Below are 138,654 nucleotides of genomic sequence, written 5' to 3'. Positions count from 1 at the left end.
AGTTTAGACTTATAATTATGTGATAATGTATTTCATATCTACACTTATCTCTAGTAATTTTTTCATGAATTCAGTCTTTAGGATTATTTTGAAAATTTTCGAATCCTACTAAATTTATTTGTAAAGATAAATTCTTCGAAAACATAATTTTAGATATGAGGTTTTTTCCCGCAATTTGTATCAATCCTGTAAGATTAAAACCGTCTACCTTCAAACTAAATCCACCTTTGCAGGCCTTTGACAATTTTTGTCACACAAGTAGCAGTGTTCCTTAATGGAATAAGTTCATCGGAGGTCCCTTAACTTTACACCGAATTCAATTTTCATTCTTGAACCACAAAACCAGGTATAATCGGCCCCTGAAGTATCAAAACCGGTGCAGACGAGGTCCCTCGACGGTTTGGAAGGCAGTTTTAGCTGACGTGGCGCTTTCATGGCTGTTTTGACTAGTTCTTTGTCCCACATGACATTGGCATGGCTCTTACGTGGCAATTTGATCCCAAAAATAAAAAAAACCCGTGGGCCCACATGTCAGCTACACAAAGAATAATATAAAAATGGTGGGCCCCACATGTCATTCTCTCTCCCATCCTATTCTCTCCACTCTCTTCTCCTCTCTTCAAGCGCGAGATGGGCAGGGGCAGGGCGGCGTCATTGTCGGCGACAGGAGAAAGGGTGAAGGGCAAGATGCCCCTCGGCATGGAGGACAGCCACATCGCAGAGTTCCATCGCCTGGAGGACGGCAATGAGGTTGGCCTCTTCGTCGTGTTCAACGGCCTCTCCGACGCCGACGTCGCCACCTACCTCGGCGAGCACCTTTCCACCCTCCTCATCCGCGAACAGGGCTTCGGGACCGATACCATGGTCGCCATCCGCCGCGCCTACCACCGCACAGACTGGAAGGTGCTAAGGACGACGACGGAGGAGGGCAGGGGCGGGCCCACTATGTATTCATGGGTATTCAGATGTATACCCAAGATTTTTGGAAAAAAAATAGGTATATATACTATATAGTTCATATAGGTATTAAAAAAATAAAAAGAAAGCTTAAACTGCTTATATTGGGCCTTGTTTCCCTATTTCTTCTCTATTGGGCCTAAATTTTCCACTCCCCTCCCTCTTTCCTCTCAACCTGTGGTCTAATTGGGCCACATCTCAGCCCATTTGCAATTTTCCCCCAATTCCCACCTGCCTGGCGCCCTGGCCATCCAAACCTGCAAACCCTAGACCACAGTTGGGAGGAGGCGTGCGGCGGCGCGACGTGCGGCGGCCGGCGGGGGCTGCGTGCAGCGTGCGGCGGTCGGCGGCGGGAGCTGTGGAGGCGTGGAGCGCGGCCGCGGCGTGCAGCGGCGTGCGGCTCGGCCGTGGCGTGCAGCGGTGTGCGGGCGTGCGGCGCGGGCGCGGCGGCGGCGCGGCGGCGGCGACGGCGACCGGTGAGGCGGTGAGCCGCCAAGGCCAAGGCGCCAAGCCCGTGACCGGCGGGCGCACCGTGACCGACGGGCGACGGCGTGCCGCGTGCGGCAGCCGACGCGGGCGCGCGCAGCCGCCAGACGGTAGGGGCCCAGGAGGCAGCCAGGCAGGAGGCTGCTCCTAGCCGTCAGCCGAGCAGGAGCAGGCGCTGCACAGCTGCAGCCTGCAGGTCGGCCGTCGGCGTCCGCCGTTCCGCGCCGAGGCCCGAGGCAGCCGGCGGCTGCGCGCTGCCGCTACGGCCATGCGGCATCCTGCTCACCGGCGACTGCCTGCCCTGCAAGGCTGCAAATTCCGGACAAGCACATTAGCACAGTGAGTGACTAATCTCTGGACAATGGGACAATCACAAAAATTCATTGATTTAGACATTTAGTATTTTAGTGTAGTTGCTTGCTTGCTTACTTGCTTGATTTAGACATTTAGTTTGTAGGATTGTAGTTGACTAGTTGCCTATTTGAGTATTTGAGTATATTGGACACTGGACAGTAGTTCATAGTTCATACCATATTAGCAAATTTGTTTAATTTTCAGAACTGAAACATGAAGAGGAAGAAGGGCCCTGCTGTTGATTTAAAGTCTTTTTTGGTGAAAGCTGCTGCAAAGAAGGCAAATCAAAGACAAACTCCGGGTGAGGGCAATTTGGATCCGGGTGAGGGCAATTTGAATCCGGTTGAGACTAATTTGACTCCAGTTGAGACTAATTTAAATCCTTCTTGCAATGAGAGTCAAATGCAATTGGTCATTTATGAAGGTCATCATCATGAGAATGAGAGTGGTAGTCCAGCAAGCAGTAGCACAATACCAATTGATCCAGAGATGGGTGAAATTCCAGGAGCAAATGATGAATCTCAATCTAGTGATGAAGACAACGATGGTGGCATGTATGACATAGAGCATGATCCTGGACTGAGGACTCCTATCTCAAAGTATGATGTCAATGACCAAGATTCAGTTAGAAGGTCTTACATTGCATTGGGGCCATGCCGACCAAAGATGAAGAACACTGATTTCCCGCAACATAGCTGTGGAGGTATGCGCCGCTTCCTACCAAAATGGTTTGATGAGTTCAAGTGGCTTGAGTATAGTGTGCATCGAGATGCCGCATATTGTTTTTTTTGCTATTTGTTCAAAGAAAGCATTCATGGTGGAGATGCTTTTGTCAATGGAGGGTTTAGAAGTTGGAATATGAAAGGTAGATTCCATAAGCATTGTGGTGCTGTTAATAGTGCTCATTGTGAAGCTGAAGAGAAATACAATTTGTTCATGAAACCTAAATCATCAATTCATGAGTCCTTTGCATCAAATAGTGCACAAGTTAAGGCCGACTATGAAGCTCGCTTGTTATGGTCGCTTAAGTGCATAAGATATTTATTGAGGCAGGGGTTGGCTTTTCGTGGTCACGATGAGTCAAGGAATTCAGAGAATAAGGGGAATTTCAGGGAACTTTTGCAATGGCTGGCAGGGAACTTTGAAGAGGTTAATAAGGTGGTTCTAGGAAATGCTCCTAGCAAATGTCAGATGATAGACCACAAGATTCAGAAACAACTCATTGGCTCATGTGCTCATGAAACAACTAAATTTATCATAGAGGAACTTGGTGATGAGTGTTTTGCAATCCTTGCTGATGAATCTAGTGATGCCTACCAACAAGAGCAATTGGCTCTTTGCTTGCGGTTTGTTAATAAAGCAGGACAACCGGTTGAGCGGTTTCTTGGCCTTGTCCATGTTGAAGATACCACATCCTTGACTCTTAAAGAAGCAATCAAGTCCTTGCTTATGGACTATCAGTTGCCATTGTCCAAGATACGTGGACAAGGATATGATGGTGCTAGTAACATGAAGGGTCATGTTAATGGGTTGAAGAAACTAATTATGGATGATTCTCCTTCTGCTTATTACGTTCACTGTTTTGCCCATCAGCTTCAACTAACCCTTGTAGCGGTTGCTAAGGAGAACACTGATTGTGCATGGTTTTTTGCGCAACTTGCATACTTGTTGAATGTCCTCGGGATGTCATGTAAAAAGATTTGCATGCTTCGCGTAGCTCAAGCTGAGTATATGATTGAGGCATTGAAATTGGGTGAAATTGAAACTGGCCAGGGTTTGAATCAAGAGATGGGCTTAGCAAGGCCAGGTGAGAATCATGTTTCATTTAACATGTTATATTAGGTACTCAATAATGTTATATTTTGTACTTACTACTTCTACTTGAACATATGGTGGCAGGTGATACACGATGGGGGTCTCACTACAGAACTGTAATGCATGTTATGTCTCTATATCCATCAATCAAGAAAGTTCTCTTCAAGATTGGCAAAGAGTGTACAGGGGTTGAGGCTATAGGAGCTCAAACTATGCTAGAAGTATTTCAATCTTTTGAGTTTGTTTTCTTGCTCCACTTGATGAATGATATGTTTGGATACACCACTGACTTTTGCCAAGCTTTGCAAAAGAGGGAGCAAGATGTCGTGAATGCGATGGATCTTCTTGCCTTTACAAAGGTAGAACTTGATGTTTTGAGAGAAGATGATGGATGGCGGGAATTCCTTGGGAAGGTTACTTCTTTTTGTGTGAAGCACAAAGTTAAAGTTGTTGACATGGATGGGAAGTATAAGCCTATACAAAGATCAAGGAAGTTTTATAAAGATGCCATTAATTACCATCGGTTTCATGCTGATATGTTTTTGGGTGTCATTGATAGGCAACTTCAAGAGCTGAATAACAGGTTTGATGAGGTAAACACAGAACTCCTTAGATGTATGGCATCATTCAATCCATCAAAAGAATTTTCAGCTTTTAATGTTGAGAGCTTAGTTAAGCTTGCTGGGTTTTATCCTCATGATTTTGATTTCGAAGAAATGAACCAGCTTCCTTTTCAACTCAACCGCTATATTAGTGATCTGACCAAAGATGAGAAATTCACTAATTTGAAAGGTCTAGCAGAACTATCTATGATGCTTGTCAAAACAGAGAGGGTTTGTCGGTATGAACTTGTTTATAGACTTCTCAAATTGGTTCTAGTTCTCCCTGTTGCAACTGCTGGTGTTGAGAGGGTCTTTTCTTCAATGAACTACATCAAAAACAAGTTGAGAAACAAGATGGGGCAAAAATATTTGAATGATTGTTTGGTTACATTCATTGAAAGAGAATTCTTTTTGCAAGCTAAGGACAAGGACATCATCGATTATTTCCAAAATATCAAGCGTCAAAAAGTTAATATCTAAATTGTAAGTTTTCTTCCTAACTTATTATTTTCTATCATTTTTGTATTCCATATTTTGACACTTTGATATGTTTGGTATTAGTATTTCTATAAGTTAAACAATTTCTAGTGATGATCAATTCTATCACTGTGTGAACTAATGATCAATTTTATGTTCTATACGCTCTAAATTATAATTATTAGTGTATCATAATATACAAGCCCATTTTTTGGCTTTTTGGTGTATGAACATTTTTTTACCCCTTCCCATTTCGAATACCCAAGTTTAAAAAGCTGGGACCGCCACTGGAGGAGGGTGACAGCGAGGAGCGGAGCGGGCGCCACAGCGGATCGACAGTTGCTCGTGGACCAAGAGCCGCTCCAGGAGCACGGCGCGAGCGCCGCTGCGGATTCGTGACGGAGATGCATGGCGATATGCCCCGCGTGGACGCGCAGCTGGCGATGTCGCGCGCATTCGGCGACCGGTAAATCAAGGAGCACATCAGCTCCGCCCCGGATGTGACCATAGAGGACGGCGGCGGCCGCGATGGCACCCTGGATCCTCTCCCATCGCGTCTTCTCCAGCCGCGTCCTATCCCCTCCGAGTGGCGGCGGCGGCGCTGTCACCGAGCGCGAGGTGGGCTGGTCGGCGGGCCAAGCGTAGATCCGGAGGTGAGGAGGACGAGGACGAAGACGCCGCGCAACCAGACCACCGCCGCCTCCTCTCCCCTCTTCCCCCATGCCACAACGGAAGTTGAGGACGCCGTAGGAGAGCGACGCAGCTGCTCCTCGTCGTCTCGTCGGCCACCCACCGCTGAAGATGTGCGTGCGCGCCAGCCACAAGGACCTCATCACATGCGTCCTCGGCCGGAGCTCCGGGTTCAGGTGGTGGCGCAGGCGCGAGCGGTGGCCGGAATCCCTTGGGGAGCGCCGCCGCCACAAGAGGGAGAAGAGGCAAGAGGAGAGATGGCCGGTAGAGAGGGGAGGAGGAGGTAGCAGTATTAGGAGATAGAGAGAAGGGTGGGACCCACTATTTTTATTTTTTTGTCTGGCTGACATGTGGGCCCCACATTTTTTAATAAAAAACTAAAGTTTATATTTTGTTTCCATCGCCACGTCACCGCCATGTAGGATGCAGACGAAGTCAAACTAGCCACGTAGGTGCCACGTCAGCTAAAACCTCAATCCAAACCGCCTTGGGATCTTATTTAGAAAGTTGAGGGACGTGTTATATATGGTATTACGGTTTCGTGATGAATTTTAAACTCGCTGACAAATTGAGGGACCTATTGTGAACTTACTCCTTCCTTTAATCTAGTTAGGGCGCTAGATTTTAATGCAATACATGTGTATTATTGGGCCCCCAATATATGAGGAAACCGTGGGCCAAAACGGTGGGAGCAAACCCATCTTTGCAGGCCTTGAAAGGCCGCTGTTGCCTTGACTTGTATGATGAACAAATCACATTTTTTAAAGGCCTATTTCCAGTCGGTTTGGTAATGTTGTTTATAAGCCCACCATGACAGCACCAAACCAATGCACCCAGATCCATCCGTCTGGTAGGGTAACTATAAATGGCCAATGGGTTAGCTTTCATTTTCACTGCATTTTCTATATATTACAATGTAACTAACAAATTAGTCGTAATTCAGAAAATAAACACATTATTTAGAAAAAAATGACTGAATTGTAATGTCGCATGGTCTAGATTGAAAGAAGAATCAATGCCATGTACTTGGTGATTATTAATTTCGAATTTAATAAGTTCTAAATTAAGATAATTGTAACGCTAAATCATGCTCAACACGTGCTATAATATATCACCCACACCGAGCAAAAAATTGCCCAAGGGTATATCCCCTACAAAAATATAGGATACACTAAATACATTTTTTTTTTACTTATGCGTAGTACTGGAGCATTCGGTAAGGTATATAACATATTGGGTGTGTTACGACATATAATGTCAGGGTTATGGATACCGCGTACCTAATAGTAATCGACTAAACTCGGCGGAGCCCACCGTATACCAAGTCTTATACAGAACCATACCTCATATATATAAGGAGTTCCGAATAAGAAAGGACAAGAATAGTTCTACATGAAAACAACAAGTACTACTTAGATTGTATACATATTGATCTCCCTAATTTTACTTGGACAAGAGAACATCTATGGATATAAATACAAGCCCCCTAGGAGGAGAGGAGACAAATAAACAAGCCACAAGCCACAACATATACACAAGCCAAGATACACCGCCAGATATCGACATCAGAGATTAGCCTAGACAAACCCAATCCGGTGCCTACGAAAGCCGGCAAGAGGGATATAGCGCCATCTCTGATCTCAACGAGTTCATATTCGGAGAGGAAGACTACCTTGTCGTCGACTACGAGTTGGTTATCCATGCCGCCAAGTCGATGACAATTAGATAGGTTATCCAAATCATTGTATTTGTGTGATTCGGATGAATAAAGAGCAACACCGGCTTCGACCAACAGAAGTAGGGCTATTACCTGTCAAATAAGGGGCTAGAACCTGTATAAAAATCCTTGCCTCCATCTTTTTACTTCAATCTCGCATATACACTGGTACCAACGATCCCCATATCGTGCAAAGTACTATAGTCACGATCTCAAACATCGACCCCATTTTTTTACTTAGCGTAGTACTGGTGCATTCGGTAAGGTATATAACATATTGGGTGTGTTACGACATATAGTTCTAATTAAGCGAATATTAAACCCAAATATTCAACAAGAGTAAGACCTATATTCAAGAAAGAGTACGACTTATATTAATTAATTTGTGTTCCAGAATTATTAAATCATAAATTGTCGTAATTGAGAATCTAAGTTGAGTTGCAGCTTTGTATTCAACAATTCAAATTAAATTAAATTAATGCTGAAATTGAGACTCAAAGACTACATTAAGGTGTTTATTATATATGAATTTAGGATTAATAAATTATCTAATTCCGAGCCTACGATTACTTCCTATTTATCATGTTATAGTTTTGGAACTATTTAATGAAGAAAAATAAATTAAGATTCCATGACAATTGCAAATTTATTATATTAATTCTGAATTTAAGAACATTAAAATGATAATAATAAAAAACAACAAAAATATTTTCATGGATCATATGCAATTTAGAAGCTATTTTTATATGGACAAATATAGTCGTAATTACTAATTTCAAATTCTTTTTTTTAAATATAGTACAAACACGTGCATTCACGTACACTTACCACTGTCAATTTTGCCACACTATCAGTAAGTCAGTAAGTAAACCAATAGTTTACTCCGTACTCCCTTCGTCCCTAAATATAAGGAATTTTAGTTGAATATGATATATTCTAGTACAATAAATTTGGACATGAGACATTTTAGGGATGGAGGAAGTATTTACTAGGAAGTATTCGTTGTACTAGGATGTACATCCAACCAAAATCCCTTATATTTAGGGATAGAGGAAATTTTTACTTATACTCAACTCCAAAACGCAAACATAGATGCACAATTCTGTTGGGGTTTTCACTGCAAAAGAAGAATCCAGATCAATCACCAAACTACAACCACTATAACGGAAGTGCATGCCGGTCCAATTGCTCCCAAATCGTATCAAAAATCCAAATCACCAAAAAATCAATACAACAACAAGACAAAACGTGCTAGAAGAAGGCAAAACCTTCAGAAAAGCCTCACATCACACCTGCACCTCTGCACTGAATTGATAGTTCAGACCGTCATCAGAGCCTCAGACTTGCACAAGTCCATATCCATTATTTGCTCCACTTAATTCATATCGTATCATCACCAAGCGCATGAAAAATATATGCATCCATTGCCACTGCTTGCCACAACACAAATCCCGATCGAGCTGTCCTTTGATCCGTCCACTTCGATCGTATCATCACCAAGTGCAATATATAGGGCATGAAAAATGCATATCCATGCCACAGCACAATCCCGACCGACCTGCACACGCTGTTCTCCTCAGTCTTCGCGAGCTCGATCGATCGATCACCCTCCACTCAAATGGACCAGCCACAGCCACCACTGTGACACTGTCCTAGTGTCCTCTATCTCTGTGTGAGTGGCTGACTGATCTCCATGGAAGAATCTTTTCCCTTCCTATGTACACCACCTGCAGAGAGAAAACGAATGTACCAAAAACTAATGGAGAGATCGATCGAGAGAGATCGATCAGAGCGTCTCCAGCTACTACGTACGTACAAAGCTCTCATAGTGGCAGTCCATTTTCAGTCCACGAAAATGAGCAATTTTCGTTGGTGCGATTCTCTCTTTCTCGATTATTCATGTATAGATGTCACGCGCGTGTCCGTTACCTGCAGCTTCGATTAATTCGAGCGGTTCTGACTCCATTAATTCGTTTTTGTGGGTGGCGTGATCTGTCTGTCACTGTGGGAATGACACTGCCAGGCAGTTTGGCGCCATGACAAAAAGTCTTTGGCTGTGATGAGATGAAACGTTACTTTTTCAGAAGTGCATATACTCTCTCTTCATAAATATTCGATGCCGTTGATTTTTTTAAACATATTTGACCGTTCGTCTTATTCAAAAATTTAAATAATTATTAATTTTTTTCTTATCATTTGATTCATTGTTAAATATACTTTTATATATATATATATATATATATATATATAATTTTACATATTTTATAAAAGTTTTTAATAAGACGAATGGTCAAACATGTTTAAAAAGTCAACGACGTCAAATATTAGGGAAGGAGAACGAGGGAGTACTTTCCAATGATTTTTTATGTGGATTGGATTGCTGCTTATGCGCGACGCCGCAAGCAAGCGTGCGCTTCCAACGCTGGTATGACAATTGACAAGGCAAATTAAAATGACAGGGAAATTAGAGGGCAGCTCAAAGATCGTTTTCACCGAGGGGTTATAAGTGATTTCTATGGCGTGTGACACGTTTCACGGAGACGTATCGTAATATTTGGGTTAACTCAACGACTTCAGGATTTGTGGGTAAGGACTAAGGACAAGATCAAGGCAAATGCGTGAGGATCTCTTTAAGGACTAATGACTAAGATGACCAATTGCAGGGGATTGAGATGCGTAAGCAATATTGGGTTTGTTTGTCTCAAAAAAAAGTTTATTAATTCAATCTATACTGACAAGAAACAAGTACTAGTCTGTACGATCGTGTTTTTTTTAAGCACTAGAGTCACCACTCGATTATTTCTGATAGAAAAGTTTGGCAAATAATTTCTCTCTGCTTGCATTGCACTCGTGTTCAGTCGTAATACATGGGCATCGGGACGTTACCCTGCAAAATGTGAAACTGTATAAGCCGAAATAATCGACGAAAGTAAGCATTGGCCATAAACATATCTAAAACCAGCTAATCTATTCGTGGTCTCCATGGAAAAATGTACTCTGACTGAATTGTCAATCTTGGGCCGACTATTCGTTCGCTTTACAGTTCAATTCAGAGATTATTCAATTAGCAAAATCTGACTGAAACTTCGGTTGAAACAGGTAGTAGTACTAGCAAAATCTAACTGAAATTTCAGTTGAAGTCGGCAGCCGCCACGCCTGACTTCAATTGTGCCCTTCAAATCTTCAATGCACACCCTTCAATTGATTGCTTAATTGATAGGGTAACTGTTCTTCAGCTGATAAGTGATACTGCACTGCACGTGTTTTGCTGTGAAGTTGTACGTCTTCATTTTTGTTGACTTTCGAGAGAGATTCCTGTTCATATGCGTTAAATAAACCAGTTTTGCTTGATTGATACGTTAACTAATTGATATTTATATCTAAGCAGTTTCTGATCAGTATCCGTCCAAATTTAATTATGACAAAAAAAGGAACAATATTGGAAGGGCCGTTGATATATATTAATTCAACATGACAATTATTTGCACGTTTATATTATCCTGATCCCAATATCAGCCACTTGTATGTATCTTACTCTGCAATTATGCCCGTTCTAAAGTACACCCTGGAGCTGATTTTTTACGTGAAGATAGTACATCATCATATCTACTACCTCCATCCTAAATTAAGTGCAGCCATAGATATCCGTGTTTAGCGCTTTGACCATCCGTCTTATTTGAAAAATTTATTAAAAATATTAAAAAAATTAGTCACTCATAAAGTACTATTAATGTTTTATCATTTAATAACAATAAAAATACTAATAATAATCATTTTTTAAATAAGACGAACGGTCAAACGTTGAACATGAACAGTGCTAAAACTGTAATTATTTTGGGACGGAGGGAGTAAATGATATTGTATATCATGCCATTTGATTCTCTAGCGTCATATATTAGTGAAATATATTTTACATTGTCTGGACCGAACTACTCCATCCGTCCCGAAAAAAAGGCAAACCCTGGATTTCCGTGTCCAACTTTGACTGTCCGTCTTATATGAAATTTTTTTATAATTCGTATTTTCATTGTTGTTAGATGATAAAACATGATTAATATTTTATGCGTGACTTGTCTTTTTATTTTTTTCATAATTTTTTCAAATAAGACGGACGGTCAAACGTTGGGCACGGAAACCGGGTTTTGTCTTTTTTTTTAGGACAAAGGGAGTAGTAATTAAGAAGAAGCAAAAAATATTTCGAAGGAGAAGACTAATTTGTCTGGACCTAACTTCCAAGATGGCTGCATGTTTGTTGGGAGGGTACTCGCTTTATTTTTGTTTTTTGAAAACAATAAACTCTCATAACGCGTGCACACTCACCCTACCACTATGAGCATAGCTGAAATATTGGGCCGAACATATCTTGAGTTAGTTGAACAATTGGGCCAGGCATATCTTGAGTTGGTTGTAAATATAAATATCCGTGTCAAATATAAAACTTGAATCATGATGATGGATTGGTTTCATCACAAGAAATCTAACAAGTTGAGTTACGGTCGTAATACGTGGAAGGTTGGTCAAAGTGTGATCTAGATTTGCTTAATGGATGGACCACATCGATGTTCAATTTGCACATCATATGCATCACGGAAGTCTTGTGACTGATCTCATCATTAGCGTGCTCCAACTTGGAGAGAGAGACGTTGAGTCATTGACTCACTAAAACAAATCTTTCTTGTAACTCCACACAAGAAATCTCCAGATCAAATCCACTTTATGCTGTTGACTAATTAAACATGTGTTCACGTTGTTGTGATATTTAAACTTACGGATGAATTACATTCTATCATAATGCTGTGTGAATTAAAGTTCTCTACCGGCCGGTTTCTGACCTTGTAGAAGCAGGATTGATATGAATTATTAAAAAAAAATTATCCCCTTTTGAAATGGATTGTTCGTTGGACTGTTCTTTGAAAATACAGTACAAGAAAGTGTTTTCAGAAAATGTATTTTAGCAAATAAACCGTGACAACGTCTGCAGCCTTCTACAACTGGGCTTACCATGTATTATACTCCTCGTTTTGGCCTTCACCTACCACCTATCTACGGTCGAACATAAGTTTCTCATTAAAAATCACCGTAATTTTGATAAATTGACAATTTGGAAAACTTAGAATAGACCATACCAAAAACTTATTAAAATATAAACCGTCGGCTCAGCACCATAGAGATTGGCGCTGAGGAATAACGCTTTAACGCCATACATATTAGCGCTGATATTTTATCTGAGGTGGCAAAAATTTGCTAGGTCAGGAGGGGTCAACGCCAGGCTGTTTGGGGCGGAGCTTTTTACCATCTAAAATTGTTTTCTGGATCAAAACAGTCATGCGCGCTTGCTTCGTGTGGTGGCTAGAAGCCTACTCTCTCACCTCAAGGATCACGGTTTGATTATATAGCATTTACTCCCCCGTTCCATATTAAAAAAAAGTACAAATATAAAAAACAAAAAAATTGTGCTTAAAGTACTTCGGATAATAAAATAAGTCAAAAAAAAATAATTCCAAATTTTTTTATAAGACGAGTGGTCAAACAACGCAAACAAACACTCAAATCTCCTTATATTATGGGTTTGAGGGAGTAATACTTAAAATATATAAAAAGAGTTCTTGGGAAAATGTGTAGTTTCAAAAGTGTAGAACTTGGTGAAAGGAAAAAAAGAAAAAAAAATTGAAAAAAGTGCAAGCTAGAGATTCGGACAGTGGTCTATGCAATGAGAGCAATAGCATCTAACCACCCCAGCAGAGGGTATACATGCAATAGAGAATTCTGTAGATATCTTTTATTTGTTAACAACTCAGCGCCAAGTACATTAGTGCTGACCACCTAATATCAGGGTTATGGATACCACATACCTAATAGTAGTTGACTAAATTTCGGCAAGACCCACCACATACCATGTCTTATATGGAAACAACCTTCGGATATAGGAGGAGTTCCGCATAAGGAAGGATAAATAGAGTTTTACATGAAAACGACAAGGACTACTCGGATTGTATCCATATTGGTTTCTCTAGTTCTACTTGGATAAGGGGACACCTATGGATATAAATACAAGGTCCCCTAGGAGGAGAGGAGACACGGAATAATAGATCAAGACACAAGATTAACTTACAAGCCAACATGCGGCAAGACAAGACGCCGGATATCGACTTCAGAGATAAGTATGGCTAGTCCCCTACAGTGTCTACGGATACTGTCAGGAGAGACATAGCGCTGTCTTTGATCTCGCCGGATGTGGATTCGAGGAGGAAGGCTACCCTGTTGTCGACTACGAGTTAACACTTCAGTTCGCTATGTCGACAACAGTTAGATAGGCTACCCCAAATATTGTACTGGTGTGATTATGGTGAATAAGAGCAACGACCGGCTTCGGCCAATAGGAGTAGGGTTATTACCTGACAATTCAGGGGCCCAAACCTGTATAAAAATCCTCGTCCCCATCTCTTTTATTACAATCTCGCATATATCCTAGTACCAACGATCCCATACTATGCAAATACTAGAATCGCGACATCAAACGTCGACACCTACAATCTGGTAAATTTTTGCCACCTCGGATGAAATATCAGCACCAATATGTATAGCGTTAAAGCGTTATACCTCAGCGCCAATCTTTATGGCATTGAGCTGACGGTCTATTTTTTAAATAAGTTTTTGGTATAGTCTATTCTTGAAATAAATTTTCTCAAAGGGTCAATTTGTCAAAATTACGGTAAAAACCATGTATTAGTACTTCCGATACAACATTAAAGACCGTAAAATTTCTTCTTAATGATATGTATATATAGTTTCTATAATTAATTTGCTAAGTGCTGAACATAATTAAGTAAATTACTTTCCCTAGCTTAAACTTTAGTGGTGGAGAAAAAGATTTTTAAGGCCGAGCAAATTTCAATATAAATAGTATTTGCTATAGAAATTTCAGTATCAATTAATTAACCAATATTAAAATTTAATAGAGTTTTTGCCCGTGAATCCGGACGTTTATCCGGGCTAGCTGGCCAGTGGCGCCTTTGTCACTGCTTGTGTTCACTTCGACCCAAATATTAATTATGCCAAAGCTGCCTTGAATTTGAATTTTGCTTGCATAATTAACTAAAAAAGGTTAATGTATGTTCTGTTCCACGTCTGTAACGTCCCGTCCCGTCTCTCCCAGGCTAGACCTGCTTACATCTGGCAGCTTTCATAGCACTTTGTCCTCACTCGTACGCACCCGGGAAAAATTCCATCCCAAATTGCTTCAGGCCAAGCATGCTTAACTCTGGAGTTATTTGGAAATCGGTTTTCGGAAAAGAAGTTACAACTTGTTGATATAAGTATTTTATTAATTCTATTAAGCCCTGGATCGGGATGTCACACCGTCTCAGGCAAACAAACCTCCAGGCTAAGGAAATTTTTGAAGAATAAATGATTTAACTCGTCATTCTTAACTAGTTTGAAGTTTTTAGTGAATCGTACATGTAATTCAACACTTGCGAGTTGCGATTTGTAAACTTGTGCAACCGGCAAGTACGGATATATTTATTGACCGCTGGTTGTTTCCTCAACTTCACATCCCGTTTTACTCGCGCACGCTTGCCAAACTGTTAAACGGTGCGATATTTATAATAATTTTATATAGAAAAGTTGCTTTAGAAATCATATTAATTTATTTTTTAAGTTTTTTAGACTAATAATTAATTTATCACACACTAACGGGAATACCCTCTTTTGTATCCGGGGGAAAGGTTCCCAACTCTCCTTCCGGGCACAGCCTCTATCCCACAAAAAGTTAACATAGCATTGGAGGCGATATTTCATACTACGAGATGAATCTGGATAGTCCAGATTCGTTATACTAGAAAATATCTTCTCCAATATTAATTTGACTTTCTGTGTGGACAGAGTGAGTAGATCGCTAGATACCTATGTATATACTCCCTCCATTAAAAAAATCAACCTAGAAGGGGATGTGACCCCTCCTCTAGGACAAGGAATTTGGACAATCTACATCCTCTCGCAGGTTGAGTTTTTCTAGGTTGAGTTTTTTTTTTGGGACGAAGAGAGTACGCCTGTAGTGTCCAATCAGGGGTGTACTTCCTATATGTATGGTCCTAGCTATACAATCAGTTACCTATGTAGTAGTAATGCGCATCAAATTGACTCGCATTATTTGGCATCTACTATCATCATGTTTGAAATAACTTAAGAATTAAAAGAAAATAGTTAATTGGTAGCTAGTTTCTGATAATCTGGAGAAGTGAAAAATTCTATCTCTAATTTCTAGTTCCTTTTTAAAACTCTGTAACTACAGTTGTCAGAATCCGAATAAAAACCTAGATTATTAACCGCTAGGCTATAAGCTCTCCAATACAAACCCTAAACGGGATGGGAGCAGTGCATTTGACGGCCAAGCCTGCCGTGGGTGCGTGCTCTCTTTGTTGCTTACTCCCAATTGCACGCTTCCACGACGGAGAGGGTAGTCTGAGTCGTAGTGTACGTAGTACAATGAGCACAAGTCTACAAGTCTCTGAGAGAGAAAAGTCGTTGCATGCTCGATCGGCTGACGGATCGATCGCATTTTCAACGAGAGCGTAGTGGGCAGAGCAACTGGAGTAGCTAAGCACACGTCGTCGTTTCTCGATCGGTCTCTCACGCGTACTACTACTCGCTGATGATGCTATTGTGTTCACCGTCTTATTAGCGACAGCCATTATTATCACCCATCCCTTCCTTCTAGAGCTAGCTATAGTAGTATATAGCGCTATAGCGATACGAAAAGAACAGATGATGTATATAATTAATTAATGGCGTATACTATCATATACAGTGCACAATTTGGACAGGTAGCTGGCTAGGCTCCTATTGTCACTCTCGGTTAATTAATTAATTGATTTTGGCAGGGGTCTTTTTGTGGATCGGAATTAAGCACCGAACTGGAATTGATAGTTTCAATTAAGAATTACCTGATCAGGATTTTTCTGCTCACTACTACAGAATACGTCTTTGCCGACGGATGGCAACGATTTTCACATGCGCGAAATCGTCTGCAAAGATCATCATCTTTGCATACGGCTAGAGCAACCGCATGCAAAAATCCAATTTTTGCATGCGGTCCCCTATACCAGCCGTATGCGAAAATGAATTCAGCAAAAAAAAAAGAGAAAAAAGCCGAACCCTAGCCCACCGCCGCGCAATCCAGCCGACCTCCATGCTGCCGGATTCGTCACCGTCATCGGCCAATCCGCCGCTCCAAACCCTAGCCCACCGTTGCCCAATCCAGCCGGCCTCCGCGCCGCCGGATTCGTCGCCGTCGTCGGCCAATCCGTCACTCCAACCGTCGTCCGTCGTCGTCGGCGCCGGATTCGCGCGGGGATGGACCGCCGCCACCGGATTGACGTCGAGGTCGCGCCACCGCCAGATCCATGCCGAGACGCGCCGCCGACGACGGATCGACGCTAGGTCGCGCCGCCGCCGCCGGATCCACGCCGAGGTCACGCCGCCGCCAGATCCACGCCGTCGTCGCGCCGCGGGGAAGGGCGGGGAAGTCGACGGCGACGACAAAGGGAGGTAGAGGCGGCGGATCCGCGCAGGGATGGGCCACCGAGGTCGCGCCGCCGCCGCCGGATCCACGCTGTCATCGCGCCGCCGTCGGATCCACACCGAGACGGGCCGCCGACGCCGGATCGACGCGAGGTCGCGCCGCACCGGATCGACGCCCCCGTCGCCCTTGGCACTGGAGCCCGCGGCCGCTCCCGCCCGCCGCTGCCGCTGCTGCCACCGCGCGCCGCGCCGCTCTCAGCCGTCGCCGCCGCCACGCTCGCCATGCCCGCCCCGCCCCGCGCCGCTCTCGGCTGGCGCCGCCGCCGCGCCCCGCGCCGCTCGATCTCGGTCAGAGAGAGAGAGAGAAAAGAGATAGAGTGAGAGAGAAGACTGAGAGGAGAGGATAAGATAGGGTTAGGTGTGAAATTACAAAGTTGTAGAACTCATTGAGATCTATATAAAATTTGAATTTTAAAATGTAAGAAATTCAAATAATTTTTTGGGTACTAGATGATTTCAAATGGAAAAATCATCAACAATAAAGTTGTATAACTCTTCAAGATCTACAACTTTTGTTTTGATCACTGTTCTATATGATTTTGTTTGAACAGTTTGAATTTGATTTTCAAAATATGATAATTTCAAACAACATTTTCAAATACTAAATAATTTCAACTGAAAAAGTCATCAACAACAAAGTTGTATAACTCATCAAGATCTATAAATTTTATTATAATCATTTCTTCATCCAACAAAGTTATTTGTAAGATTGTTCACAAAATAAACATCTCTTATATAATTTTTATAAAACTATATAAGAGATGTACATTTTGTGAACAATCTTAAAAATAACTTTGTGGGATGAAGAAATGATTAAAATAAAATTTATAGATCTTGATGAGTTATACAATTTGTTGTTGATGACTTTTTCAGTTGAAATCATTTACTGCTTCAAAATATTATTTGAAGTTTTGAAATTCAAATTTTTAACTGATAAAACAAAGTCACAAGAAAAAATAGCCAAAATAATACCAGTAAGAACACAATAACATTATAGAGCATGATTTTAGAAACATTTAGGAAAAAATCATCCAATTTAGAGTTCATATAAGTGAGATATACTAGTTTCAAAATTTTCAAAATTTATTTTCGCATACGGCTTCTTAAGTGGCCCGTATGGAAAAATCGATTTTTCCATGCGGGCGCTTAAGTGAGCCGCATGCAAAAGTGAGCTCATTTTTGCATGCGGCCCTCTTAATAGGCCCGTATGGGAAAATCTATTTTTCCATACAGGCCACTTAAGCAGCCGTATGGGAAAATGACCCTCGATTTTTGCAAACGCCACTAGTTATGGTCCGCATGGAAAAATGATGGGGCCTCGTACAGAAAAATCACTTTTGTAGTAGTGGCTTCTATCTAAATTACTTCAGACTTTGACTTTTTCTTAAATAAACTATTAGATGGTGTGATAAGCGCATGATGAATTACACAAGATGGGAACCCCACGCGTTACTACGGAAGAACTACATGACAAAATAGTAGATATAAGTTGTATACAATTTACTTTCTTATATGTATGATTTCTTTCAAATATGTTATGTATCATGTCTTGTACCTTGATCGATTTAATTATCAAAAAGTTATAAATGATTGAAAATGTGGTGACGTTTTTTAGTGAACATAGACAATTTACGTCCTTGATTTATCATCCAAAGGACAAAAAAAAATGAGGTGATGTGGTTTCGTAGGAGAAGAGAGAATTAACATTAACTATACTTAGTGGGAGATAAACTTTATAGATATATAGGATTAAGAAATTTTGAAGCAACACGTTATAGTGCAAATTTAGATTTTGTTTTGGTCTATAACTATATTTTAGTTCCTAATGTTTGTGTTGTATCCAAACTTCCGATAGGTATCCAAATCTTGAGGGGAAAATATGAAGTGGAAACCACGTATACAGTGAAAACTTAAAAATTACCGCTGGATCTAAAAATGGGCACTTAAGATTTATCCACATAACCTAAAAACATGATTGAATCTGTGAGGAAAACTTTTACGTGGACAAATTTTAGGCGTCAATTTTTATCCAACAGTAGTTTCCAGCTTTTCACTGCCTATGTGATTTGCACCATATATTTTTCAGTTCTTGGGCAAATATCGGCACTCCCAACCCTAGTATCATCGAGTTGCTATATCGACCGATCTGCCTAGCAGCACCGATCACCCTCCTAGGAAAAAGAAAAAGAAAACATAAACAATTGAAGAAGAACACATCTAAACAAAATTTAGCGTACTATTGGAGGAGAGAGGGTGATTTTTAGTCTAATTTTTTTAATAACACCAATCCAAATTTTTAAGGGAGTCAATTTTTTAATACTCTTAGAGACACTCTTAGCTCTTTTCTGTTGAGCTGAGGTAAACAGTCAACACTCGTTACTATACCATTGGCATGTCTACAGAGAGAGTACAAATATACATTGAATTGCTAATTAGCATTTGACAGAAAATCGAGGGGATTTCTTACAGATTTCAAGCCACCTGATTTCCTTAAAGATTTATGCGCCCAACTCCTCTTCCAACTCCAGCAAAGCTCCGGTGATTGACAGTGGCCCAACAAGTTAGAGTACATAGTTCGGATTGGGGTTAGGGTGAGGGAGTGGGAAATCGAGGAGATTGCAATCCTTAGAGGGATGGACATGGGAAGTAGCGGCCTGATGGTGGATGACAGAATGGGTAGGCAGTGAGGCCGCGCCCCCACCATGGAAGCTGCAAGGTCGCAGTGGACAATTGGCCGATGTTGGTGGTGGAGGCAAAGTGGAGCGAGAGGTTATGTGGTGGTGGCAGATCCGACAGCAGGGAGCCTCTGGAAATGGAGAAGATGGTGGGACGGGGGGACCGGCTTGAGGAGGAAGAGAGCCGGGAATGAAGGGGAAGGTCTAGTGGGCCTCGTCAACACCATTGACACTAGTTTCAAGCGGAGGCGAGGTGAGGGGCATGCATCGCAGTAAATGATGAGAGGGATAGGAAGAAAATAATACGGTGCATGGATCTCAAAGGGATTCAATGGTTTAAAATTTTTAAGATATGTTCAATCCCGACACACATATATACAAGGCTGTCGATGAGGGCGTACAAAATGAGCAATCGAATAGGGCCCTAAAAATTAGGGGCCGCAATATTTTTATATTTTAATCTACGCCAATGCGTTTCAATATATTTGAAGACCTCTTGTTCCATTTTTATAAAGTTTTACTTTTACTCATTTGTTCATTTGGCTAGAACAGGCTTGTTTTTTTAGTTCCGATAAGTGTTCGATGGCAATCATGGCTAACTCAAAGAGCTATAGCTCATGACGATGATATGAACGTGCGTTCTAGGCATTAAAGATTACATTTTTCCATATAATAAAAATAAATTACTACATCATAACATAATATTTTTCTAACAATTATTTAAAATTTTCTTCTGACTGAGATAGAGCTCCACTGCTATTTTTTTTTTGTCTTTCCTACTTATATTAGCGTTAAATTGTGTTTTGCACTGGGGCCTCGAATTCATAGGTAAGGCCCTGCATATATATACACTCACTTATAGGTTATGTACTTTTAGCTGGTTTATGTTGAAGCCAACAACACTTAAGGAATTGGGATTTGGGAGTTAAAAGACGTACTGATACATGTACACATCCAGACAACCAGTTATCCTATCAATGTTTCACCAGTTGATTTTAGGAATTGGGAGAGTGTAAGCACAACATTGGTATGATGTCCTTGAGGAGAGCCGAGAGCATCTTCCAGTGCACTGAGAGCGGTGTGCGTATATATGCTAGGGCACATTAATTTGCATGCCTGCTTTGCAACTAACCAAAAGACAGGCATTCATGTTTTAATTCCCCTGCAGCTTGTTGAAATGCTGACGTGGCCAACTGGCGTATCTCACATTAACTATTATATATCCCTGATTCGATCGTGTTTCTGTCGTTAATCATAGGCAAGATATCCACCTGGTGATAGTTACATGATACTGGTAATTTTTTAAAGAAAAGATTAGCATAGCACCACTGTTAGTTCCCTGATATAATAATGGCACCATCATCCGTACGAACCATGTGTTCATGACACTAGCTAGCGCACGCACCTACCATTATTTTCTGTCTTAAGATTCTGACGATTATGATGATACATACAGCTTTCTGACGCATTCGGTGGAGCAATTTGAAGCCACTACTTGGGAGTTCTAAAAAAACGAAAAAAAAAGAGGCAGTACTCCTTTTCTTTGGATAAATAAATGTCAAATTTCCCCCTTATATTGGTGGCGATATCTCTCGTACCTTTGACTCGCAACAGGAATATGAACTTCCCCTTTGCCAGGTAAGAGCAGCGAATTTTTTTAAATAAAAGGTTAAACATTTGAAATATGATTTTTAGTAGTAATTTAGGTAAACTTTTTAATCGTACGTCCTAGCAATCATAAAAATTAATCCGGGTAATTAAACTGTAAAAAAAATATCCTAAAATTAATTTTGAAAGCAAATTCTACAATTTAGGAACGAAATGCGCAACATATTGGAAAAAGTAATGCCAACTGGGCCATATATGCATTTATATTTTGAAATGAAAGGATTATCAAATTAGGTCATCTTATTTCATCAGCGTTACAAGGACACATGCATACAAGTGAAGTAAATCACGGAAAACCTCTTTATTATCTGTAACATGATGAAATAATCAGCATCTTAATTTATTTGTCACACAACTCGATCGTGGTACAAACAAATGTTTGCAAACAACTCGTGATACAAACAATTGTTTACAAACAACTCGTGATACAATCAATTAATTGTACGAGAAGAGTGTAAAATTACCCTGGTCTTTCGATATCTGGAGACACGAATACAAACTCCAATCATCCTCAGCAACAAGCAATCAAATATCGTGCAGCGTGCAACATCGGCCAAGAACAGGAGATCGATGTCAGGGACGATCTGGCCGGTATATCGCAGATGGCGAGTGATGATTTAATAATAGCAATTAATTAAAGTCGCCATCATATATATCCGCGGCAAATTAATTAGGCGCCATTCATAAGCGGCTTCTTCATTTCCCACGCTTTCAGATGTGAAATCTTAATATCCGCCTCCCCATTGTTGAAGACGTAAAGATGGGCCTTGTCACCTATCGCCATCGACGGGTAAACTCTCGACAGGATGCAGGTCTTGCCCCCGGCGCCGAAGCTCTCAACCACCGAACGGTCAATCTGAAACGAAGTCACAAACAATGATGCATATATAAGACTAATCATGGTCACAGTCAATAAAGCATTGGTAAGTTATATACGAGAGGCACTAATAAAAAACGTGGTTAATTAAGCTCGTAGTATATGTGTGTACTATACCAAGCTTCTCAAGGAGATCTTCCCGGACGAGATGTCGGTGTCGACGAACCCGGCAAAAGTTGGCTTGTAGAGATCCGGGCTAAGAGAAGACCTGCTCAATAAAAGAAGGACAGTAATTAATCAACTTCAGAGCTTTGGATTTAGCATTTTAAGTTGTCCAAACACTTGGGTAATTGCGAAAATGTGACAGGAGACGTATTTGATAGTGCTGTGGTAAAGGGTGTGTGATTCCAACTCTAAGATCATGTATTTCTTCTCTCATTTTTTTTTTTTGAAAACGTGGCAGACATTGATCAGTGCATGCAGGATGGGTATATGCATGTGTGCTGCTTGCATTGTACCGAGACATCACAAGGTAGTAGTATAGATTTGGCTGGTAGTGGTATCGTACTTGGTAGGGTCGGTGCACATGAGGACGACGGGCTTGGCGCCGTGCCCGGCCGGCTTGAAGACGCGGAAGAAGACGGCGGTTTTCTCCTCCAGGCCGGCGGAGGCCAGCACCCACAGCCCGAACACCACGCCGCCCCTCACGTCCGCGCCCTTCGCGCCGCACAGCCTCTCCGCGTCGTCGCCGAACGCCGGGTCCAACGCCTCCGCCTTCTCCAGCCCGGACACCTCCAAGCTCACCTCCACGTCAGCCTGATCGACACACAAATATCAAAGCAAAACTTGTCAGCGTCAGCGTCACACCTAGAAGGCGAATATGCGATGCGTTGCAGGTTCCTCTCCGGCCAACCGGATGCGTCCACGCCGTTGAAGGTGAAACGGGCGGGAGCGGAAGCTGACGCCGACCGAGCGGAAAAATCGCCGGTCCGGCGACTTCGCGATCTTCGCGTGCACGAGCAGGAATTGGGCACGCGATGATCGCTGCCCATACGGAATTGGACCGGAGCGAGCTTAGCTAGTACTCCGTATAACTAGGCAGCTCCTGCACATGGGGCCCTTGACGGCAGCAATATATATGGCCAATATTCTAGTCTCATTTTCTTGTGGATGGAAATTTCAAGTTACTGGTTTTTGATTTTGTAGTGTAGCAACCTGGTAGGTTCCGAGGCCCGTGACTTGGAAATGTTCCCCGGGCTTCACCACCTTGTCGCTGACGCTGACCGATTTGCCCCTCAGCGTCTCCAGCTCCTCGATTGGCCACTGCAGAAGCTGCTTCCCGCTCGGGTCCAGCCATACCTTTCTTGGGATCGCCTGCCAACGACACAAGCCAAGCCATCAATCTCCAAATCAATTCTAATTAAACCTCTAGTCCCTCCAATTTTTCTTTTACGTTTGGTTAGCTCTTGAAATTAAGATAACTAATAACATCAAACATTTGTAGAGGTAGGTAGTACAAGAAATTAAGATTGCAAAATTGTAACTATGATTTACATGGATGCCGGCCCAGCCCTTCGCCTTGTCGTAGGTGACGCTGTCGGACTCGTTAGCCCACCCAAGCAGGATGCGGCGGTGCTTCACCGGGTCGAAGAAGGTCTTTGATGCGTAGAAGTTGCCGTAGTCATAGCGGAGCCGGTGGTAGTCGCCAGCAGGGTTGTCCGGCACATACCGCTCCGTCACCTTGTTGTAGATGCCCACTGTGTAGTAGTCATAACGGGTGAGATCGAGGCTGTTCTTGAGCACGTACTTGCTGCTCGGCACAGATGTGTCGAGGCCAGCCTGGAGACCTGGTGCTTGCAACGGGAAGAAGTCTGGGCACTCCCACATCCCAGTGAGCGCCGAATGGAGTGGGTGCTTGGCCCGAACCCACGTCTTGAAGTCCCGGCTCCGGTAGAGGTAGGCAAGGCCGCGGCGAGCCCCCTTCAGGCCACCAACGAGCATCCGCCAATGACCGTCGGCGTACCAGGCCGTTGTCGGATCGCGGAATTGCGTTGCGTTCATACCAGGCTCCGGCGTGGCCACCGGGTTGTAGGCCGGCTTGACCCACTCACGAAGGAGCGGGTCTGACGCATTCTTGGGAAATGCGATATTCTGCACCTGGTAGTTGATGTTGGGGCGGTCGATCCCAGTGTAGAGGATCGCCGGCGTGCCATCGGGAAGGATGGTGGCAGAGCCAGACCAACAACCGTACTGGTCGGAGGGGATGTCGGGCTTGATTGCCGGCTCAAGGGCTATCCAGTTGATGAGGTCTTGTGATACCGAGTGAGCCCACACGATATTGCCCCACACAGCTCCCTTGGGGTTGTACTGGTAGAATAGGTGGTACCATCCCTTGTAGTACAGTGGCCCTGTTCAATGTTCTCAACTTATCAACTCAAAAGCTCAAAACATTTTTCATGTATAACTGGGGCGGATCCCCCAATTTTTTTTTGGGTGGGGGTGGGGGGGGGGGGGGGGGAGCCCATAGTACACATGTTAATTAGATCTGTTCTTGTGTACAGGTACAACTTATTGCTTATCAACTTATCACTTTTTATATGGTTTCTTTACTGTTTTACAAAAATGAGTTGTTTAAATTAAAGTTTATTGTGAAATTGATTATGTCTTGTCATGTCTAAATTCGTATAATCAAATTGAGATTCACTTCCAGACAGTGATACGCCAAAGGAATCCGTTGATTGATCCCATTGTCAAATTTTAAGACCAAACTTCGAAAGCTTGACCAGCTTAAATTTTGCTGCCTACTGCAAGAGTGTATATACGCATTCGCCTTGCAGCATGTGCGTGCCGGCATGCACCATTTTAATGTTAAACTGTCCTTTCTCTTAGCTCCTTCTAAAAAATTGGTCTTTAATCTTCCCATATTTAAAAAACACATGCACACAAGCGTTGCTGTTCATTATACTCTCAACATCATAGATCTAGTAGGCAGAAGAACAAGACAGAGATAATTTGCAAGAAGTGGGCCGGAAAATTCGTACCGTTCGGATCTGTCGGCGATGAGATTAATTTGCAGTCGCAGCGATATGATCAGAACCAGACACAAGAAGAGAAATAAAAAAATCGAGTTAGAACAGTATAATTGCAGCAAGCATCAATTAGGTATCAATCAAGAGTTATTAGCTTAATGCTCAAAAACAAAGCTGGTGTATTATTATTCGGGTACTTGCTGAACTGCAAGTCTTCACCGTTGTCGGATACTGTGATAACTTAAAAGCCTGCAGCTTGACTTTTCTGATGGAGAAGAAAACAACTGCAGGACTACCTAACTAACATAGCCAATATAAAGTTGATAACTCAGCAAGCTGTAATTTTTTTGTCCACCAGAAATCACCAGCGGTTATGTAGATTAACACGAGATTAAACCACTAACCACAGAAGCTGTTTTAATTTTTTACCAAGGTGCAAAGTACTACTTGCATACTCCCTCCGTTTCAGATTACTAAGTTTATAGACAAATATAATAATATTTACATTACAAAATTAGTTTTATTAAATTAATAATTAAATATATTTTTAAATAAATTTATCTTGGCTTTAAAATATTATTATTATTTTCTATAAATTTGATCAAACTTGAAGCAGTTAGATTTTGATCAAAGTAAAAACATCTTATAAACTAAAATGGAGGGAGTACATCAGCTAAAATTCAGAGCCATGTATTGCTTTGTTCGTCTATGGCATGATATTTTCTTGTACTAGTTATGTAATAAAGCTAAGCTATAGCTAATACTGAAGATAAGAAGAAACCAAAACAAACCAAGCTTTGAAGAGAAGATGTCGAAGAAACTAAGACAAAGAGGAACTGAAGAACATCCAAAAGTTCAGAGAAGCTAGCTGAGCACAATCTTTGCTTACCGTTGATCCAGTTCATCGGGGGCTGGAAGTGGTATCCTGTCCTGAGCAGGGGGCTGACAATGGAGGCCGGCACCGAGCTCGGCGCCTGCTCGGCCTCGAGGCTCCGGTGGACGACATGGGACGCGCCGGCGAGCTGCAGGAGGAGCAGCAGCAGCCATGGCGCGAGCGCCAAGAGCCGAGTCCCCATTGTTTTGTACTAGACAGGCCGGCCAGGGAGGGGGAGAAGTCGAGGGGCAGAAAGGGATGTGCGGATTTGCGAGAAGACCAGTTGGCTATATATAATACTTCACGGTTTACGCGTCTGAGTTTGCAGTGTAGACTGGATTAATCTTTTTTTTCTTCTGAAGGAGTAGTGGTTTCTGGAGCGAAAAAACCAACGACCACGAGCTAGGCAGCAACTGTTGTGTCTCACATGGCTGAAGTTATGCATCCGGCGTAGAAGTATACGTACGTACGTATTAGGATTACAGTAGTAGTATCATGTCTCTTCTGTTGTTAGTTTTATGGTATTATCGCCCCCACTCTCAAAAATATATTTGACGTTTATGATAAGATTTGGTTATTCTTTTTTTAAAAAAAATTAATGATCAAATTTTGAATTAAAATAAGTTTATAAATTTGAATAAGTTCATTGGATATTATGACGACACAAATTTGCATATGTTTTTTTATTTCAAAGTAATTATTTGAGAAATTATTGATGATCGGAATTTTAAAAGATTGACCTTTTATATTGGATAGAGAAATATTTAAGGATATACTCCGTGTTTTTAAAAATAAGGCGTATTTTGTTTCGTTAGGACGAGATTTTGGCTAACAATTGCTTAAAATATTATTTATATGACAAAAATTATAATTATAATAGTAATTTTGAATATGAATCTATCCCTTTAACATTGTGTCATAATAGAGTAATCATTGGTCAAAAGCTTGCCCTAGAAAAAAAATACACTATATATATTTGAAACGGAAGGAGTGAGGTCTAAAATTTGAAAACAGACTTTCCCTTTAAGGAAAAAAAATCTAACTTCGACTATGAATATAGTAGTATATGTGTAAACATTTGAGTTGGACACACTTGTGTGTAGATTTTTCTCATCAATTGTTCAATGACCTTCATCTTTATTTAGTCTTATAAATTTAATTTAATGTAAATTGGTTGTCAAAAGTTACATTTTAGACACGACGTATGATGACCAAAATTGTGGCACTACTTAAAAAAAACACTCGTTGAAATCAGTCTATCACTTTTGGTTCACAATGATTTCCCATCCAAACCATTGTGAACCGTACACTACTACAAAGATGGTTTATGCATACGGGCGAGAAGGGTTTTCGCATGCGGTTGGTGCAACCGCATGCGCCAAATCGTCTGCGAAGATCGCGATCTTTGCATGCGGCCGGTGCAACCGTATGCGAAAATCCGATTTTCACATGCGGACGCTTAAGACAACTGCATGCAAAGAGAAAAATCGCAAAATTTTTTTTTCCAAAAATAAAAAAAACAAAAAAGAAACCCTAGCGCCGCCGCCTGAGCTCGCCGGCCGCCCCGGTTCCGCCGCTGCCTGCCCGCGCTCCCGCTGCCGCCGATCCGCGGGGGGGGGGGGGGGGGGGGGGGGGGGGGGGGGGACGAGGCCCGTCGCCGCCGGATCTGGGCGGGACGAGGCCCGCCGCCGCCGGATCTGTGTGGGACGAGGCCCGCCGCCGCCGGATTTGGCCCAGCTCCTCGTGGTTGTCGTTGGCGATGGTGAGGAGGGGATGCCGGTGGCGCCGCCGCCCGCGTCACCACCCACTTGTCGTCGTTGTCAGGGTCATCGTCGTCGTTGTGGCCGCCCACTCGTCATCGTCGTCGGGGTCGTCGTCATCGTCGGGGTTGGCGCCGCTGCCACCACCACCACCAGGGAGGAGCGGCCGCGCGCGGAGGGGAGCGTCGACGGTGCCGCCGAGACCGAGATAGAGAGGAGATAAAAGAGTGAGTGATGAGAGAAAAGAGTGAGTGAGAGACAGGAATAGGAGGAGAGATAGAAAATATCAAGGGGGAGAGAGAATAGGAGGAGAGACCGAAAATTTTTTAAAGTGGTGAGGAGGGAAAATTTTCATTTGAAATTTCCGGTAGATTTTTACGGCACTAAATCAACTCGTATGAAAAAGTTGTCAAAATCAAAGTTGTAGAACACATTGAGATCTACTATTTTTCTTTTGGTCATTACGCTATCCAAGTTTGATTGAACTATATAAAATTTGAATTTTATTAAAAAAGAAATTCAAATAATTTTTTGGGTAGTAAATGATTTTAAATGAAAAAAATTGTCAAGAACAAAGTTGTAAAACACATCAAGATCTACAACTTTTGTTTTGGTCATTTTTCTATATGACTTTGTTTCGACAGTTTGAATTTGAATTTCAAATTATGACAACTTCAAACAACATTTTCAAATACTAAATGATTTCAACTGAAAAAGTCATCAATAACAAAGTGGTATAACTTATCAAAATCTATAACTTTTATTTTGGTCATTTTTTCATCCGACAAAATGATATGTAAGATTGTTCAGAAAATGTACATATCTCTTATATAGTTTTATAAACTATAAGGGACATGTAAATTTTGAACAAATGTTACCATCACTTTGTTGGATAAAGAAATGACCAAAATAGAAATTATAGATCTTCATGAGTTATACAACTTTGTTATTGATGACTTTTTCAGCTGAATCATTTAGTATTTGAAAATATTGTTTGAAGTTTTGAAATTCAAATTTTTAATTATAAAACAAAGTCACAAGAAAAAATGGCCAAAATAATAGAAATAAGAACATAATAACATGATAGAGCATGATTTTAGAAACATTTGGGAAAAAGAATCATCCAATTTGGAGTTATTATGAGTGAGATACACTAGTTTCAAAATTTTCAAATTTATTTTTGCATACGGCTGCTTAAGACGCCCGTATGGAAAAATCAATTTTTCCATGCGGGTGCTTAAGTGAGCGCATGCAAAAATGAGGTCATTTTTGCATGCGGACCTCTTAAGAGACCCATATGGGAAAATCGATTTTTCCGTACGGGCGTCTTAAGCAGCCGTTTGCGAAAATGCCGCTCGATTTTTGCAGACGCCACTAGTTATGGTCCATTTGGAACAATGAAGGAATCTCGAACAGAAAAATCACTTTTGTAGTAGTGGTAGTGATAGTTCTCAAGCCTGTTTAAGTCATATCACTGTGGGTTCAAGCCTTAAAGGCTCTAACCCAACAGCGATTCTATGGTTCGGATAATATGATCATGCTATCCAAACCGTTGTAGACACGGTGCCCTAGCAACCTATGGAAAATTTATATGTGGCTTTGATCGAGTTCATCCAATCTCTTTCACTTCCTTGAGTTATACTCAATCCCATTTATGCATCATCAATAAAGAATAATTTTCATAAATGAGAAAAATCTCATTGGCACATAGGAAATCTCAGTGTATGCCCTATTCGCGATACAAGATTGTAGGGCTAAATATGTATTTCACTTATATGTCGATTGGTAATTAATACTTGGACTATAGTATTTCAGTATATAGGGTTCTGCTAGTACGAGGACGCAAATGATGTTATAGCAAGGAAATAAGAGACAAAGATTTTTATACAAGTTAATTGAGATCCCGGTGTGTGTAATAACCCTATTCATGTCCATAACTGCCAGTCAAAAATTGACACTGATCTCGATTATGATCCACAGTTATGCTCTGTTCTATGGTAGTGTTTGTAACTAGCCAAAATTTATGTGCAACTGTATTTTCCTATTTGAAATAAAGTTGTTCAGCACACAAATCTTCCCTACTTAAAACATATAATTCTGGTACCTACAAAAATTACTTTTAATCAACATGAGTCTAGTTTTGGTTCTAACACATGTGATCAATGGTTTCGATCTTTACATTATTTTATCCAACTAACCTGGTAATCTCTTGTTATTGATGTCAAATGTGTTGGCTTCTTTATGCCTATTTTAATAATATGGTAAACTGGAGTAATGCCTTAGCTATGTGGTTTTTCTGCAATCATTCATGACAACTATTGTTCATAGTGTGCCATCCACAATAACATATATATTTTTCCGAACCACCAAAATGTCACTCATGTATTACTAATATTAACCGCAACATATCGCCCTCGTCTCCAATGTGTAGCTAGCCTCCTCATGTAGCCAACTATATGTTGTGACAATGATGGCGCCACAATGTCACCCATTTATTTCTATATGAACCAGAACACATCCTCTTCCGTGTCTCCAATGTGTAGCTAGCCCCCTTCATGTAGCAAACTATATATCGTGATAATAATGGCACAACATCTACATAGTATATATGTGGTGGTTTATCCACATGAGATATATGCAATGAGATAAATGTTTTGATCCTTACAATGGCGTTGCCTCACATTAATCACTTTGTCAGGTATGGAAGTCTACCAATGTGTAGAATACTTAAAACTATTGATGATATTCTTTTGTGAAACATAATCTTGTGAATAGATTGTGAGCAATACTATTGTACCCGCATTTTGAATAGTAATGCTATTATGGGATTGTGATGTAAATAGTCACAACATTGGATTGTGATATGTTATAAATAAGATGATGGCATCTTTTTTGTCTATTAGAGTAATCTTTTTTCTATTAGAAATATGTTCTCAGATAATGATATGATTTATGAGATGAATCTATACTACTTTAAAAGACCCCAACTGCAGAGGTGAATTGTGAATTTTCCACCAACCATCACAACTGTCATATACGTCCCCCAAACAATAAGGTAGGTGAAATTTTGTACCTTCTCTAATCCCAAGCCATCAATCAAGGGAAATTTATTTTCAAATGATGACAAATATGGACTAAAGATTTAATTAATTGGGAATATTTTATTTTAATTTTTGAGCTTTAAGGTGTACGGGATGTTCTCTTTTTTTAATTTATTCTCGTTGCAGTGCATGGGCATTCAACTTGTCAATATAATTTGTTATTTTTAGTTCTTATTGCAATGTACGGGTATTCAGCTAGTCAATATAATTTGTGATAAAATCTAGACACTAATATATAGAAATATTTAATTTTTGTATTTGTTCAAATATAAACATAGCGGGTACTTAGATAACTGTTTGTGGTACTCATCATGATCAGGTAGTTCATTTAACTAAACAACTTGCCAAAAACATTTTCACATGCGGTTACTTAAGTGATCCGCAGTTGAAAAGTGTTTGTACATGTAGTTTCTTTTAGGTGAGCCACCCATGCAAACTTGTTCTCGAGGGATGTTATTTTAACGAAACTGCCCGTGAAAAGGTTTCTCCATGGACAGTTGACTTTTTGCATGTGTAACTAGTCGATTTCCATAGGCCCTTGACTGCAGACGACCCAAAAACAACACTATAAATAGGTCATCAGCCACCTGCATAAGTGTTTTCTATACCAGCATTACCTTGCCATCGTTAGTCTTGGGCTTCCTATAATCTCACATAACATGGAATGCCTTACTATCAGCGTCCTAGATATGGGATACCCTATGTATGTGTAGTTACCTCGTAGGGACCACCGTATACCAAGTTATTTAAGGAAAAAAAACCTCGTACATGTGGATAAAGTCTGAAGTAGATAAGGTAAGAGTCCTAGTTAAGGGCAAAAATTCAGAGTCCTATTTGGGTCCAATTAATACCACTCGGATCATATCCATACATACCTACCTAGTTCTACTTGGACAAGGGAGCAGCCGAAGATATAAATAGCAGGCCTTAGTAAGGGATAAGAACATGCCTGAGAGATTTCAACTAGAGACAAAACAATACAAGACACCTCCGATCTCGCCATATAAACACCCAAAGAAGCTGACAACAACTAGCCGCCTATCACCATACTAGATTGATATACATATATAATGGCAACAACAGATCCGGCCAATAGGTGTAGGGCTATTGTCCGTAATAGGGGGCCGAACCTGTATAGAAATCCATGTATTCCTTACTCTCTTTACAACTTCGTTTGCATCCTCATACGAGCCAATCCATATGACCTAAAAATATATCATGTAAGTACATATCCTATGATCACAGTATAACCCATCAACACTTACCATATATTATTTTGTTCTAGCTAGCCCATAGATATACCATAGTACTCACGACTTGCCCTAGCTTGTACAGCTCTTAGGTTTTGAAAGATCAAAATAAACTTCTTGTTAAAGATGAAGCACCATTTAACTTCTTCTAAATGTACATGCTTAAAGTTTACATAGATGATTTGGCAAAGGATATTGTGAAAAAAAATATGATCTACATTATTAATAATCATATGACGTAGTAGTATTATATATCATCGTTGATTAGAGATACTATCAACTTGTGTGTTGAGTGTGCTGTCCAAATAAGAACACATAATATTCAAAAAAATCCATACAGTGGAATTTTCTCCCATTCATTCTAAACAACCATAATAATGAAGAATGAAATAGCCCTTCCAAATCCCAAGTGTTCAAATGGTTTGGATCTTTACATTATTTTCTCAAACTAACCTGGTAATTTCTAGGCATTGATGTCAAATGTGTTGGCCAGCTTCTTTATCCCTTATTTAATAATATGGTAAATTGGAGTAATGCCTAAGCTCTGTAGTTGTTTTGGGCAATTATTCTTTTTAGTTCCACGGCTATTATTACAACTATTATTTATAGTGTGCATCCATGATAACAATAGATTGTACTCGTTTTAGTAGAGAACCCATATGTCATTGTTTATATCTTCTTCTCAACCACCAAAATGTCACCCATTTATTACTAATATGAACCACAACACATCCTCATCCGTGTCTCCAATGTGTAGCTAGCCCCATGCTGTAGCAAACTATATATCGTGACAATGATGACACCAAAATGTCACCCATTTATTACTAATATGAACCACAACATAGCCTCCTCAGTGTCTCCAATGTGTAGCTAGCCCCCTTCCTATAACAAACTATATACCTTGACAATGATGGCATCACGACTATGTAGTATACGTGGCGGTTTGTCCACCACAAGATCTACAATGAGAGGGACACATACTTTAATCCCAAGACCGACATTGTCTCGTATGAATCATGCTGCCATTCGGAAGTATGACAATCTACTAACATGTAGAACACTTAAACTATTGACCTTATTCATTTGTGAAACATAATCTTGTGAATTGTGAACAATAATACTGTGAATGGATTGTGAAACATAATGTTGTTATGGGATCATGATGTAAATAATCATAACATTGGATTGTGATATGTTCATATGTTATAAATAGATAATGGCATTTTTCCTTTTCTGTTAGAAATATGTGCTCGGATAATGATATGCTTTATGAGATGAATCTATACTACTTTAAAAGACCCCAATTATGGTGGTGAATTATGAATTTGCCACCACTCATCACCACTGTCTTGTGGGTCCCCAAAACAATGAGGTTTTACAAGCCATCAATCAAGGGTAATTTATTTTAAAATGAGATGCAAAACAATGACAAATTAAATATGGACTAAAGATTTTACAAATGGGAATAATTTTATAATAGCTTTAGTTGTATGGTGGGGATCTCTTTTTTTTATTCCCATTGCAACGAGCGGGCATTCAGCTGCATTGTGATAAAATCTGGGTGTATAAATCTGTAATTTATGTATTTATTCAAATAAAAACATAGGCGGGTACTTAGATAATTATATGTGTCACTCATCATGTTTAGGCCATTCACTTAACTAAACAACTCATGAAATTACTTTTTCACAGGTGGTTACTTGAATGATCCACCATTGAAAATTGTTTCGCATGTAATTTCTTTTAGGAGAAACACCCGTGAAAACATGTTTTCATGTGCGGTTATCTTTAGGAAACTGCGAAAAACTTTTTCCACGAATGGCTGACTTTTCACATGCGTAAATAGTTCATTCTCACATGCCCTTCACTGCATGCATATTGGATACCACTAGAAGGGATACCATCATCTCAATCGGGCGGTAAACCCCATCTCAATCGGGCACGGCGTCCGTCACAGGCTAGAAGTCACAGATGTGAAGAGTTATCTCAATCGGGCAAACGGCCGTCACGGATGAATCTATCTCAATCGGGCCCTAATTAAAGCCCGTCACCGATAGCTTTGACCCAGACGACCAGTCAAACTATAGCCCATCACGGATGACCTATCTCAATCGGGCCACAACTAGCGCCTGTCACAGATGACCCTTATCTGTGACAGGCATTAACTATAGCCCATCACAGATGAGTCATCTGTGGCCCGTCACAGATGACCATCATCTCAATCGGCCCTAAGTTAATGCCCGTCACAGATGAGTATAATCCAAAAAAACTAAATTTTATTTTTTTGGCTAGTCTCAGGCCTCCTAGGCCAATCTTTTTTTGTCCTCACTTGAAATTCAAACTTCACGATCGGTCACCCATCCCGAAATTGCTCAAGGCTTGTTGCTATGAGTATTCTATTAATCTTATTAAGCCCTAGGCCAGGATGTCAAATTGGGGTTATTAAATGATTTCAAATGAAAAAGTTACCAAAACCAAATTTGTAGAACTCATCGAGGTGCAAAATTTTTATTTTGGTCATTTCTCCATATGGCTCTATTTAAACAATTTGAAATTTGAAATTCAAAGTTTGAAAAGTTCAAATAGAATTTTAGATCAGTGAACGGCTTCAACTGAAAAAGTCATAAACAACAAAGTTGTATAACTCATCAAGATCTATAACTTTTATTTTGGTCATTTTTCTATATGACATTTTTTTGAACCGTTTGAATTTGAATTTGAAAATATGACAACTTCAAACAATATTTTCAAATACTAAACGATATCAACTTAAAAAGTCATCAACAACAAAGTTGAATAACTCATCAAGATCTAAAACTTTTATTTTGGTCATTTCTTCATACGACAAACTGATAGTAACATTGTTCACAAAATTGACATATCTCTTATCTGGTTTTATAAACTATAACACATATATGTAAAATTTGTGAATAATATTACTAACATTTCGTCGGATGAAGAAATAAAAAAAGTAAAAGTTTTAGATCTTGATGAGTTATTCAACTTTGTTGTTGATGACTTTTTCAATTGAAATCATTTAGTATTTAAAAATGTTGTTTGAATTTGTTATATTTTCAAATTCAAATTCAAACTGTTCAAAAAAATGTTATATATAGAAAAATGACCAAACTAAAAGTTGTAAATCTTGATAAGTTATACAACTTTATTGTTGACATTTTTTCCATTTGAAATCATTTACTACCCGTAAAATTATTTTGACTCATAAAATGAATTATTATACCGCACTTAATTATTTTGCTATAGTTCAACTTACAAATATAACATTTCATATGAAAAATAAAAAAATAGTCATCGGTGACGGGCTTTAGTTAATGCCCGATAGAGATTAAGTATATAGCCCGTCACTGATGAGTCATCTGTGACGGGCCTAGTTGCTATCTCAAACAGGCCTCAAGTTGGTGCACGCCACGGATGATGGTCATCTGTGACGGGCCACAACTTGAGGCATGTTTAAGATATGGAATGTTATCTCAATCGGGGCTAAAGTTGGCGCCATCTGTGACGGGCCACATCTTTAGACCCGTTTGAGATATGGAACGTTATCTCAATCGGGTCTAAACTATGGCCCGTCATTGATAGGTGTCATCCGTGACGGGCTTAAGTTTTATGCCCATCTAATATGTCTATGCGACCATATCTCAATCGGGCATTTTTTTTGGCCCGATTGAGATGACTTCCTTGTGACGGCCCGCTATTTCTAAGCATATTAGAGCCCGTCACAGATAGAAGGATCTGTACCAGTGTACGCCCGTATAAACAGGTTATCAGTTGCTTGCACAAATATTTTTTTAACAAATGTAACAACATTACCTCCTGCCATTGTCAATCTTGGGCCTTCCTACAACCTTGCATGCCTTGGATTGGCATGTCTTACCAGATATTATTTTGTTCTAGCCTACAGAGATATAATAGTTCACCGCTTGCCCTAGCTTATACAAGTTTTAGGTTTGAAAGATCAAAATTAATTTCTTGTTTAAGATGGGAGTACCATTCAACTTCTTGTAAATGTGCATGCTTAAGGTTTACATTGACGATTTGACAAAGGATGTGAAAAAAAAAATCTGCATTATTAATAATTGCGTCTCTAGTAGTATTATATATTACCGTTGATCCAGGATACTCGGCTTGTGCATTGAGTGTGCTGTCCAAATAAGAATACACATGTGTTCAGAAAAAATCCATATATAGTGGGACTTTTTCCCATTCATTCTAAGCAACCCCTAATAATAATGAAGAATATGAAATAGTCCTTCCAAATCCCAAGTGTTCAAATGTCCTTTGGCTTTTCTATTTTTCAAACGGAAAACTGTGTCACATTAACATTACTTTACTTTTGAAAAATCAATATTGACTTAATAAGCCATGGAAGCATAAGTGATAACAATATTTTGGTAATTCTTACAAGCAAAAGATCGCCCTACCTAGTAAGGCCTACTTTATCTTCTCCAGCTCGTGCCTATCTATGATAAGCATGCACGTTTTGCACGTCAGTTCAGCACCGACGACGCGATGACCATACTGAAACACACACTTCGCTTAACTTCTTGATTGTGTACGTACTTAGTGCTGTGGATTTTGATTTTTAGTGACTCTATTAATGATGGCATGTAGCCATTTCTCAGCCAAGCTTGTTGTTAGCTTGATAATTAACAGTACGTATAACTGTAGGAGTAATAGTTTTTTAGGTAGACCTCAAAAGAGAGAAGTTTCTATTTTCATTAAAAAGAAGAGATTTGGCCTAATTTTTAAGAAAAAACGGGACAAAAACCTCTTGTATTTCTCACAGTACGTATAATAGTCAGTGTGGCGCATTCCATATTCCACAGGGAAAATAGATTAATCTAGCTTGGGATCAGTAAAGTGGGAGGAAATTATCAAGTAAACACCGTTCGAATCCACTAAAAGAAGTGGATAAGCTTTTGGATAAAAGTATCACACTTTTCAAATTGCTAAACGCTACGTTTCGTGCAAAAATTTCCTATATGAAAGTTGTTCTAAAATATTATATTAATTAATTTTTCAAGTTTGTAATAATTAAAACTCAATTATTCACATGTTATCACTACATCGTTTTGCTTGAAACACTTAATATTTATTTTTATCTTTATCTTCAGAAGATTCAAACACCAGCTAAATATGAGAGAATATATCATCTGATGGAAATTAATCGCTAGCTGGGTAATTTGACTGTTCGAGCCATTGGAATTTGATCGCGGAAAGATTTGACTTGGCGCCAGCCCGCCAGTGGAATAGTTGGATGAAGCGCTCGAAATCTGTGGCTGTGAACTTGTGATATCATGGGTGCTGCAGGTGAGATGTCCCACTTCCCTCGAGACCGACTTGCTGCATCACCTCCGATTCTCCCTGATCTTTCCAACGTGGCAGCATGCCATCCTACCGCACAATCCCTACCAGATAATTTTCTTTTTTTTCTGCCAAATTTAGGGGGAAACAGTATATATATTTCCAGTCGACCATCGCTTATAGGGTTGAACACGGATAGTCTCCGTTCCTCCGGACTATTTTGCGGGTTCGGATAGGTTTGGTCGGAACTATCTGGAAATTCTTGGATTCGAAAATGAATTCGGATTTTTTTTCTCGGAAACGAAAATGAATATAGTAAGAGTACTATCCGTCGGAATCGGAAAATGGTCGGAAACTATCCGAAATTTTGTTCGGATATTCGCAGACATGATCAAATTTTAGAAAAAACACGTATATATACATAACTTTTTTATACGAAGTTAGATGAAGACAAACTTTATATCAAAATTACAGAGATCGATGAGAACTACAACTTTGTTGTTGACTATTTTATTATTTGAGATCATTTAAGGGTCGAAACATTTATTATAAAATAACATATCTGTTTTTACAAAATCTCAAATCTGCAATTCAAACGACATCTTATGGAGATGTGTTCTATATCAAAGTTGTACAGCTCAATGAGATCTACCATTTTGTAGTTTATAACATTTGTATTTGAAAATGTTTAAAGTATACAACAAGCACTACAAGTTTCGAAAATGTGAAATAAAATAAATAACATCTCTAATTTATACAACAAGATCTTGATAAGTGATATGGTAAGTAAGCTAAACATGTAGTAAAAGGTCTTGGGATTAGAAAATGAATAATCATATTTACATGTGGGTCTCTTAAAGGAATGGCCATGAAAATCGATTTTCACATACAGTTGTGGGACCGCCTACAAAATTAACGATATAAATGTTGGAGACGTTGATAAAAGAAAACAAGAGATATCTCTTCCTTGATTAAGGAAACTCAATTTGAGGGGACTTTTATATACCGACAAATATTCGTTGCCGTATTCGTTCCGTATATGTATTCAATAATATTATATTTCATTTCCGTATCCAGGTTTCAATTCTGATTCTGATTCTGAAAAAAAATATGAAAACGAATATGATAAAGCTAGTTTTCGTCCGTTTCCGATCCATTTTCATCCATTATCGCTAAGCACCATTATTGATACACTCTTCATCTTTATACATATATTTGATTTTTTTTATAATCATATATTTGATTATTTTTTCTAATAAAAACATTTTTTTCCAAACGGGTCAAAAGTGGCTTTTGCATGCGGAACTCCAGCCCGTCTACCCGGAAGGGTTTGCAAAAATTGCTCTTTTTCCGCTGCCACCGACTGAGTCCTCCGCCTGCCACTAGCCGTGCCCTCCGCCTGCTGCGCTCGTGCCACCCACCACCGGCCGCGCTGCCCACCGCTCGTCATAACCAGTGAGGTGAGAGAGAGGAAAGTGATAGAGGAGAGGAGGTGAAAGAGTGGAGAGAAAATAATGAGGAGAGGAGGTAAGAGAGATGAGTGGATAAGGATGAAAAGTTTTGAAGTGTTGAGTGGAAAATGAGTAGGTAACTTAGATTTTAGGCGGATCCTTAAGGGACATGTCTGTGAAAATATATTTCCACGTGTGGCCCCTTAAGAGGCTTATTTTTGCGTGCAACAACTAAGCCAACTAGAGGAGGTGAATGGTTGAAGTACCCAAAAATCAAAACTTTTAGCGGAATTAAAAGTTACACTCGAATTCAATGTGATCAGTCTGATAGATGTGCCAGTATGACCGCTCGATGACCTCCGTTCTGATCGATGTAGTCGCTCCGGTCTGACCGCTCAATGCGTCGATGCCGCCTGCCACCGCCACCGGTCAGACCGCGTTGTTGAAAGAAAAATTGTTCTTTGGTTAAGATGGCTAGGACAATGTTAGATGAGTATCACAGTCCTAAAAACTTTTAGGCTGAAGTTGTTAACACTGCATGTTATATTTTCACTTGTGTTTTCTTGAGATACAAACTTAAGAAAGATCTTGATTGGTTTGTACACCATATCGTCATGTCAATATGGTTTCTTAGTTGATGATGTGTAGGTGAGTTTTGATGCCTCAGGAGAGCGTTGCCGGTAATGAATCGAGAGTCAACTTGAGAGAGGATAACGTCAAGACGATCCTACAGCCTTAACTTGTATGATACTATTTTCATTTTTAAACTTATGAGACCATTTATCTTATTACAAAACTATATAAGTATCATTTACTTTAGTTATAATTAAAGGTACTTTTAATATGACTTACGAATTTCATATTTATCATAAATTTTAAATAAGATAAATGGTTCAATATCATATCTAAAGATGTCAACCGTGTCATGCATTTAAAAATGAAAAGAGTCGTAGCTTTTAAGAATTACACGTTGTTTAAAAAAACTGTCACATGGAGAGAGAAACAAATTTTGATGATCGTATGGAAACAAACAAGCAAAAGAACACAAGGCCCACATAGCGAGATCAATTTATACCTTGGTAGTACGAAAAACTGCCTGCTGTGTAACATGCTCACCCTACATTGATAACAACAAATCCATTTTTGTAGTGCGTGGATCGATGCTAATTTGTCCGCAAACTGCATGTGCCCAAGACGAGACTTCCCATTCTAAACGCTGACCGACTGGTAAGAGAGAGGGCAATGACTTCACTACGCATCATTCGAGCACATTTAATAGCATATTTATAGTCACTTTAATAACTAATTTATGACATAGTTATATAAACATATAGTATTACACTATTAATATATGATCCTATATCATACGCATATTGTATCTTAGAGTCCATATTGTAGCTAGCTACAAATTTGTGGTCATATGCTTTTCACTTTTATCTTTTATCTTTTTGACGTGTGTTTATAGCTGACTTATAGGCTATGCTATTTTACCTGCTCTTCAAGTATCAAGATTATAGTCGATGTTAGTAATTAATAGCATAACAAAATTTAATTTCTTAATTAGGACTGTTCCCTTTCCTCTTTTCCAAAGTCCAACCGAAGCTTAACCTTTCTTTCCGTACCCATATATCGAACGGAAGAAAATTGTTTATAGAAATAAGTATTAGCGTGTTTTAAGCTTATGTGTTTGTATTTTTTTTCTTTAAGAAAAGCTTTGTAACATGCATGTTTATCCAAATTAAATCAACTTTTACTGTATGGTGCAAATTTTATAAATTCTTAACCAAAATCTAACATGTGTGGTAAACTATTCCACTATATATATGACATTTCCAAAAATAAAAAGAAGTGGAATTAATCTTCTTAATTGTTTTAATATGAGTTGTTTGAGTTATTCAATTGCTATTTTAATCATATTCATTTGATTTAAAATTTATCAATTTTGGTTGATTTGGACTCATCATCACGTTCTCTATTTCTATTTAGCACGGTAACTGCAATTACTAAAAGAAGTACTCCCTCTATCTCAAAATATTGCGACCTTTCGAGTTCAAATTAATGCAGGGAGTACATGCATGAGGCTACGTCATCACGAAGCTGAACCAATATATTTCATTTGTATGGTTCCTGTTCATTCTTGCCTACAGTTATTTGCCCAAATTGTTTGTTTTGTTTCAGATAAATTCTCGCAACAACATGCAGGGTGTCAGCTAGTTTATTCTATTACCGTCCTCCTATAGTACCAATGCATACTCGATCTTAATCTCTTTGATTCAATGGAACATAGTTCAACATGTGATCTTACAAAATAAAATTCTAAGGGATGAATGCACATCACTCCTTGGTATCAGTTTACCCAATCCAGTTTTGCTAAATAGATTAAAACACAATATGTATTAAAAAAAAGGTGAAAATTCTGTTGATTTACTTTTTTTTACTTTTTTTTGGCCGGTTCTGTTGATTTACTTGAACTAAGAGTAGGCCAATGGTTACCCATCCCTATTTCTAAAGCCAAACAACATATGTAGGCCATCTTCTAAAATTAGGGCTCAACAATGTACACTTAATTCGGACATCTTCCCAAGTTGTTTTGGAAATTATTGAAACTCTTAAACCACTATTACTAGAGATATCCATTGTTTTCATTTTCTATTTGAGAATTTCAAGCATATTTCCTTTTCTTTTCATTAGGAGAAATGATGCATACCATCTACTACCTTTATTATATAAATATAAATGGATCCTAAAAGCATGTGCAACACATGAAGATGCAAATGGTTCCCTCTCCCTTCTATCGTTAGTCCATGTGCCAACCCAAAAAGTAATCGCTTAACGTTTTGTTGTCAAATTCATGAAAATTGGGTTGTGCATTTGTGATATTCATAATAAAAAAAATCTAACTACTCCCTCCATCCCAAAATATAAGCATTTTTAGCTATTTTTAGATTAATAGCCAAAAGTTGCTATATTTTGGGACGGATGTAGTATTTATTTGTTATCTCGAATCCTTTTTGATAGAAGGGAGGAGGAGGGGGGGCTAATGATTTAGTGTTTTATTTTTTTCTGGGCTGGTGTTTTTTTATGTACTTAAAATCAATACATTGAAAGTTGAAACGTGATTTTTCTGATTAATCAAAAACCCTTTTTAATTAGATGTTGTTCAGTAATGCGTGTATAAAAGGTCATTATTCTAAAGGTTAAGTAAAAAGATAGAAATAGCATATCATTACTTTGAAACAGAGCGATGCTACATAGATCTATGATCTTCCTAATAGAATAAAGTCGATGAACACACTGAAAAGAAATGGATTCGACGAGTCGTTGGGTCTTGGTTTTTTTTATAAGATATTACGTATTTCGTGCTCCATTGAAAGGGAAAGCGTGATCTGTGTTTAAAGAAGAACTGAGTCTTTGTTTGTCTCGGGTAAAACAAAAAACGTGAGAATCTATTAGGTCAAATTCATAGAGCAGCATTAGCTCCTTTCCGCCCCTACTTGATACTCTGCTCAACTTCAGCAAGGTAGGATCGGATTAGAGTTTGTTTTATAAACGAGAAACAGGGACTAGTTAGTGTATATTATAAAGGAATAATAATATTATGGTTAGATCACTTTAGGAGTAGGTACGATCTATTTCCATCAATCTCATTTTAATTGCAGTCGTGGGTTGTAGTGTCCAACATTTTATCGTCTTATTTGATTTTTTTTTTATTATTTTTATTGTTATTAGATGATAAAACATGAATAATATTTTATATGTGACTTATTTTTTCATTTTTTTATAAACTTTTCAAATAAGATGGACGGTCAAACGTTGGACATAGAAATCTACAACTGCACTTAAAATGGGAGGTATAAGAACTACACTAAGCAAACAGTTATAAAATTTATCAAGCGGGTCTGATTCATAAAAAAAAATACAATTAATCTAAGAAATCCAACTCAGCAACAGCTTCATGAACAGATAAAATTAAATATATGGTACTAACCATAACTAAACGAAAACTCGTATAAACCATAATAAAATAAAGTTGTCTAAAATCATATAAAAAGATCTCATAAGTAGATGAGATAATGGTGGGCAAAATTATAAAAGGTCTTATGCAAATTCGAAATCATTAGATGAGATCATGAGATAATGATGAATTTTACCGTATAGTTTACACAAGTTTTCACGGAAGTTTGATTTTCACCTAAGCTTAGAATGTTGTTGCATTAAAGAGAGGATATGCGGCGAAAGGGGATATAGCCTAGTGATTACAAGAGTCTCGGTAGCACCAAGGTCCTAGGTTCGACTCCCATGAGAGCGAATTTTTCAGGATTTAACGGCTTTGTGTTTTCAGTGGTAGACGACGTACCCCTCGACAACGAGGCGCGAGCGTGCGTTCATTGAGTGGGTCGTAGTTATGAGAAACGAAAGATTAAATTGAATATTGTGCGCGTCCATGATTGTGGCATCGAAACTAATATTACTTCGAGCCAGATTTAAAGGGCGCTGCTATATAACGAGATTACCGTGATACTCGCGAGGTATCATGTGATACCTGTCAGTTATCAGACGATTTCTACCACGTATCGCGTGATACTCGCGAGGTATCATGTGATGCTTGCCAGGTATTAGATGATTTCTACCATGTATCGCATGATACTTGCGAGGTATCGGATGATACTTACCAGATATCAGGTGATTCCTACTAGATATAATTGGGCATCCCGTTGGAGGGAGGAGCATCCCGACGCGCGTAGCCGGCCCCCTGCAGCCGTCCCCTGTAGACGAGGACGGTGGCGGGGGACCGGCGCGGCGGTGGGTGAGCAGGCCTGGTGTGCATTGAGGGCTTCAGCCGCGTCGCATGGGTGAGAATCGCATTGTGGAGGAGGAGCATTCCGTTGAGGGACGGTTAGGGGTGGATAAAAAGCTCGGGCTCGTGAGCTTGGCTCTGGCTTGGCTTGAGCTCGTAAAGCTTGGCTCGGCTTGAAAACTAAACGAGCCGAGCCCAAGCTGCTCGCAAGCCGCTCGTGAAGCTTGTCGAGCTTGTGCAAAAAAATGGCATGGCCCATTAACAGCTGATTTGGCCCATGAAAAACCCTAACCTCACCGTTCCTCTCCCACTCCCTTGTCATTTCCTTCCCTAGACCCCTTCTCACACCGCCAGCCCGTCACACCGAGTCCACCGCCTTTCAACGCGCGCGCGCGACAGGCGACACCGCTCGAGGCCTAGGGCGCGACCGCGCGAGGCTCCCTGCGCCGCCTCCCTCCCCTGTGCTTTCCTCCCCAGCACTGCTCGACGCTCCCTGCGCCGACCTTCCCTGACTCGATGTTGTTCATCACCTCACCGAGACACCAACCCACCGACGGCAGTTTTCGCTGTGACGAGCCCAGGATGAAGAGGTTTTGGGATGTGTTTTCTTATTTTTCTTATGCATGTAGCAATAGCATGTTGTGGTCTGTGCACTTGTGGTCTATTGATCTTGTGATTGTGGAGCAATAGTACGTGTGGTATGTGCGTGATGAATTGATGACAGAAAGATTAAGGCAAATAAATCAAAATTGTCGTACCAGTAGTGTATGTATGATGTATCTGTGACTCTGTGTTACTGTTAGTGCTATACTTCACTCTTTTTTAGTTGTTCTTGCTACTGCATTGCAATTTGCATTATTTGAGGCCTACATGACCTGTAGGAGTTTGATCCTGATGCATACTTGATGTTTACTTGTTGAAAATTGATTGCTTTGTTGTTGTAGTGTTTACTTACTGCTAGCATCACAAGCCGGCTCGAGCTAGCTCGAGCTTTGAAACAAGCCGAGCCAAGCTGCTGTTTTAGTTCGTTTAGTTAATCAAGCCGAGCCAATCCAAGCCTGTTCTTTACCAAGCTTTCACGAGCCGAGCCAAGCTTGGCTCGGCTTGGCTCGTTTCCACCCCTAGGGACGATATTCCGTCCCCTATCATTCCCGGATTTGACCGGATTTGAAGACGGAATTTTCTTCTAGAACCGCTGGTGCCACTCAAAAACTGCAGTTTGTTATAGTGAGCACAATCCCATCCCCTAGCAATTGAGATCCCCTGCAGTACTATGTAGTACTGCAGACGACCTGTGTCCGTCCCCTAGGTAAGTTGACTATCCCATTTTTTAGAACCGTTTCATTTAATTTAATTAGTGGGTAGTTATGAAAAACCAAAGATTAAATTGAATATTGTACGCGTCCTTGATTAAGTTTATCACCGAAACTAATCTTAATTCGAGCCATATTTAAAACGGAATTTTCTTCTAGAACCGTCCAAAAACTGCAGTTAATTTGTTATAGTCAACACAGCCCTGTCCCCTTGGTAAGTTCACTATCCGATTTTTGAGAAGATAAATAAAGGGACCAACTATATAGTATTCAGCACCAGTCTTGCAGTTCCGCGTAGTATTAACTTGCGCGCATACATATGGATTAGCAATGAAGTAACTACAATTTATTTATATGACCAGCTTGTCGTATTCTAATCCTGAATTACGTAGTCTCGTCACAAGATCTCGATGTGGTCAATTGTGTAAGCACATAGTAGTTGCGGGGAAATGCAGAGCAAAAGCATCAAGAGTATTCGCCCTGTAGGAACTTTATAAGATTTTCTACAAAACATATGAAACTTCTCCATTCAAAAGAAGGTTGATAAAAATTGTAATGTCAGGATAACGGCCGGCTAGACGATGTGTGCATAATTTTTCCCCGTTGCTGAAAGAAATGTTTTATTCCATTCAACTCGTGCGAATCCATGATAGGCTAAAATTGTTGACATGCATTTTCATCATAAATCAAAAGAGTTAAACCGCCGGTATAGTCCATTGTTCCTTCCACTTACATTTTTTTTTTCGGGGATCCTTCCACTTACATTATGCTAGGCTAACCAGCTGCCACCCCTCTCCTCCCGCACTATACAAGCACCGACTTCTTGTTTGCATCACCAATTGCCATCTTCTCTCATGTACTGATGTGCCCATCATCCATTGCATATTCATGGCTCTCGACATCTCCAAAGTGAAAATAAGAGGAGACCTTAAGGCCTTAAGATCGACTTCATAAGGGAAGTTTCAAGTCAATCTCAAGCTAGGGCCTTGCCAAATTTGCCATGTGGAGCTAATAGGAGTCCCGGCCTTGCTAGATTTGACAGTGTAGAGGCCACCGTATATGAGGCTTCACAGACACCCGAGTAGTATGGGGGCTTAGGGGACAGGGGCAGCAGTGGAGATTCAGGCATTATGGAGATGGCAAAGAGGATGTTTCACGAGAGAGAGGAAGAGTAGGATAGCAAATTGGAGGGGATCGAGGGGGGAAGATAAAATTTGGCACTTTTTAGAGTGGATTACATTTTGGGCCACTTTTATTGCTAAAGTTTCATTGTGAACCTATTTTTTTACACCTAAATAGGTTTTTTTCCCTTGTTGTACTTTGGACCACTCTAATGCTTTTATTTAGTTACGTCTAATCTCTCCTCTGATAAAAGATGTGAGTTGCACGTAAATAGGAAAGATTGTTGATATGGGATGCCAATATGTTGGGGGCTATTGATGTGCTCGCGAAGAGTGTATGTTTGGACGGTCTAAAAGAAAAAAAAGAAAAAAATATAATTGCTGTTTTTTTAATAATAAAAGATGTCCCAAAATACAATTTGCTGTTTTTTTCTACAAAGGTGAGGATCTCCTTTTTTTAAGGCTGGTCCTATGAGCAGCTCCAACCTTAAGGCCATCCTAGCCTTACGGTTTCCTTTGGAAATTGTCTACTCGCCCTCTCTTCTAACCACTCAACTCACCAAGTATAGATGAGATATATGTTCTTACTCTATTTCTGACAATAAGACAACCGCCGTCGGCAAGAGCTTGTGCTTTGAGCTTCAACCATACTGAATAATTGGCAACGCCAAAAAAAAAAATGTCATCCATTTGTTTTACTTAAAGAAAAATTGGCAGTATCAAATTATTTGGTATATTGCCAATATTTTAACAAACAATCCAAACAACAAGATTGCCGAAATTTCTGGTGATTGCCAAATCTTGTCATCTGATAAAGATTTGATAAGGCTAGGAGTGGTACAGATCCAAAGTCCAAACAGGGCATGATCTTGCCGACTATTCCCTCCTGACATAGAAGCAACAGCAGCATTACCATTTCTGCCTTCATTTGAAGAAAAAATAAGTATTCACACGATATTTAGCGATTCAGTAATACGGTGTTAATGTATTGCCCCATGCCGGTCGTCGAGAACCTGTCTCTCGTGCTGCTGAAAGAGACGTCAAATCGGACACGGGAAGCATGCGGTGTCCCCTGACGAAGACGATAACTACAGTGCCATCTTTTGTTTCAATAGAGAGAGATTGCTACCTGTTTCGTCAATGCTTAATTACAAACACAGTCTGATTACTACTACTGCGGATCGATCTTCCTGATCTCCCGATCCAATCTGATCGCGCTGCTTACACTCGCAGGACTCTCTCCAGATTCGTCCTGGATTTTTGTATTCTTAATTTGATTTCTTTCGGTTGCGAATTGCGATACTTCCATGAAATTAATTGGAATTTCCACACTGTGAATTAGTACACAAGATTTTACACAAGGTTGACCGTTGAAGTACTACCCCTTGGCACTCTGAAGAGTTTTACGCAAAGTGAATCATCTGCAGTGTTGAGTTAATTTTTCACGTCTGAAAATCTACGTGTTGTTCCAACAAGTTTGAAACATCATGCCATTTTCCGAAAATTGAAAATGATAAATCTAGTGAAACTTTTTATGTAGCACGAGCCATAATTGATTTCTTTTAAAAAAAACAAAATCACACTGTCATTATGCGACATTAATCATTGTGCATATGTTTTTTTTAAGGAAAATCATTAATTGCATCTGGTTGAAAATAAGTTCGTAGCAACGGCGCTCATCCTTGAAAGGCCAACACCCCCCGGGTGCTTCCACTTTGATATTGATGGGCTATTTTTTTTACTTGGCCCATCGAATTGTTGTTTCTTCTTTTGTAGAAGGAATAAGTTCATCAGAGATCCCACAACTTAACAGCGAGATTTTTTTTTGTCCCTTAACCACAAAACCAGAAATCTCCACCCCTAAACTATATAAAACCGTTCACTCAAGGTCTCTAGGCACTCAAGTTCTCTAGGCAGTATATATGGGTGGTTTCGCTGACGTGGCATCCTAGTCAGCAAAAAGATTTTAAAAAGTATGTGGGACCCACATGTCAGCTGCACGTTTTTTTTCTTTCTTCTTCTCTTCTCTTTTCTCTCTTCCCTCTTCTCTTCTTCAGTGAGGAAGCCGGCGGTGGGCGGAGTGGCGATGGCGGCGTGCTTCCGCTGCGCGTCGTCCGCGACGCGGGGCCGTCCGGCCCCGTGGGGCCCAGCCTGGTGACCTCCGTCTATGAGACCCACCTCGACCTCGCCGCGCTATCATGGATGCGCACCTCCCTCGGCCTCTCACTCCGCGCCGTGCTCCGCCTCTCGTCCCCGGCCACCCTGGCATCCTCCTTAGCGACAGGGTGGGGATATAGTTCGACGAGGACACCGACAAGGAGACACTGGCCTTCCGCGTCCGTACCTGACTCCTCTGGCGGCAGCGTGGGAGGAGGCGGTTCCGCGCCGCCGGCGACCGCCGCGTCGACCTGGCGTGGGACCTCACCCGCGTGCGCTTCCCGGACTCGGGTTCGCCTGAGCCTTCCTTTGGGTGCAGCCGACGAGCCGCCGCCGTGCCGTGGTGCCGCCCCGCAGCCGTAGCAGCTGTGCGGCTGGAACAGCGACGCCGGCCTCTTCTCCTCCTCTTCCTCCTCCGGTGAGTATAGATGGATGGACTACGTCGACGTCGTGCGTGCATGCATGCTGCAATCTTGGCGTCTCATTTTCGTGCGTGGATCTTATGAAGGTCGAGGGAGGACGGTGATGATGGCGTGCCACGACGTCGAGATGTTGTTCCTGCGGGCGATCGATGTGAACCGGCTGGCGCCAGCGGCGGAGACGACGACGGCGAGGAGGGGAGCTGCAGCGAGGAGGACGAGGAGCCCGGCGCGACCTCCCCCAACAGCACGCTCTCTAGCCGGCAGCGACGACGAGGACTCCGGAGGCGGCGGATCTCGTGTACCGCGGCCGGGGCAGGGACGGGAGCAGCAGCAGTAGGGAGAAGAGAAGAGAGAAGAGAGAAAGGAGAAGAAAAGAGAAGAAAATAAGATATGCAGCTAACATGTGGGCCCCACGTGCTTTGTTTTTTTCGCTGACTAGGATGCCACGTTAGCGAAACCACCCATATATACTGCCTAGGGACCTTGAGTGAATGGTTTTGTACAGTTTAGGGGTGGAGATTCCTAGTTTGTGGTTAAGGGACCTCAAAAAAACTCGCTGTTAAGGGTGTGTTTAGTTCACATCAAAATTGGAAGTTTGGTTGAAATTGAAACGATGTGATGGAAAAGTTGGAAGTTTACGTGTGTAGGAAAATTTTGATGTGATGGAAAAGTTTAAAGTTTGAAGAAAAAGTTTGGAACTAATCAAAGACCTAAGTTGAGGAATCTCCAGTGAACTTATTCCTTCGTAGAACTGATGTCGGGAAATTGCCTGGCCCAGCCGGCCATGTTTAGTGCTTTCTAAGAGTCCACTTTTAATCTCACTACTATGGGTAAGTTTCATGTGTCCCTCAATCGCAAAACTGGATATAGTCTCCTAACCACTAAAACTCAAATTGAGTTTCTTGGCGGTTTGATAGCAGATTTCATCGTGCGTGTAGTAGCAGACACAGCTTTAAAAAAAATGATAAGGTGGAGATGCTTGCTCGATAAGAACAACGGAACCCAATACATGCCGTATTTATAATACAATCGCATTAAAAACATAGTATAATCGAAAATGGATCTTTCATGCATAATCTCAAATATTATCAGCTCCGGTATGTAGACCAAATAATATAATGCAAACAAAAGAATGGTACATTTCATTTATATTACAATCGCATTAAAAATAACAAGAACATCCAGGATGGTACCTTTTATTTTTAAATAAAACAACAATCTTAGCTCCATTAATAGTCTACGATACTTCTTGTCAAAACCTACAAAATCAAAATTCTAAAGAAATAAACATGTCACTTGTTGCTCATCCATCAATATTTTTAAAGTTCCACTACAAGTCTACCATACCTTGATTTTTAAACTTATTACCGATCATACTTTTCACATCAGGCAGGGCATTCAGACTCAAAGGCGTTCCTCACCCTCGACCAGTGCCGAGCTGGCGGCGATCAGAGTGTCCCTCCATCCTTATAGCTTGAACCAAAAGTTTCGCTAGCTTTGTTACAGCTTTGTTCCTCTTTAGAGATGGAGAGACCATGCAAGGAATGAAGGAACTCTGTAAACAGACAAGTGATAACAAAGCTTCATGCGCTTGGGACCTTACAGGTTCTGCCGGCCGGGCGCCGGCTACCACAGTCTAGTGCCACCTACACGGCCTACCTATGTTGTTGTAGCTAGCAGGACTCCATGGGGGACAGGGGATAGGCCTCAAGCGCTGGCGGATGGCCGCTAGCCCGCTATGGCTTAGCCAAAGCCGCTAGCCGGCGGAAGCAGCGTGAGATGGGCAGTGACCGGCGTGGACATGGGCGCGTGGCGGCATCGGCCGTCGGCGCAGGCACCGCGCGCGTGCAGATCGGCGTCGGCCGTCACATTGGCGTTAGCGAGACGTGTGTCGAATTCGAATTAGCAACATCACCGATTGGAAGACGATGCGGCGTGAGTGTCCAACTTGTGAACTTTGATGCAGGATGATGGGCTGGCTGGCTTATTTCCTTGATGGGCTGAGTCTGTTAGATTGTTTTCTCGATGGGCTGATGGATAGGAGGTTCTGGGAGGTAGGACGATGCAGGTCGTAGCTGGGCCGGTTGACCCACCCTACCCTGCGTGGTATTCACATGGCACGTTGGCTTAATCTCCATCTGTTGTGTGGTCCTTACGTGTAAAATATAGTTCACTTTTCCCTTTCTCTAGCTTCTCCTCCCCTCCAGCAATCTCCATTAAGCTCTCTGCATGTGTGTGTCGACGACAACTTTGATTGGTTGTAGTGTACAACTCGGTAAGGATTCTAGAGGTGCATGAGGTTGTGGCTCGGCGACCTCGACGGTTCCGGCCACACTCTATGACACCCACGTCACGGGAAGGGAGAACATTTGCACAACACTCGTTGTGCGTTCCTTCAAGCCCATGAATATCTCTTATGACCAGAACCACGTCGATGCCGGAAAGCCAAACATCGACGTCTTCGACGAAGTACAGCAAGAAATCAGCAACGATATCGTGGCTCGGGTCATCAGAGACGCTCATGGACTAAAGGCATGCATGACGGGGTCGTGCCGATGTCCTCCCATTCCCACAGTGCGGGCATTGCAGATATGGCGCCGCTAGGTCCTTGTCGACGAGGCCTCCTAGGCGCGCTCGCCTCCCTCCTCCTCCTGCATTGCCAAAATCCTCGCTGAGTCACACACTGCAACACTCGAAGCCACCATCGACACATGCAGGCAGAGCATGGACATTGGAGGATGTGAGGAGAAGAAAGGGGAAAATTAACTCTTTTTTACATGTAAGCACATATCAGACGAAGACTAGGTCAATGTGTCACATGGATGGCACATAGAATGAAATCATCATCCAAACCACAAAGGAACTTAAGTTGTAGATAGTTCGATGATCGAGATACACGATTTATAGTTGAGGAATGTAAATAAAACTTAGTTAAGGGATCTAGAGTGAAGCTTTTTTTCTTCTTTGTAGAATTAAATAGGTGCTTGGGCCAGCAGGCAATGTTTAGAACCCCTTTAATTTGTAGAAAAACATAGGGATTTTATAAGATTTCAATCCTATAAGAAAATTTATATAAAGGTCTTTGTTCAAAGGATTGAATCATATCATCTCCATTGAAAATCCTATGGAATGGATAATTCTGTAGAGATCTTAGAGGAAACTTAGCAAGAGCTTTAACCTTTTGATTTTTTTTTACGAAAAATCTCTTGGAAATTTTGCTGACTCTATCTCTCTCATCCGACTCATGTGGTTTTCCTGTTTTCCATTTGTATTTCTATCAGAATCCTGATTTTTTTATATTCCTCTATTTTTATTATTTCGTGATTCAAAGGGGCTCTTAGCGATGTTTTGTCCATGTTAACAATCTGCTACCACCACTGCTTCCAGAATTATTGACATTTTTTTTCCAATTACATGGAAGACATTTACACACAAATCACACGCTTGTACCTACCAGTTTGTCCCAAGGCCCCGTTTGTTCTGTACTGTTGGAGGGATATTTTCAGTGCACAGAAAACAAGAAAACTCATTAGAACATGATTAATTAAGTATTAACTATTATAAAATTAAAAAATAGATTTATTTGATCTTTTTTAAACAACTTCTACATCAAAACTTTTTACCAAAACATACCATTTGAAAAACGTGCTAATAGAAAACGAGAAAGTTCAAGTTTGAAGTTGAGAAAAAGAACTGGGCCGAGCCTACATGCTCAAAGATGTAAATTCAACGGCAAAATCCTTTCTTTGACAATGATGCTGTTGTGATTGTTAATCTAAAAATTTGGGTACTTCTTTAATTTGAATTTGCGTTGTTTACTTCAAATTTGCAATGATTATATTCCTTTGAAAATCCTCACAAGAAATTCGTAAAACTATTTTTCGAGTTTCTCCTCTTTGGCATTTTCTTTTTGGATATTCATTTTTTTAAATAAAAAGAAAATTTCAAATTGCGCGAGCAATTATTACTAAAGTAAAGTTTCACTTTGAATAATGGTATACACTGTATTTTCTCTTTGGACTATAGTTTATTTTCTTTCATTGCACATTGGGCCTCCTTTCCCGCGGACCAGCCCGACACTGCTGTTTTCAGGAGCTTTTGTCCAAGGGCAGATTCTTTGCATTGCAACCCTGGCCGGTACCCGAGCTTATTTGCGAGCATGTATACGACGTTATTGATTTTTTTTAGCAATATTTAACCATTTGTCTAATTCAAAATGTTTATGCAAATATAAAAACATTTAAAACATGCTTAAAGAACATTTGATGATAAATCGTCATAATAAATAAATAATAATTACATATTTTTTTAAAATAAGACGAATGGTTAAATTTATCTAAAAAATCAACGACGTCACATGTAAAAAAACGGAGGGAGTACTACTTTAGGGATTGAAATTAATGTTTTCATAGCAAAACTTTAACATAGTTAGATTTCTCTAAAAGTCACTGAGTCATTGTTTTTGCCGCATTGCACCGCGTCAGTGGTCCATCCATTACTACAAGCACCCGCTTGATCAGAATTCAACGAGTCAATCTCTTCCCTGATCAGTTCCCTATCTTGCTATATATACAAAAATAAAACCCTTGCTTGTAGATGCAGTGAAGGAATGTGGGATATATTCCTCCAGGCTTCCAGCGTGACCTCGAGTCATCAGTTCTGCTTCTACGTGACCGCACACCAATCTCCTTCGCCCTCTGACTCACTAGCTAGGAAACCAATAACTAATCCCCCTCTTGTCAGTTGCCATCTTAGAATATATTCTAACCCGTTTATTCTTCTATCCTAGCACATCAGACAGTAGATCAATTTTAATTCTCAATAGTCCGCGTTGCTAAATGCTAATAATGCGTGCACTTCAGAATCTAGCTTAGCTTGATCGAGAGAACAATCATTACCGGTGGTTACTGGTTAATGAAATTATTGATTCGACATGCGCAAAGCAAATACCGCCCATCGGCTTCGCAGTGTACGTTACGCTGGGCGGTCAAAGCCATATTTAGAACCATAGCTCCAATATCAACTTGTTTAGCCTGAAACGACGGATCGGCGTGCAGTCTAATACAACACGGTTCCGCGACCCCTGAATCCAGCAAGAATATACGCTTTTGAGAACGATCGAGAGAAGCTATATAGTGGAGTATAACGCTAAAACCTCACCGATCTCGTCTCGTCCAAGCCAGCAGTAGCCAATCCCACTGCACGTCCGCACGCAGCCACCACCGGCAGGCGGCAGCAGCAGCAGCAAACAGTATCTCGCAACCCAACGCCGGTCCGTCGCCCACCGCCCTCCGCGCGCGAGACGCAACGCCAGGAGGCCACGAGTCCCCTCCTCCCATATCTCCTCGTCTCCCCCCCCCCCCCCCCCCCCCCCCCCCCCCCCCCCCCTCCCCCTATAATTCACGGGACCCTGCAGCGAGAGAGAGCCAGCCGCTCAGCTCAGCTCCTCCCAACTCCCTGTGCCGCCCCAGCCCATCACGAGAGGGCACAACGACTAGTCGTCTACTACTACTGCACGACTTGGCTTAGCTAGTTTTAACATTTAAGGTTGTTATTACTAAACGCGCGCGCGCGCTCGCGTGCATGGCCGTTACCACGACGTGCCGAGGAGGCCACCACGCCGCCGTCATGCCGCGCCCGCCGCCTCCGCCGCCGCCGCTGTTCGGGCAAGCCGGACAGGACCAGCGGCGGCGCTACCTCGGCCTCTGCACCGAGGGGCTCGGGTCCGAGAGCTCGGAGAGCTCCGGCGGCGACGTTGATCTTGGCACCGGCGGCGGCGACGACACCGGCAACGACGGCGTCGGCCGCGCGCTGCCGTGCAAGCGGCAGCACCGTCCCATCGACGACGAGGAGGAGGAGGAGGAGAAGACGGTCGTGCCAGCAGCGCTGGCGCCGCCGCTCCCGGCGTGGACGAGGGCGGCGTTCCCGCCGCCGATATCGGTGATCGGCGCCGGCGGGAAGCCGTGGCTGTACCTCCGGGCGCACCGCGGGGACGGCCGGCTGGTGCTCCGGGAGGTCAGGATACCGTCGCGGGAGCTGCTCCATGGGCGCCGCGAGGACGGCCGCTTCAAGCTCCACTTCGCCCACCCGGACGAACAGCTACAGCAACAACAGCTACTGCTACTAGCAGATGACCAAGATCCAGCAGAGAAGAACGAATAGAGCAAATCAAAGCAGGCTCATGTTCTTGGCAATGGGGTTTTGTTTAGTTCCTGTCAACAAGTTCGACAGTGGCATGCTAGTTTTCCCTACCAGAGAGAGATGTAAATATGGCGAAATTTTTTGTTTACTGTTGCATCGCCCGTCAAATGCAATACAATGCCACTTATTTTGCTTCTTTTTGCGCAGAATTCTGTTGTGCACTTTGATGATTTAATTGCTACAGGAATAAAAAAAAACAAAATAAAGTGACCAAGCACTGGCAACGATGTCCAAGCAGGCATGCAACTAAGCACAGCTGACATTAGAGACGACCTTTCCAGGATTCACGTGCCAGGGTTCACAAGAACCTTGGGTTTAGTTGATGGAAAAGGAGCAGATAGCACGTGAAAGCTAACTGATGGTTCTCTAAAGCCATCACGGATGCTATTCTGAAACAAAAGATCCTGATTTATTCTTCTAGTTATGATCCATTTCTTGAATCCAATAATTAAAATATTTAGCAGCAGCACAATAATGTTATCAGAAACTCCGTTTCAGATCGAAATGTTTCAAGAAACCCAGTTTCAAAAACAAAATGATTCGAGAAACATTGTGGTGTACCCCTCAAAAAAAAAAAAAGAAACATTGTGGTGCATAACATAGAGGTTTTAATATGTTATATTCTCAATTGTCTGCCAGAACGACACACCACGAGCATTTTATTGTGGAATCGGAAATTGGTGAAAAATCAATAAGCAGCAAACACAGAGAAGCCGTGTACAACAGAGATTCCTGAGAAGGGAAGAGGGGTGATCTACCATGATTGTAGTGGCAGCATTTATGGACCCTGTGTATGTCCTCCCAATGTTGTGGAGCTCATGTACCTTTTCAAGGATAGATGACTCCACAAAGGTGGACCTTATCATGATTTCTCGCCATCCAATGTTAGAAGCACTTTATATAGATCAGGACGCCGGTCCCTAAATATCCCCCAACCATGCCTGGTAGACTTGATCTCGTCCAAGTCGAACTCTGCTACAAGAACGTCTTCATCTTTGTCATTTGCAAGCTTCACAATTTCACCGGTTGGCCCTGCACAACCATATGGTAATGATTTTAGTTTGTTACACATCCAGCAGTAAAAGAACAAGATGCTGAAATTACCTGCTATGAATGAATTCCCGAAGAATGTTATAGTGCTTTCACCATGCTCAGTCTCAACGGTTTCCCTTCCTATCCGGTTAGAAGCAACAAGGGGAACCTGCATGATTGTTATGGATCCAGAATGATCAGAAACTACCGAAGGATCGTAAATAAAAATAGGTATAAATTTGATTTCTCAATAAAGCTGAGTAGCTGATAAAACATAAGGTATAACAAAACAAATAGCAGTACCAGGTTAGCACCAGCATGTCCTTGCATGACGCGCTTCCAGTGTTCTCGGGAATCTAGGTAATTATCCTGGGGCTCAGAACCAATTGCAGTTGGATAGAACAAAATTTCAGCCCCCTGAAGCACCATGGCCCTTGCACACTCTGGGAACCACTGATCCCAACAAATTCCTACCAGGATAATGGTTTAGCGATAAAAGATAGTCAGGTGATATTGCATTAGTTACTACCCTGCTCATGCTCTTTCAGAACCAAACATTAGTATCACTGAACAACATAAATAACTTACCAACACCAATTGTAGCATACTTCGTTTTGAAAGCCTGCATAGTACCAATTACACATTAACACCTAGTGAATTTTTACTACTAACAAGTGCAAACCTATCAAGATATAAATATAAAACCATGTTTACCTTGAAGCCGGTGTCACCAGGATTGAAATAAAATTTCTCTTGATAACCTAGCCAAAAAGGAAATAGCTAACTTGTTTAAATCAGATAGTCCATGACTAGTCTATAGTGAATCTGTCATAAACTATACATGGGCAATACCTGGTCCATCTGGAATATGTGATTTGCGGTACAGGCCAAGATCAGTGCCATCAGCATCAATAATGGCTACTGAATTGTAATGTGCATTGTTCGCCTCCTCAAAAAAGCTGACAGGTATTACAACTTCCAGCTCCTTTGCAAGTTTTTGAAACCTATCGAACAAGAAAGAATGAAGCATAGGGATAACTACAGAAATAGAACATATACATTGCTTGTGGACTCCTGACAAGAATCAAGTAATGAGGCAAGCCTACCTGATTATAGTTGGGTTCCCTTTATAAGGCTTAGCACGTTGAAAGAAGTCCAACCTTTGAGCTTGACAGAAGTACTGCCCCTCAAACAGTTCCTAAAGCATTGACATATAGATTCAGTGCACATAATCATCATTCCATTAATCTTTTTAGGCCCTGAACTGAATCAAACAAAACATAACAATTTAAACGAAATTGCAAATAAGAATATTCATCCAAACCCATTTGCTCTTTCTGGTTCAATTTTCAAAACAAGCATTGCAAGTTGCAGCTTGTCAACATCACTGAACACACATATATGTATCATATAAATATACCTGAACAAGGACAATGTTTGCTCCTTTCTTATGAGCTTCTCTTATCAACCTGCAATATGAATAATAAAGCCCTGAATGAGTTTACTTTCAGTAGATCTCCTCAGCAAAATCTCTGGTTTGTTTGGTATTTACTAACTCAAGGTATAAGAAAGAAACGTAGGGGGGAGAGAGAGAGAGAGAGTAAGATGATCAGGCCAAACAATTTTGGGTTTCTTTTCTTCACATTTATCATCAAGAAAATAAGACATCGCAGCCTATCAAGTTGGTCAATATTGAAATATAAAGCCTTTTACCACAAGAGTGCCACAAAATAAATTCCAAATGGCATTGAACTTCTCTGTTGCTATGAAAAGGAAAGTTGACTCGGTGTACATTGATATAGTTAATTTATTGAAAGTTATGTCGAAAAACATGCTTCAGTTTTCACGGTGTAGTCAGAAGTCAGAGTTACAACTACAATAATGATGTAACTAAAAGTTTATAACTCAGATTTGTGGTTAGTATAAGCTATTAACTAGAGAGGTATAACTTATTGCCATTCTATTTGGTTTAATGATAGCAATAGATGTGACAAAGTTAAAAAAAAAAAAAGAGGCATTATTCTTATCAGCGTCACAGAACCAAAAGGTACACAACACAATCACAATGTGAAGGACGGTGCCTCAATAATTGAATGAACAAAGGGAACAGTCTCAGATATCTCCATGAGAAAAGAATAAAGTAGAATGCGAAAAGAACGGCAACGGCTTCTGCAAAATCAGAAACACTAACTGGCATAAGGGTCACAGCTTTGCGACCAAGTAGAAGAGAAAGATAGCTTCAGATTCAATCTTAACAGTTTCTGCAATCCAGGAAGGGATTGAGGTACTGCTCTAGCTATCTTTTTCCTTCTTTTTTTTTATCTTCTAGTATGCTCGGGCTATAAATTTGTTGACAGTGTAGCCATCTCATGGCGAAAATGAACTCAATTGCGTAGGTTACTTTCTTTTTGCGGGAATTAATATAGGTCACTTGTGACTCAGTTAACGAGAACCGCTCAAAATTCAGTAGTACATAATCACCGGAACCTTCATAGCATTCAGGATTTCAGGAACAAAAAACCAGAGCATTCATCAATTCTAATAGTCAGAATCACTAAGCATAGCAGAGCGAGAACATCGGCGATCAGACCAAACAATTAAGCGGCCGCCGCGCTCGGTTCCTTCCTTCGGGGCAATGTACCCCTACAATTTGGGGGGGGGGGAGACGGGGACGGGGTTAGGGATACCGGACAACATACCTCTCCGCGGTGTCGACGTTCTCGGACTCGACGTCGGTGCAGGCGAACTGCACGGCGGCGATCGACACCTTCCTCCCCGCGCCCCCGCCCCCCGCCATCTCCCTCCCTCCCCACTCGCTTCACCTGCTCGACCTCGCGCTGTCGCTTCGGCGCTTGCTCCCCTCCAACTCCAAGAGGGGGGAAATGGCAGAGGAGCGTAAAAAAAGGAGTCGGCGCCGCAGGGCTCACTTACTCGCACTTATTCTGTTATTCACATGGCATTGGTTGCGTGGGTTGGTGAGGCGGTGGTCGCCGTGGACTCGGCGGCTGAGAGGCGCGCACCACCGTCCGATCCGCCGCGCGGTTGGTGGAACCCGCTGCACGAATCACTTCGCCTCGCGTGCTTCCGATGGATCGGGTTTGGCCGGGCCGGGAGCCGGGAGGCCCAAACTAGGATGGTTTAGGCCCAGACTACTCGAGTTGCTTTCCAAACCACTTGGCTTTCTTTCTTTTATCCGGTTAGTTCCGGCGTTCTCATCTCAATCCCATATTCCCATCCTTATCTTCGGTTTCGCGCCGCAAAATGGTCAGGATGAGAGCATCCGACGGACACTGACAAAGTGAAAAACCTAACTAGAAATAGTTGGGCGCCCCGCCCCCACGTCGAGGTCGGCAAGCTCCCGAGAGGGATCGCGATTCGCGAGTCATCATCCACGCGTCGTCGTCGTACTCTACTCTTGGGGAGCAAGAAGAGGAAGAAGAAGAGGTTCTTGGGGAGCAAGAAGAAGATGGCTACAAGAACGGCCGTGGCGAGGGTGGTGGCGCCTCATCAACCCGCGTGGGCGGCGGCAGTTTTGGCGAGGAGGATGGAGGGAGGCCGGCGCGTGGCGCGCTACTTCAGCGACGGCACCGGCAGGGTGCTCAGCGAGGAGGAGCGCGCCGCCGAGAGCGTCTACATACAGGTTGGTGGTCACCTGATCATTGATCGCCACTGCTGTTTGTGACTGACGACGTTTGAATGTCGAATTTGATCATGATTTGGTGGAGCAGAAGATGGAGAGGGAGAAGCTGGAGAAGGAGAGGAGGAAGGCGGACAAGGACAAGGCCGATGCAGCGAAGAGGGCGGCCGCCGCCAAAGGGGATAAGGTGAAATTAAAAACAAGCCAATTAGCCGGTCTTGATCTCCTCCAACTTAGGAGTATTTGGTTATTTTCTGGGTTATGAATGAATGATGAACTGATCCACACGGTCTGCTTGTGTTTTTTCGCGGCTGATTGCAGAAAGGCGGGGAAGCTCGCCCAACCTGATCCGCTGGGTGACAGTGAAACTGATGATCAATCACACGATCCGGTGCTGGTGTTCTGTTTGAATGCTTCTGATATGTTGATTTGCAGATACTAGTAGCTAAGTACTCTTTTAAAGTTTTTTTCTGTACAGTGGGAAAGGAGTCAAGAAATAAATAACAGCATGCCCCTGGGGTGTGTTTATTTTACTGATGTGAATTAGTAGGAGCTACTCTGTAAAAGGGAAATGTACCTGCTTGTGTTGTGACGAATCATATATGCCAGTGTAAATTCCAGATGTCTTTTTCGAACTTGTGTGAATGTTCAGTTGAAACTACATAAATAATGGTGGATAATGAGAGATTGCTCTGAGTGCTAATCTATTGAGTGATTGCCGGTTTGACGGCTGGATCAGTTTTTTTCTAAGAGCAGCTTTTGAGTAGGTTTTTTTTTCAGAAAAAAAGCCGCCCTTTTTTGCAACAGCCGGAAAGGCCGTTATACAAAAAGTACTTACCGCGAGAGGTACTCCCTCGTTTTATATGTTATAAGACGTTGATTTTTTCTAGTCAGTTTAGGTACCATCGAATTTATAAAAAAAAATAGCAACATCTACGATTACTAAATTAGTTCCATTAAATTTAACATTGATATATTTTAATAATATGTCTATTTTGTATTTAAAAAATTAGTATATTTTTTACAAACTTGGTCAAAGTTTGAGAAAAAATTGATTAGAAAAAAGTCAAACGACTTATAATATAAAACGGATGGTGTAGTAGTAACTTCTCGTCTCCTAAATGGGCCGTACTATCAAGCAACTGTGCACAACAAAGACCAAAAATAAGAAAATAACAACTTTCCCCCTTATGGTTGAGTTTTAATTATATTTATTAACCGTTATACCGAATATAATGCTTCCTTCATATTACAAACAAGGTCCCAACATGGTATTGAGCTTGCGGTGGCTGCCGATGAGCTTTTTATGTGTCGAAGGGAGGTCTGTGTCGAAGGGAGAAAGAAAAGCCCAATAACAAAATAGTTCAGGATGACATTTCAACAAAGACTCCTCGATTGAGAGTGAAATTTTATCTAAGCTTTAAGTAATGCATATGAACGAAGCCAATTTTTTTACAATGACATATATGCAAATATTTCTCGTGATAAGGCGGCGTATTATGTGCACCTCTTTCTGTAATTTCGTATCAATGCATTTGTACAGCAACATTTGGGAAACATTTAGCACAAAAGATGAACAAAACAGAGCGTGACATTGGAGAGGCATATGGATCGAGGCCCATTGGAATTCCAATTTGAACGGCCACCGTACTCAGCTTTCACGTACAGTCACAGGGAACTTAAAGCAGATAGACATTCATCGAGGAGGTGGGCCCACAATTCCTGACCAAACTGTACGTTTCGCCGGTCAGCCGTCGCGTACGTGGTTGCACGACCCCTGACCCTGCCGTCCGCCGTCGCGGCGTCGCCTTCGCCAAATTGCCTCTGAACTCGACGGCGACGCCTCACCTTTGCTTCCACCGGCAACCACCACCGTACCTACACGCGCGGTGGCGGGGCGCTCCAGCACCGGCGGCACGCGGCGCTCACCAACCACGGCGCGCACCACCACCGCCGCCTCCCCGCAGCTGCCGCGGCGGGACAGCACGGCTGCTGCGCCCGCGCCCGCGACCGGACGCCGCCGAGGCAGGACACCTTGGGCGACCCGGGCTCCGCCACCTCCACGGCGTCCCCGGCGAACACCCGCGCGCGGGCTCGGGCGCGGCCGAGCCGCCGCCGCCGCCGCTCGTGCTCCCTCGAGGCCTTCCGCGCCGCCGCGGGCATCCCCGCGATGACGACCGCCTTCGCCGTCCCGCCTCCGCCGGCGCACGTCGGCATCCTCGCCGCCGGCGCGCCGGCGCAGCTGCAGGCCGCGGCCGACTTGGGGTTGGATGCGCCCTTGGTGGAGTCCTCCCGCTCCAGCACCGCCCCGACCTCGCTCCAGTCGATGTCCTCCCCGATCCTGAGCCACAGCGACTCCGCTGGGGAGTACGGGTCATACTCGCCATCAACGTCGCCGCCCCATTCCTCAGACCCGCCGCCGCCGTCCTCGCCGTCGTCGTCATCGGAGCCGGAGAACTCGTCTTCGCACTCGTCCTCCGGCTCGCCGCCGCCGTGCAAGAGGGAGTCGAGAGTAAGCGGTGGCATCTCGCTGCGATATGTGTACTATGTGACGTGTGGGTGTTCTTTTCTTTCTTTGGTTGTGTAGTGTGTGATGTAGACGAAGACTTGATGGAGGTTTGGTTTTGAAGAGGGGTGAGATGAGGTGAAGAATGGAGGGGTAGAATGGGTAATTTGCGGGTGTGATGGGAGGCGCCAATGGTTTGGAGATGGGGATTTGAAAAACGGTGGCACGGTGGCAGTGACAATGCCAGTGACAGGCCGGGGTGGTTGGATTGTCGCTTAATTTGGAAGCTAATGGCGTTTGTTTAATTCGTTCCCCGAGATTCCAAGCCGTGTTATTTTCTGCTTGTTTTTTGCATCGAGTACTCTGCACGCTAAATAGAGGGGAGGGAAGTTTGAATTACTACCTCACTTGGCTAATCTTTTTAAAGGTAAATTCTAGGAGGAGGAAGACAGAGTTCATGTTTACTCACAACGGATGTCTGAACACCCTCCAATAGAGGGGGAACACCTACAGAGCAAGTTTTAAAGTGGAGGTGATAATAACCTCCTAATTTTATTCACATCATCAACTCATTAACTAAGAGTCAATGTATACAACAAATTACCTCTAGCACACTTATCCCAATACACGATATTAAATTTATTTTATTTGTTTCCTTTATTGACCTCTTGATCTCATCTCTCTTGGAGTTTGAAGATTGCCTCCTGCATAAGAGGTGGCTCATTCTCTCTCCTTTTAATTTTCTCATCCACCTCATCATGTGAGCTTAGATGGCACCTAGGGACAAGTGCGTAGAGGCTTAGGGCTTGTTTGGATCCAGGGACTAAATTCACATCGGATGTTAGGACACTAATTACAAGTATTAAACATAGACTAATGATAAAACTCATTCCATAACTCTGGACTAAATTGCGAGACGAATCTATTGAGCCTAATTAATCCATGATTAGCCTATGCAATGCTATAGTAAACATGTGCTAATTATGGATTAATTAGGCTTAAAAAAATTTGTCTCACGAATTAGCTTAGATTAATGCAATTAGTTTGTAAGTAGTCTATGTTTAATACTCTAAATTAATGTGCAAACATCCGATATGACAAGAACTTAGTACCACCTTATAGTACTTGCGGAGAGGGAGGAGCCCTAGCATATGGAAGAGGGAACCAACTCGTCACCATCTGAGCAGCCAATCGTGCATGTTGTGTCGACTGATCGAGCTGCCATCTTGAGTTGAAGTCACATCACCCGTCACCTCCTCATCGTTCGGCCCGATGGTTGTCTCTCCGTGCGACCCAACAGGCGCCACCTCCCACTTCCCGTGGCCACCTCTGGCCACTGTTACTCCTTGATGATCTCCATGCCTTCACCATCGACTCAGCCTCCTTGACAAGACACCGACTATGCGACTCCTCGTCGTTGGACACTTCCATCCCATCTAGTCTCCACTTCACTATGCTAGTATGCTCTGCCCATGCCCGTACTTATAGGCACCAACCTCCACCTTGCCTATTGTCACCGAAACCCCTTGCGTGAATGTTGATGGCCTCCATCCAGACCTGTAAACTAATGCCGCCGTAGCGACCCACCTATTGCTCGTGTTACTCTGGCGGATTGAGAGGGGATGACAGATCCATATAAATCTAGCCACCGAGCCCGCAGGGGAGGCCTAGTCATGACCTTCTGTTGCGCCCTATCTCAGCTGCCCCAACACGCGCTCCACTTTGGTGACCCTATCCACCGCTCCAAGACTCCTCACCAATGCACCATTGTGCCTTTGCCTCGTTTCTCCGCGCCAGATCTGGACATTGGATTGCGCTTTTGCCCCCACAGTAGCCATCCTAATTCCTCGTACGGTTTTCGCTTGGTCCCTCGAGTGGCGGCGAAGTGGAGGAGGAGGGTCGAAGGGGTGGCGGGGACTAGGGTAGGCTGCGGCCGTGTCACCTGCATGGGGCAATGCGGGGGCCTTTTTTATTTATCCAGCCACTCACTTGTTAACTTACTTTTTGTTGACATGATATATCACAATTTTTTAAACCAAATTGGTTACTTGTAGGGTAACTTGGAATTAGCTGCTTTTAAAAATCTAGTGCTTGTCTTATATATGACTTGCAACAATTCCAAGCTATGCCACCGTTTTAAACTTTTTTTTTTTAACTTTAGAGCTTAAATGCGATATATACTCCATCCGTTTCATATTATAAGACTTTCTAGCATTGTCCATATTTATATAGATGTTAATGAATCTATACACACATATATATATATATATTCATTAACATATATATATATATATATATATATATATATATATATATATATATATGAATATGGGCACTGATAAAAAGTCTTATAATATGAAACGGAGAAATTACTCATTTCTTGAAACACACCAAGCTATTCAATGAGTGGACCGACTAATGTTGAATTTGCTAATGGCATTATTCCTGTATAGTACTCCCTTCATACCAAAATGTTTGACGCCGTTGACTTTTTTGAAAATGTTTGACCGTTCGTCTTATTCAAAAATTTTAAGTAATTATTTATTATTTTTCTATTATTTGATTTATTGTTAAATATACTTTTATGTATATATATAGTTTTACATATTTCACAAAAGTTTTTGAATAAGACGAACGGTCAAATATGTTTAAAAATGTTAACGGCGTCAAACATTTAGGGAAGAAAAAGTTTTTGAATAAGACGAACGGTTAAACATGTTTAAAAATGTTAACGGCGTCAAACATTTAGGGAAGAAAAAGTTTTTGAATAAGACGAACGGTTAAACATGTTTAAAAATGTTAACGGCGTCAAATATTTAGAGAAGGAAGGAGGACAAGGCTACTCCTGTATTCCACGAGCTAGTAATAGTATACGTACTGTAGTTTGTTGAAGGGAGGAGGACGCCGGGTCCTTCGCGCCGCAATACCGACGGACACGAGTCTAAACGCTTCACGCGTGGAACTTTCTCTTGTTTTTGAGGCGATCTGGCGGCTGTGTTTCGATTCAGGTGGCTCCTTTTCTCTTGTTTTTGTGTGCGTGCGTTTCTGTTTGTCCTTTTTGGATAAGGATCAAGTCCACTCTCAAGCGTAAGCGCAGTCGTCACGGAAGAAATCTAGGCTCTATTTAGTATAGTGACAGTGAACTTATGAAATTTGCATTGATTATATCACCATCTCACAATAACTAGAAAAGACTGCCATTAAATTTATTTTAAGTAAATAAAAATCCGAAATAAATTCAGCAAAGGGTCCATAGCTCAGTGGTAGAGCATTTGACTGCAGATCAAGAGGTCTCCGGTTCGAACCCGGATGGGCCCTTTGAAAGTTCGACATTTTTTAAATTTTTTTTGCTAATATCCTTTGTGAACCTTTGACATTTCTATTTTTCTTCTATTTTTTTCTTAATTTCATTTCTGAAACTTTGACTTCAATTTTTCTTCTTTTTCCCTAATTCCCCCTTTCTGAAACGTTAACATGTCTATTTTTTTCCCTTTTCCCTAATTTCCTTTTTAAAAATTTGATATTTTGTTTCCTAATTTCCTTTTCCAAACTTTGTCATGCTTAGTTAATTGCTTTTTTATTTTTTCCCCTAATCTCGTTGAGTTGAGTGGTCTATCCTCTAATCCCCTAAAACTTTGACATATACTTTCTTTTTTTTCTCCTTTTCTTTAAACACTTTGGCTTATCTTCATTTTAATACTCTATCTGTCTCACAAAGAATTGATTGAATGTTTATCCTCGAATGCTCCATCCATCACACAAAGAGTTGATTTTTAGAAAATCCCACACATATTAACATCATGGTGTAATGATGTTGATATCCTCCTTCAAATCCCCCTAATTTGTGGTGCCTTTTAGTTATCCTAAGCAGGATTTTATTGCCATTGGTGAACACCTCCAAAAACCAAACATTTTGTGGGATAAATTTTAAACACTACAAAAATACTTCTTGTTTACACCCAAATTTGGCATATATGAACGAAATAGGAAAAAAATTATCAAAGTTTGAAAAGTGTCGGGTTTCCTTCACAGGGCCGGTCAGACCGCAGGTGTGTGGGCGGTTTGACCGGCTAGTGGGGCCGGTCTGACCATAGGCATATGGACGGTCAGACCGTCAGGGTCCGAGCCCGAGTCTGTTTTCGTCAGGTCTCGGGTTTACTTGCTCAGGAAGGTATGTTTCGTGTTTTCTTGCTTTCTATCCCGAGTTGACGTGGAGAAGGGCCTGTAGAGGGTAAGACCAACCCCTATTTAAGGGACAAGGCTGGTTCATTGTAATCCCCGAACATACAATATACTTGAATCGCTTTTTTTTTAACTTTTAGCCATGTTTTCTACTTTACTCTAGTTTTAATCCATCTTTATCGATTTGCGCTGTAAATCGTCCACCGACCGCGAGAGTGCGACACCTCTTTGTAGGTTTATCCTGAAAACCTTCCGTTTTGCCCGCGAGACAGGTAGTTATCCTCATATCGATCTAAATCGGCTTATAGGCTGATTTTTGATCTCTAAATCGGCTCCGCTAGCCGGTTTAACTGTTTTTCTACAAAACCCATTTTGATTTGGCCTTTTTGCTAGATCGAGGTGGTTGGCGACTACATATCACCGCAAGGCGTTTAGGTGTTGCGATCATGCTTGTCGACTGGTCAAAAAAGTTACCAACACGATTTTTGACGACTCTGCTGGGGAATCAATCTATTCGGTCAAATTACGGCCGAATTTAATTTACTCTGGTCGTTTCGTCGAATCATTGAATTAGTTTCGGCTAAACAGCCGAAATTAATCTACACTACTGCTGTCACCCGATCGTGCTATTCGGCGTCTTTTGGCTGTCCATCAAGCCGACCTAAGCTGTATCAATCTACTGCTACATCCGCGTGCAAGTAGGCCACAGAGTCGAAGCCACCGAGCAACAGCAGCAAGTTGTGTACGTATTGATGTGCAGCACGGCAAGAAAATTTTAATCTTATTCAATTCGGTTTGCTGACTATACGAGTTCTAGAAAAGAAAAAAAAAACATAGCAGCCGATCGAATCTAAGATCGGTTGATTTTTTGGTATATTTGCTACAGTACCAAATACCCTGTATCAATCAATAAAGGCTAGTTTTTGAAAAAATTGGATAAACACATAGACATATCAAGAAATCAAATTTATTCGATCAAGGGTTTCGGCTATGAGCTATATGGCCGAAATTAATCAAGGAATTTATTCATCAATCATAACAAGCGGAAACGAGATCGATAAGGTTACATGGGAGGATCTTGATGAAGAGCAACGTCAAGTCATGGAGGAGCACATCAAGGCGGTCACACAGGAGCTGTTGATGAAATCATGTATTAGGACCCGTCAAGATGTGGTTCTCAAGCCTGGTCCTCTTCCCAAACCCGTCTTTGACGATAAGGTAATCTCCAATTCACCCGATCCATATCTTGCCATTCGAAAATATATTCATGATACTATGGATAGATCAATGGGTGTTCACACACGAAAGTTGTCGACGTTTGATGTCGTGATTCCGGTATTTGCATAGTATAGGGATCGTTGGTAGCAGGATATATGCGAGATTGAGGTAAAAGAGATAGGGACGAGGATTTTTATACAGGTTCGGGCCCCTGAATTGTTAGGTAATAACACTACTCCTGTTGGCCGAAGCCGGTCGTTGCTCTTATTCATCATAATCACACCAGTACAATATTTGGGTAGACTATCTAACTGTTGTCGATATAGCAGTCTAAAGTTCTGACTCGTAGTCGACAACAGGGTAGTCTTCCTCCTCGAGTTCTTGCCCGGCGAGATCAGAGACAGCGCAAGATTCCTCTCTTTGGTTCCCGTAGGTACCATATGGGGTTTTCCTAGGCTTATCTCTGATGCTGATATCTGGCAATTTGTCTTGGCGTATATTGGCTTGTATGTTGATCTTGTGTCTTGATCTATTGCTCCGTGTCACCTCTCCTCCTAGGGGGCCTTGTATTTATACCCATAGGTGTCCTCTTGTCTAAGTAAAACTAGGGAAACCAATATGGATACAATCCGAGTAGTCCTTGTCGTTTCCATGTAGAACTCTATTCATCCTTCCTTATGCGAAACTCCTCCTATATCCGAAGGTTGTTTTCGTATAAGATATGGTATGTGGTGGGTCCGGCCGAGATTTAGTCAACTACTATTAGGTATGTGGTATCCATAACCCTGACAAAAGTCCTACTGGGTGAGCGATCGCCCGGGGCGATCGATCCCATCCCCCCTCCTCCACGTGGTTTCCTTTTTTGGCACCGCATTACTTTCCTATTTTAGTAAGTTTATACACCTAAAGTTTGTACACCTCAAGTTTACACATCTAAAGTTTATACACCTAAAGTTTAGAGAAATCCAAATTTTATAAGTCAAAAATGTATATATTCGATTCAAATTTGAATTTGAATTCAAATATTTTTTATTTATAGTATTTCTATACATCTAAAGTTTATACACCTAATGTCTATAGACCCAAAGTTTATAAGCCAAAAGTTTATATACCCGATTCAAATCTGAATTTGAATTATATCTGATTCAAATTTGAACTTGAATTCAAATATTTTTTATATATAGTATTTCTATTCATCTAAAGTTTATACACCTAAAGTTTATAAAACCAAAGTTTATAAGTCAAAAGTTTACACACCCGATTCAAATTTGAATTTGAATTCAAATATTAGTTTATAGACCCAAAGTTTATAAGTCAAACGTTTACATACCTGTTTCAAATTTGAATTTGAATTCAAATATTAGTTTATAGACCCAAAGTTTATGTCAAAAGTTTGCATACCTGTTTCAAATTTGAATTTGAATTCAATTTATATATATATATATATATATATATATATATATATATATATAGTTTTTCTATACATGAATTTTTCCAACTTTGTTTTTTTATTTTTTTTAAAATTTATGGTGTAGTACGAATAGAAGAAGGGGAGGAGGAAGGGGGAGAGGAGTGCATGGGGGGTCTGGGGAACGATCGCTCGATCGCCCATTAGCCACGCCCGTTCACACAGCCGATTCCAGAGGAATCGGTTATACAAAAAGCTTAGCCAACAGTCAGACCGCGCATCACGCCAGTCAGACCGCACTCTTTGCCGGTCAGACCGGGTGCTTGGCCGGCCAGACCGGGTTATCTATAGCCGGTCAGACCGGCACCCTGGAACCTCTTCCAGAGTTTTGTCCCATGACTAATAACACTGATTTAAATTGTTATTTGCCTCATGTTAGTACTGTTAGTCATGCTATTCCACATACACATGCTATTCGCACCGATAATATAGCATGTATAGCCGAACCAAGCGACAGTTCGGATTGTTCTAATAATTTGTGCAATGATGCCATAATAAGTATAGCTGAACCAAATGTTGGTTTGGATTGTTTTACTAACTTGGATAATAATGCAATAACCAATATAGCCGAACCAAACGATGATTCGGATTGTGTTACTAGTTTAGACAATATGGAATAGCCGAACCAAGTGATGGTTCGGATTGTGTTGCTTGCTTAGACAATAGCACCATTGAAAATATAGTAGAACTAAATGACGGTTCGGATTATATCACAAGCGAAAGTGAAATAGCATTGTCATATAAGACCGAATCACAAATCGGTCATGTGGATGTTGGAAAAGATGATGACAATGTCTTGCGGCATAGTAGTGAAATTGAATCCAAAGTAGCTATGCATACATATCAAAGGCCGTATCTTGAACACATAGATTCGGTCTCATAACCGCAAGGATTTGAGGTGCCCAACTTCACAAAATTCATAGGTGAGGATGTTAGATCAACAATGGAGCATATCGGCCAATTTATTGAACAATGTGGTAAGGTCGGTAGTAATGATTTGCTTAAATTAAAATTGTTTCCCCTTTCTTTGTCAAACTTTGCATCTACATGGTATAGTTTACTTGCTCCCAATTCAATTTCTACATGGTTGCAAATGGAGCATGAGTTTCATGATTATTTTAAATATGCAAGCTTGATGGAGCAAAGGTCGATTGATAATTCATCGGTCACTTGTGATACTATTTTGGTTACACCTATTGCTAAGACCGGAATTGTTAGTAATCCTCTCCCTATTAGTCCTATTGATTTAGACAATGAGAAAGTAATGATTTAGCCTAGTCAAGCCGAATCCACAAAAGGGAAAGGTGTTATTATTGGGGATCCTCGGCCCGAGACAATTAGGATCAACAATGCGAAGGCCGAAGATCATAAACTTGCAAAGGATGAGTCATCTAATTCCCAAAGACCAAAAAGCTGAAGCTCACTTTTGAGATGCTTATGGCTAAGTACAAGAAAGGATTAGCCGGTCAACGATTTGATAATCAAACTAGTGATTCGAAAAGAACAAAATCATCTCGTAGGAAGAGATTTGGTCAAACACTAAAGCAATCGGAGTCATCAACTATACCAACTCCATACAAACCTCTGGTTGTATGCCATGGTATCCATATCCAATGTCACTATATATACGGTTATCCTTTTATGTATTACATGTCGTGGATGCCTCAACCACCTATGCCCATAGTTATTAAGACCGGACCGGTGAATGAACCGGTGAAGCTCTCGGTTCACCGGTTTAGTGGTTGGACCACTAGTTTGGCTGGTCCGACCGCGATTCAATGTATAATAGGATGTATATGTCTTTTATCAACACAAGCAAAGAGATGGTGAGTTGGCTAGCGTGTCTTGCTCCCAACCAAGCAACCCAAGGTCGAATCCCCTCCACAACACCCTTTTCTAGCTATTTCTGGTCCAACCAGTCTGGCTCAACGTCCGGTTTACATAAAAACCGACCGGCTTAATTGGTTTTCCCCGGTTCATTTGCATAGCCGATCTTCTACGAGGACCGGACCGGCCGAGGCCATGGTTCTGGTTTTTCCCAGTCGGACCGCCGGTCCGGTCCGGTCCTAATAACTATGCCTATGCCATGTCATCAGAATGGAAGCAATCACCTAGGACAGTACCAAGTCATTCTAATTCAAGACAAGACCGTTTCCCACAAAAGAATCGGTCCGGTAGATCAAAGGTGAAAAAGGTGAAGACAAGACCGTTTCCCACAAAAGAATCAGTCCGGTGGATCAAAGGTGAAAAAGGTGAAGTGAAGAAGGTATGGGTGAAGAAAGAAGCCAAAACTCCGGAGGTCGCTACTATCAAGAAGGAGTCCCAAGATGTTCAAATACATACTAGAGATGCGGCGAAAACTATACAAGCGGAGAAGACTGAAGCCGATGCCATTACTGCCGATAATGGTGGTCTGACCGGGACATCTGGCCGGTCTGACCGGCGGCTTGTTTCCGGTCCAACCAATCCTCCTGGGCGGCCTAACCGCCAGCCTACGGCCGGTCTGACCGACGGCTTGCAGTCGGTCTGACCGGGCCCAGAGGCCGATCTGACCGGGGGGCATTGGGAAGAGTGGGAAAATTGAGAGTAACACGGGAGCTTCTACTTCAACCAAATATATCAAGAATCATTGCTTGGCTCCTGGAAAACAATCACAGCCGAAGTGGATACCTTCTGGATATCTCGCTCTCAAAAGAGGAGGCTACAACGTCTTCGAGCCATAGGTCAAAAAGAAAAGGAGGCCGAAGACATGAAGGATTGAACATGTGAGAATTTAGAGCCTCGGACAACAAGTAAGCGAGTGTGGAGACCCAAGGAGGTAAAAGTTAAGAGACCGGTGATTTCCCAGAGTAGTGATAAGTTCAATTTGATAAGAGAAGAATCATCGATCATTGGAGAAGACTCTTCTCCACATGATGCTATGGGTGTTAGTGCGGTATTCATCTTGCCTTCGAAATCGTGCAATCATGAAAGCCGATTTTGCTTGGGGGGCAAGACATTAATATGCTCATGAAGAAATCAAGAGAGATGAATGGCGACGGATACAACATCACATCTTTGAGCCGCCGTTTGTTGGATGCTAAGACAAGGTATGAGTTTATGATGTTCATCATTATATTATATGCCTATGCCATGTTAGAACATTGCTTGCTATTTAGCACATGTGTTTGCTCATCAAATTGATATTACATATACATGTTGCAAATGCCAGTTCTGAGTAGTGGAATTGGTAAGTTGGCAAATAATTTATTTGAAGCATGATTTGGTTCATGAGTCTTTAATATTTATTAAAAGCCAAATCATGTATGTTTTTATGGATCACCATATGAGATATAGATTTCATAATTATTGCACCATAAAAGTTTTGCTTATTAGTAATTTGGCTAATGTTAATGGTCAATGTGATGATTTGTTCTAGAGTTGTTTTCTTTAGGAACATTGGCATTGTTCTAGAGTTGTTTTCTTTAGGAACATTGGCATTGTTATTATTTTGCATATATGCTCAAGCCGATTACTTACATTTGTAGTTTATTGGAATCTATGCATGTGACACATACGACTTTGGTGGTTCATTATTGATCATACTTCAAGTGGCTAAGTGTTTTTTGATGCCTTGATGATTATTGTTTCAAAAGCCACTTGAATTAGTATCCATCTAGACATATTAGTTGTATATTGTAATTTTTCATATGTCTAGAAAGAAGAAATTTTGGTCCAATAATTTGATACACCAAGCATATGGCTATAATATGAAGAAATGAGTATTTTTTATACTAGAAAAGCCGGTGCTTGATTTTTAATCTTTGGGTAAAATTGGCAGAATCACAGACTAGGGACGGTCTGACCGGCATTGCACGGCCGGTCTGACCGGTGGTGACCGGCGGTCTGACCGGCTCTGCATGGCCGGTCCGACCGTGCAGATAGGGTGGTCTGACCGGCATTGCATGGCCGGTCTGACCGATCCCGGGCAGAGAGCTGGGGGGCACATTACAATTGATTCAAAGGTCGGATTAATTGTGAATTCGGACATTTGTGCCCAAGAGTTAGAAGAAAACTGGAGAATCCCTTTGAATGAAATATTTGAAAGATTCTAGTCTTAGGGTTGATCGGAAAATTCGGCGGCAAGCGTTCAAATACACTTTGCTTGATAGAGAATTATATCACCGAAAAATAGATGTAGTACTTTTGAAGTGCTTAGATAATGGTCAATCTAAGGTTGCTAGGGGAGAAGTGCATGAAGGGATTTGTGGAACTCATCAATCGGCCTGTAAGATGGATCGGTTGCTTAGGAGAGCGGGATTCTATTGGCTGAAAGTGATTGATGATTGTTTCAAGTACTATAGAGGATGTGAAGGTTGTCAACGTTGTATCGACAATATTCAGTTAGCGCTTACCATTGTATTGGATCCTATCAATCAAACCTTGGTCGTTCCAAGATTGGGCTTTGAATTTCATTGGTCAAATTTATCCTTCGTCATCAAAAGGGCGTTGGTTCGCGCTAAATGCAATGGATTACTTCACTAAGTGGACCGAAGCCATTGTAGGATCAAGGAGGCTGACTAGAGGGGGGGGTGAATAGGCGGTTTTAAAACTTAATGGCACTTAAACAAAACTAACTTAAGTTGCTAGGCAAGGTAAGGTGCAAGGTTAACTAAGCAACTAAATTAAGTTTTGCAAACCTAAGTGATATGGGCTCAAATATGTCTCTATGAATGTAAATAGCACAAATGTAAATGCAACAAATAAATGAGACAAGAGACAAGGAATTTTTCACCGAGGTTCGGAAACTCGCCGGTTTCCTAATCCCCGTTGAGGCGAGCCTAACTTCACCACTCAACCACGAAGCCACCGCACGCCCCCTTCGTCAAGGGGTAGGCAAGGCGGGAGCCGGCCCACGGAGAGGACTACCCAAGCTTCGATCACTCGGGTAGTTCTTCCTTCACTCCGAAGGTGGTGAACTCCAAACCACTCACAAACGGCGCCAGGCCTCCTCCACAATCTCCTCGGAGAGGTCACCGGGCAACACCTACACAAGCCGTCTAGGAGGCGGCAACCTCCAAGAGTAACAAGTCTAGGATGCTTGCCGAGGATGATCAAGTGCCACACTAGCTATAACAATGAAGCAATGCACTTGGATTGGCTTAACTCACTCTCTAACACCTCACTAGATAATCTAAGTGCACAAGGGTGTGAGAGCTCTTGCAAGGGTTCAAGATAATGCAATGGAGTACCAAAACCTTACCCTTGCTGCTGGGGAGTGGGTATATATATACCCCCAACCACCAAAACTAGCCGTTGGAACCGAAATCCCCAACTCTGTGCTCTGCCGGTCAGACCGCCGTTATGATGCCAGTCAGACCAGACTACTTTGTAACGGCTAGAAAACTAGCCGTTACAGGGCAATCATTGAGCCCACTCAACTTGGTCGGTCTGACCGCAGTGTAGTGGCCGGTCAGACCGTCCACGGCTCGGTCAGACCGCCGTCGGCTCGGTCTGACCGGTTGCGGCTCTGGCGGCTCTGTATCGCCACCAAAAACCAGACCAGTGCAACAGACCAGTGGCTAACAGGCCCGGTCAGACCGGCCTAAGGCCCACGGTCAGCCCGCAGGTCACTTTTCAGCTCAACCGACCGTTAGTAAAACAGCGATATCTCTTGACTCGGGTCTCAGAATTTGGCGTTCTTGGACTCTATGGAAAGCTTATTCAAAGAGCTATCCAACCAATGAACAATCCATCCAAGAAACACAACTTTTATCTGGGAGAAAGGGCTCACACTCCAAAGGATACTCCACCGGACATAACCACATGAGGCTACCCAAACCTATAGGATTTGCCCACATCTCTCTTTGTTTAGGACTTGAGAAAACTCACCACACTTGTCTAGACAAGCCCACCAAATACACCTACATGCATATGAACTAATATGGCACAAGATCATCCACAAGCTCGCTTCATAGACCCCTCTTGATAGTACGGTGCCTATCTAGCAAATCCGGTCTACACCAAACACTAAGACCAGGAAAAGACTAAGAAAACATTCTTAGCTCGCTCCATTATACCTTTGCCTTGCACATCCAACTTGGGGTCAAGCTTGAGTCGAGATCAACACTTGTGACCATTTGATTCAACCATGTTTATACCAAGATATTTACCATCATTTGTCAAGACTTTCTTCTCATCACAAGCTTGATTTCATTCTTGCCAACATGACGATGTCCTTGGCTTGGTGACCATTAACCCATGGTGTCATCCATTAGCCTCATCATAGTGAGACCTATTCCTTTTCACGTCTCAAAGGAGAACATTAGTCTCAACAAATCGGTTGTCATCCTTCACTTGATGACCAACCGGTTGCATATGAAAGATATGGATATGTTTGTTGAGTTTTCATTAACATCACAAGTGTCATATACTCGTATGCAAGCTCAAGTGCAAAGATCCGATATAAATAATAGGTGAACAACATAGATCTAGAACATGCACAATAAATGTATAGGATTTGCTCCCCCTAATTATATGCATACAAATAAATATACAAGAGATACAAGTGTATGCATAATTAGAGAATGACCAATGGGGGTTTATCCTATACACATAGAGAAGGCATTTGTAGTAATGATGTAGACCAACATAAAACATATACCTTCATGATCTCCATGTTCTCAATGTAAATGAGACTAAATAAGATAAGACTCAAGTAAACATTAGTCTCACACTTATATATCAATAACATGGAAATCATATATATGAACCTATCAAAAAGTAGGAGATAATAAGTGGTACATATTATTTTATCTCCATGCATTTCATCCTTGTCATGATTAGGGTCCATCACAAAAGAATGCAACTCTTCCACATCTCATTATCGGGAAATAACCTAGTAGACAACTTATGCAAAAGAGAGGTTAATCCCATATACATCGGTTTATCATCTATCACCAAAGTAACAATTACACAAATGGTTTAATCCAAGATCTTTCAATCTTTTCTCTCTTTGGTGATGGATAATAACCCGATATAAACAATATAGAGAGATGAGATGAAAGATGATTTCAAATCAAGATAGAAATCTTATAATAAACAAAATATAGAATAAGCTCCCCCTCAAGTGTACATACATATGGATATAAAGGAACACACATGCACATAATCAATCAAGATCAATGAGGGAGCTCACACTATATTTTGGATCCACAAGAGAGACCAGGTTAGAATATGTGAAGTTTAATACACACCTCTCATCATTTTTATTTTCATATCCAAATGAGACTAGTCAAAGAAAGGCTCATAAAAACGTTAGTCTCATATAATTAGATTTGTCATTAATCACCAAAACCAAATTAAGGCACTTGAACTTACAGCCGTGCTATTTGAGAATATTACTTACACGAAGGTAATTGACTTTATCTTGAAGCATATTGTTCATAGATTTGGTATTAGTTAAACTTTGATGAAGAAGCTTCTTTTATGTCCAAGGAGGTAAGAAGTTTTGCCGAATCTTATGATATTAAGTTGTCGAGTTCTTCTCCTCACTACGCTCAGGCTAATGGATAAGCTGAGTCGAGTAATAAAAGATTGTTAAAATTAGTCAAAGAAAAGATTGAAGAACGTCAAAAGAAGTGGCATGATGTGCTTTCGGAAGCATTATGGGCTCATAGAATATCTAAATATGGTGCTACCAGAGTCACTCCTTTTGAGTTGGTTTATGGACAAAAGGCCGTTTTGCCAATTGAGGTAAATCTTGGCTCTCTTCGGTACTTCAAGCAAGACGACTTGTCGGTTGAAGATTAAAAGACCTTGATGGGAGGCGATTTTGAAGACGTCATCGACAAGCGTTTGAAGACTTTGAAAGAGATGGAGACACTTCAAGGACAGCATTTTCAGAGGGCAATCAATGGAAAATACTTGAAGAAATACCTCCTTAGCGTTTGGCAAGATGCTTAGGGAGTCCCGTGGCCGATAATTGGATTATCGCCCTGAGATAACATGTTCTATGCTTTTAGGTTCACAATGTTCACCAAAAAGGTAGGGTGGGCATGTGTTTACACCCAAATTTGGCACCTATAGACGAAATAGGGAAAAATTACCAAAGTTTGGAAAGTGTCGGGTTTCCTTCACAGGACCGGTCAGACCGCAGGTGTGTGGGCGGTCTGACCGGCTAGTAGGGCCGGTCTGACCGTAGGCATATGGACGGTTAGACCGTCAGGGTCCGAGCCTGAGTCTGTTTTCGTCGAGTCTCGGGTTTTCTTGCTCGGGAAGGTATGTTTCGTGTTTTCATTGGTTTCTATCCCGAGTTGGACGTGGAGAAGGGCCTGTAGAGGATAAGACCAACCCTATTTAAGAGACAAGGCCGGTTCATTGTAATCCCTGAACATACAATATACTTGAATCGCTTTTTTTTAACTTTTAGCCATGTTTTCTACTTTACTCTAGTTTTAATCCATATTTGTCGATTTGCGCTGTAAATCGTCCACCGACGCTGCGAGAGTGCGACACCTCTTTGTAGGTTTATCCTGAAAACCTTCCGTTTTGCCCGCGAGACGGGTAGTTATCCTCATATCGATCTAAATCGGCTTATAGGCTGATTTTTGATCTATAAATCGGCTCCACTAGCCGGTTTAACCTTTTTCTACAAAACCCATCTTGATTTGGCCTTTTAGCTAGATCGAGGTGGTTGACGACTCCATATCACCGCAAGATGTTTAGGTGTTACGATCATGCTTATCGACTTGTCACAAAAAGTTACCAACACTTCTGTGCGATGGAGAGAGAGTATATTAGAGTACTGGATCAGAACATCATATTGGAGCTTACTGCGGTTCGTTTTCATCCATACTTTCGTAATTTCGTATGAGGAGCACATCATGGACATATTCCTAATGCCCTAATCAATATCATGTAGTTGCTTATTTCTTAAGAGAACCTTACTGATGCTAATGCTGATTGCTAAATTAATGTGAATGGTCCCAGTTCTCCTCGTCTAGAACAGGCAGCAACAAGAAGCCAGAAGGGATAAATTCCTCCATTTGCAAGTGATTAACAGTTAAGCGAACCTGCTTCTATTCCATTCTAAATTCCTCACTTCATTTCATAAAAAGAAGATCAAACAATTCCTATGAGGTCATGGTCATGTCCTCCCTCGATGCCGCTGTCTTCCTATGCATAGAATTCATACATTCAGGGTCTTCCCTGCATCCATGCCGTTATCCCCTTTCGGAGACTTCTCACAAAAGAAAAATGAATTATGTGAACCATGACAATGAACAAGGTTTTATTGCAGTCCATGGCGCCGATTACATTGACATTGCTGAACTTGGGTACATACTAAAGCACATTATTATCTGCAGATAGATGAGCTGCCGCAGGCTAAAGCATCTTTTGGATTACCGTTATGGGGTTACATGTAATTGAGCTGCACGGTGCGACCATTGAGAGGCTGTGTCGGCCTGCGGTTGTGCCTGTAACTCCCGTGCAAAGGGGCCCTCAAAGCAGCAGCCTGCTCTTTGGTCATTTCTCTTATCTGCAAAATTAGAAGCGTCAGTGAGTATAAAAAACATAACTCACTACGAAGTTTTCATGATGTTTCTATTACTCTGCAAGGGGAATAGTACCTCTCCAAAAATGTTCCAGATAACATTTTCGGTGCATGGAGGTGCCGTGAGGGATCCAACGTATCTGAAATACCTATCCGCGCCTTTCTTCAATTCCCTCATATCCACGAGTCCAACAGGAAGAGGTTCGCCTTTCTCCGCTTTACAGCCCTCTAAGTATAATGCAGCCAACTTATCCTTTATCTGCATGTCACCAAGACACCAACATAGCAAATAGCTAAAGTATGCATATGCTGATTATGAGGTGTAGTATATGAGAAAGGTAATCCAATGATGTCAAAAAAAAAAAAAACACCAAGCGACAGTATTGATCTGCTTCATAGATAGTACACATTTTAATGACATCAATTCCAGCTGTGAGCAGGTTATTGTTCTCAAGCCTACTCCTATGTATGAAGGATACAATATCTAGTCAGTACTGACGACTGCCTGTTAATCTGATCTATGCCAAAAAAAAAAAAAGGTTAAAACTTAAAATGGAAAAGGACTTTAGTTGATTGAAGTGGGGGATCTGATTTTTAGAGTCCTACAGAGTACAGTGTTTTGATCATTATAGCGAGTACTATGTCCTATCAGGGTGTCACAAAAATTCACCTGAAAAAGAAATGGATCAGGTTTCCCATGTCGATACAGGACTGCAATGACAGTAATGTTGCCATCATCAGAATGGTGAACCATGTGGAGCTCCACTGCAAACCTATCATGATATGACATGGTCCACACAATTAGAATAACAGATAACCATGATTCACAATGCACCAGGTTGTATGCAGCATTGTGCATGGATACCTTTGGCCATTGATGGTGTGCTCTGAGGGAGAGTGCCAATGCAATTGCCTCAGTTTATACTTTTTCCCATCCACCTTCACAGTCCCAGCAGTGTCGTAACGTAGCTACATCAATCAACCACAATTTAAACCCAGATGATTTTGAATTTACATACCCTCTACTTGAATAGGTGATGGCGTAGACAAAGTTGGACAAAGCATATTTCCATTTTTGTAGTAAATTTATTATTATAGTTATAATAGATTGGAGATCAAATCCATATGCACTAGTGGCAGAAACAGCAGCATGAATGGATAAGACTATTAATTCAAAGAATGAACAGAGTATTAATTCAAAGAGTATTAATCCATATGCACTAGTGGCAGAAAGAACAGCATGAATGGATAATTCAAAGAATGAATGAGTAAGTCATTGACAGCATATTAAAACAATCATATATTCTCCTAGAAAGAATTGACTAGGAATATTATTCTTGCATCTACACATTTTCTTTGTTAACACAAATAACCATCTGTTTTAGATCAAACCGCAATATTGAAGACATTGTCAACAATGGAAGTGTTTGCAGCAGTATAATCCATTTCAAGGGGCTCCAACTTTGGGTTGTAAACTGCGTCATCTTTCAAAATGTTGATTGGAGACTGGTACGTCCCTTTTGAGCACGTTGTGAAATTAGGACTTAAGCTCCCCCAATGCTCTGGACCAGTACTCCCACTGTATCCAAATATCACATCTGATTCAGGTAAAGGCAATACAGATCAGATATGAGATATCAGAAATAAGGTGTTTCAGGAAAATTACTCGTAACATGTGATTTTCCACTGAGTTTTGTTATCTTTGGATCATCCAGTTTGATATCTGATATTCTATAATGATTATAATATTTGGTATGACTGAGGAATTTGCATAAATTGTTTTTCCATTTTTATGAGATTTTGTGACTTTTTTATCTTGACTTTCTTCCATTCAATATAAATATCAAAATTGGTGTAGTTATTAAAGAATCAAAGGAAGAACTGAGAGGTAAAGGGGTAAATGCATCTCTAGTCCGAGTAAAGAAAAGGTCGCCACAAGCTGAAAAACTATAAAAAAATAAGAAAAAAACAAGTTTGAGGGACAAAGTTGTTCTGTTGTAGTCCTCAGGAGAGCAAAAATCTGTGCCATTGTCACATGGATGGTCAACAAATCACATATCATAAGATAAACTAAACAACACAACAATAGACTAGCTGAGGAAAAATGCAAAAGAAGGATAAACAGAATTCTTACCACTGTCACATGCATGGTTCACAAGAATGTGAGTGCACAGCAGTGCAACAAAGATTGCACTTTTCTTAGCAGTCCCCATTTATCATTTGATCCTCTGTTCAGAAATATAAACTCATATCATTAGGTGCAAGGAACTATAGAAGTACTTGCAGTTTTGCTCTCTCGCCACAAGTGGAGAGCACAGATATATAGGGCCTGTTGTGGTATTTTTACGAGCTAGCTTCCTCCTACCTGCAGAGACAAGTAGACCAGTTCAGAGATGTTGATGTGTTGATCCCGAGTGGCCTTGCCCTTTCAGTAATTAGAAAATAGCAAGGTCCTCTTTGTAGCATCACAGGATGAATGCATCAATTCCTCAGTCTTGTCCAGTGCCAGCTCCATCAAATAGCATAACTTCTGTAACAGACGTAAAATAAGACAACTGTTCTAAGCAGTTATAAATTTAACTGATAAAAACAATGTAGGTCACTTTACCACCTCGAAATTGATCTCGGCTATGCTGATAATCACACCTCAGCACCTTATACTATATAAAGATGAGTGGGACTCATCTCCAAGATGCCAACTAAGAGAATATTATAAAATCATGCCAAGAGAAAAGCATCCTATGTACAGATATGCCCATGACCAGTGAACGGCAAACACCTTCCCCACGCAAACGTGCACACGCACACAAAATGAAAAACCAACTAGGACAACAATTAGGCGAATTGTTTATGCTAGTTCACGATAAAAACAAGGAAATAGGAACGCATATAAGGAATATATCACCTGTAAATGTAAGTGACAAGCCAAATCATTAGATGATACTATGATAGAATATATCCCCTTTGCTTAATTTCTGCATAAAGATCACAGCTTTACAAGTTTAGAGTCCAAAACAGAATCCGGCTTAAAGAACCAATCTAAGAACCTTCAAGAACTCCATAATGAATTAATGATATATCCTACTGTTACTGATGCTCCCATGTACTACATGCTAAATTGGTGAAAATATGCCCATCAGTGTCAAATATGGCAGGCTCAAAACTCTGCTGAATGCATTATTTCTGTAGAAAAGACTTTCTAGGTTTGGTACAAAAGTTGTATGAGGAAAAAAAGGTCTACTTTAGCTTTGTGACAGAGATCTTAAGACAGGATGGCCTTCTATGCTAAAAATACCATATACAAATTAAAATATCAAAATGAACTATGATACTTCAACATTCAATTTTACAATCATGTAAATTTGTGTCTGATACACGATACATATGTATATACAATATGAGCAAAGAGAAGATTGAAGTTCTAAATTTGTAGGTGCGTGCATTTTTATATACACTGAAATCTAATAACTTATTTGTTAATCTAGGTCATCAGAAGTTTGCATCAAGCCTCTTAACCTCCAATGCTATTTCATTACGCCTTGTGAATGGAAGTGTGAAAGGGGGATTGTACTGCAGATTCAGTAAAACCCAGGATCAGTCAATGATCAATCTTATTTATGTAGGACATTAGAATATTGATCAATTATTTTGAGCAAGATTTACCTGAGCAATTTCTACCACTGAATCATCTTTCACCCGAAATTGAGAGTCCTTTTGGAGAGTTTCCCGCAATCTGGATTCCCTCTGGCTTATGTCATCATCTGTAACCAGACCTGTTTTACAGCAAATAGAGTATAAAAGATGACTTGTCAGTGTAGTGGATGATTGCCATTTTGGCAGGAGTGCATAATGTGCATAATTGCGTATCCTCTCGAACCAACAAAGAACGTTTTCAAGGTGTTTTCAATATCTATAAAACTTATATTACTTTAGCAGAAAGAAAGAGAGTTAACCTTTAGCTCAAAACATAATAAATACCATGAGAGATGCATACCATTTTCAAACTTTCTGTACTGAGAAGGAAAGTTGAAAATAAAAGGGGTAATGTATATCGAATTTTGGGTGATTTTGTATTATGTTGAAAACATAATCAAACATAAAGTCTAAATTATTTCTGATAAGATGATAATGTAAGTGGGTGAACCTTGTTCTGGTCTCATTACTTGAAAAAAAAAGTTTTTTTTTATTTTTTATAATAATGGAAAAGCTAATATTACAGATTGTTTTGATGATTAGTACGAATATGGGAAACAACAATACAATTTACATCAGACAATAATTCCCAGATGGAACCACATAGTACAAGTAATGATAATGCAAGTCGCTCTGTGCGAACTCATCGGTTTCAATTATGCATTTCTCCAGAGAACACATGATGGATAAGAGGTAAGCTTTTATCATTACTAGTCATGTGCCCGTGCATTGCAGTGGGATATGGGAACATGGCTCAATCTTTTCTGCCCTTGCAATGGGATCTGGGGAATGTGTTTTTTTTTGTCCATCGGCTAGTTTTTTAGTTGCACTGGATTTTTTTTGGAGTGGTTTTTCATACGTGGGATTGGGGGAGGGAAAGGAAGGACGACACCTGTGCTTTTAAAGTAGCAGAGGAAATGGAAAGGTTACAAATGTGAAAACGGCAGTGCCAATAAGCAGAAGATTGCTATTTTTAGAAAAACAAATAGGTTCATAAGCAAATGTGACAAAAATCATATCGAGATCCCAATGTTGAAATGGGTACACAAACGAAACTGAGAATATGAAATTAGGACCTGAAAAGGCTGCAACTGCTACGATTTTGGCGGGCACCTCCTTGATGGTCACAGAAGGGTCTTTTGGCAGTGGCAGGTCTGGACCATATTTTGATGGCATCACAAAGGACATCTTCCACTTGTTTTCATTAGCTGACTGCAAATGACAGCATCGATTAAATGGGATGCATAACTTCTCAACATATACATGCTAAGACCCTGACTCCATAATCACTAGAAGTGACAAATCAGAACAATGTCTCATGGGATTAACATACAGAACCCACCCACCTTCTTTGTTATTACTGGTGTGGTCATGTCCATCTTTTCACCATCGGGTTCACCCTTCCGAGTAAAAACAGGGGTTGTCATTTCCATTTGCTCAGAAGTCGTGTTCTAGAGTCAAAAGCATATATACCATTAATAATAATCCCTCTAACAATTTCCCGTTCAATTCAATTAGTCAATGGAACAATAGGAAGAAACTCTGGCCCAGGGTGGAACTGTATCAACTACCTTACCAAATAAGTAAGACGCCAGCACGTTGAATGACTGGGATGATCCACTGAAATCGAATCCGCTTCTTCCAGGCATTGTCGTCTCAGCGACATAGTAGGACTTATCAAGATTTACAACAGAAGGCAGTTGATATCATGTAATAGAATAATGGGTTCCATTTTCTATAGACGCGTAATTCCCAATTAACATTGTACTACAAAACAAACAATTCGATGGACGGGCAAACAAATGGTCACCTCCACTTCTCTGATCTCGTACTCCGCCTCGCGCTTCAGGACGCGGAAGGGGACGGTCTCGAGATCGGGCACTGCGAGAGCACATTCAATGTCAGTAAAGCAAAACCACAAACCCCTGAGAGCCTGAGAGGCTCTGGGCGAGAATGGATCACGAACGGCGGCGGAATCATCACCACCGACCAGACATGAGGGCCTCCTCGAGGGTGCGGGGCTCGAAGCGGCGCGGCGGGAACGCGTACTTGACGGCCTCCGCGGCGAGGCCTACCGCGCGGCGCTGCGAGGCGGCGAGGGCCTGCGTGGCGAGCGCCAGCACAAGCGACGCGCGCGCCTCCGCGCCGCCGCCGCCGCTGCCGATGACGCGGGCCGTCCCCCGCGCGGGGCGCCGCCCACGGGCCCCGGCGGCGAGCGGCGCCCGCGCGGAGGCGGAGCACAGGAGCGCCATTGCTAGCCCGTTCTCCGGCGCGGTGGCTGGGTGGGTGGGTGGCCGCTACCGTGTCCTCGTCGGCGCGCGCGTAGGTGAAGGGGGGAGGAGGAGGTCGCTCTGCGTGGTGGCGCGGCGCCCGCCGATATTTTTTTTGACGGTGTGCGGCGGTGCGGGAGAAGCGTGTCGCGGATGGCAGGAAGCCGCGGGGGCGGCGAGCGGCGTGGTGGCAAGCTGTTCGGGACTCGGGAGGGGAGATGGTGACGTGGCCGAAAGGGAACGAGGGGCCGATATTTTATTCCCCGGCAAAAACCCAAATGGTGGATTTTTATTTTTATTTTTTTTAGCTGCCGCTGCAAGAACCTGGTTCTTGATGCGAACGATTGAACATTCGTGGTGGTTGAGATCAATCATGCATAGTGTGAGAAGTTTGAAAATATGTGAGGTTCGTTCAAATACCATTTTGCATATGGGTTTTGTTAAAACATCACCTTTAACCTAACATGCTATAATACTATATGGGATTAAATTGTCCTCCACTCGTTTTCTTCCTTGCCTGCTTGGGACTAGCTAAGGTAATCGAGTCATCAAATTTTTCACCGCGCAATGGTCACCGCAAAGCTGCATGTCTCCGGCAACGTCCTATTCGGCCACAACACTCTCTCCCCCACAACTCACTGACCTCCCTCTCCATCTCCGCCATGAACCATGTCTTGATCGTGCAACTCTCATTCGTCGCCAATCCGCTCAACTGCCATTAGGTTTTTCTTCTCCAGTGATCTTCATCACCACTCACCGTCAAGCTCAAGCACTGATTTCATCCCCACCCATCCATTGTCAATTGAGATGCAGATCAAACCCGCAGACGACGTGAGGTGGAACCAAAGATATGCGTGTGAGCATGCGGCTAAGCCTTGCCACTAACGGTGGTGGTGGAATGAGCCAAAAGGTAGGAGAGGAGAGCTTTAGGAGTGGCGACGAGATCCCGTCAACCAATCCCTAGGGTAGCAAGATGAAAGAAGAGCGACATCTAGTGGTTGAACATCAAGGACGGAATGGGTTTCTCTTGGTGTCCGACGACAGTCGGAGTAGAAGAGAAGATGAAAAGGGAGAAGATAAGGGTAATTTGGTCTCAGATAGTATTCTGGAGTGTAGCACACGTTAAAAGTGACATTTAAAAAAAACTAACTGGGTGGCCCGCGCAACTGCGCGGCTAGCATCCAATCAAAATCATATTTTTTCAGTATGATTTTACTTAAAATTTATTAAATAGCTATCTCGTTGTCTTAAGACTTTAAAAAACCAAGCCTTATCATCCCCGTATTTCTAATTATATAATTTTAAAAGTCACACCAGCTGCTACCCATTACTTCTGTCATATCTTTTTTTATTTGTTTGCTCGATCTACCACTATTTATATTCATTCTCCTTGAAATCTTTAAAAATTGGATTTTATATTTTTTAGAGTTTATTGTCTCGTTGGGTTTCGTTTTTAAAATTTCTAAAAGTCCTGTCAAACGCTGCCATTATACTCCTCTACAGCCCATCCACTGTCTTCTCTTTATCGTCATTGAGATTTTAAAAATCGAACATAATAATCGTTCGGGTTCATTTTTTTACTTTCTAGAAGTCTCGCCAAACCGTCAGCGGCTTTACCACTGTACTTCTTTATGGCTCGCCCGCTGCTTCCCTTCTTTATTATCATTGAGATTTTAAAATTGAACATGATTATCATTGTTTTTTTTTACTTTTTAGAAGTTCCGAACCTTTAAAAATTGGACCTCGTAGTTTTTAGAGTTTATTGTCTTGTTGGGTTTCATTTTTCATAATTTTTAGAAGTCCAGTCAAACGATGCCACTATACTCCTCTATGGCCCATCCGCTGCCTATCTTTATTGTCATTGAGATTCTAAAAATCGAACATAACTATCGTTGGAATTCTTTTTTTTTATTTTCTAGAAGTCCCGCTGACCGTCGGCGGCTCTGCAACTATACTCCTATACACCCCGCCCGCTGCTACTCCTTTTTATTGTCACTGAGACTTTAAAAATCGAATATGATTATCAATGAGTTTTTTTTTACTTTCTAGAAGTCCCGGTAACCGTCTTACCCGTTTGCTACACGACCGGCCTGTCGTCCCTCCTTTTAATCGTTATTAGGATTATATTTGGTGTTTTATTAAACCACCATCTACTCCGCCTGCCTAGCGGGCTCCGCGCTCATTATCCTGACTGTTCTCTCTGCTGGGCCTCTTTATAGGCCTACTACTTAATTTATCTCGTCATATGTTTTAGATGGTTTTTTTTCACGGTCTTTATTTTTTATCACCAATTTTAGTTATTTATAAATTCTATCCTAATTGAAATCTTTTTTCTTTTTCTAATTTCATTTTTTTTCAAATTTTAATAATACTGTATAGTGTTCTTTTAATATTTTTATTTTTATTTTTGAATTTCAGATGTTTTAAAATTGTATTCCTACTTGAACTCTCTTTTAGTTTTTCTAATTTTGGATATTATTTTATTTTTTATTCTGAATATTAATTAATCGTGTATTGGGTTCTTATATGGACTCTTCTCTCAATATTCCTTATTTTTAATTTCGATTTTTAGTTAATTTTAAACTGTGTTCCTACTTGAACTCTTCTCTCTTTTTCTTTGCTAATTTTGGATTTTATTTTTATTTTTATTCTAAATATTAATTAATCTCGTATTGGGTTCTTATATGGACTCTTCTCTTAATATTCCTTATTTTTAATTCCGAATTTTAATTATTTTTAAATTGTATTCCTACATGGACTCTCATTTTCTTTTCTAATTTCTGATTTTATTTTATTTTTATTCCGAATTTTGATTAATCTCATATTGGGTTCTTATATGGACTCTTCTTTCAATATTGCTTATTTTTAATTCCGAATTTCAAATATTTTTAAATTGTATTTCTACTTGGACTCTCATTTTCTTTTTCTCCGATTAATGTGGGAATTTCTAGCCCCCACAGTGAACGTAGTGCCTCCTTTCAAAGCTTTAATCTCGTATTGGGTTCTTGAATGACTCTTATCTCAATATTTCTTATTTTTAATTTCTAATTTTATTTAATTTTAAGTTATGTTCCTACTTGAACTCTTCTCTCTCTTTTTTTTTGCTAATTTTGGATTTTATTTTTATTCTGAATATTAATTAATCGCGTATTGGGTTCTTATATATGGACTCTTCTCTTAATATTCCTTATTTTTAATTCTAAATTTCAGTTATTTTTAAATTTTATTCTTACACGGACTCTCCTTTTGATTTATAATTTCTGATTTTATTTTATTTTATTCTGAATTTTGATTAATCTCGTATTGGGTTCTTATATGGACTCTTCTTTCAATATTGCTTATTTTTAATTCCGACTTTCAGATATTTTTAAATTGTATTTCTACTTGGACTCTCCTTTTCTTTTTCTCCGATTAATGTGGGAATTTCTAGCCCCCATAGCAAACGTGATGCCTCCTTTCAAAGCTGTTTTAATAATATAACTAGGTGGGTGGCCCGCGCAACTGCGCGGCTACTACGCATACAAAATTATATAGGGGCATTTGTAAAATTGCCACCGATTTTTTCAACATTGCAAGGATGCTACTCGAATGATAGTTCTAGTGGCAGTTTTGCAATAACGATTCAAAGTAGTGGTAAATTTGCAATTGCCCCAATTATATATATTTAAATATGATTTTACTTAAAATTTATTAAATAGTTATCTCGTTGTCTTAAGACTTTGAAATACCAAACCTTATCATCCTCGTGTTTCTAATTTTATAGTTTTTAAATGTCACACCAGTTACTACTCCTTACTTCTGTCATATCATTCTTTATTTGCATGCTCGATCTACCACTGTTTCTATTCATTCTTCTTGAAACCTTTAAAAATTGGATCTTATAGTTTTTAGAGTTTATTGTCTTGTTAGGTTTCGTTTTTATGATTTATAGAAGTCCCATCAAAAGCTGCTATTGTACTCCTCTACAACCGTCCACTGCCTCTTCTCTTTATTGTCATTGCTTTTTAAAAATTGAACATAATTATCGTTTAGGTTCAATTTTTTACTTTCTAGAAGTTCCGCCAAAACGTCAGCAACTTCGCCACTGTACTCCGCTACGGCTCGCCCGCTGCCTCCTCTCTTGATTTTCGTTGAGATTTTAAAATCAAACATGATTATTATTGGGGTTTATTTTTTTAGTTTTTAGAAGCCCGAACCTTTAGAAATTGGACCTTATAATTTTTAGAGTTTATTTTCTCGTTGGATTTTATTTTTTATAATATTTAGAAATCCCGTCAAACACTGCCACTATCCTCCTCTACGACCCGTCCATCGCCTAGCCTTTATTGTCATTGGGATTGTAAAAGTCAAAGATAACTATTGGTAGAATTCATCTTTTACTTTCTAGGTGTCCCACCAACCATCGGCGGCTCTGCCATTATACTCTTCTATGACCCGCCCGTTGCCTCTCATTTTTATTGTCATTGAGATTTTAAAAAACAAATATGATTACCATTGGGGATTTTTTTTACTCTCTAGAAGTCCCGCCAACCGCCTTGACCGATTGCTTCACAACCGACCCGTCATCCTTCCTTTTAATCATTATTAGGATTCTATTTGGTGTTTTATTAATAGTCTTTAGATGTCCCATCAACTACCACCACTCTACTCATTTATAGACCTTTTATTTAATTAATCCCGTCATGTGTTTTAGATGGTATTTTCTTTCAATAGTCTTTATATTTTTATCACCAATTTTAGTTATTTATAAATTGTATTCCTAGTTGAAATCTTATTTTTTCTTTTTCTAATTTCATAATTTATTTTATATTTTGTTTCGAATTTTAACTAATATCGTATTGTGTTCTTTTAATATTTTTATTTTTAATTTTCAATTTCAGTTGTTTTAAAATTGTTTTCCTACTTGGACTCTCTTTTTAATTTGTCTAATTTCAGATTTTATTTTATTTTTATTCTGAATTTTAACTAATCTCATATTGGGTTCTTATATGTCCTCTTATTTCAATTTTGTTTATATTTAATTCCTAATTTAAGTTAAATTTAAATCGTACTCTTACTTGAACTCTATTGTCTTTTTTTTCAATTTCTATTTTTTTTATTTTTATTCTGAATTTTAATAATCTCGTATTGGGCTTTTATATGGACTCTTCTTTTCAATATTGCTTAATTTTAATTCCGAATTTCAGTTATTTTTAAATGGTATTTCTACTCGAACACTTCTTTTCCTTTTATGCTAATTTTGGATTTGATTTTATTTTATTCCGAATATTAACTAATCTCGTATTGGGTTTTTATAAGGACTCTTATTTCAATAGTGCTTATTTTTAATTCTGAATTTCAGTTATTATTTTTAAATTGTATTTCTAGTTGGACTCTCCTTTTCTTTTTCTCTCATTAACGTGAGAATTTCTAACCCCCACAGCGAACATGGTGCTTCCTTTCAAAGCTGTTTTAATAATATAACTAGCTGGGTGGCCCGCGCAATTGCACTAGCATCTATACAAAATTATCTACTCCCTCCGTCCCAAAATTAGCTCAGCCATGTGTTTTCATGTCCAACTTTAATCGTTCGTCTTATTTAAATTTTTTTTTGAAAAAAATAAAAACATAAGTCACACGTAAAGTACTATTCATATCTTATAATCTAATAACAATAAAAATAATAATTATAAAAAATTTAAATAAGACGGACGATCAAATTTGGACACGGAAACTCACGGCTGCACTTATTTTGGGACAGAGGGACTACTTTTTACATATAATATCACTTAAAATTTGTTAAATGGCTATCTCATTGTCTTACGGCTTGTTTGGTAACTCGAGGGAAGGGGATTGGGAGTTTTCACAAGGGAATTGATGATGAGATTAAGATGGGAATTTGATTTTTAATACCAATATCTTGTTTGGTAGAAGTGATGGAATTGATAGGGAGTCTAGTTGGAGATTAGGTCATTAATAAAAATGGATGGCTGAGATTTGCTTAGATAAAGTAAAGAAGGAATTCCCTCCCAATTACTTGCCCCTACGCAGGTATTGAAAAGGAGGGAGTTCCTTCCTCAATTCCCCATCCCCATCCTACCAAAATTCACATGTCTCCCAACCAAACAAAACACTTAATAGCCTCATCCCTCTAAACTCCCAATCCCTCTTAAAAACTCCCTCCAACTAAACGGGCCGTTAGGACTTTGAAAGACCGAACTTTGTCATCCCCTGGTTTCTAAAAGTCACACCAATCACTACCTCTTACTTCTCTACCACCCATTTATTTGCTTGCTTAATCTACCACAACTTCTATTCATCCTCCTTAAAACCCTTGAAAAAGGGACATTGTGGTTTTTAGAGTTTATTGTTTCATTGTGTTTTATTTTTATAATTTTCAGAAGTCTCGTTAAACGTCATCATTGTACTCTACTACAACCTGTTCGTTGCCTCCCCTCTTTATTGTAATTTAGATTCTAAAAATCGAACATTTTTATCGTTGGAGTTCAATTTTTTACTTTCTAGGAGTCCCGTCAATTGTCGGCCGTTCCACTATTGTACTCTTGTATGACCGGTCCACTGCCTCTCCTTTTTATTGTCATTGAGAATTTAAAAATAAAAAATGATTTTCATTTTGGTTTATTGTTTTAAGTCCCGCCAATCGCCATGACCAGTTGCTTAACGGCCTGACATCATTCCTCCTCTTAATTATCATTGAATTATATTTAGGGTTTTGTTTATAGTTTTTTCGATGTCCCATCAATTGCCACAACTCTACTCCTTTACGGACATGTTGCTTCTCTTCTTTTTATTGTCATTTCTCATCATTGTATTCTAGATGCAATATCTTTTAATTTTTTTTCATATTCTCATTCCAATATTTTGTTATTTACAAATTGTATTCTTACTTAACTCTTATAATTATTTTCTATTTTTACAATTTATTTTATTTTTTTTATTTTGAATTACAGTAATCTCCTATTGTGTTTTACATTGAGTGAATCTTTCAATATTTCTTATTTTTATTTCCAGTTACAGTATAGGTAAGTTGTCTTTATTTTCTTATTGTATGCAACTAAAGGGTTCACAAAGTGCTAGATTCTTTTGAAGAGAAGATAGAGACTCTGTTTTTTTCCTTCCTGTTCGAGCGAGCATGTCAATAATTATTACTACCTCTATCCTAAAATGTTTGACGCCGTTGACTTTTTTAAAAATGTTTGACCGTTCGTCTTATTCAAAAAATTTAAGTAATTGTTAATTCTTTTCTATCATTTGATTTATTTATTGTTAAATATACTTTTATGTATACATATAGTTTTACACATATCACAAAAGTTTTTGAATAAAATGAGCGGTCAAACATGTTTAAAAAAGTCAACGGTGTCAAACATTTAGGGAAGAAGGGAGTATTTGTTAAGGTGGTCTATTATGCCAAGAAATATTTTTTCTTATACAATTAACTTATATACTATATATGTTTTGTTATAACTTATTATAAATTAAATCAACCAATATTAGTGGTGTAGAATTTTTCAAATGTAACTGCGCATATTTTTTTCTAGTTCCATATAGTGAACAGACTCCTCAAATATGTATTTAAGTAGAAAAATTTTAATAAGCTACAAAATTGTTACCAGTAATCTGTGCACGTGGCTTTAGCGTGACGGCAAGATTATTTGGGCTAAGTGAACTTGAGTCCAGATGGACTCTTCCATGGACTGTGCATCTTTATTTTTTTTCTTTTATTCCACACCCAATCGGAAAACATCGTTGCCCAAAGAGTACTATTAGAAATCCAACATACATGTATGCTCATTATGTACGTAAAAAATTAGGGGTAACTTTCCTATCATGTATTGACTATCATGTATTAGTAGACTTTATTTCGTATTAATAAAATTTCTATTCATGATAAATCTACGCCCTTTAATCTATATTCACTATAATCTAACGGTGTAGCTTTTTTTTCTCTTTTTCTCCGATTAATGTGGGAATTTCTAGTCACCACAGCGAATATGTTTAATCTATATTCACTGTCATCTAACTGTGTAGCTTTTTTTTTCTCTTTTTCTCTAATTAATGTGGGAATTTCTAGCCCTACAGTGAATGTGGTGGCTTCTTTCAAAGCTGTTTTAATAATATAATAGGTAATAGATAGATAGATCGATCCAACTATAGTGATATTTGGACAAAACTCACGTTTCATTATGGCGTAATGTCAAATTTCTAGCCTGTGCAGGCCATGAACGAGACCGACCCAGAAATTCACCAGTTAGACCAAATCCGATCTCGTGGCCACGGCCAGCACACACCACCGCCTCTCTCCCCCCCTTCCCCTTCCGCCTTCCACAGCCACTCCTCTCACCGGAGAATGCCCACCTCGCCCTAAACCCCCACCACCTCCCCCCACCCATGGCGCCCGCCGCCTCCCTCTCCCTCTCTCTCCACCTCCGCCTCGCCCCGCCGCCGCCGCCGCCTCACCGCCGCGGCAGGCCGCCGCGCCACGCCCCTTTCCTCCCCCTCTCTCCCCACCACCACCACCTCCGCGTCGCCCACCACCACGTGCCGGACCCGCCGTGGCGCCGCGGCGTGAGGGCCCGGGCGGGGACCATCCAGGCGCCGGGGCTCGCGCGCCCCGGGGGCGCCGTGGAGACCGACCGCCTCCCCTCCGGCGTGCGCGACCGCGCCATGGAGGCCGTCGACCACTTCGGCGGCCGCGTCACCATCGGCGACGTCGCGTCCCGCGCGGGGCTGCAGCTCGCGCAGGCCGAGCGCGCGCTGCAGGCGCTCGCCGCCGACACCGGCGGCTTCCTGGAGGTGCGCCTCCTTAGCTCTGCTAAGTACTCCGTTGTCACCGCGTCCTTGGTTTTGCTAACCTCCGTGCCTTCTGTGGCTGTCTAAGCATGAAGCGGTTGCGACTTGTGTAGGTCTCGGAGGAAGGGGAGGTGCTGTACGTCTTCCCTAAAGACTACAGGGCGAAGCTTGCTGGCAAGTCGTTCAGAATGAAGGTCGAGCCGCTGATCGACAAAACTAAGGTGCTGGACTGCTGGAGAGATGAAACAAAAAGTTCATTGATAAAAATTGCGCGAGTCATTTTGTTGGCTCAGTTGTGAATTTTTTTTCTGTAACTTTTTGCAGGAAGTGGGTGCATATTTGGTGCGAGTGTCATTTGGGACGGCGCTCATCGCCTCCATTGTGCTTGTATACACTACCATCATTGCCATTATCTCAAGCTCGAGGTGGGCTTAGTATAACCAGATGGATTTTCAGCTAATTAATTACTATACTCTATTCTACTCAAAGCAATTCAGGCACAATGTCTTCATATTTATCAACCGTTCTCCTCAATTCCATCCATAAATATGTAATTCAGAATAAAAAATCTCACTCTATAGTCTAAGATTTAGTCATTACTAGTTGTTTCTATATTTTTGGGGACATTAGTAGAGATACTGTCATTTGCTTATTTCCCTTCCAGTGATAACACTTCTTATTGTATCAGTGACGAAGATAATCGTGGCAGGCGACGGAGATCCTATGACTCTACTATCATCATACCAACAGATTTATTTTGGTAAGTCTCCTGTAACTTTAGGACGAGTTTCAACATAGCTGGATTACCTTAGTGCATTCTTGGGTGAAGGAACATAAACAATTATAATGTCCATCTACTTTTGCGTCTGGAGGGGTTTCTAAACTTCATCGGCTATTGTACATTTATGGTTGAAAATTGCCTGGGCTCTGTGCAAACTGTCGTGCTAGTATTTCTTCTGAAACGAACCATCTCAGAATAAATGCCCTGGCAAAAATGCATTCAATTTAAACGTAGTCATACTCATGTATGTGTGTTTAGTTGTATTTATGCGTTCGCTATGCATAGCATGCATAAATCAACATGAAAATAACTCTATGTAGGGACTACATGAAAAATGATATCAAACCATCCAGCTGTTAATGCAATCTTTGATTTTGCACCGTGAAGACTTTTAATTTGTAGTTTGTACACATTGCTATCGTTCAGTCGTTCACAATAATACTTCATATGTCTTCAACAGGTACTTGGACGCAGATTACTACAGGAGGCGGCGGCGGGTAGAAAAGGAAGATGGGATGAATTTTATTGAATCTGTAATTTAAAAGGGTTTGACTTGATTTTTCATTTCCTTGGTGTAACTCTGTCATGTGTAGGTGGGTTAACTTTATGTTCATAAATCAATTATGCAGATCTTTTCATTTGTATTTGGAGATGGTGATCCAAATGATGGTCTTGAAGATAAGAGATGGAAAATGGTAAGAGCTTTTCATAGGCCATATAGCTGTTTCTGTTTCTAACTATCATGATCAGCTCTTATTTGTTACTAGTTTTTACTGTTACAAATTATAACTTCTCCTTGAATAAATATACAGATTGGGCAATATATTTCATCGAATGGTGGAGTTATCACGGCAGAAGAACTAGCACCGTATCTTGATGTGCCACCAATTTCAGAACAATCCAAGGTATATAACTTCTGTTCTAAAATGCTTATTAGTATTCTTGTTGTTATTGTTTTTTTTTTGTACTTTTCCATTCATTACTAAATAAATTAAATACTGTGATGAATTTTCCATGTAAGTTATGGATTGTTCGTTGGTGTGAAGCCTCATCTCATCATATGCATATGATATTCTGAACTACAGGATGATGAATCATTTATTCTTCCAGTTCTATTACGCTTCCAGGGACACCCAGAAGTTGATGAACAGGTCCATCTTTCTTCTCATAATTTAAGCATATATTGACTGCCACTAAGACATACCCCTACATTGTTCTTAATGTTTACACCATCAATCCCACCACTTACTGAAGGTGGCATTACATAACTGGTAGTGAACTTGAATACATCTCGATTGAACTGATCAACTTATAGTGTATTTTGATGTTGTTTTCGTATTCAGGGAAACATTCTTTATAGGTTTCCATCACTGCAACGTACTGCTTCATCAAAAGGAAGTGGGGTTAGAGAATATGTTGGTAACAAATGGTCTGCTATGTTTAGCAGCGTTGAAAAGTACTTAGAGGAGAAACCATGGAAATTCAGGTTCGCATTTTTTTTGTCATTGAGTTATTCAAGTAGTTTCCCTGTTATTGCATTTAACTCTAGTGGAACCTGTTCTACCTTCCAACATTTTACTTTGGCCTAGGTCCTAAAATATACCTTGAGCTGCCTAAAACACAACTCTGAACTATCAAAGCTGTCCGCATCACCATCTGTGACTTCAGATCAAATGACAAATGAAGCTCCATTATTTCCAATTCCTGCATTTAGCTCATCTACCTGGTCATCCTAACTTGTGCAGCTCTCTACCATGCACTACCTCTATCTATTTGGTCCATTTTGGTTCAATTCAAGGAAAGATTTGTTCAGTCTGATGCCAAAATCTAACTTAAGGGGGTTTTGTTACCTATAATGTGCATGTACTTGTGTTTGGATTGTAAATTTATTTTTTCTTGGAATCAAGTCACACATTAGTACACTATGGAATGCACTGCATTGGAGCCAAGAATTGTCTGTATTGATGCATTAGAGGGTAATTGCAATTTTTTATTTTTGAAATCTGCAGTTTGTCTTGTACCTCTGTATATTCATATGTGGTGTTGTCGTTTTGCAGCAAAGCAAATGCATCTGAAAGGGCAATGGTTGCTGGTTTGGGAGGACTCAATCTTTTTGGTGTGATCATTCTTGGGAACCTGTTGAAGTAGGAATTGTGATTCTGCCCTCAAATACCATTGATTTGTAATTCATTTTTACTATTTTTTTTTACATTAAACTTTGTTTTGTAGGCAAATGACAGTGCCACCTGGTGGACTTATCTCATTTGTTGCACAACTGTTTCCTTTGCTTCAGGTATGGCTGGGCTCTATGCGGCCTATTTAGTTGCATAAAAGTCGTAATCCCTTGATCTTTATACTCATGTTGAAATTTGAAAAGCACCTGGTCGAAATCGATCATGAACCCTTGGTTTTGTGAGGGGAACATCTGAAAGTCATAATGTGCAAACTGTTGGTTGTATTATGTTGTGAATGTATGATGAATGCATTGATGATATACTGATTACTGATAACATGTGGCCCTTTGTAGGTATATGCTGGTTCCTTTTTTGCAATACCATTGTTTAGATGGTTTCTACTCCGCAAGACCAACAATGGCATTGAAAGGAGGAACAAGGCCAGAGAACAGCGAGCTCAGGAACTTGCATTGCCAGAACCTTCTCTCAGAAGAAAGGTAAAACAACAGAAATTGCTGCATTTTTCATTGGAACATAAAAAAGGAAAATGAAACTATAAAATCAAGCAAACACTGCAAACATGATTTTTTGCTACACACGTGGACCTGTTTGGAGAAAGTCGTATAGGTTTGATGCATTTTGCATGAATCTGATAGGTTGAATCATGGGTAGATTCAGTAGTTACTTCTGTTCCTAACATCATATTGTTCTAAAGGGAACTCAGTTTGGAAGGCTTAGCCTACAACAGCAAGTGGAATATGGAACTCGTATATCTTGCTAATATTTGCACACTGAGGAAATTCCCATGCCAATCAGAGAAATAGTAAATAAATTTGGATATCCATCTAGGTGCAACTGAATTATAATGGTCTGGATTAAAAGAAGAGTTCATGTCAGTTACAGCTTGCTAAATATTGATATAGAATTTAAGAAATAATTTGATAAGATACTAAATTGAGAGGCCAAGACAGGTACAACTTCATATTTTGTTTTTTACAATTTGTATGCATGACCTGATAAATTGTACTACCTCCGTTTCATATCATAAGTCGTTATGACTTTTCTCTAAATCAAACTTCTTGTAATTTTGACTAAATTTATAGAAAAATATAGCAATATTTTCAACATAAAACAAAGAAACTATCAAAATATATTCAATGTTAGATTTAATAAAACTAATTTGGTGCAATAAATGTTGCTATATTTTTCTATAAATTTGATCAAACTTTCAAAAAGTCAAAATGACTTATAATATGAAACAGAGGAAGTACTTATTTTTTGCACTTTTGTCTCCTTTATTTTTTTATTTGAAGTGGCATTAGTTTATCTGGTTTTCCCTCTCTTTTCAGTTACTCAGTGCACGCGACATGGCTCAACGTAAGGTAATTACTCCAGAGGAGATCGTCTACACTACCGAAAAGGATCTTTTGGATCAGGATTATGAAGTCAAGGAATGGGAAAAGAGGTTTAAGGAGCTTGAATCAGACTGATGGAAATACTTGGCTTTCATGCTATCCCTTCATGGTCCTTTGGTCTGCTTGGATGGTCATTTTTATCAGCATCCAATTGATTGGTGGATATATCTGACTAAACCATTAAATCAAGTGGCGCAACGTCTAACTGGACTGGATGGTTCTGACACCCATTGATAGGCGCGCACTATTTCGACCTTGAAATTTTTGTGTAAACTGTTGGTCAATTTGCATTGATCAAGGTCTGCAGCTGATGTACATATCTGTAACGTTTAGCAGCATATTTGTATAGGTAGTTCAGTGCACAGGAGCAGTGAACCACAAAGTTCAGAATTCGACATGGGTACCAGGGACCATTCTTTATGGATGGAGAAGGATAGCCGGAAAAGTAAAAGATTATGCCATTACTGGGGCATCAGACTTGGTCATTCTGGTTTCTGTATCGCTGAAACTTTACTGGTGATCATGCACAAGTCTTATGCTTTACACAGGCATGTTAGAACATTCAGGGGAAAATCAATTCCTGATTGGTGAGAAACAGTAATTGTGTATAGGAGCTGTGCAAGAATATACGTCCAGATTCCAGACCTTAGATGCCAGAATAGAACAAGATCATTATAAATCCCAAAAGAATGTGATACGCTTACAACTGATGATTTGCTATGTATTATCGACCAATGACAATTCTTCTGTATGACTCTTCCTCTGTAACACTGTAAGACGAAAGGCAGTGCAAGCCTGGTGGGTTAATACTTTCCAAATTTCTGTTAGATCTATCCTCTAATCTAATATCACTGCGAAGCCATTTTCAGCTTCTGAATGGCACCCCCGTTAATTGCAGTTGTCACGACTCACTAAGTACAGTGGCTGATACTGTCACGATAAGGCGAAAACGACCGATGCGGTGGCGATAAGTAGGAACCAATGGATCACCTGCAAAAAAGACACAAAGGTAGATGACTTGTCAAGGCTCATGTAAAGGACAGGTGCACAAGAGAACTTAGGAGTACATAACATTGAGTTTGATGATGCATTTTGCTAAGTGCAAGCGGATGGGACGCTTCAATTGGTGGAGAATTCTATTCCTTGCCTGCCGCCAATGGCGCCGTTTATCTCTGTCACATTGCCACCTCACTACCTCAGTAGTACAACGTACATCACGTAGTAAAATGTTTTGAGAGCAATCAGGTGAAAGCATAGCTGACTGCCTGATCTAGGTGATGATTGAACGCAACCCACGCTATCCAGGTTCGTTATAGTAGGTTATGTCGAATCCTCACATAGGTTAAGTTTTTTAGACAAAAAAAAGTACGTGTCATTTCAGTATGATCTTTATAGAATAAGCACATGTCATGTGATGGTAAGATTATGATTTAAATTCTGATGTTATAAATATTATACTTACGCAAATATACTTTCATATGAATTTAGTGAGATCAGGAATGTACCGTCAGTTTTCATCTCTATTGGGAAACACTGGTGGATGTGAGTGTGAATTTGCGTTTGTACTGGTGTGTGCGCGTGTACCGTGTAATCAAGGAAAAAAAAACTTTGCACAATCAAGATTTTACCGCTGATCTATGCGTATGATGTCGCAACACACGTGTGTCTTCCATGTAATAGAAAAAAGAATGGTAATGTGGGAGTAATCCGTCTTACCTGGGTCGCTGCCCCGTGTGATGCCATGGGCGGTAGGTAGCCGCGGAGGCCGACGTTGTAGACCGGCGTGCCGTCGGGGTAGAAGAGGCCGTAGTTCCGCTCCGACGCCGGGCCGGGCTTGAGGTTCTCGTTGAAGAGCGCGAAGACGTAGACGTCGATGGGCGCCTGCGGCCGCAGCGGAGTGCCCTGCTTCATCTCGATCCTCCGGAGGAGGTTCCCGATGTACGTCCCGGCGTTCTCGGGCGTCGCGCCGGCCTCGTCGGGGTCGCCGCGGGACGGCCACCCGGTCTCCGACACCTTCACGTCGATGTCCGTGTGCCCCATCGCCTGGATCGCCGCGTACACGGCGTCCACCTGCGCGTACAGCATGTTGTCGTAGACGAGCCTCGTGCGCGGGTCGACGACGCCGGCGTTGGGCTGGAACAGCACGTACTCCAGCGGCACGCGCGCCGGGTCGTCCTTGTAGGCGAAGTACGGGTAGCAGTTGATGAGGAACGGCGCCCTCGCCGCCGACAGGAAGGCCAGGAACGGCTGCAGGTGCGGCGCGGCGGAGGGGTGGAATGTGCCGGCGGACGGCGGGTAGGACACGCCCATGATGTCCAGCGAGTGCGCGGTGGTGACGTTGACGCGGCCCTGGAGGCCGAGCGCGCCGAGCGCCTGGTGCACCGACCGCATCGCCGGGAGGAGGCTGGCCTGGAGAGCGGTGTCGTTGCCCTTGAACACCTCGTTGCCGACGGTGATGCAGGTGATGCGCGCGCCGGCGCGGAGGTGCGGCACCACGTGCAGCTGCAGCCACGACTCCGCCGCCGCGGGGCTGGCCATCGCCGGGACGGCCTCGTTGCCGATGCCGATCACGAACTCCACGCCCGTGCCGAGGAACGCGCGCAGGACGTGCGGGTCGGCGTCGAACAGCTTCACCTTGTTGATCTTGAGCGACCGGAGCAGCCACGACACCCGCGACGGCGACGGGAGGTTGTTCGCGATCTGCCCGTAGTTCACGCCGATGGACAGCGCCTCCGCGACTCGCACTTGCCCTGCATGCATGCGATTGTCACGGTCAGTGACCAACAATTGCATTAGCTAGGAAAATGTGCCATTATTTTGCTGCATTTTTTAATTTTCCGAGTGATCGTTATCATTGTTCATTTATTTGTTCTGATGTGCTATAGTGCTGAGAAATAGAAAGCAGTGAAAAACACGGAATCTCATTCATGTAATATTTTTGGTCATCCTTGAGATTGCAACAGCTAGCTCAGCTCAAACTTGATTATCATCATGAGTGCAATGAATGCAGGCATATCAGAATAAAAAGTACTCCCTCCATTTCAGGTTATAAGATTTCAGGTTATAAGATGTTTTAGTTTGACTAAATTTATAAACAAATATAGCAATATTTATATTATCAAATTAGTTTTATTAAATTAATAATTAAATACATTTTTATCATAACTTTATCTTGGGTAAAAAATATTACTATTTTTTCTATAAATTTGATCAAATTTAAAGTAAATTGACTTTGACTAAAGTCAAAACATCTTATAACCTAAAATGGAGGGAGTAGTATATACATTAGTGCTATCATGAGAAACATGCTAGGTTTAGGATTCAAACCCAAGTGGGTTGGGGGAAAACCCTTACACCACGTCAACGGAGTTATGCTCAGTTCTTAAGATACAATGTGTTTACAATTGGACACTATTATTACCCTGGACTAATTAATCCTGTAGAAGAATAAAGAATTTATTTCCCCGGATGAAGAATAAAGAAATTTTAGATATAATACAATATACAAGATACACAGAAAGTGCGCGTGATCCAATGGGAAGCAAGATTTCACTGGACCACATGGGCATGTGGTGGATGAGCCACCAAGGCATCCTGCCAAGAACTAATAGTAGTAATACTACGTACTAACCAACTCAATTATTCCAATGCCGGCGTGCAGTGTCGAGCCCTGTGCTTTGCTTTCACCTATATTTTCAAGTTGCAACTCGCCTATCAAACCAAATTCAGCTGGCGGGTACGAATAATAAATGATGAACAAATGCTCTTTCCGGAGGAACTTTGTGGAGAAAGACAAACCACATACAGCTCATGACCAGATAAGATGAGCAAAAACAGAATTGGAGGGGGGAAAAGTAAAAAATTGGAGCGGAGTAAAGGGAAATATACCCGACTATTGTTGCTTACTTTGCTTGTAAAGAATTGATAGAAAACTGAAGATTGATACCCAATAGAAGGATCTTCTAGAAATGAGATGGATTTTATATGGTGATTTAGTTTTGTAGCCTTAGTGGGCGCTGTGTCTTACGCCATGGAGCACCTATAGCTATAGTTGAAGTATTAAAGAGCTGCGCATTACTAATCACATGATATAATATCGGCAAATGCACCTGCTAATCCAGATAAAAACCAACGAAATGCAGCTAGCATTGTATCCCCAATTTGCAAGATGGAACTTAATTGTGAAATGCATGGCAACAAAAACACATAAAATTTCCATCGTCTCTTTCTGATGAACCAGTATAAGCTAGCTTCAAGCGGTCGAGACAGCTTAGCTGAAGGGGGATCGAGGAGAGATTAATTTGCAGAAGCACTGCTCGTGAGCTAGATTGAGCGAAGAACTCACCTGCCATGATCAAGACTAGGATGGGGATGACCAACACAGCGCAAGCGGCGGGGGTGCACGACGCCGCTCTCGCTGCCGTCGCCATCCTTGCCGGTCGATCGGGCACTGGTTGCCTCACGCGCGCGCGAGACCTCCAACTGCGAAAGGTCGAGGAGAGGAGAGACGACGCCTCTGTTGCGTTCCACTTGGAGAGGCTTGGAGCTGACAAAACTGGGTCGAGCTAGTAGTTTTGCTGCTATATAGGCTAGCGATCGAGCACGTGTGAGTACAGCGGCCTGGTTTGTGTGCGCGCGCGCGGTAGCCGTGCCGCGGTGCCGGTGGGAAGCAGGGAGGAAGCGAGCTAGGAGAGACGGATGATGTATCGGCGCGCGATCGCGTACGTGCGAGAGGCCTCTCTGTGGGTGGCTGCCTCGTCACCCCGCGCGCGCGCCAGTGGGCATAGTACGTATGGGCGGCCCGCGCTTCGTGTCAGCTGCCGCTCTCTTGACCGCGCCATGTCTGGGCAATATGGCCCCGCTACCGCTGCCGCTGCCGGCAACGTACGTACCTTCGCTGTCGCCTCAGCAGCTCCGGGCTAGCTAAGCTAGCACCGTCGCGTGTTGACGGAAAACATGTCGTCTCCCGTATACTGACACGTTGAAAACGACTTAACTACTTAGTGTTTGTGGTTGATTATTGGTGTGTAGACGACGCACGCTTTGTTACGTAAGAACACACGTGTTCCTAATCCTATACAAGTATAGTAACAACCGATCGAGTCAATCATATCGATCAACCCGTCCTCCCGAGCTTTATACTACTACTTGTCCTGTTTGCGTGTTATATATGTTAAGTAAGCTCGAATCGTCCTACATGCACCTGCGTGACTTTTCCCGTGGAGTCAGATCGATGGTGCGCCTCAGGCGTGGCACCACGCACGCGGCCGTATTACCGGATCTTGAGGCAAAAAGTGTGCGGGCGACTGATCTTTGACTCCACGATCTCGAGAGAGAAATCGACAAGAGAAACGGAAACCGGACACCGCGAACCGCCGGCGGCTAATCAGCGACAATCACCGAACCTGAGAGCGACGGGCAAAGAGAGAGACGACTAAGTATTAGCGAAGCAGTAAAGAAGGAAGGAAAACCGCTTTCCAGAGAATCCAGATCTGATCACCGGCGACTACTCTGGTGAAACACCGGTCGGTGACGCGCGCGCAGTGGCCCAGAACCGATGCGGCCCACGCTCGAATCACCGAGCTGTGGCTGGCTGGGAGAGTAGTGTCGGTGCGGATCCGATCGAGTGGGCGATACTGTGACAGGGCGAGTGGCTGACGCCGATCCGACTCATCGTCCGTCCGGCTCGGCGCTGTCTCCTCGCACGCGTTTCTCGTTGATCGCGCGCGGGCGCTGTGGGCCGGAGCGCGTAGTACGTTTTCGCGGGCAACAAGTCTATTTGGCCCGTACACAAGCCGACGTTCGAGACCCCGGCACACATCGACCGATCGGGTGGAGTCTTTGGCACCCTCGATTTTCACGAATTTGAGCACTGGGCTGCTGCGGTCCTGCATGCGGAGTGTGGACCAACCAGATCCGGACCGCTCTCTTCTCCGTGGGCTAGCTCCGTCTCTCAAGACAGGACCCCGATGTTAGGCCACAATGCATGTGGCCGTATAGGCCCACGATTAAGCTCGAGTTTGGGATTTGGAAAAAGTATACTTTTGACTCCCTCAACTATAACCTGAGTATGATTCATGACCTCCAACCACAAGGATATATTGACTCCTCTAAGTAACAAAACCGATGCAACCTATATCCCTGTATGGTTTTGAAAGCGGTTTTAACTGACGTGGCGCCTACGTGGCAATGTTGACCCGGTTTTCGTGCAACATGTCATTATCGTGTCGCTTATGTGGCATTTTAGAGCTAAACAAAAACCAAAAATACGTGGGACCGACAGTCATTCAATAGGAAAAAATAGTGGGACCCACCGACATGTGGGCCCCACATGTCATCCTCTTTCTCCTCCTTCCTCCATTCTCCTTCCTTTCCTCTCTTCTCTCTCTCCTTCCTCTTCGCCCCTTCCTCTTCCTCCTTCCTCTTGCGTCTTGGCAGTGCTCGTTGCTGCCTCCGATGTCGGACCCACGTCGTCGGTGCCGAGTTGTCTCCCCGCCGTCGGAGTCAAATCGCTTGCGCACGGCAAAGTCGCCCCATGATGGCTTGAGGACGAGAGAGAAAGAGACAATGCCAACGGTGTTGACCTCGACAGCCATGGTGATGGCTGAGGTGGTGGCGAGTGAGAAGCTCAGCGGCGCTGGCTCCATGAGAAGGCGGCGAACATCGGCGCTGGGGCGGTCGGCTCTTGCGTCGGGGAAGAAGCTCCCTTGGACGTCGGTTGGAGGCCAGCGGTGCAGCGGCGGCCCTCACCGGCGGGGTCCTAGAGGCGACGACAGTGGGAAGTCGAACCCAGTGCGCGGCGGTGCTCCAGGCGGCAACGGGACCGAAGTGGTTTTTGGCGGCGGCGCGGATAGACGGTGAGGCGTGCAGCTCCGGAGCTCGGTGGTCGGCAGGAACTAGTGCGGTGCAGCAGGTGGGCGGTGGCGCGCTTGGGCCAAGAAAAGAGAGCGAGGGGAGCGAGGAGGCTGAAGAATGAGGAAGAGAAGGGGAAGAGGAAGGAGAATGGAGGAAGAGGATGACATGTGGGACCCATATGTCGATGGGTCCCACTATTTTTTTTTGTATGTGAATGACATGTCAGTCCCACGTATTTTTGTTTTTTGTTTTTACCCTAATGCCACATAAGCGACACGTCAACGACCCATGGGACGAAGACCGGGTCAACACCGCCACGTAGGTATCACGTCAGCCAAAACCGCTTTCAAAACTACCTAGGAATATAGTTTGCATTGGTTTTGATAGAGGAATCGATATACCGAGTTTTGTGGTTGGAGGTCATGAATCATACTATAGTTTGCATTGGTTTTGATAGAGGAATCGATATACCGAGTTTTGTGGTTGGAGGTCATGAATCATACTCAGGCCATAATTGAGGGAGTCAATATACTTTTCCTTGGGATTTTGACTCGTAACTTCAATTCGAGTTTTGTGGTTGGAGGTCATGAATCATACTATAGTTTGCATTGGTTTTGATAGAGGAATCGATATACCGAGTTTTGTGGTTGGAGGTCATGAATCATACTCAGGCCATAATTGAGGGAGTCAATATACTTTTCCTTGGGATTTTGACTCGTAACTTCAATTTGAGCTGTTTTTTTTTAGAGAAGGGTATTTTTTACCCGGCCTCTATATCCAACTGGATGTACCATTGAAATAGGGAACTTAGCACCGCAAACAACCCAATCTGAAATTTGCTCCATAGGAGATTTGAACTCAGGACCTTGGGGTACTACTCAGGTCACTGTAACCACTAGGCTACATGCCCTTTCGTATTTGAGCTGTTAATCAAAAGGACTCATTAGATGGTCAGATTAACTGGAGTCAATGTTCCTTCGCAGTGGTGCAATCATAAAGAGCAATCTTAATGGGTGTCCATGGCAAATTAATGCCCCTGCTACAGTACAATTTTAAGGTGGTGCGATAATTAAAGGAAAAATAGATGAGGTGGTATTTTGTAGGGGAGAGAAGCTATAAAAAGGGAGCTGCTATGGTACGGAGTACACCGTCCAAACGTTAGAATGGTATCCCCATGTTTCATGTCACTAGCAAAATGCCCGTGCGTTACACCGGGTGATTGCAGAGCGTGTATATTGACTAAAAGTGTTGTTTGGTTTAGCAAAAGTGCCCGTGCATCAGAAAAATATGCAATTAATTAAAATACAAATTCGCTGAAATATTTGGTATTTTTAAGTAGGTATGTGTATAATTAAATAAATTTACAAGTAAAGCAAGTGTGACAAATAAAATTACATGGTTAAATTTAATTTTATTAAATTCTCCATGATTAGTTACGCTCTTTGGAATTTTATTGGAATTTTCAGAGCTTAATTGCTAATTTTATTAATACAAACATCATTTAACAATTATTTAATTGGAAAAAGAAAGAAAAATACTTCCTTTTAGGTTTGCTTCAAAATTAACATATTCAATATAACTATAATTGTAATGCTTCTGAAAAAATGAGCACTAAAAATGTACTTATTCTCTTTTTTTCGGCCCGAGGGACCTAAAATAGACTTATTTCCGACCCATGCCGATCGGCCCACGGCCTTTTGCGCAAGTGTGACAAATAAAATGACATGGTTAAATTTAATTTTGTTAAATTCTCCATGATTAGTTACGCTCTTTGGAATTTTATTGGAATTTTCAGAGCTTAATTGCTAATTTTATTAATACAAACATCATTTAACAATTATTTAATTGGAAAAAGAAAGAAAATACTTCCTTTTAGGTTTGCTTCGAAATAAACATATTCAATATAACTATAATTGTAATGCTTCTGAAAAAATGAGCACTAAAAATGAACTTATTCTCTTTTTTTGGCCCGAGGGACCTAAGATATACTTATTTCTGACCCATGCCGGTCGGCCCACGGCCTTTTGCGCACGCGCGGGCGCACTTTTCCTCCCCCGGGCCGCAACCTGGGCTTGGGCCAGAAAAGAGGCCTCACTCTCGATCCCTTTTGGGCCGATTTCGGCCCGGACGACACCGGCCGTCCGATCTCTAGGGTTTTGATCGGACGGCCGAGCGTCGATATCGGGGAAACAAAACCCCCTCCCTCTCAGCCGCCGAAACCCTAGCCCATTTCCCTCCCTCCCATCTCACTTCGCCGCCCTCCCTTCCGCGCCCCCGAGCGCCGGCGGCGGCGACGCCCCCACCACCCACGGCGGTGTCGGCGGCACCCTTCCCCACCACCGGCGGCGGATCTAGCAGGAGGGGAGGCGCCCCGCGAGCGGCAGCGGCGGCGGAGTCCTCCCCCACCACTGACGATGGCGGCGGCGGTGCTCTCACCCACCACCGGAGAGCGCCCTCCGCCGCCGCCGGCGGAGGATCTAGCGGGAAGGGAGGCGTCGGCGGCGCTCTCCCCTCCACCGGATCCAGTAGGAGGGGAGCCGCCGGCGGCCAGCCGTCCCTGCGGCGGCGGCGACCCCCTTCGATCTAATTTTTGGTTTTGTTTGGATATATATGTGTACATGCATCATGATTTGTGTGATTGAACTCCGATTGTGATTGTGATTTTTTCCCGGGGTTTGATTGGATTCGGATTGGGATTTTTTTTGTGGGAGGGGGGGGGGGAGGCGACGAAGCGGGACGAAAAACTGGTGTGACGACCGGAAAAATACGAATATTTATATTAGTTATAGATATGACAGTGGTGGCTCCAGAAAATTTTGTTAGGTAGCCCTATCCCATACTTCTAAATTATATATTGGCCCTGTTCGTTAGCTGCAGCAGGCAAGCAGCAGCGGGCTGCCAAGCAGCGCAACACGCAGCCGAACACACCCTATGTCAACATTACATCTATTTTGTCAAAATTTTCATCAAATTTAAAGGATGGGGTACTTCTATATCAAAATGGAGGGTGGTCCAAGGACCACCCTCAAAACCTCTTAAACCGCCACTGCATATGGCCTCCCGACCCCACTCCTCGTGCAGGCTAGGTTGTTTCACTAGGTCGACATGGCTATTGTGCTGGGTTACCATTCTTCTAGTTGGTAATCTGTGTTGGGTTACCAATTCTTTTAGTTGGTAGTGGTTGGCCTGAACAATAAAATCTTACCATTATACTCATTGTACATCTTTCTTAGATGGGTTTTCATTGATGTATCCTAGAGTATTATCAATATTATTTTTCTATATATATCATAACTGATAACCGAAGGTACTAAAATTAATAAATATCATAATATTATTGGTACATATATGTATCACCGCTAGTACCTGATAGGTATCATCATTGATAGCTATGTATATCGTCACTAGTAATTGTAGGTATAGTAACCGATAAGTGTTATTACTGACACAATTTCAACCGTTGAGTCTCGTTCAAACTCCAAGGTTTTATATGCCATTAAGAGAGCCACTATTAGTTTAATAGTAAGACAACCAAATTTTGATTCATTTTTCTCTTTCCTAACCTTCTTCCCACAATACCCACACAACTCTCCCTTATATCTTGTGCCTCACATCAACTCATCACAAAGAGTCAATGTTTCTCTCTCCTTCACATCAGCATCATGTCTCATTTATTATCCATACATGCCCTAAGGTAAAAATTCACATATCCTTCGGTCCTTCCACGAGCAATCAACAAAGTGAAACTAAATACATGTTTTCTCGCGAGCAATCATGTTACTCGTATAAAACCCCGCTTAATAGTTCATTTTCTATTTGCTAGTACAAAATTTGAAACATAAAACTAAGTAGAATTGTGATAAGCGGGAAAAAAAACTCGCTTGCCCACTTGGCCATCCCACTTACATCCCTCCATACAGTGCATACTCCCTCCGTCCCAGAATATAAGAACTTAGGATCGGATGAGACATTTTCTAGTACAATAAATTTGACTAGGAAATGTTACATCCGGTAATAGGTTCTTATATTATACGACGGAGGGAATACTTGAGTTTCTCTAGTAATTATTCTCAAAGTTTGTTATAGATGCTAGCCCATTTAATTATTCTAACACATACTCCATATACATCATAAAGCAAGGAGGTAGGAAAGAATCTGTTCCACAAATGGAAAGACGACCAACGAAAGAAGGGAACGAGGCCACGTCGGTGAGATGTTGATGCAGAATCATTTGCTGGTTGCTCATAGTAACAGATCGATCAAGAATTCAAGATCTAAACCTGCGATCCTAGAGCACAATTCCAGAGATACCGTACCTCTGCCTACTGTTATTAGATCTATGTGATGAGAGAGCTGAATTAATTAAGCTACTGCATATTACATGCGATACTAGCTAGGATTTTGAACTTAGACTGAACAGGAACAAATTAAGGTGTTGTTGTTTATTAGTGGATGATCAGGAGATAGCTAGCTCTTCCGAATCATTAGGATTTTTTTAAGTTCGGCAGTGTAGATTGGGAATTCAGCTATCTGATATGTGGAGATCGAAAGCTTATTCATGAATTTTTTTTGCTAATTAATCGATTGGATGGCCAGGTAAAGGTGAAGGATAGAGAGCGGATGAAATAATCAACAGCTAGCAAGCTCTTAAATTAGAGCAGACGGAGTATTGCTTCGAACAAGAATGGAACTTGCCGCAAATGGTGATCAATTATCTAATTAATTACATCCACCAGTAGTCAAAAGTAGTATACAGATTAAGTAGAGTACTTGACATCGATCAAATAATCCATACCCCGAATAGGTTTCGCATAGAAGACGAGTAAATTTTCACTTCGAAGAAGCTAGCAGGCGGCCGGGGGAGGCAAAAACTTGACGAAAGCACTCGATCGATCGATCGATGGAGATCGGAGGCGATCGATCACGATCAAGAGCAGCCGTTCTGCACCCGGAGCGGGCGGGCGGTGGGGCCGTGCGGCGGGCGGCGCGCGGGGGCGGCGCACTCGGCGACGAGGGCGTCGCGGGCGGTGAGCAGGCCGCGCGTGGCGGCGAGCGGGCGGTCGAAGACGGCGCAGTCGACCCAGTCCTTGAGCAGCCTCTCCTGCCCCCACATCTCCGGGATCCGCACCCGCCCGGCCATCTCCGTCCGGTGCCGCTTCAGCCGCTCCCGCGCGCTCTCCCTCTCCTCCCCCGCCGCCACCGACGACGGCGCCGGCCGCCTCGACACCGGCAACGGCGCCAGCAACGCCGCTTGCTGATGGTGATCCCCAGCGCCGCCGCCGCCGCCGCCGTCGGCCACCGCCGCCTCGTCCGGCGCCGCCGCCCCCCTGCCGCCCTTCTTCTTCTCCACCGCCTCCGCCTGCAGCAGCACAAGCTGGTGGTGGCGGTCCGACGACGTCCCCGCCGCCGCTTGACCACCACCGGCGCCGCCGCAGCTGCAGACCGCCGGCCTCTCGTCCGCCGGCCGCGCCGCGCACGACTCGGACGGCGCCATGCAGCTCCTCTTGCACATGGGCTCCTTTGCTAGCTATAGAGAGAGCTGATCCGTCCCCTTGATTCTCTGTGTGATACAGATACTGCAAGCTAGCGAGGCAAACCGTGGCCGCGGCTTAGGAAAAGATCGCGATTCGCGCGGCGGGAGAGGAGAGGAGAGGAGAGGCGCGCGGGGGTTGGGTGATGGGCGGGAGGAGTGCGAGGCAAACGAGAGGCTGGGACGTTAAAGACTGCGAGGGCGCGGGGGGCGGCCTATGGTGCGGGAGGCGGGAGCGTGGCCGGGGTTGTGTGGCTGCATTTGGCCGGCTACGTGGCGCGGGCGCGGCGATCTTGCGTGGGGGGGCGTCGTGATCAGATGTGAGGCTTGGGTTGGGCTGGGTTGGGTGGCCGCTGCAGGGCCAGTGGGTTGATGCAGCCGCGCCGCGGGGGGTGGTGGGATTTCGGGGGATTTTTTGCAGGGGCCACTTGGACGCCCCGCGATTGCGCTCAGCCTTTCGCTTCCAGAATCTCGGCGGGACGCGACGCGACCTTTTGAGGTGGGCCTTCCATATCACGCTTTGTGGGTTCGATGGTCTGACTCGTCTCCAGTTCCCAACAACTGGGTGGGGGGGGGGGGGGGGGGGGGGGGGGGGCGCAATTGGGGGATCCTAACGGGCGATCGATCGTCAGGAGATGGGGGTAGCGATCGATCCCCTCCCCTCCTTTCACCTGGTTTTCTTTTTTGGCACCGCATTACTTTTCTATTTTAGTAAATTTATGCACCTAAAGTTTATACACCTCAAGTTTACACATATAAAGTTTAGAGACGAAAAGTTTATAAGTCAAAAGTTTATATATCCGATTCAAATTTGAATTTGAATTCAAATATTTTTTTATATATAGTATTTCTATACATCTAAAGTTTATAGACCCAAAGTTTATAAGTCAAAAGTTTACATACCCGTTTCAAATTTGAATTTGAATTTGAATTCAAATATTTTCTCTATATAGTATTTTTATGCATCTAAAGTTTATGCACCTAAAGTTTTTAGAACTAAAGTTTATAAGGCAAAAGTTTACATACCCGATTCAAATTTAAATTTAAATTATATCTGATTCAAATTTGAATTTGAATTCAAATATTTTCTATATATAGTATTTCTATACATCTAAAGTTTATACACCTAAAGTTTATAAGCCAAAAGTTTACATAGACGATTCAAATTTGAATTTGAATTCAAATTTTTTATATATAGTATTTCTATACATAATTTTTTCTAACTTTTTTGTTTTTTTTAAGAAAATTGTGTGGTGTACTGTAGTAGGGGAGGAGTGTATGGAGTAGTATAGGGGAGAGGGCGGGCGGGTGATCGTTGAGCGGGCGGGGGAGCGATCACCCGCCCATTAGCATTGCCAGGCACAATTGTCTCGTCGAGTAAGGCACTAAGGCCCCGTTTAGCTCGCGAAATCTATCTATCTATCTATTATATTATTAAAACAACTTTAAAATGAGGCACCACGTTCACTGTGGGGGCTAGAAATTCTCACATTAATCAGAGAAAAAAAAAGGAGAGTCCAAGTAGAAATACAATTCAAACATAGCTGAAATTCGGAATTAAAAATAATGAATATTGAGAGAAGAGTCAATATAAGAACCCAATATGATATTAGTTAATATACGGAAGAAAAATAAAAATAAAATCTAAAATTATCAAAAAGAAAATAAGAGTTCAAGTAGGAATATAATTTTAAATTAACAGAAATTCGAAATTAAGAATAAGCAATATTGAAAGAAAAATCCATATAAGAACCCGATACGAGATTAATTAAAATTCAGAATAATAAAATAAAATAATATCAAAAATTTAAAAAAAGTAAAAGAGAGTTGAGTAGGAATACAATTTTGAAACAACTGGAATTGAAAAATAAAAATATTAAAAGAACACTATACGGTATTAGTTAAAATTTGAAAAACAAAATTCTGAAATTAGAAAAAGAAAAAAAGAATTCCATTAGGAATACAATTTATTGATAACTAATTGGTGACAGAAAATAAGGACTATTGAAAGAAAAGACCACCTAAAATACATGATAAGATAAATTAAATAACATGCCTATAAAGGAGTAGAGTGGTGATGGTTGATACGACATATAACTGTTAATAAAAGGAGGGACAACATGTAGGTCGTGAAGCAAACGGACAAGGAGGTTGCTAGGACTTCTAGAAAGTAAAAAAATAAACCACATTGATAATCATATTTGATTTTGAGAATCTCAATGACAATAAAAAGGAGAAGCAGTGCGCTGGGAGTATAGGAGTATAGTTGCAGAGCCACCGATGGTTGGTGGGACTTCTAGAAAATAAAAAATGAATTCCAACAGTAGTTATGTTCGATTTTTAGAATCCCAACGATAATAAAGAGTAGGCGGCAGGTGGGCCGTAGAGGAGTATAGTGGCATCGTTTAACGGGACTTCTAAAAATTATGAAAAATGAAACCCAACAAGACAATAAACTCTAAAAACTACAAGGTCCAATTTTTAAAGGTTCGGAACTTCTAAAAAGTAAAAAAACAATGATAATCATGTTCGATTTTAAAACCTCAATGACAATAAAGAATGGAGGCAGCAGATAAGTCACAGAGGAGTTCAATGGCAAAGCCGCTAACGGTTTGGCGAGACTTCTAAAAAGTAAAAAATGAACCCGAATGATTATTATATTCGATTTTTAAAATCCCAATGACAATAAAGAGAAAAGACATTGGACGAACCGCAGAGTAGTATAATGGCAGCGTTTGATGTGACTTCTAGAAATTATAAAAAGAAACCTAACAAGATAATAGACTCTAAAAACTATAAGATCCAATTTTTAAAGGTTCCAAGGAGAATGAATAGAAAGTGGTAGATCTAGCAAGCAAATAAAGAAGGAGATGGCAAAAGTAAGGGGTAGAAATTGGTATGACTTTTAAAAACTATATAATTAGAAACACGGGGATGATAAGATTTGGTTATTCAAAGTCTTAAGACAACGAGATAGGTATTTAATAAATTTTAAGTAAAATCATACTAAAAAATATATGATTTTGTTTGGGCGCTAGCTGCGCAATTGCGCGGGCCACCCAGCTAGTTTTTTTTATATCACATTAGATGTTTGAGTGGATTTTGGAAGGAATTTTTGAACACGAATGAAAAACTAATTTCATAACTCACCTAGAAACCGCGAGACGAATCTTTTGAGCCTAATTAATCCATCATTAGCACATGTGGGTTACTGTAACACTTTATGACTAATCATGGACTAATTAGGCTCAAAAGATTCGTCTCGCGATTTCCCACTAACTGTGTAATTTGTTCTTTTTAATCTATATTTAATGCTTCATGCATGTGTCCAAAGATTCGATATGATGTTTTTAGGAAAAAATTTTGGGGAACTAAACCAGGCCTAATTTAACACTCTAGGCCTTTTAGGTTGACTATGAGCTTCAGAGCCTATTTACAAAGGCCTTGTTTTGTTGGGGAAAATTTTTGGGTTTTGGTTGTCACATCAGATATACGAACACACATTTGAAATATTAAACATAGTCTAATAAGAAACAAATTACAGATTCCGCCAGGAAACTGCGAGACGAATTTATTAAGCCTAATTAATCCGTCATTAGCAAATGTTTACTATAGCAATATATTGTCAAATCATGGCACAATTAGGCTTAAAAGATTCGTCTCGCAATTTACACGCAAACTGTGTAATTGGTTTTCTTTTTCTTTTGTCCACATTTAATACTCCATGCATGTGTCCAAACATCTGATGAGATGGGTGAAAAGTTTTTGTTTTGGGAACTAAACAAGGGCAATGTTTCTCTCGTAGCTACAGTTTATCTCAGAATCGAAAGCTTCCCAAACAGTTTAACTTTTCGTCTAGATTCTGAGAAATTATAGTAGTACCATCTAGAAAATAAAATAGAAGCCAGGTTGGTCTATTGATTGATGTATAAGTGGAAAACCATACTAGATCTGTTCTAAAATATAGCAACATAGTATTAGATGAGACCCATTTTAGTACTACAAATATGGACAAACCATATCCAGATACATAGTACTTGTGTCACATCCCATAGTACTAGACATCTCATCCAATAATAGGTTGTTATATTTTTGGACAGAGGTAGTAGTGTATGAATTTTTTAAGACTCAATTCAATATTCTTTTTCCTAAATAACCCTATGAAAGGATTGGATAATATATTGAATCATATGAGTTTCATATAGGATGCTGCTCTCTATTCACCCGCGTCGCTCCCGTGTGGATGGCTCGGGGCGGCAACCATAGCCGTTGCCACCACCCCTCTCTCTCCTTCTGTCACGCCCCGAACTAGCCCTGAGCGGAACTAGCCCGTGACGCTCCAAATTAACCTGTTAATCGATACCAGTCCCAGGAAACAGTGCTAGTATCACAGGAAGACAGTATATCACAGCAACATAGGTCTCTTTATTATAGAGTAGGAGTACAGTCATGTTGGGCTGCGGACAGATCCCGAGCTCACAACTGCATTACAAAAGGGAAAGCGGAAGCCAAGACTTGGACCAAACATCACAGGCGCGACTTGGGAACTAGGCCGAAACCCTAAAACTCATCGTAGCCGACTTGCTCCTAGAAGAACTCCTCGTCAGCGGGATCCGCTTCATCTTCTTCAGCAAGTGGGGGGGATTCTTTATATAGAGCAAGGGTGAGTACGGGAGTACTCAGCAAGCCATGGGGATTAAGTGTTTAATGCAGGCTTCAACGGGGAGGCTGTTGTTTTTGCAATTTGATTTTATTTAAACTCTTTTCTGAAACAACTAAGTGAGTGCTTCTCAAACGACACGGATGAGACAGTGCGTCTCGTCCGGTCGGAGTATGTGCAAGGTATCAGTCTTTTGAATTGATCAAGGTTGGCATCCGGCCAACAGCTTTCAAACGGCCACCCGGGCCTGGCTGATCCCATCAGCCGCAGATTTTCCAAACATCGAACCCAATCCACAATAGCAAATCTCACAAAGCAGTAGTCAAACAAAACTACGCTGGGAATCACCTCACATCCGCCCATGACCGTGGGCACGGCTGTTCGAACAGTTTAATAACCTCTGCAGAGGGGGTACACTTTACCCACACGACGTTACTAACCCGGGTCACCCAGCCCGTGCAGAACAGCCACGTCTGGCGACTTTGAGGCTTTCACGACAAGGAATTTCCAAAGCCGACACAGGGTTGCCATATGCCAACGAGAGGGGTCCCAGACCAACAACAGGTTAGGTCCCAGACCATACTGTGCCAGGAAGCCCGGGGGTTCTCCCCGACACCACCCCGTTGAATCCACATGTCTCTTGGAATCAAGGCTCCCCTAATTAGCTATTTACTCAGCCAAGGGCGTCCCATTCCACCCATGTGGTCGCACTATTGTATGCTCGGATGAAATTCCAAGGAAACGGTCCTTAAGTGCAAGAGCGGGAAACCGTACACCCGGTACGTTCCCCGGTCCGCGATTTTGAAAATTCATTTAGTTCGCGAGCACCGACCCAGGTGTCGGGTTTTCCAAGTCTTTTGTAAAACCCAAGTTTTACCCAAGATATTTCTCAGATTTTAAGTTTGAAGGCGACCGTCGATACTCGTGCAGAGTGCACGATTACCGAGGCGCAACTAGGTGGTTACAAGGGAACATGGTAATACAATTAACAAAGGAAGGATCAGATGCAATTAGATAGATCTCGAGATTTGAGGAATTTTGGAAGTTGAATGGAGTCAAACGGTCTTACGGTTGGGAAGATATTGAATTTCTAAGATTATTGGATTTTTGGTCTAAAGGAAAAAGGATTTATTTAAATCCTTTTTGAAAAGAAAAGAAAAGAAAAGAAGGAGGGAGGGGAATTAGACTTCCCTCGGGCGGCTAGGGCGCGGCCCGAGAGAAAGGGGCGGCTCGGCCGAGCTTAATGGGCCGGCCGGCCCAGGAAGGCGGCCCAAGGCGCGCGCAGGCGGGGAGGAGAGAGAGAGAGAGAGAGCCGGTAGGCCGGGTCCATCCCGTGTGGTCCCGAGTGGGACCTGCTTGTCGGCGACTCGGCTCACCGTGAGCGAGGTGCATGCGGGGCGTGTTAGGGTTTGGGGAGGGAGGCGCGGCGCACGCGCGCGGCTCGCGGGGGACGCGGGTGCAGCAGGCCCACGCGCAGCCTCGCGGCTCACCGTGGACCACGCGCACGGGGAGGGCAGAGGGGAGCGGCGGACCGGGGTCGGCTCGACCCGGTTGCGGCCGAGGTGGCACCGACGTGGCGCCTTCGTGGCAGCCACGCGGGCTGGCGAGAGGAAGATGAAGGCGCCGGCCGTGAACGGACGGCGGGCGGCGGCGGTTTCTCCGGGACGCCGTGCGACGACGAGGGGCAACGGGGTGTACACCGGAATGACAAGGGGGGGACGAGAGGGAGCGAGCCAACGGCTTGGATTCGCCGGAGGATGCTCGACAGCGGCGAATTGCGGCGGCGGCAACCGGCGGCGAGAAAAGGGGGAAACGGCGACGAGGTCACGAGGGGCTGATTCCCGGCGGTGAGAGCATCTACACGGCTACGGGAATCCATCCCTTGCGCCGGATTAGGGGAAACGCACCGAGGGAGGCCGGCGACGAGAGGCGCTTCCGAGCTCGGGCGGCGACGGCGGCGAGCACATGGCGAGCGACGGCAGCAGTCGGGGCGGCGCCAGCTAGCTACTGGGGTACTACACACGCTACTAACCGAGTCTAAGGGGAGGAGATGGATCGAGGAGGGAGAACGGGGGAATGCACTACCGAGACGAGGCGGGGCGCTGTGACGAGAGGCCGACGGCACGGGAGTGATCTCTCCGGCCTCGGGCCGGGGAAGAGGAAGAAGAGGGCGCGCCCGGAGTCCCCTTCCACGTCCTCGCTCGTGCCGGCTCCTCCGACACGCGTGACGACGAACGGAGCACGGGAGGCGGCGACAATGGAGTGGAGGCGATGGGACAAAACGAGAGAAGGGAGGGAGGGCGTCTGGGCTTTATAGGATGGCAATGTCGGTTTGGGAACCGACCTAGGGCGGTCAAGGGAGGGAGCTAGCGCTCGGCGGTCGCGGCCAAAACGGCGACAAGGGGGAAATGACGCCGGCGGGAGAGAAAAGGGGAAAATGAGGAGGGGAAAGGGGGCTTGCCCCCTTGCCACTTTGGGGAAAGGAGAAGGGAGAGAGGGCGGCGCGGCAGAGGGGGGGAAGCTCTGCCTCCGTCCCTTGGAGGCTAGCGCACGGAGTGGCGGGGTCGGGTTGATGACGACGGCGATGACGGCCGGGCGGTGTGGAGCGGAGCTGCGACACGGGCGGCAGGCGCGGACAGGCGCGGCAGAGGCTGACGGCGGCGGCGACCAGGTGGTCGGCCACCACAGCGTGCGTGCGCAGGAAGCAACGGGCGGCGCGGCGATTTAGGCGGCGCGGCTCGGGCACGCGTGCTGGCTCGCGGGGCCGAGCGGCTGCGCGGCTACATGCGCGGTAGGGCAGCAGGGCCGGGCGGCGCAGACGGCACAGGCGCGGCACGAGCGGCGACCACGCGGGCGTGCGCCCGAAGCAACGGCGCGCGGGGGCCGATTTCGCGGGCGGGGAGCTCGCTGGGGATGGAGGCGGGGAGAGGGAGAGCGAGGGGGAGGCGCTCGGCGCGGCTCTCGCGCACGCGCACGCACACGCGCGGGCAGAGCGAGGGAGAGAGGGAGAGATGGGGAGGGAGGGAGAGATGGGCCGAGAGGAATTCGGCCCATCGAACCTGAGGAAGGAAAAATAGACTTTTGCGGAGGGATTTGATTTGGGAAGGATTTGGATTCGGGATTGATCTTGACGATAGATCGGGGATTGAGATCCGGAAAGGCACGGAGACTGACAGCAAGCGAAGAAATAATTTTCGGAATTAGGGTTTTTAGGAATTACATTTTCCCGCTAGGCGCCATGACGGAACGGGCGCTACACCTTCCTCCACCTCGCTACCGTTAGAGCAAGCCGACTGAGGCTAGGCGCGAGCTAGGACGGCAACTGCAAGGCAAAAGTGAAGCAATGGTGCCTCCAAGCCGCTGGTGACGTGGGTCAACGTGTGGGGGTTAGACAATGATGTCTTTGAGGTTGTGGTGGTGATGGGCCGTAGCTAGAGGTTGCCAGATCTATGGCCGACGATGCTGGATCCGGTTGGATCTTGGTGTGTAGAAACTACCATGGCGGCAGCGTGCAACATCCTTACAAGTGATGCTAGTTGTAGGGATGATGGTGCCGTGTGTAGTGTGCCTATATCAGGCGGTGTAGAATCCCTCCCCCGCCCTTCTCCCCTCTCTGGCTAGGCGCCCCTTCTTCTCCTTAGAGAACATACCCTCCTATAGCCGGTGTATCTAGATCTGGTCATAGGGAGCTCCACAGTGAGGGTGGAGGTGGTGGTTTGGAGGGAAATCTTGATGTGGTGTTGTTTAGGAGGCTTTGGTTGTGAAGCGCCAATATGCGGATACGAGGTGCTAACGCGGGGAGGGGGATGATACGGTGGTGGTAGGAGTGGGAAGTCCCGTAAGGACCATCTCAAGATGGGCATGGGCTAGCTAGGCGAAGGGCACCATTGTGGTGGAAATTGCGTGCTAACAAAGGTCGAATGGTAGAGAGGCGATAGTGTTGTGACCATAGGCAGGAGAGAGGTTACAAATGAAAGCCTAGCCCAATTTTGGTCCAACAAAGGTGACGCCTTAGGGTGCTGTGATCTCCCTTGTGGGCTCTATCAAGACATCTCCCTCCCTGCCTAGCAGGTTTCTCTAGGTGAAAACCAAGTCCAAGATTCCTTAGATGGCCGGTGGTGGCACTTCCGAGTCGTGACCTCCTTGGAGGCATCGTCTAAGAGACCGTGGTTCAGCCTTCAATCAATATGGTCTACCGCGGTGCTCTTAGATGTTGCCATCGGGTATGCATGAAGGATGAGTGTATCTTCTTCTCTCTCAGCTCTCTCCCTCGAGAAACCCATCTCCGTGGTGATGACCGGGAACTTCTCGGTGGCTATATGCTTGGATATGTGTAGGGCAGTGTGTTTGTGACTTTATTGTTGGGTGAGCAGCCACTGGTCACGTGTAATAACTATTGGCTTTGTGCTAGATTTTTCCCCGAGTTTGTGTGTAGGAGATGTCAACACGTAGTGGTGTTTTATTTTTCTTTTTCTAATTATAGCCTTATAGGGTGTAATCTTGTTCTTTTCTTATCGCTATACCAATATAAAACCTCACACTGTATAGTGCGGCTTGTTTCGAAATAAAATGCCTTAATCCATAGATGTATTGGAGAAAATTTAACATGGGTCTCCAACCTCATAGAAAGTTTATTTTGAATCTATATCTTTTCTCAAATTTATGTATTTTTCTTGTGGTCTAGTCAAACTATTATTTTTTTTCCATTTTTGCAATCCCTTTTTTATACATGTATTCCTACCAAAATATTTTTTTTTCATCCTCTGTTTTCTCAATTCGCTGTTGCAAGGGTGTTCTAGGTTCTAAAATGGAAATTTCGGATTAAAGTACTAACCAACCATGGCCGTAAAATTTTGCATAGAAATTATCGCTCATCGAGACCAAAAAAAAAATGACGTTTTATGTAAAAAATTCTTAACTTCCAGCAAATAGTTGCATGGCAATGGTGCTGGAGCCGGTAGGAGCTGGAAACACTACATAATTAATTATTTGTTGAAGGAAACCAGTGTTTTTTCGTTCAAATCTTGCTAAAGCTACAACATTTTTTTTTATATATGTAAGGAAAACAATTCTTGTAGCTATTAATTTTGTACGTAAGGAAAAAAATGAAGCATGCCCTGGAGGGATTACATTCACCAGTACATAATTCATTTTTCAGTGTGGAGGTAGCGCCTGTCTGCACCCAGAGGGGGTTTGTGAAAATAAATATTTTCGTGCGTGGGCTGCCCAACCACACGGGATAAGTGCGGTCTTGTTAAGTTGACCGCACGGGACAATCGATTATCCTGTGCGGTCAAGTTATACCACTCGCACGAAAAAAAAAAGAAAAATAAACCCAACAAAACCCGTCGTCGTCGCCATGGTCGCGCAACCGCCGCTCGTGGTCACCGTCGTCCTCGTCATTGCCGTCATTACACCGCCGCTGCTCCCGTCGTCGTCGTCATCGTTGCGCCACCGCCGCTCGTGGTCGCCGTCATCCTCGTTGCCGCCGCCGCTCTTGGCCTCTGCCGCGACCGTCAGCCGTCGCCGCCACGCTGCCTCTGCCAGCAGCCGCCGCGCTGCCTTCCGCACCGTCGGCGGTGGCGGCAGCGACGCCTCGTGCGCTCGGTGGGGAGGGGAGGAGAGGAAAGAGGTATAGAGAGAGAGGAGAGAGAGAGGGGGGGAAGGGGAGGAGAGGAAAGGCATAGAGAGAAGAGAGAGAGGAGTGAGTGAGGGAGAATAAAAGGGAAAAGGAAGAGAGAGGATGTGAAAAATTTAAAGTGCGTGAGAGGAAAAAGAGGGAGAGTTATTTTCCCGTGCGGTTGACTTAAGAGGCCCGCACGCGAGAATCGATTTTTCCATGCAGTCCTCTTAAATCGATAGCACGGGATAATGAGGATTATCCTATGCGGTCGGATTAAGACGCCCGCACGGAATAATGCATTTTTCCGTGTGGGCGACAGTTCGGCGCCAGTTGCTTACGACCCGTTTGGAATCTATTGGGACGGACATTCAGAAAAATCATTTCTGTACTAGTGATTAATCTATCTTTACTTACCAGTATGTACATGGGAGTGGTTGCGAGGCCTTTCATTTAGAGTAACCGCCTTGCGTCCAGTTGCGACGTTACAGGAGAGGCATTTCCCCCAACAAAACACAAGGAACTATTCCTGATACGCCTGTTTTCTTTTCTTCCGATAGCGACCCCTGTAATTTGAGAGGTGGCCGTCCCCTTTTTACCTTGACTAACAGCTGAATCAGAATCACCGTAAAGTTTGGTGCTTCCTGTTTATGTGGTGGTTTGGTGACCTTCAGGGATGTTGTGGCCCACTGCAGAATCGATATAAGTATGTATGTTTCTGAGAGCCAGAATGGCTCGAACAGTCTAGTACGAGCAGACGATCAATTCATATACAGATCTGCGGTATCTGCTTTTAGAGCTCACAATCAACAGAGAAAAGCATGTGAAATCGCAGATGCCAATCTTGCAAAAGTTAACGGAGCTTTCTACTACATCAGTCCTAAAATATAAGTGATTTTAGTTTAATAGGGCGCATCCTAGTATTACGAATCTGAACAAATAACTTGTTTAGATTCGTAGTACTGAGATGTGTCACTTCCAAACAAAATCACTTATGTGTCACTTCCAAACAAAATCACTTATATTTTGAGACGAAAAGAGTAGCATATAAAAGCAGGAATTTGTCATATCTAGAGCAAGGATGAAGACCTGCAACAACTTGGGGCTCCAACATGCATAATTATGAGCATATAATTGAACTTTCACACATTTTGCTCTTTTATTATTATTTTTTTAGAGAAGTATATTTTTTACCCGGCTTTTATATCCAATTGAATATATGCAGTCTTTTTTAAAAAAAAATAGAAACTTAGCCAATCAAATATGGAACTTAGCCCTCAAATAACCTAATCTGAAATTTGCTCCTATCTAGATTTGAACCCAATATGAAATTTTGCTCTTTACTTGATCATCATATATATGTAGCACTCATGGCAGGTCTGTGTTGCATACGGAATTAATGTGCAGTGTGAGTTCAATTATATGCATGCTTCAAACTTGCAACTGGGAGCTGTGCTGCTAAAAAAGGTAGCCGCTGATATGTACAAGGCGAGTCATGGATGGAATCCTTGCATCAAGAGGCTGGAGAATGGTGTTTAGAGAAATAGGGTGGAATCTGTTCTCTCTGTTCTTTTCAGAATGTTTAGATTGGTAGTCATGTGCGATGTTTTTGGAAGTTTCAAACTTGGAGTTGGGTTGTAAGTAGTTTGGATTGCTTGTAGGACTGTTTTCATTTCTCTAATGAAATGAGAGATGTGAGCCTCTCCTTCTCAAAAATAAAAAAAAGAATGCATGCTTCAAACATAATTATGATATTGGAAGTGGATGGCACAGTTTTTGTCCTGTTTGCTTGCATTCTGCCCAGTAGAACAATAGAACTTGAAAGTTGCTTCCACGTTCAAACAAAGAAAAAACGTTCGTGGCCTTCATGAAAATTTTTGAAATAAACTTGCCGCACTCAGCCAAAAAAGAAAAAAAAAGAAAAAAAAACAGTATTGTCTACATCCGCCACTGTGGGCTGTGGCTATATAGAAGATGGTTTCCCTCTTTATAGAGGTCGATCTCACAATTTCTTTTTACAATCATGGAATAATACGTACATTCAGGCATGCTATTGAAGTCAGATAATTTCAGACTTTAACTACTAATTTATGGCCATGTTCACCCTTTTAGTAAATAGTGAACGTTCACTATACACCCTCATGAAAGTAGCTGAACTATGTCAGCATATATACATATATATTATTAGATGAGGAAACAATATACTACCTCCGTTTTTTAATAGATGACGCTGTTGACTTTTTCTCACATGTTTAACTATTTGTCTTATTCAAAAAAATTTACGTAATTATAATTTATTTTGTTATGAGTTGTTTTATCACTCATAGTACTTTAAGTGTGATTTATATATTATACATTTGCATAAAATTTTTGAATAAGACGAATGGTCAAACATGTGAGAAAAAGTCAACGGCGTCATCTATTAAAAAACGGAGGGAGTATATTTCAGCATATACAGCCTCAGGAAAACAGTAGCTGAACTATCCATCCACCAGACCACCATGGTCTAATATAATGGCCAAATATTACACATGCTGCACTGATGTGCGCTTTGATCACGTTCGTTGGTTAGGGATTTGCTGCTAGCTAGTCTCCATTATTAATTTTGCGTGTATTTTCAATAGAAATTTAGAGAAGTCAGAATTTGTTGTTGAATGTTGATATTCGTATCTTTGAGTGTTAGGAGATGCAATCGTCTGTCCTCATTATATGTACGTGCACTACTAGAAAAATCATATTTATCCGGTCGGTTAAAAACTACAATAGTCCCGGTTGCAATAAAAACCGGGACTAAATATGGTTTTTAGTCCTGGTTTATAAGCAGAAAAGGACTATGTGATCTTTAGTCCCGGTTCACATGCTGTCAGGGCCCTCCGGGATCTTTAGTCTCGGTTGGTAACTCCAACTGGGAAGTCCTGGTTTGTGTTATCAACCGCCGGTTAGTGTTACTAATTGGGACTAAAGATCAAAACACACTATATAATCCCTAGTACTTATCATCTTCTCCCTCCACACAAACTCCTCTCTCTTATCTCTTTTTTTCCTCTCTAACTCCTTATCTCCTTCCTTCCTCTTAGCCTTATCTCTTTCCTTCCTTCATAGCGAAGGAGTGGCTGAGCGAGCACACGTGAGGAGGAGGGCGGGTCGGCCGCGCGGCGGCCGACGCGGAGGGGAGGAGGGGAAGCGGCAACGGCTGAGCGAGCGCACGAGAGGAGAAGGGCGGGCCAGCCGGGCGGTGGCCTGCGCGGCGGCAACCGGCGTGGCGAAGCAGCGGCGCGGCAGCGGCCGGCCGGCCGGCGCCTCTGCCGGCATTTTTTTTTTGAGAACTTGTGATTTATTGCATGATCCTGTGATGTATTTGATTTGTGTGTGATGTGAATATGTGATGTATTTGTGATGAATTTTTTAGAACTTGTGATGTATTTTTTTTAAGAATTTGTGATGTATTTGGAGATGATCTATTTGAGGATTTGAAGATGATCCTTTTGATCTGTGATGATTTGGGATGTATTTAGAGATGATCGATTTGAGCATTCGGGATTTCTTAGGTATGATTTGGGGATGGAGTAAAATCAATATTCGATGTTAAAAACAATGAAAAAAGAAAAAAAAAAGAGCAACCGGACCTGGCCTAGCTCCATCTTTAGCCCCGGTTGGAAAATGGATTTTTACTCCCGGTTATTTCACCTAGGACTAAGTCCCGGATTCGTACTCTCGGTTGCATAACCGGGACTATAGGTGGGGTTTCCAACCGGATTTTTACTCCCGGTTATTTCACCCGGGACTAAGTCCCGAATTCGTAGTATCGGTTGCATAACCGGGACTATAGGTGGGGTTCCCAACCGGGACTAAAGCCCCTTTCTCCAGTAGTGGTGGTATCACCTCCTTGCTGGTATTGATAACAATCAGGCCCAGGTGGGGTTGGCCGAGACCCAATAATTTAAGGTTGTCTATAGGGGGGTTCCCAACCGGGACTAAAGCCCCTTTCTCCAGTAGTGGTGGTATCACCTCCTTGCTGGTATTGATAACAATCAGGCCCAGGTGGGGTTGGCCGAGACCCAATAACTTAAGGTTGTCCGGATCCTAACAGTTCATAGGCACACCCACTCGGGGAAAGGCCCAATCTCCCTAAAAGACTAGTACAATAGGGAAAGGGTGGCTCTTCCTTTTAAGGTGGCTTCATCCTCCCAAGCTAAGCAAGGTGGGATTATTCAGAGGCTCACATGGTCGCCGCCTGACTTTTGCGTCTTTGCTAGCGGGTAATAGTGGAGGATGTCCTCATCATTCCCACCCCCTTAACAAGGGCCCAACTCTGATACCAAATGATAACAATCCGGCCCAGGTGGAGTTGGCCGAGGCCCAATAACTTAAGGTTGCCTGGACTCCAACAGTTCATAGGCACACCCACTCGGGGAAAGGCCCAATCTCTCTAAAAGACTAGTCCAATAGGGGAAGGGTGGCTCTCCCTTTTAAGGTGGCTTCCTCCTCCCAAACTAGCAAGGTGGGATTATTCAGAGGCTCACACGGTCGCCGCCCGACTTTTGTGTCTTGCTGGCGGGTAATAGTGGAGGATGTCATCATCAGGTATCTGCTGTCGTGTGATGGCAAGAATGGCAGAGATGGGGTAAGTGCACTCATTGATCCTAGTGGCAGCTGCCCTCTAGTCCATGCTTGCCAGTTGCACTCTAGTTGGAGGGCTAGCTGGATCTAGTTGGGGGTTGGCGGTGGTTGTGGGTCAAGCCGGTGGTGTAGTGGAGGTGGAGACAGCGCGAGGCTGAGGTGGTGACATGGGGGAGGCACGCACACCTGACATTGGTGATGCCTGTGGGGCCACATACTTTCCTAGAGGCGATGTCGCAATATCTTGCCTCACCTTCTTGCTTTCGAGTGGACACTTTAGGTGAAACCCTAGTTTCAAATGTCCGGAACAGCAATGGTGACATCATAAATATCGCGACTTTCTTGAAGGCGTAGCATTGGAGGTCCTTGTTGGTGCACCTAGTGCCAATTTCGATAGTTAGAGCGATGCTAAGATTTGGGCGAAAGGTTGTTTTACATCTTAGGCCCTGTTTAGATCCTCTAGCAAAATTTTACACCCTGTCACTTCGAATGTTTGGACATATGCATGGAGTATTAAATATAGACAAAAAAATAACTAATTACACAGATTGCGTGTAAATTACGAGACGAATCTTTTAAGCCTAATTGCGTCATGATTTGACAATGTGGTGCTACATTAAACTTTTGCTAATGACGGATAATTAGGCTTAATAAATTCGTCTCGCGGTTTACAAGCGGATTCTGTAATTTGTTTTGTTATTAGACTACGTTTAATACTTCAAATGTGTGTCTGTATATCCGATGTGACAAGCCAAAACTTTACACCCATAAATCTAAACACAGCCTTAGTTACTCTCCGACTTTATCTTCCGTTATGGTTTCGTCGGCGGTGATGCTGATTTCGATCGGTAATGATCGACTGATATTTTTGGAGAATTTGTTTCTCGATGTGATGAAGATAAGGACTACGTATAACATATAAGCCAATGGTTTCATCTTGATCTTTAGGTTGGTAATCTAAGTAGTTATCTTATTTTTTAATCAAGTTGTGGTTTTGTAATTTGCTTTTTTTTCAACCTATAATCTTTGCTAATTGGTTGTAGTTTTTTGAAAGCAAAGGTCGACATGAATTCCATTATTAGAAAAAAAAAGATGTACTCGTTGCTCATAGAAATAGGTCAAGCGTGTAAGAAAAAAATAAATAAATGAAGTGACCAGGGTTTACCCTTTCGAAATAATTTCGAAGTAGAAACCACTCCTCACAGCTTTACCAAAAACGGGTAAAAACCGATGATTTAGTCAACACCGTACAGAAACCAGCTAATACCGACCGGTTTTCACAAATCGAGACCTAGCAGTTTCACAAAATTCCAGCAGTTCTGGGAACCCTGTAAGTGACCCAAGCAGGAAGTATATTTTAAGAAGAGTATATTTTAAGAAGAGATTAATTAAAGGCCAATATATGCATCTTCTGTGATCACAGATCGTTGGTTACTCAGGGCAAACTCGTAATTTGTGTGCTAAGGGATCTGCAATTGTAGTTCAGTTTTTAGTTCATTAAAAATCTTAGAAATGGACGGTATGCTGTCAGCCATTTGTTCGGCCGGACCCTCCAAATGGAACAACAGGAACTTGAAAGGTACACCCACGTTCCAACAAAAGCATTGAATTTAAATAGGACTAATAAAGTATGATCTCTCAAGAGATTTCGAAAGGAATGCAAGCTAGCAATTCAACCACCAGAAAAAAAAAACCCAGTTCTATTTGCATCATGCAATCCGCCATTTATACAAGTCACTTTCAATCTTCTGTTCTTCGATAGCATTGGATAGTTCAGTTCCAGGCACGGCAGCACTGAAGTTACCTCCGGTAGAACCTGAAACGAAAAAAAAAACAGTAAGGCCCCCTTTAATTCAAAGGAAATTCATAGTAATTTTAGAGGAATTTATTCCTATAGGAATTTTTTCTACAAAGCCCTTTGAATCAAAGTAATGAACCCTATGGAATCCTATGAAATTCCTATGGAATGCCTTTCCCCATACAAGTTTTGGAGAAATTTTAACAAGAGGTAGAACCTCATGGAAGAAATCCTTTAAGTCTTTATCTCTCCTCAAATTCCTATGTTTTTCCTGTGGTCCAATCAAACGGTCATTCCTATGTTTTTCCTATGTTTTGCAATCCTCTATTTTTACACTTTCATTCCTGTCAGAATCCTATATTTTTCATATTCCTCCGTTTTTTCATTCCTGTGATTCAAAGGGGCCCTACCAGAAGATTTACAACTTGGAAGATGGCCATTATTTGATGTGCTATCGTGGGCCAGAAGCCCACGAAATTGAGGCCCAAAATACCGTTAGGCAGATCATGAGACAAACTTGTTGGTCGAACTCCTACAAAAATAAAATTTAAGGGAAATCAACTGAAAAGAACTCCATAGGATTCAGATTGGCCTCATTTGGAATGGAAAGAAATGTTTTTTTTTCTTGAAATGATACTAAATCCAACAGAAATCCTATAAAATTCATGAAATATCTTTTCGTGAATAACAGTTGGATGAATGTAGCAACCTAATACAAAGATTAGACATCACATGTCTAATATTATAGTTTGCTAATGGAGCTCTCTGCTTATAACTTTTCTGTGCTATGATATTCCAACGCATTATTTCTGTTAAGGAGGGGCTGCGCTGGCCGAAGATGCAATGATGCAGGGGTGCGATTAAGTTGCGTCAGCGGCAAGGGATTATTACCCCTTTCTATATCCGGCGGCGGCGCGCTCCCGGCCGGTTGGAGGCGGCCATGGACAACCTGCTACGCCACGAAAGCATCATTATCTCTGCCCAGATGATTCATACACATATATGATCTCAAAAGGCGATCGATGTGCGCACGTACATACAGGTCACAACTGGTCATGCCTACGATAGATATGCCGTGCAACATGCGTTGCACGGAGCACTTCAATTAAGATAGAGGGAACAAATGTTATAAGAAAGATTTTCATCGGTAGTCGACTGTTGAGAAAAGATGTGCATTCTATGTATAAACACAAGCTATTGAACTGAGCCGAGTATCAAACCGGTTATCGGTATTACTAATGATCATTCCCAAATTACTCTGTTTTAGGGTGTGCTTAGTTCACGCTAAAATTAAAAGTTTGGTTGAAATTGAAACGATGTGATGGAAAAGTTGAAAGTTTGTGTGTGTAGAAAAGTTTTGATGTGATAGAAAAGTTAAAAGTTTGAAGAAAAATTTTAGATCTAAACTCAGCCTTGACCAGCCGTGGGAACTATTGGCCAACTATGCTGGATCCTTTGATTCCTCCATGGTCCTGAGTTTCTGGGAAGCCTTATCTACAGGTTCAATGCACGCACGCACGGTTGACGACGACCTGAACGACTCTTCCGGTCAATAATGCCAGCCCATGTGGTCCTCTGCACTGTGCTAAGTGTGCAGCGTGCCAGCGTCCACTTGAAAATCCACAGAAGCCACCATTCTTCATAGCCTCCCTCCCCTGCTTCTTCAATACATTTCCATAAACTTTCCCTAGTGGGAATGTTCGATTTAGAGAAAAAGTAAAGACTTTGGATTTCTGAGGATGAATTTCTATATGAGTTATTCGATTTGTAAAGATGAGGTATAAGAAAGCCAAAATAATATTTTCTTTCCTACGAGTTGTATAGAGAAAAAAAATCCACTCAAACCTCTAAAATTTTTTCTATAGATTGATATGTACATCTATTTCTATCCCTTCACTTTTCCTATTCTTTTCCGCATGAAGAAAAAAAAGAGAACTTTTCTAACCATCTCTGCACTTCCGGGAAAGCGGCCGACGCTTTACAACTGCTCGTGCATGACAAAATACAAGAATAACCAACGGATCAATACCTGCATGATTACTGACAATGATCAACTCACCTACAAGACATCAGTGCTCGACTACATATGTACTACTATGTGCAAAGCAAGCAGCTGTCCACCGACGAACGAGTGACAGAACGAGCGTAGAATCGATGGCGCATCGTCGTCGTTGTCTCCTCCTCTTGCTCGCCGTGCTGCTGCCGGCGATGGCGGCAAGGGGCGACCCCGACGCGGTGCAGGACTTCTGCGTGCCGGACGCCGGGCGTGGGCGGCCGGTGGAGCTCGCCATGCTCCCGGCCTACCCGTGCAGGAGCCCCGCCAACCTGACGGCGGGCGACTTCGCCTTCTCGGGCGTGCGCGCCGCGGGGAACTTCTCGCCGGAGACGGGGTTCGCCGGCGTGTCCGTCACCCCGGCGCAGTTCCCGGGCCTGCACACCCTGGGGATGTCCTTCGCCCGCGCCGACCTCTCGGCGGCCGGCGGCGTCAACCCGCCGCACTACCACCCGCGCGCCACCGAGACGGCGCTCGTCCTCGCAGGCCGCGTGTACGCCGGGTTCGTCGACTCCGGTGGCCGCCTCTTCGCCAAGGTGCTCGAGCAGGGGGAGGTGATGGTGTTCCCGCGCGCCATGGTGCACTTCCAGCTCAACGTCGGCGACACGCCGGCCACGGTGTACGGCGCCTTCAACAGCGAGAACCCCGGCATCGTCCGCATCCCGGCTACGGTGTTCGGGTCCGGCATCAGGGAGGCCGTCCTCGAGAGGGCGTTCGGGCTCACTCCGGCGGAGCTCCGGCAGCTGGAGAAGAGGTTCGGCCCGCCCAAGAAGGCGGAGATGGAGGATTAGCTAGTTGCTTGTGCTTCATCGGCCATGGCCGGCGGTCGTGTGCATGATTAGGTTACTCCCCGTTAGTGATAATTAATGGGTTATGTCTTTTCATTTCATTTGGTTAATACAGTACTGTATCATTTGTGGAGGTGGTTGGGAATGGTGATTATAGCCTGGTAATGATTTGAGGTGTAAGGTTGGTAGAGAAGTATAAGGAGGCACAGATGAATGGAACAATCGAGAGGGTAACTCAACTTCAAAATATGCTCAGTTTTGTGTTTTTTTTCCGGAAATGGTGTTTCGTGCAGAATGTTTGTACAGAACAGTTTAGAGAAGCAATCAAACATGTCGATGATGTGTACTGTTCAGGAGGCCAGGAAGCTAAATGATGGACATGGATATCGACGCATTTGTACAGATCGATGCTGTGGTCCTAGCCCAACTAGAACTACTGTCAGCCACATCCGTAAGGACCAATATTTGGGCTGCACGTAAGCCGAGACCCGTTTTCGGCCCAACTGACATGGGCCCCAACGCTCTCCATAATTACGTTCCGGCTCAGATAATTGAGAGACCAATAGGCATAAGTTAGGCACAAAGAAATCTGGTAGATGGAACGAGGCAAAATGACTCCGCAAAATATTATTGTCATTTCTCTATATAGGATAGGATCATAGGAGCAAGCAACTACGCGTACCACCGTACATCGGTACGTGACAGTACCCAAAATTCCAAAAACCAAAAAAAACAGAGAGATGCGCATTTGGGTCGGTCGGTCGGTGATCTCACTCGTCGGTGAGCAGCATCGACCTGACGATGAGGTCCGGCATCCCTTCGGTGATGGGGAACAGGTGCCCCGCCGTGGGCAGCTCGTGGTACCGCACCCACGGCAGCCGCTGCGCGATGTGCCGCGACAGCTGCACGGGCACGATGAGGTCCTCCGCGCCGTGCCACAGGTGCACCGCCGCCTCGCCCGCCGGGAACGGGTTCTCCATCTCCAGCGGGCTCCACCCCCACTTCCCGAACCCCACCAGCATGTCCCGGTGCAGGCTCTCGTGCTCCCCCTGCTGCCTCACCTGCCCCTGCAACCATCTCATCCGTCCCCCATGCAATTTAATTATTCAGCACATCGTCCATCCATTTTCACGCATAAAAAAGTAGGAGTACTATGGATCGATCATGTTTGCTTACGGCGTAGGTGCGGTAGGCGAACTTGGGGATGACGGTCAAGTCTTCCCGGGAGAGGATGGCGGGGTTGAAGGAGATGACGCTGGAGGCCGGGAAGAGCTTCTGGGTGTTCCACCAGTAGGCGAGCCAGGGGGCGTGGTGCGCCACGCGGACGGCCCACTGGTCCTGCGGGAGCTGCACGTACCACGCCTCCGTCGACACGTTCGACGGGTAACCCGACCACCAGTAGTTCCCCACCGGCCCCAGGATTGACACCCCCGCGAGCCTGCACGCGCACGTACAGGACAAATTTCACTTTTGGTTAATTTTCCCTGCAACAATGTTCAGAAAGCGGCAGTTGGTGTATATAATGTACACTGTATACATACCTGTGAGGGATGTTTTTGAGGCAGCTCCACATGATTTCCCCGCCCATGGAGTAGCCGATGAGGTAGAACTTGGGGCCGAGCTGCAGCCCGTCGGCGAGCCCTTCGATGTCGAACGCAATGCTGTCCTCCGTTCTACCGGGGTGTGGGTCGCTCTCTCCATACCCAGGACGATCGAACGAGACCATGTAGACACCCAGCTCTTCTGCGAGCTCCTGTTATACACATTCAGCTTCCGTTCAGTAACCCAGGGGCTCAGCATTTTCAGATTACTGTGTGTTCAGTAATCGATCGATCGCGACTTACAGGTGACACTTGGAGAGCGTCGTATCTGCAGGAGTCGAAGCCATGGACGAAGATGATCTTGTGCTTGGCCTGATCCTTAGGGACGCCGTACTCGTGGTAGGCCAGGTGCCTCCCATCCTTGAGCTGCAATCTTGGCCCGGTCACCGGAGGGCCTCCCGGAGTTCCACAGATTTTCGGAGCCGGAGGCTGAAGCTGCCGGTACAGCAGCCCCAGCAATAACACAAACACGAGGAGGGGGACATTCTTGGAGAAACCTGCCAGGAAAAGAGGCACATCAATATATATATTTTTTTAAAAAAAGCACATCGGTATGTTGAAAATATTGATGAATCTATCAAATTTATTATTATAAAAAAATTAAAATCAATTTGGATTTAAATTATTCCAATTTGGTTATTTGGCCGATTTATTCTGGCAGACCAGTCGTTAATTGGCCGGTTACCACCGGTTCTACTATAAACCTTGCTACGTACTGATATACTACTATTATCTACTCCCTTCGTTTTATATTATAAGTCGTTTGATTTTTTTTATAGTCAAACTTGTTTAAGTTTGACCAAGTTTATAGGAAAATATTATATTATTTTCAACACAAAATAAATATATCCACGGTTAGTTCTAATGAAACTAATTGATATTTTAGATATTACTAAATTCTACTATAAATTTAGTCAAACTATTTATAATATTAAACAGAGGGAGTAGCACCGAGTAGGATGTAATTATAATCCTAAAGGTGTCATATAAGATACTACGTTGACTTTGCGAGGTTCAAGTGTCGCATGTCGGCATTTATATAAATATATCCTTATCAATGGTCAATTCATTACAACATGACACTAAGATGTGTTGAAAAGTCATGCAGTTATAACTATTGTAAGAATTAGGAGCAGTTCACACTTCACACTGCTTTGATATACTCAGTAAGTTGGACGTGGGTGCGTTCTGGAAGACAGAATAGCAGAATACAATCATGGGACGGAAAAGGCATTGTCCAACGATTAACCATAATACAGATGATTAATCAAAAATATGTGGAAATTTTAACGTTTGCAAATATACGTACATATTTTATAACATTAATATGCCATTCTTTGGAGATTTAAATGCATACAACTATATAAATCAAATACATCCCTCTTCTATTATTCGATGAACAACTATATATAACTTGGCATTACCTCAAAATACAGACAAGTATATGTTCACAACGACATTGCAACAAAAATCACGTTGATGTGACAGTTTTCTTATCGTTTCTAAGTGGCCAGTACTATGTCCATTTGCCACAAGACCAACACGCCCATCCCCCAAGTATGTGATAATTGTCTTGACAATACTATTATGATTTGAAGTAATGAGCTAGTTTATCTCTAGTCCCTACGGAGGTGATAATTAAAATGGGCTTGAAAACATGATAATCTTGTTTCGGCTGATTAATTTTGTTGCAAGCAGTGTTTGAATATTGCAAGGAACATATGCACGTAAAGTCGTTACACTTGCACCACCACATTTGGAGTAGTGCAATATTTGCAAAATACTCACTCCGATTCTTAATATTTGACGCACATATACATATATTTACCATTCCTCTTATTAAAAGCATTATACAAATATAAAAAAATATAAATCATAAGTAATGCTTTAAGTATATTTGATGTTGGGTAACTCATCTTCTCAACCCGCTGGCCCAGGCAAGGTGTAGCCCAGCTGCCAAGGAAGACCCAACATCATTCGCTCATGCATGTGGAGGCAATGTACTTAAAGCATGCGATTTTTCTTCCTCATGCTGGGAGCCTGCGATTTTTCTTCCTCATGGCTCCAGATTCTTCTCTTAAAAAAATTCTTATATTTTTTTCTCAGGAAATCATAGATTTATTGCAAACTGATTGAAGCCACGTGGCCCAATCAAATTCGGGCTAAACAGCCAGCTTTAGATAAGTAGATAGGAGTAGTACTTGCGTGCGTGAATGCCGTAGGCCCTATCGATCATCAAGTTGTGTACAGTTGCGTGTCACCTGTTCGGAACTGTTGATATTTATGTGATCAAGTCAGAAGCGTTAATTTTTATGAGCCGCCCGGCCCACAGGGTCAATCTGCACCTGTTATTTCGGTTTTTCTTTTTCTTTTTACTACTACTACCTACCTTTTTGATGGAAAGGCCTTTTTACCTTGTTCACGAAGCCACCCAAAAATCACAAGGCCTACACGCAAACTCCAACTATTCGAGGACAGAAGAAACGTGGATGGAGGCGTATAAATTAGCTTCGGGATGAACGAAAAGGACAGATGGTTAACGCCGAAAGCATTGGGGTCACAGCATTGAGTACCCCGACAATCGACATGCATGCAGACAAGAGCGCGCGACCTCTCGCGGGCTCGCGGCCCGTTGGCCGATCTTAAACAATGACGCGGTCATATCATAATTAATTTATGTGAGATAGTGTCAATCTTGAGATCGAGACCGCAACCGAGCTGATTATACAGCAAAATTGTAAAAACAGGGAGCGGTGGCAAATCACGAACAGGCTACGACGACGTACTACGAAACAAACGCTGCGTTGAACACGAGAAATTAACAAAGCAAAAAGGCGATGGACGCACGCAGGCCGCAGCACGCGTGTTCCTAGAAGGAGGGAGGGGAGAGGACGAACGAACGACGAACCGGATGTGGAGGAGGACGGCGGCTTCGGCGTCGGCGACGCCTTCTTCTCGGCGCCGTTGGCCGACCCGTCCCGCTTCTTGCCGGAGTCCGCCATTGATACTTGCTACTGGAGGTGGAGGCAACGCGCGAGCGACGCGGTCCCGGGGAGAGGAGGTCGATGGCGCGGGATGTGGAGGATGGGAATGGGAGTGCGCGAGGGTGAGGGCATGGAGACGACGCGGCCCCCGTGAGTGTCTATATAGACGTGAGGCGCGCCCGATCTGCCGGGTGCCGGCTCGGCTCGCCACCTGCCGCGCATGCGCACCCTCCTATCGCCTTCGCGAGTTACGAGTACTATCCCTTTTTTACTACTACAACGGACGGAGGCAGGAGACACAGGAAGGGTGAGGAGGAACCTGCAGGAGCCAGGAGACGGCGTCCAGATCAGGCCACGGCATATGCAGGAGATAAGACGGCATACGCACGAGTGCACGACACGACACAGCACGGCTCATTGGACGCCCGCCTCGTGCGGCCGCAGATGCGTGGTTGAAGGGCTCGAACCCGCAGGATCGGTGAATTAAATTTGAAAATATAATGTTCGATTCGTTTTTTTTCATAAATATTTGGGATGTAAATTTATTAGCAGAAATATACCATCGATCTTATACAACCGTTTCGCGAAAATGACGTGAACGTGACGACGCGAACGATCTCGCACAATGACAGCGTGAGACCGCACGGTGTCGCACGGTGATAGCGCGAAACCGCACGGTCTCGTACGATGAAACTGCGGCACTAAACTGCGAAATCGAGGACGTGCGTGGTGGCGGCGTCAGACCACGCGGTCTCGCACGGCCAAACCGCGAGACCGAGCAATCTCGCTCACTCAATGAGCGATAGCGACTGTTGAAAATTGTTAATAAGCAATACTGATGGACAAGACATGCGGTCTCGCTGATTCCTTATGCGAGCCGTTCGCTCTCGTTGTTCCATCTCGCGATACCGCATGCGTCCTCACGCTCTCGTCACTTTCGCACAACGATTGTGCGAGATCGACGGTATATTTCTGCTAAAAAGTTTGCATCACGAATATTTCTAAGAAAAAAAGAATCAACAGTATATTTTTCAAATTTAATTCCAAGATCGGGTCGGGTCCACATCCAAGTAAAGCTGGAGGCATGTATCGTTCTTTTGAAGTACTACTCCCTCCATCCCTAAATATAAGGAATTTTGATTATATCCAGATTCGTTGTATTAGGATATGCCATATCCAACTAAAATCTCTTATATATTTAATAACGGAGGCAGTAAAGTCTTAGAACGGACGTGGACAGAAAGGGCGAGCCCAGGAGAACGAGACGACGTCCACAGCATATAAGCGCAGGTCGCTGCACGGCACACACGAAACACGACACGAGAGCACAAACACGAGCACACGACACGGCACGCACAGAACCCCGAGCGTCTGACGCGGGCGCATTGGCCGCCCGCCTCGTCCGGGGCAGAGCAGATCGAGCAGCATGCGTGCGTGCGTGCGCTGCGTGGTTGAAGGGCTCGACCGCAGGATCGGCCGGGGTCGAGTGGGTCCAAGAAAAGTTGGAACGCAGCAGGTAGCAAAGCTAGTTAGCGCAGGCGGCACGGCGCGGGCTTTCGGGTGGGAGAGCGGGACTGCGTGCAGCGGACGGGATCGAAATCACCGAATCGACCCCGCGTGTGACGGGTCAAAGGCCGTGAAAGAAACCGATCGATCGATCGGTGAGATGCATGCGTTGATCGAGCTAGCTCTGGGCGCAAGCGGGCGTCGCAGCTCGCATCGCAACAAGCCGGGTCTTGGTTGGACCGGTCGCTGGTGCGTGGCCCTTATGAGCATGTGCATGGTCACTTTTTTGTTATTTTTAATTTTTCTCGACACCCATGTGATTTATATTTTTATTTTCTTATATAGATGTGGACGTCACTCGAATACGATGGCTGGTGTAAAATCGTCGAGGTGATGGCACCAAAGACAGATGTGATGGAGAACGTAGCCGAAGATCGTGTTTCTTGCAACAACGGAAATATCGCGTAGGCAACCTCTTTATTATGTGAATAAATAATAATGGTTTTCTTAGCCGCCACTGTCCTGATCTCATATTGATTTTTAAGATAAGGGTGATGGGATGAGCCTCCACATTATAGATACACAGTGTCATCAATTTTCAAATAGTTGCAAGTAGTCAACTTACGAGCTCTTACCATTAATAGGTGCCTTTGTCCACTGTATGCACTAGTGAGTTGTTCTCGTGCAAGCGACATGTTGGTTGACAAACTGTGCGCAATGTGTCTATGTTCATTCTCTTTGGTGAGTTCTTAACAACTCATCATAACCATGCTAGTAAGCACCAATATTGCCCAATAAACTTTATGTTTTCTGTCCACTTGCCAAACGCTCTTTCATTAATTAACATAATTAAAAAGGCTGGTTCTTTTTAGGTAATGGATAATTCATTGAGCAATGAAAGTACATCCAGCTTTTGCCCTGAACCTGCTAAAAGGCCTTTGTTCGGATTATGAATTCACAATTACTTTCATTGCAATTCTAAAATAATTGTAATTCTAGATTGTTTAGCATATATTAAGGTTTGAAAAGAAAAACTATGATGCCCCTTATTAAATGGTGTATATGTAAAAGTGGAAGGGTGGTTAAGGGTAAAATAGAGATAATTTTGAATGAGAAGTGATTAATGAGACCATTAGTACTATATTGTGACAATTATTTTGGGATAAATTCGAATATTAGAAATACAATTATTATGGGATAGAGGTAATACCAAGTATACGTACAGTGCCAACTTGATCAGTTGATCATTAGCTAGACTCCCAGGAGTTTTTTTTGGTTTTGGTTAATGGATTGCCTTGCCAAGAGTTTAATCTACACAAGACGGTTCACTTAACACGGTCAACGACCATTGTGGAGCTTACAAGGCATGCAATGATGAACTCTTCTACTGGATGGCCTGATGATGCGTGACCATCTCGAATGTCCAAGGTGCCATTCAACGATAGAGGGATCATATTTTCTAAGGTTTTGTTTGGAAACATAGGGTCTTCACAGAAAGAAATCCCTAAAAGGCACAATCTCGCATCAACCATAGAAAAAAAAAAAACTCCCACGTTGACACAACGGCGGTTGGCGTCCAGTAATGCTAAAAAAATGACGAAATGTTTTATCAGAGTGGGAAAAAAAAAACCACAGTCTGTCTGAATTTCCGAATGATGATAGGTTGATACTAGTAGTAGAGTAATGCAAAACGCCCTCCTGTAGCACATTGAAATATTGAACTATTTATGTCATTGTCATGAATGAGACAATATTGTATATTTCCTGAGAGTACACACTGTACATGAAAAATCAATTAATGCAGCATGGGAATAGGGAAAGGAAAACCCAAGTTCTTTGTATATGACGGCATTTGAAAGATTTTTTTTTTCAGCCATTCGCTATCATCGGTGATCTTCTATCAGCTGTCCAAGAAACAGAGTGGAGATCTTTCTCTAACATTGACTCAACATTTAAGGTTAGTTCTTCCAACTTCAAGCACCAGTGTGTAATATGGAGATTCTGTTCTCTGAATGGAGAAATGACAACAAAATCAAAGTCAGCTTACAGGAAATATAGCAAGTGCACCATTGGATTGATCATTGATGCTCACTGATCTGATCGGCTATTTACTTACATAAATAAGTAGCCAGTGAGATCATACTATGCTCTAAAGAAAGTAATTGAGAAGTGCCGATTACTTTCTTGATATATATGGTTTAGGAGAGAACAGAAGGTCAACAAGTGCAAATTAACACAAGAGGGGCGTAGACTACTAGACTCTGTGACATATGACTTTGTCAAGTATAGCTGGACTAGCATGTCAGTTACGTATGAAAATGAAGAACATTTGCTGTGATCGACTTCTATAGCGTTTTCTTATTCCTTTTTTTTTGTTGCTTCTAGACTCTGGAGTCACTGGGGATAAGTTATCTTCTTATGATCCTATCTAGCAGTGCGGGGTGTGTGTGTGTGTGTGTGTGTGTGTGTGTGTGACAACTGACAAGTGAAAAAGATTGTCTGCAATTTTGTTTACCTGATGCAAATGACAGACAGGTTAATTTGAAACACATGACGGAATCAGAAATATGCGCTATATTTTCTCGTGCCTCGAATGGACAAATGCAATGGAGTACTGAACCGGTCCATGATTTTTTTTAATCTCAATATCTTAAAGGGAACATCCCTTCAAGTCCTAGATTATTTGCTCCATTGTCTAGAAAACACCCCTCCAGGTCCTAGATTGCTGTTGGTGTCTGTCTGTTAGATGTGGTCATGTGGGTGGGTTCTTTTATGAAAAAAAAAGACTTGATTTTTTCCCTTGTATTATTCTGCCTTCTAACTACGAATATTTGGATATCCTGTCATTTTCACAAAACAGATTAATGTATTGAACTGCTCCTCTTCTTTTCCCTGTACAAGGCTACGAATCTACAACAACTTAGACCTGTTCAAGAGTTCTGAACCATGTTGCATACTACTTGGAGTTCAGGGTGAAACCAACAACTACAAGTGTTGAAAAGTTTACATTGTGCTGAATGCCATGCCACCGGTGAAAAACTCAGACCTAATATTGTCACATCTGCGTACTAGTCAAGGCTAGCAATCCCTAACCATACTTACATCACTTTCTGTGATCCTGGATCCTTTGTGTTTACATTAGCATAAGATGAATACGGACCGTCATAGTTTTCTGTTGTTTCTAGAACTTAAGCTTTGCCATTGTTCTTTCTATCTCTCTCCCTCTCTCTCTAAATTAATGTTCTTTCTCATAGTGACATGACCCTTGCAAAGTTAACCTTGGACTAATGGCG

General features: G+C 42.4%; 12 protein-coding genes and 1 non-coding gene across 13 annotated transcripts; 5 read left to right on the top strand and 8 right to left on the bottom strand.

The window, feature by feature from the left end:
- Positions 1 to 21,300: 21,300 nt before the first annotated feature.
- LOC127762936 (beta-fructofuranosidase, insoluble isoenzyme 1) lies at positions 21,301 to 26,023 on the bottom strand. Its single transcript, XM_052287480.1, has 7 exons — positions 25,759 to 26,023; positions 24,882 to 24,890; positions 23,395 to 24,248; positions 23,056 to 23,214; positions 22,409 to 22,656; positions 22,018 to 22,108; positions 21,301 to 21,879 (listed from the first exon to the last, which is right to left on the bottom strand). Exons 1-7 carry the CDS (start codon positions 25,943 to 25,945, stop codon positions 21,694 to 21,696), a joined length of 1,734 nt encoding a protein of 577 aa, XP_052143440.1. The 5' UTR covers positions 25,946 to 26,023; the 3' UTR covers positions 21,301 to 21,693.
- Positions 26,024 to 53,903: 27,880 nt separating this feature from the next.
- LOC127764736 (protein FAF-like, chloroplastic) lies at positions 53,904 to 55,337 on the top strand. Its single transcript, XM_052289650.1, has one exon. The coding sequence runs from the start codon at positions 54,025 to 54,027 to the stop codon at positions 54,601 to 54,603; it is 579 nt and encodes a 192-aa protein (XP_052145610.1). The 5' UTR covers positions 53,904 to 54,024; the 3' UTR covers positions 54,604 to 55,337.
- Positions 55,238 to 58,524, bottom strand: LOC127764735 (N-carbamoylputrescine amidase). The gene is made up of 9 exons (XM_052289649.1): positions 58,374 to 58,524; positions 57,095 to 57,143; positions 56,781 to 56,872; positions 56,527 to 56,678; positions 56,389 to 56,435; positions 56,263 to 56,296; positions 55,978 to 56,144; positions 55,747 to 55,843; positions 55,238 to 55,674 (listed from the first exon to the last, which is right to left on the bottom strand). Exons 1-9 carry the CDS (start codon positions 58,469 to 58,471, stop codon positions 55,505 to 55,507), a joined length of 906 nt encoding a protein of 301 aa, XP_052145609.1. The 5' UTR covers positions 58,472 to 58,524; the 3' UTR covers positions 55,238 to 55,504.
- A 402-nt stretch (positions 58,525 to 58,926) lies between these two features.
- On the top strand, positions 58,927 to 59,946 carry LOC127761865 (uncharacterized protein At2g27730, mitochondrial-like). Its single transcript, XM_052286198.1, has 3 exons — positions 58,927 to 59,314; positions 59,403 to 59,498; positions 59,633 to 59,946. The coding sequence occupies exons 1-3, from the start codon at positions 59,141 to 59,143 to the stop codon at positions 59,657 to 59,659; spliced, it is 297 nt and encodes a 98-aa protein (XP_052142158.1). The 5' UTR covers positions 58,927 to 59,140; the 3' UTR covers positions 59,660 to 59,946.
- Positions 59,947 to 60,711: 765 nt separating this feature from the next.
- Positions 60,712 to 62,857, bottom strand: LOC127761958 (uncharacterized). Its single transcript, XM_052286296.1, has one exon. It carries the CDS (start codon positions 61,835 to 61,837, stop codon positions 61,190 to 61,192), a length of 648 nt encoding a protein of 215 aa, XP_052142256.1. The 5' UTR covers positions 61,838 to 62,857; the 3' UTR covers positions 60,712 to 61,189.
- Positions 62,858 to 65,063: 2,206 nt separating this feature from the next.
- On the top strand, positions 65,064 to 65,135 carry TRNAC-GCA (transfer RNA cysteine (anticodon GCA)). Its single transcript has one exon. It is a non-coding gene; the product is annotated as a tRNA-Cys (tRNA).
- A 12,805-nt stretch (positions 65,136 to 77,940) lies between these two features.
- LOC127764067 (alpha carbonic anhydrase 1, chloroplastic-like) lies at positions 77,941 to 81,392 on the bottom strand. The gene is made up of 7 exons (XM_052288892.1): positions 80,586 to 81,392; positions 80,355 to 80,448; positions 79,613 to 79,818; positions 79,086 to 79,189; positions 78,891 to 78,993; positions 78,297 to 78,479; positions 77,941 to 78,205 (listed from the first exon to the last, which is right to left on the bottom strand). The coding sequence occupies exons 2-7, from the start codon at positions 80,431 to 80,433 to the stop codon at positions 78,083 to 78,085; spliced, it is 798 nt and encodes a 265-aa protein (XP_052144852.1). The 5' UTR covers positions 80,434 to 80,448; positions 80,586 to 81,392; the 3' UTR covers positions 77,941 to 78,082.
- A 133-nt stretch (positions 81,393 to 81,525) lies between these two features.
- LOC127764066 (heme-binding-like protein At3g10130, chloroplastic) lies at positions 81,526 to 84,417 on the bottom strand. The gene is made up of 7 exons (XM_052288891.1): positions 83,904 to 84,417; positions 83,724 to 83,794; positions 83,485 to 83,586; positions 83,260 to 83,364; positions 82,990 to 83,125; positions 81,884 to 81,993; positions 81,526 to 81,790 (listed from the first exon to the last, which is right to left on the bottom strand). The coding sequence occupies exons 1-7, from the start codon at positions 84,163 to 84,165 to the stop codon at positions 81,710 to 81,712; spliced, it is 867 nt and encodes a 288-aa protein (XP_052144851.1). The 5' UTR covers positions 84,166 to 84,417; the 3' UTR covers positions 81,526 to 81,709.
- An 8,036-nt stretch (positions 84,418 to 92,453) lies between these two features.
- On the top strand, positions 92,454 to 98,173 carry LOC127762675 (uncharacterized protein At5g03900, chloroplastic). The gene is made up of 13 exons (XM_052287142.1): positions 92,454 to 92,979; positions 93,090 to 93,197; positions 93,301 to 93,401; positions 93,665 to 93,736; positions 94,218 to 94,290; positions 94,387 to 94,452; positions 94,570 to 94,662; positions 94,843 to 94,908; positions 95,101 to 95,243; positions 95,815 to 95,901; positions 95,987 to 96,050; positions 96,285 to 96,428; positions 97,281 to 98,173. The coding sequence occupies exons 1-13, from the start codon at positions 92,575 to 92,577 to the stop codon at positions 97,419 to 97,421; spliced, it is 1,563 nt and encodes a 520-aa protein (XP_052143102.1). The 5' UTR covers positions 92,454 to 92,574; the 3' UTR covers positions 97,422 to 98,173.
- Positions 98,174 to 98,197: 24 nt separating this feature from the next.
- LOC127762677 (glucan endo-1,3-beta-glucosidase 14-like) lies at positions 98,198 to 102,030 on the bottom strand. The gene is made up of 3 exons (XM_052287144.1): positions 101,692 to 102,030; positions 99,063 to 100,096; positions 98,198 to 98,336 (listed from the first exon to the last, which is right to left on the bottom strand). Exons 1-3 carry the CDS (start codon positions 101,774 to 101,776, stop codon positions 98,280 to 98,282), a joined length of 1,176 nt encoding a protein of 391 aa, XP_052143104.1. The 5' UTR covers positions 101,777 to 102,030; the 3' UTR covers positions 98,198 to 98,279.
- Positions 102,031 to 108,822: 6,792 nt separating this feature from the next.
- LOC127762680 (uncharacterized) lies at positions 108,823 to 109,929 on the bottom strand. Its single transcript, XM_052287147.1, has one exon. It carries the CDS (start codon positions 109,711 to 109,713, stop codon positions 109,129 to 109,131), a length of 585 nt encoding a protein of 194 aa, XP_052143107.1. The 5' UTR covers positions 109,714 to 109,929; the 3' UTR covers positions 108,823 to 109,128.
- An 18,532-nt stretch (positions 109,930 to 128,461) lies between these two features.
- On the top strand, positions 128,462 to 129,542 carry LOC127762679 (germin-like protein 2-4). Its single transcript, XM_052287146.1, has one exon. The coding sequence runs from the start codon at positions 128,476 to 128,478 to the stop codon at positions 129,271 to 129,273; it is 798 nt and encodes a 265-aa protein (XP_052143106.1). The 5' UTR covers positions 128,462 to 128,475; the 3' UTR covers positions 129,274 to 129,542.
- A 321-nt stretch (positions 129,543 to 129,863) lies between these two features.
- Positions 129,864 to 134,128, bottom strand: LOC127762678 (uncharacterized). Its single transcript, XM_052287145.1, has 5 exons — positions 133,780 to 134,128; positions 131,115 to 131,368; positions 130,812 to 131,023; positions 130,447 to 130,708; positions 129,864 to 130,337 (listed from the first exon to the last, which is right to left on the bottom strand). The coding sequence occupies exons 1-5, from the start codon at positions 133,871 to 133,873 to the stop codon at positions 130,041 to 130,043; spliced, it is 1,119 nt and encodes a 372-aa protein (XP_052143105.1). The 5' UTR covers positions 133,874 to 134,128; the 3' UTR covers positions 129,864 to 130,040.
- Between the last annotated feature and the right edge of the window lie 4,526 nt (positions 134,129 to 138,654).

The sequence above is a fragment of the Oryza glaberrima genome, chromosome 2, assembly GCF_000147395.1.
Source record: "Oryza glaberrima chromosome 2, OglaRS2, whole genome shotgun sequence".
Lineage (NCBI taxonomy): Eukaryota > Viridiplantae > Streptophyta > Magnoliopsida > Poales > Poaceae > Oryza > Oryza glaberrima.
This window is presented reverse-complemented; position numbering and strand designations above follow the sequence as displayed.

Coding starts and splice junctions, on each gene's coding strand:
- LOC127762936 (XM_052287480.1), bottom strand. CDS start 25,945: ATGGGGACTCGGCTCTTGGCGCTCGCGCCATGGCTGCTGCTGCTCCTC. Junction 23,215..23,394: donor AGGGCTGGGCCGGCATCCAT/GTAAATCATAGT, acceptor TGTCGTTGGCAG/GCGATCCCAAGAAAGGTATG. Junction 21,880..22,017: donor AGATCTCCTTGAGAAGCTTG/GTATAGTACACA, acceptor ACTTCGTTTCAG/ATTGACCGTTCGGTGGTTGA.
- LOC127764736 (XM_052289650.1), top strand. CDS start 54,025: ATGGCCGTTACCACGACGTGCCGAGGAGGCCACCACGCCGCCGTCATG.
- LOC127764735 (XM_052289649.1), bottom strand. CDS start 58,471: ATGGCGGGGGGCGGGGGCGCGGGGAGGAAGGTGTCGATCGCCGCCGTG. Junction 56,679..56,780: donor GGGAACCCAACTATAATCAG/GTAGGCTTGCCT, acceptor CTTGTTCGATAG/GTTTCAAAAACTTGCAAAGG. Junction 56,297..56,388: donor CTGGTGACACCGGCTTCAAG/GTAAACATGGTT, acceptor GGTACTATGCAG/GCTTTCAAAACGAAGTATGC.
- LOC127761865 (XM_052286198.1), top strand. CDS start 59,141: ATGGCTACAAGAACGGCCGTGGCGAGGGTGGTGGCGCCTCATCAACCC. Junction 59,315..59,402: donor CCGAGAGCGTCTACATACAG/GTTGGTGGTCAC, acceptor TTGGTGGAGCAG/AAGATGGAGAGGGAGAAGCT. Junction 59,499..59,632: donor CCGCCGCCAAAGGGGATAAG/GTGAAATTAAAA, acceptor GGCTGATTGCAG/AAAGGCGGGGAAGCTCGCCC.
- LOC127761958 (XM_052286296.1), bottom strand. CDS start 61,837: ATGCCACCGCTTACTCTCGACTCCCTCTTGCACGGCGGCGGCGAGCCG.
- LOC127764067 (XM_052288892.1), bottom strand. CDS start 80,433: ATGGGGACTGCTAAGAAAAGTGCAATCTTTGTTGCACTGCTGTGCACT. Junction 78,994..79,085: donor CACACCATCAATGGCCAAAG/GTATCCATGCAC, acceptor ATATCATGATAG/GTTTGCAGTGGAGCTCCACA. Junction 78,480..78,890: donor CTGATCCATTTCTTTTTCAG/GTGAATTTTTGT, acceptor GGTGACATGCAG/ATAAAGGATAAGTTGGCTGC.
- LOC127764066 (XM_052288891.1), bottom strand. CDS start 84,165: ATGGCGCTCCTGTGCTCCGCCTCCGCGCGGGCGCCGCTCGCCGCCGGG. Junction 83,587..83,723: donor ACGAGATCAGAGAAGTGGAG/GTGACCATTTGT, acceptor AATCTTGATAAG/TCCTACTATGTCGCTGAGAC. Junction 81,994..82,989: donor AGCAGTTGCAGCCTTTTCAG/GTCCTAATTTCA, acceptor GCTGTAAAACAG/GTCTGGTTACAGATGATGAC.
- LOC127762675 (XM_052287142.1), top strand. CDS start 92,575: ATGGCGCCCGCCGCCTCCCTCTCCCTCTCTCTCCACCTCCGCCTCGCC. Junction 93,402..93,664: donor GCCATTATCTCAAGCTCGAG/GTGGGCTTAGTA, acceptor TTATTGTATCAG/TGACGAAGATAATCGTGGCA. Junction 95,244..95,814: donor GAGAAACCATGGAAATTCAG/GTTCGCATTTTT, acceptor GTCGTTTTGCAG/CAAAGCAAATGCATCTGAAA.
- LOC127762677 (XM_052287144.1), bottom strand. CDS start 101,776: ATGGCGACGGCAGCGAGAGCGGCGTCGTGCACCCCCGCCGCTTGCGCT. Junction 100,097..101,691: donor CCTAGTCTTGATCATGGCAG/GTGAGTTCTTCG, acceptor GCATGCATGCAG/GGCAAGTGCGAGTCGCGGAG. Junction 98,337..99,062: donor CACACGGGGCAGCGACCCAG/GTAAGACGGATT, acceptor TCTTTTTTGCAG/GTGATCCATTGGTTCCTACT.
- LOC127762680 (XM_052287147.1), bottom strand. CDS start 109,713: ATGTGCAAGAGGAGCTGCATGGCGCCGTCCGAGTCGTGCGCGGCGCGG.
- LOC127762679 (XM_052287146.1), top strand. CDS start 128,476: ATGATCAACTCACCTACAAGACATCAGTGCTCGACTACATATGTACTA.
- LOC127762678 (XM_052287145.1), bottom strand. CDS start 133,873: ATGGCGGACTCCGGCAAGAAGCGGGACGGGTCGGCCAACGGCGCCGAG. Junction 131,369..133,779: donor GCCGTCCTCCTCCACATCCG/GTTCGTCGTTCG, acceptor TTTTCCTGGCAG/GTTTCTCCAAGAATGTCCCC. Junction 131,024..131,114: donor ACGCTCTCCAAGTGTCACCT/GTAAGTCGCGAT, acceptor TGTGTATAACAG/GAGCTCGCAGAAGAGCTGGG.